Source organism: Scyliorhinus canicula, chromosome 13, assembly GCF_902713615.1.
Source record: "Scyliorhinus canicula chromosome 13, sScyCan1.1, whole genome shotgun sequence".
Lineage (NCBI taxonomy): Eukaryota > Metazoa > Chordata > Chondrichthyes > Carcharhiniformes > Scyliorhinidae > Scyliorhinus > Scyliorhinus canicula.
Genome location: NC_052158.1, coordinates 49,477,070 through 49,621,248, shown reverse-complemented (window position 1 = coordinate 49,621,248; position 144,179 = coordinate 49,477,070). Strand labels below are relative to the sequence as shown.

The window sequence follows — 144,179 nt, the reverse complement described above, 5'->3', positions numbered from 1 at the left end:
ACACCCTTAACCTTACTTTTAAGGACACTACGGGCAATTTAGCATGGCCAATCCACCTAACCCGCACATCTTTGGACTGTGGGAGGAAACCGGAGCACCCGGGGGAAACCCACACACACACACGGGGAGGACGTGCAGACTCCACACAGACAGTGACCCAGCCGGGAACCGAACCTGGGACCCGGGAGCTGTGAAGCATTTATGCTAACCACCATGCTACCGTGCTGCCCATCTTCTCCCAGAACTGACGCCAAAACTACCACAGGCCCGGCCCCTCCCATTACTACATCATCTGTATCCCAATCAAATCCCATGGCCTGGTCACGTAAGCTTTAAACACAATGTCTCTAATTAGCTACTCCACGGAAATCATAATAAAAGCCTATTAACCTCTCCCATCAAACATAAGCATGGTTCTCAATAATGATAATCTCACGTTTACGGCACCTTAATGGCACCTTCTGTAGCCACAGTGTCTGACTGTCATTTAAACCAGGATTTACAAAAACATTGCCAGAGACCTGAGCCCCATTGCTTACCCCTGGTAAGTCGTCCCCCGCAACAGTATCCAAAACGGTATTCTTGTCATAGAGGGGAACGACCAATGGGGATCCCTGCACTGCCTGCCGGTTCCCTCTCCCTCCCCTGACGGTTTATAATCATCTTGAAAAGAACAAGTTGATTAGCGATAGTCAACACGGTTTTGTGAAGGGTAGGTCATGCCTCACAAACCTTGTTGAGTTTTTTTGAGAAGGTGACCAAACAGGTGGATGAGGGTAAAGCTGTTGATGTGGTGTCTATGGATTTCAGTAAGGCATTTGATAAGGTTCCCCACGATAGGCTATTGCAGAAAATGAGGAAGTATGGGATTGAAGGTGATTTAGCGGTTTGGATCAGTAATTGATTAGCTGAAAGAAGACAGAGGGTGGTGGTTGATGGCAAATGTTCATCCTGGAGCTCAGTTACTAGTGGTGTACCGCAAGGATCTGTTTTGGGGCCACTGCTGTTTGTCATTTTTATAAATGACCTGGAAGAGGGCGTAGAAGGATGGGTTAGTAAATTTGCAGATGACACGAAGGTCGGTGGAGTTGTGGATAGTGCTGAAAGATGTTATAGGATACAGAGGGACATAGATAAGCTGCAGAGCTGGGCTGAGAGGTGGCAGATGGAGTTTAATGCGGAAAAGTGTGAGGTGGTTCACTTTGGAAGGAGTAACAGGAATGCAGAGTACTGGATAATGGCAAGATTCTTGGTAGTGTAGATGAACAGAGAGAACTCGGCATCCAGGTACATAAATCCCTGAAAGTTGCTACCCAGGTTAATAAGGCTGTTAAGAAGGCATATGGTGTGCTAGCCTTTATCAGTAGGAGGAATGAGTTTCGGAGCCACAAGGTCATGCTGCAGCTGTACATAACTCTGGTGCGGCCGCTCCTGGAGTACTGCGTGCAGTTCTGGTCACCACATTATAGGAAGGATGTGGAAGCTTTGGAAAGGGTTCAGAGGAGATTTACTAGGATGTTGCCTGGTATGGAGGGACGGTCTTACGAGGAAAGGCTCAGGGACTTGAGGTTGTTTTCGTTAGAGAGGAGAAGGCTGAGAGGTGACTTAGTAGAGACATATAAGATAGTCAGAGGGTTAGATAGGGTGGACAGTGAGAGTCTCTTTCCTTGGATGGTGATGACCAACACGAGGGGACATAGCTTTAAATTGCGGGGTGGTAGATATAGGACAGATGTCAGAGGCAGTTTCTTTACTCAGAGAGTAGTAGGTGTGTGGAACACCCTACCTGCAACAGTAGTAGACTCGCCAACTTTAAGGGCATTTAAGTGGTCACTGGATAGACATATGGATGAAAATGGAATACTGTAGGTCAGATAGGCTTCAGATGGTTTCACACGTCGGCGCAACATCGAGGGCCGAAGGGCCAGTACTGCGTTGTAATGTTCTATTTGTTCAATGCCTCCGCCATTTCATCATATCCCATAACTAAATGACCACTCTCATCCTCTAACGGACCAATGTTTACTTTAGCCACTCTTTTTAGTTTTATATAATTATAAAAACTTTTGCTATCTGTCCTTATATTCTGTGCCAGTATTTTCGTGTTCTATCTTACTTTTCTTTATGGCTCTTTTCGTGGCTTTCTGCTGATCTTTAATGTTTTCCCAATCTTCTAGTTTCTCGCTGATCTTGGCCACTTTGTAAGCCTTCTCTTTCAATTTGACAGCATCGTGTATCTCCTTAGACACCCAAGGTAGATTACCTCTTTTCTTACAATTCTTCCTTCTCACTGGAATATACTTTTGTTGAGCACTATGAAAGATTTCTTTGAAAGTACTCCACTGCTCCTCAACTGTCCAACCATAAAATATTTGTTTACAGTACTTTAGCGAGGTCCTTCCTCATTCTATCGTCGTCCCCTTTATTCAAGCATAGGACCCTGGTATTGGATTCTATCATCACAGTCTCCATCTGTATACTAAATTCAACCATGCTGTGACCACTCCTCCCAAGAGGATCCCTAACGATGTGGTCATTAATTATTCCTGCTTCATTACACAGGACCAGATCTAGGATAGCTTGCTCTCTCGTCAGTTCCATTACATATTGTACCAGAAAACTATCCCTGATACATTCAACGAACTCCTCTTCAAGGCTACCCTGACCGAGCTGATTTGACCAATCTATGTGCAGATTAAAATCTCCCATGATAAATGCTGTACCATTTTCACAGGCATTAGTTATCTCTTCATTTACTGCCCATCCCAGTGTGATGCTATTATTTGGTGGCCTATAGACTACACCTATTAGTGTCTTTTTCTTCTTAGAATTTCTAATTTCTATCCAAATGGATTCAACCTCATTCTCCGTAGAACCTATATCATCCATCAATACAACCCTGATGTCGTCCTTGATTATTAGTGCTACTCCACCTCCCTTACATACCTGTCTATCCCTCCGAAATGTCTGGTACCCCTGGATATTTAACTCCCAGTCGTGACCATTCTGCAACCATGTCTCCGTAATGGCTATCAAGTCATATTCATTTGCGATCATTTGTGCCGTTAATTCATCAACTTTGTTACGAATGCTACGAGCATTCTGGTAGAAAAATTGGACATCATGAGATGTCCTAAGTTATCCTTCCTTTTTGCTTCATTCCTAGTCTGACTTGAACTTAAACCCACCTGCACACATGCTAACCTGCTGCTTATCCTTCCATTTAACTCCCTACTCCCTGTCGCTTTCCCTTCCCCCTGACTCAGAAGTTTCAAGTCCTACTGACCACACTACACCCTACACCGGTGCTGATCTATACCTACCCTTTGCTTCCTATCTCTAAGCCAACTTCTAATACATGCTGCCAAGGACCCATCAATCCCAAATATTTTTAATTTGTTAACTAACCTGCCATGTGGCACCATATCAAATATATCAAACAGGTGTCTCAGCTGGATCTTCTCACAAAGCATAAGGGGCATTTCCACACCTGATTGCCCACAGGATAGTCAGAGTGCCTGAACATTAGTGTGGATATTGTGCAATGTAATGATTCTAAATTCTGCTCCTCACTCACCATCGTCTAACTTTGTTTTCGGTCCCTGGAAGTGAAGCAGCTGTGGTCGAGGAAGAGGAGAGAATGGGCAGAGTGGGTGTGCTCTCTGATTGACGTCTCTCACAGACAATCAAAATATTTCTGCAGTAACAGGAGTTTCCTGAAGCTTGGGAAACTGTCCGGGGAAACGGAGGCGACTTTGAGCAGCAGATTAGTTGGGGATTTAAACTTGCAATTGTCCCATCTGAATAAAACCTCACTTATTGCAGCTGCTGTCTCCGTTCCCCTGGTAAACGTTTGACAGGTGTCTCGTGCGTAAATAGCATTCTTCAGCTATGAAGGCTTTCAAACTGACCTCAACTAGCCTCGATGTGTTTGACAGCAGATAAAAAGGAGACCCATATCATCCAAGGCAGCGATGATGTGTAATGGTGAGATCAGCACATAAACAGTAGAGAGAAGTTTTGTATTCCCTATTCTGCTTCACCTGGATGGCTCGGGTGCGTAGTGTTGAATAAAGAACACAAAGCTTTGTTAACAAGCAAAACTATACATTTATTTACTCTACTAAGATTTCTTCACATTCCTAAAGTAGAAGGTTACTGTATTACACCATTTCAGAACTCTCAAGTGTACAACTGCTCTCTATGCCTGACACTCTTCCAGCTCTCTCCTAACTCTTAACTCCCAGAATACCCGAAGTCAGATGATTATATATGACTGTTCTGTGGTTCCCTCTAGTGGTAAGAAACATTATCATTAACTTGTTGACTCTTGACATCCAGGTCAATATACATATCATTACAAGAAAGAGAGAGGAACACAGGAGAAGGAGAGGTCCAGAGAAGGGACATTGACCAAATGATCTGGGAGTTTTTCTGTTCCTAGGAGAGTGACTTGGTGACTGAGGAATTGTGCGGGGGCTCATTGTGTAAGTGGATGCCCACAGTTCGATAGCTTACAGTCCTGCCCCGTTCAGGGGTCACCTGCTGTGGATGTTCAGCTTCCATCAGCTCCAGTGACTGAGACTCATTCAACCTTTCTGGTTATTGACCTGCGATGCCCTGATCCATTCACCTCTCCCGGGATGACCCGGTTCAGGCACCTTTCATGGGATCTCCTGATCCATTCACTTCTCCCGGACTTACCGGTCCACTCACCTCTTCTGCGATGTCCTGATTCATTTCTCGCAGGATCTCCTGATCCATTCTCCTGTCCCGGTGTCTCCTGGTCTGCTCACCTCTCCCAGGATGTCCTGACCCCAGGCAGTTGGTGCCTGAACATCCAAAGAGTCTGAGTATAATTTGAAGAGCCGCCTCAAACAGGCACAAACAGCAAAACTCACCACTCTCATTATTCCCATCTGGGGACGTGGACATTTCTATGGTTGGGACTGTCATAATATCCACTCATGTACATAATGTGATGCAGACAGGCAGTGATTGACACACATGATTACCAAGGAACACACAACACAGAACAACCAATCACCAGACAGGACACCACCACTATAAAGCCCACAGGGCATTAAGACTCTCCCTCTCTCAGGACCCAGATACCGAGACAGTCAGAGTGCACAAGTTAGTGAGCACTATTACCATGCTGTAGCTAGTAAGTCTGGTCACGCCAGTAAGAGATCATCGGTTGGATTAGTAGAGTGTCAACCCACAGCTGAACATGGACAGCAGTCCATTAGTTAAATAAAACAGTGTTGGATCATCTTCTGTGTCAGACGTTTGTTTCTAGCTTCCCTGCATCCAGTTGCAGTCAACGTCGAACCAAACTGCCTAACACGTCATGGTACCAGAGTGCTATTTATCCTGCCAAATCTACCTTGAGTGAATCTGCAACGACCAGCAAGCGGCCATCCAGCGAAATGGAAAACACCAGCCTCCTCCGCAGCTCCGCATCTCCGGCAACCTCGCCGCCAATTGGAAAATCTTCAAGCAAAAGTTCCTCCTGTATATCGAGGCCTCCAACCTCGAGGCAGCATCGGATGCCAGGAAGATCGCAATATTTCTCTCGACTGTGGAGGATCATGCCATCCATATCTAAAACTCGCTTACATTTGCTGGTGGCAAAGACAGGACGAAGTTCAAGACAGTTCTGCTAAAATTCGACAGCCACTGCGACATTTAGGTGAATGAGAGCTTTGAATGGTACATCTTCCAACAGAGGCTTCAGGGTAAGGATGAATCTTTTCAGTCCTTCCTGACCCATCTCCACATCATGGCGCAGTCATGTAATTATGGCTCGACGGCTGATTCCATGATCCAGGATCAGATCGTTTTTGGGGTCCACTCTGATTCCCTGCGGCAGCAGCTCCTCAAAATCAAAACGCTGACCCACTCCGTCGCTATCGAGACGTGCGTAGTCCATGAGCATGCCAAGAATCGTTACTCCCACATCAGGGCGGCAGAAACTGCAAAGCTGGCCAACCACGAGGCGGAACGGATGCAGGTCATTGCAAAAATGCAAGGCCCAAGTATCGAGGAGAGTGGCCGTTTCGCGTGCTTTTCCCGGGTCCCTATGCATGCGCACCACGACCGGGTGGATGACGAGGCCAAAAACCCGAATGCGCAGGTGCATACGTTGGCCGACCGCACTGCGCATGCGCGTTGGCACACGGAACGTGCTGACATCAGCGTAATGACGTGTGCGAATTGTGGCTCCGCCCATTTAAAGATGCAATGTCCAGCCAAAGGACGGCGATGTCTACAGTGTGGGAAGCCTGGCCATTATGCGGCCTTCTGCAGGTCCGCTCCACCGATTATCAGCCAGCAATCCCAGATATGGCGCATAAGTGTCCGCTCGGTACAACAAGACATGTAGGATTCTGATCCCGACAGCCCAACGGACCCCGATGCTGGCTGCCTCGAGTCTCCATATCGGGTGGGCATCATAACCACTCACGAGCTGGTCTCCACTGCAACCTGCCTTTCAATCCTCAGTGTGGATCCTGACGACGTGTGGCATGCTATCCTCACAGTCAACCAGGCTTGCATCCGATTTAGCAGGACACCGGCGTGTCTGCGGACCTCATATCACAGTCAGATCTCAACAGCATCCGTGACCAACCAAGCATTCTTCCACAAGCCTGCCAACTCCTTGACTACAATGGCAATGCCATAACTGCCAGTGGATCGTGTTGGCTAGGGGTATCTCGCAAGGCAATCAAGGCAACATTACAATACGTGATTGTCCGGCCTGACAGAGCATCCCTGCTCGGTGCTCGCACCTGCAAGACGACATTCTCACACAATACCACATATCGCTCCCATATCGCTACAAAATTTTGCTCAAGCCAAACGCCACCCCAGTGATCCATGCACCACGCCGGGTGCCGGCTCCTCTCAAGGTTCGTCTAAAAATCAGCTACAAGACCTCCATGACCAGGGCATCATCTCAAAGATCACGGAACCAACAGACTGGGTCAGGTCCATGGTCTGCGTAAAAAAACCCTCTGGTGAACTCCGCATTTGCATTGTTCCCAAAGACCTAAACTGCAACATCATGCGGGGGCACTACCCGATCCCGAAGCGTGAAGAGTTAACCAGTGAGATGGCTAATACCAAATTCTGCACCAAGCTGGACGCCTCCTGTGGCTTCTGGCAAATACAGTTGGACGCGTCCAGTCGGAAACTGTGCACGTTAACATTCCGTTCGGCCACTATTGCTGCAACCGCATGCCTTTCGGGATCATAGCAGCTATCAAAGTATTTCATCGCATTATGGAGCAAATGTTGGAGGGCATCGAGGGGGTGTGAGACTATGTGGACGACGTGATCATCTGGTCCACAACGCCCGAGGATCACATTTCTCGCCTCAAACAGGTCTTCCAGTGGATTCATGAAAATGGCCTCCAGCTCAACAGGGCCAAATGCTCATTTGGTCAATTTGCTATCAAGTTTCTGGGGGTGACCACATTTCACAGCAGGGTGTGCAACCTGACACCGACAAGGTGCTGGCGACCAACGCCATGAAGACCCCGGAGGACAGGAAGGCAGTCCTCCGCTTCCTCGGGATGGTGAATTTTCTTGGGAAATTCATTCCCAATTTGGCAGCCCACACCACGGCCCTCCAGCATCTCGTAAAGAAGTCAACAGTTTTCCAGTGGCTGCCCGGACATGAAAAGGAGTGGCTTGAGCTAAAGGTGAAGCTCACCACAGCCCCAGAACTGCCGTTCTTTGACCCAACCAGTGACACCAAGATATCTACTGACGCTAGCCAGGAAGGCATTGGGGCGGTGCTCCTCCAGCGAGATGACTCCTCGTCCTGGGCTCCAGTGGCATATGCCTCCAGGGCCATGACACCGACTGAGCAACGGTATGCCCATATCAAAGGAGTGCTTGGGTCTCCTGACAGGAATAGTCAAATTTCATGATTACGTATACGGCCTGCCGAAGTTCACGGTGGAAACAGGCCATAGGCCTTTAGACAACATAATACAAAAGGATTTAAATGCCAAGACACCTTGCTACAGCAAATTCTTCTTCGTCTCCGCCGATATGACTTCAAACTAGTCTACACACCGGGTAAGGAGCTGATCATCGCGGATGCCCTGTCCCGATCCATCACCATACCGTGTGAACAGGGCGACTTCATCTGCCACATAGAAGCACAGGTGCAGTTTTATGCCAGCAATCTACTAGCCACTGATGAACAAGTGGTCCAAATACGTGAAGAAACTGCCAAGGATCCTCTACTGCAGCGCATGATACAAAACCTCACCCATGGCTGGCAAAAGGGGCAATGTCCCCAGTTCTTTAACGTTAAGGATGAGTTAATGGTCATTTAGGGAATCCTTCTTAAACTGGATAGGATCGTTATTCCTCAAAGCATGTGAGCTATGGTGCTCGGAAAGATCCATGAGGGTCACCTTGGGGTCAAACAGTGTCGACGCAGAGCTCGGCAGGCAGTTTATTGGCCGGGCATCAACCAGGATATTGCCGACACAGTCTTCAACTGCCAGACCTGCCAGAAGTTTCAACCGGCTCAGCCCAAGAAAACACTGCAACTGCACGTGATTGTGACCTCTCCATGGTCTAAAGTGGGGGTAGACATCTTTCACACCAATGGGCGTGACTATGTGCTCTTGGTCGATTACTTCTCCAGTTACCCGGACGTGGTGAAATTGTCGGACCTCACGTCCAGGTCCGTCATCAAAGCCTGCAAAGAGATGTTTGTCAAGCATGGAATACCACTCACAGTAATGAGTGACAACGGTCCATGTTTCTACAGCCAGGAGTGGTCCGATTTTGCACGATCCTACAGCTTCAGACACATCACCTCCAGTCCCCATTACCCGCAAACAAACGGGAAGGCTGAGAAAGTGGTCCATATTGTCAAGCGGTTGTTGTGCAAGGCTGCAGACTCAGCCTCCGATATCAACTTGGCGCTGCTGGCTTACAGGGCACCCCCTCTGTCAACTGGTTTGTCTCCGGCGCAGGTGCTCATGAACCGCAACCTGAGGACGACTGTTCCAGCCATCTATATTTCAGACCTTGACCACCTCACGGTACTGAAAAAAGTGCAGCGGTCCAGGGACCAGCAAAAGATCACGTATGATGCTCATGCCATGGATCTGCCTGCGCTGGTTTCAGCAGATGTTGTTCGCGTGTTGCCTGAGGGAGGTTGGCAGCCCCAGCTGTTGTTGTCAGGAAGGCTGCCCCAAGGTCTCTCATTGTTCAAATGGCTGATGGCTCCATTCTCCGGCGCAACAGGAGGGCGCTGCGAAGTTCCCCACCCACCGCCTAGCTTCGCCGGTTATCATGCCTCCTCCGGACGTCTCCTGCCACAAGGCCATTGATCCCGCCTGTCCAGGACAACACCGCAATGCCAACAATACCACCTGTCCAAGTGCTGGCATCTCCTGCTCCACCTCTGCGGCGATCGACAAGAATTTGTCGCCCGCCTCAAAGACTGAACCTATAGACTTTACTCTTGTAAATTCTGTTCAGTTTGCTCTGTATCTGAACAATAGACACCTTCCCATGTACATACGTTCGTTAACTCACTACTTGTACATCATCCGGCATGTATATACCTCCATGTTCCAAAACTTATTTTTTTTAAAAGGGGAGATGTCATAATATCCACTCATGTATATAATGTGATGCAGACAGGCAGTGATTGACACACAGGATTACCAACGAACACACAACACAGAACAACCAATCACCAGACAGGACATCACCACTATAAAGCCCACAGGGCATTAAGACTCTCCCTCTCTCATGACCCAGCTACCGAGACAGTCAGAGTGCACAGGTTAGTGAGCACTATTACCATGCTGTAGCTAGTAAGTCTGGTCACGCCAGTAAGAGATCATCAGTTGGATTAGTAGAGTGTCAATCCACAGCTGAACATGCACAGCAGTCCACTAGTTAAATAAAACAGTGTTGGATCATCTTCTGTGTCAGACGTTTGTTTCTAGCTTCCCTGCATCCAGTTGCAGTCAACGTCGAACCAACCTGCCTAACACATCAGGGACCAGCTTCCTGGGTAATGTTTACTAAACCAGCGTTAAAGATCACAAATGTTCAATTAAAATTTTACATCTAATTTAAATTCAAAATTCCTGAAATGGTCAATTTCAGCCGCATTACACTGACAAAATCAACATAAACTGGTGAAAACTCTTGACCACAACCTGTGCATTTGTGGTTGTTGCATATTTGTCAAGGAGTTTCATAAAAGTAAACTTTTCAAAAGAAATGTGCACCAATTAGAGCAGCTGTATTTAAGCTGTTACGTTGTGATCTGATTGGCTTCCAGATTAGTACAGTGTGAAAACACCTCCAGGATAATTTCTTCACTCATTTTGTAACGTGTTTGTGTTTCAATAAATGGTGGGTGGGATTTGTACAGGGCGCCCAGAGCCTGGGGAACTATTTGTGTGGCCCTGACAACAACCCTAATTTATGTTCCTGGAATAATCCATCTGGAGTTGGACTTGAACCCACAACATTGTTCTCTGAATCAGAGGGTTGTGGTTTCAAGTCCCGCTCGAGGACTTGAGCACAAAAAATCCTGGTTGACACTCCAGTGCAGTACTGAGGGGTGGAAGAGATTCCAGAGATAGGGAGGTTAGAGGACATGGAGGGATTTGAAAACAAACTCAAAAACCTCACTAAAACTAACACTGAGCTTTCCTGGGAAGAGTGGGCTATTCTTCAAGTTTGATTCCTGACAGACTGTTAGGTTAGCACTGTGCCTGGACAATAGAACGTAATGAGAATGAAAGCAGATTGGTTATTCAGCAGCACTGATTGAAGATGATCACTTAAGATGTCCATTCCAGCGGACAACGGGGACTTTACCACCTTTCACAGCTTCAGGAGCCCAAACACAAAGGCAACACCGACACATGCAGCTCCAACTAGTTTAGATTTTGATTTTGATTTATCGTCATGTGTACTGGGGTACAGTGAAAAGCATTCTTCTGCGAGCCAGACCGTTCCATACATGAAGAACATAGACATATGGGAAATGCACAATGTAAATATATAGACCGAGACATCGGGTGAAGCATACAGAGTGTAGTACTACACAATAAATGACCACCTTAAATCAAATCAAACATTCACACTGCCAGTTTATAGGGGGAAAGCATTCTGTACACAGCCTTGGGACTTAACCCCTCAGAAACTGAATCTCGTACAACAGAAATATTACAAGTTATTATTGACCATGGCTTAGTTAGAACTCGTGCTTCAATTTCAGAACTGTGCGAGTTCAAGTCTCACAAACAGATGAATGATTCAAGAATTCAGGAACAAAGAACCTAAACCACCAGGTCAATTTTTAAGGAATTCTTAACCCTTCCTTTGAGTTCATTGGCATCTAATTGTTAGCTGGGACCTCCCAATTTCTTCAAATGAATGTATGTTACTTAGAGGAAAACTTGTTAATCACATTGGACATTACTTGAGATTGATTAATGCCTATCGAAACTACCTTAGTATTTGCATGTGCAGCCTTAGGAAAAATACTGAATGTGTTTCTCATGCTTTGCCATATTTCATAGCTTGGTGGAGATCTAACTAAAAATTGATTAGTTGATTACACAAGGAACACTATTCTCAGTATTGAATACATGGAATACAATGGGCAATTCATTACATAAGAAAATAACTGGGTTCCCACAGTCAAGACATTTTTAATACTTTGCTCATTGGTTACATGCATTAAACTAGCCCCTCTATGAATAAAATTAGACTTTATAAGTCCCCCCTTTGACTCTTTTAAACCTAATAGAATGAATCATAATTAAAGTAAAAAGGAAAATTAAAGCAAATAAAATAAATAAAGGCTAAGAGGAACACATCCACAGTTCTTTTAATGGGCCCCTTGTTTGAGGACAGCCTTCAACACTGGAATGGGAAAGCCTTGAAAGAATTACAAGCATTTTTGGCTAAAAGTAAGAACTGCTTAAACCCTGTGGGAGTGTTTGTTTAAGCAAGCACAGAGGCACCAATTTAGGGCTTCTTGCCGTTCTTTTGAAGATACATTGATCATCAAAAAGGAAACATACATAACAAAAATGACTACAAAGAACATAACCAAGCCTTGCACCACTGAGACTCCCAAGGACCCCAGCCACCCAGCAGCCCAACCCCAAAGGGTGCTGGAATCGGGTTGCTTGGAGTTTTTCAACCTCCTTCTCGATGTGTTTTGCCAAATCTGTGATCTCTTTGGAGCTGTCTGGAATGTAAGTACAACACTCTGACCCAATCATGGCACATGTCCCATCTCCCTTGGCGAGAATGTAATCAAGAGTCATTTGATTTTGCAAGTATGGATAGTTTGCATTTTGGTGGAAATCTTGAGCAGGGCTGTGAAGGTTACATTAGCTATCTTTAATATGAGAATTGCAATTTTATTATACTCTTGGATACCTTGGCATCACCATCAAAAGGAATAAAAAGAGTAGAAAAACCTGTCACGTGCAGTATGGCATTTACTTCTTTGGACTGATGGTTTGTATCAGTAATTGTTCAACCGTGACATCTCACATCACTGTCTGAAGGCCATATGTTCTTTTCCTTTGTCAAAGTTATGTGATGCTAAGGCGAAGTCATGGTCTTTTACCATAGAATCATAGAACTTACAGTGCAGAAGGAGGCCATTCTGCCCATCAAGTCTGCACTAGCCCTTGGAAAGAGCATCCTACCTAGGGCCATATCCCCAAAACTCAGTAACCCCACCTAACCTTTTGAATACTAAGGGACAATTTAGCATGGCCAATCCACCTAACTTGCACATCTTTGGACTGCGGAAGGAAACCGGAGCATTCGAAGTAAACCCACGCAGGAACTGGGAGATAGCACAAACCCCACACAGATACTCACCTGAGGCTGGAATTGAACCCGGGACCCTGGAGCTGTTAGGCAGCAGTGATAACCACTTTGCCACTGTGACGCCCCAACCCAGGACTTTTGACCTTGAATTTACTATAAAATAATTTTGAGTTGTCATATTTAGATTATGTGTGAACTAAAGTTAAATAAATAATTTATCATTGGTTTATCTACCTTCAGGCTGAGATTGCCTGGGCATTTGATGTCCCACATAATAACTCCACTGCTGTGTGTCTTATTGTGTTTCCTCCTGGAAGCGTGGGTACTGGACTGACTTCACACGTGCCACTCTAACTCAAAAATAAACAAAGTTAGAGTACTTGCTATGTTATTAATTCCATTCTTTGCTTCCCATGTGGATTAAATATAATTTCAGTGTGTGAGTCACGTATAATACAGTTACAGTTTTCACAAGGTGAGATCTTACTCTTCCACCCCTATCTTATTTTTATTTTTGGTCACTTTTCTTTGTAGCCCTTGACTGTGGTGATCTATGCAGGGAGAAAATCCACTTCTTTGTTTTTGTTTTTTATTCCAGTTTTTTCCATAATCTATTGTAATTTAATAATAATCGCTTATTGTCACAAGTGGCTTCAATGAAGTTACTGTGAAAAGCCCCTAGTCGCCACATTCGGGCGCCTGTTCGGGGAAGCCAGTACGGGCCCTCAATGCTGACCATCCGACTGTGCACCCCTCCATCAGTTCTCACCCTCTGAAAGTGCCACAAACGCTCAGTACTGACGCTCTGACTGCAGCACCAACTCAGGGCACTGTTCCGCACTCCCTTAGGGTTCACGCTCTGACAGTGCAGCACTCCATCAATGCTGACCATGCGGCTTGCAGCACTCCATCAGTACTGACCCTCAGACAATGCAGCACTCCCTCATACTAACCCTCTGACTGTACACCACTCCCACAGGACTGACCCTCTTACTGTGCAACACTACCTTACTGCTGACACTCAGACTGCGCAGCAGTCCCTCAGGGCTGGCTCTCTGTGCAAAACTACCTCAGTGCTAATGCTCCAACAGTGCAGCACTCCCTCAGTACTGATCCTCTGACTGTGCAGCACTCCCTCAGTGCTGGACCTCTGACTGTGCAGCACTCCCTCAGTACTGACCCTCTGAAGGTGCAGCACTCCCTCAGTACTAACACTTTGACAGTGCAACACACCCTCAGTCCTGATGCTCTGATGGTGCAGCACTCCCTCAGTACTGACCCTCTGATGGTGCAGCACTCCATCAGTGCTGACCTTCTGATGTTGCAGCATTCATCAGCACTGATACTGATCGTGCAGCACTCCCTTCGTGCTGACCCTCCGGCTGTGCAGAACTTCCTCAGTGCTGACCCTCCGACTATGCAGCATTCCCTCAGTGCTGACCAACTAACTGTGCAACATTCTCTCAGTACTGACCCTCTAAATCAGGACACCCTCAGTACTGACTCTGACAGTGCAAAACTTTCTCAGTACTGACCCTCTGTGAGTGCAACATGCCCTCAGTACTGGCTCTCTGACAGTGCAGCACTCCCTCAGTGCTGACTCTGTGACTGCAGCACTTCCTCAAGACTGACCTTCTGACTGTGCAATACTATTTCAATCCTGACCCTCTGACTGTGCAGTACTCCCTCAGTCGTGACCTCCTGACATTGCAGCACTCCTCAGTGTTGACTCTCTAACATTGTAGCCCTCCCTCAGTGCTAGCCCTCTGACATTACAGGACTCCCTCAGTGCTGATCCTCGAACATTGTAGCACTGCCTCAGTGTTGACCCTCTGACATTGCAGCACTCCCTCAGTGCTGACCCTCAGACAGTACAGCACTCCCTCAGGACTAAAGCCTCTGACGGCAGCACTTTCTCAGTGCTGGCCATCTGACTATGCAATATTCCCTCAGTACTGACACTCTGAATGTGCAAAACTTCCTCAGTACTGACCCTCTGATGGTGCAGCACTCCCGCAGAACTGAAACTCTGACTGCAGCACTCCCTCAGTAGTCACCCTATGACATTGCAACACTCCTCAGTGCTTTTTTAAAAAAATAATTTTTATTGGAATTTTTTGAAAAATATATCTCAACAAAACAATAATAACAATAACAATAATAGTAATAAACACCCCCCGGCATCCGTCACAACGCATATAACAAACCCCCCCAACCCCAATAAACAACAAAATAAATTAACAATAAGCAAATCAACTTAAATATTATCCCCCTAAACCCCCCCCATCCCCATCCCCCTCCCCATCCCCATCCCCCTTCCACCCCCTGTCCCCATCCCCCTTCCCCCCCATCCCCATTCCCAATCCCCCTTCCCCCCCTACCCCCCGGGTTGCTGCTGCTGCTGACCAAGTACCTTATCGTTGAGTCAGAAAGTCGAGGAAAGGCTGCCACCTCCTAAAGAACCCTTGTACCGACCCCCTCAGGGCGAATTTGACCCTCTCCAGCTGAATGAATCCTGCCATGTCATTAATCCAGGTCTCCACGCTCGGAGGTCTCGCATCTTTCCACTGCAGCAAGATCCTCCGCCGGGCTACTAGGGATGCAAAGGCCAAAACATCGGCCTCTTTCGCCTCCTGCACTCCCGGCTCCACCCCAACCCCAAATATCACAAGTCCCCAGCCTGGCTTGACTCTGGATCCCACCACCCTCGACACCGTCCTCGCCTCCACCTTCCAGAACTCCTCCAGTGCCGGGCATGCCCAGAACATATGGGCATGGTTTGCTGGACTCCCCGAACACCTGACGCACCTGTCTTCGCCCCCAAAGAACCTACTCATCCTAGATCTGGACATGTGGGCCCGGTGCAGCACCTTGAATTGGATGAGACTAAGCCTCGCACATGAGGAGGAGGAGTTCACCCTCTCCAGGGCGTCCGCCCATGTCCCCTCCTCAATCTGCTCCCCCCAGCTCCACCTCCGACTTAGCCTTCAGCTCCTCTACCGACGCCTCCCCCACCTGCATTACCTGGTAGATCTCAGACACCTTTCTATCCCCGACCCACACCCCCGAAAGCACCCTATCCCTTACCCCCCACGGGGGCAGCAAAGGGAACCCCTCCACCTGTCGCCTAGCAAAAGCCTTGACTTGAAGGTACCTGAACATATTCCCCAGGGAGAGCTCAAACTTCTCCTCCAGTTCACCAAGGCTCGCGAACCTCCCGTCGATAAACAGGTCTCCCAACTTCCTAATGCCCGCCCTGTGCCACCCCAGGAACCCACCATCCATGTTCCCTGGGACAAACCGGTGGTTCCCCCGCAGCGGGGCCTCCACCGAGCCCCCCACTTCCCCCCTGTGTCGCCTCCACTGCCCCCAAATTTTGAGGGTAGCCGCCACCACCGGGCTCGTAGTGTACTTCGTTGGAGGGAGCGGCAGCGGCACCGTTACCAGTGCCTTCAGGCTCGTGCCTCCACAGGACACCATCTCCATCCGTTTCCATGCTGCCCCCTCCCCATCCATTACCCACTTACGTACCATCGAGACGTTAGCTGACCAATAGTACCCAGAGAGGTTGGGCAGCGCCAGCCCCCCTCTATCCCTGCCCCGCTCCAAAAAGATCCTCCTTACCCTCGGAGTCCTGTGCGCCCAAAAAAAATCCCAGAATGCTGCTGTTCACCCTCCTAAAAAAGGCCCTTGGAACGAAAATGGAGAGGCACTGAAACAAAAACAAAAACCTCGGGAGCACCATCATTTTAACGGACTGTACTCTACCCGCCAACGACAACGGCAGCATGTCCCACCTTTTAAATTCCTCCATCATCTGCTCCACCAACCTAGTAAAATTGAGCTTGTGCAGAGTCCCCCAGCTCCTAGCCACCTGAACCCCCAGGTACCTAAATCTTCTCACTGCCCTCTTTAGCGGGAGCCTACCAATCCCCTCCTCCTGATCTCACGGGTGTACGACAAACAGCTCACTCTTGCCCAGGTTCAATTTATATTCCGAGAAACCCCCGAACTCAGCAAGAATCTCCATCACCTCTGGCATTCCCACCACCGGGTCTGCTGCATACAACAGCAAGTCGTTCGCATACAGTGACACTCGGTGCTCCTCCCCACCTCGCACCAAACCCCTCCACCTCCTCGACTCCCTGAGAGCCATGGCAAGAGGCTCAATTGCCAGCGCAAAAAGCAAGGGGGACAGGGGGTACCCCTGCCTCGTCCCACGGTGGAGCCTGAAGTACTCGGACCTCCTCCAATTTGTCGCTACACTCACCATCGGGGCCTCATACAGCAACCTCACCCATTTAATAAACCCCATCCCAAACCCGAACCTCTCCAACACCTCCCACAAGTACACCCCTCAACCCTGTCAAAGGCCTTCTCCGCATCCAATGCCACCACAATCTCCGCCTCTCCTTTTGCTGCCGGCATCATTATCACATTTAGCAGCCTTCGCACGTTAGTGTTCAGCTGCCTCCCCTTCACAAAACCCGTCTGATCTTCATGTACCACCCCGGCACCCAGTCCTCTATTCTAGTGGCCAAGATCTTCGCCAGCAACTTGGCGTCTACATTCAGCAGTGAAATCGGCCTGTGTGATCCACACTGCAAGGGGTCCTTATCACGATTCAGGATCAGGGAGATTAGTGCCCAAGACATCGTCGGGGGCAGAACCCGACGCCTCGTTCAAGATCCTAACCAACAGGGGGCCCAGCAGGTCCGCATATTTCTTATAAAATTCAACCGGGAACCCATCCGGTCCCGGCGCCTTCCCCGACTGCATGTGGCCAATCCCACTGACCAGCTCCTCCAACTCGATCGGCGCCCCCAGTCCCTCCACCTGCTCCTCCTGCACCCTTGGAAATCGGAGCCTGTCCAAAAAACTCTCCATTCCCCCTCCCACCGCCGGCGGCTCCGACCGGTACAGTTCCCTATAGAAGTCCCTAAAGACCTCATTGACCTCTGCCCCCTGCCGCACCACGTTCCCATCTCTATCCTTCACTCCACCAACCTCCCTAGCCGCGTCCCATTTACGAAACTGGTGCGCCAGCATCCTGCTCGCCTTCTCTCCATACTCATAGACCGCTCCCTGCGCCTTCCTCCACTGTGTCTCCGCATTTCTGGTGGTCAATAAATCAAACTTGGCCTGCAAGCTACGCCCCTCCCCCAGCAATCCCCTCCTCCGGGGCCTCCGAGTACCTCCTATCCACACTCAACAGCTCCTCCACCAGTCTCTCCCTCTCCCTCCTCTCCCCCCTCTCCCTATGGGCTCGGATGGAGATCAGCTCCCCCTTAATCACTGCCTTCAGAGTGTCCCACACCATCCCCATCTGGACCTCCCCAGTATCATTGACCTTGAGGTACCTCTCGATACATCCTCGAACCCTCCTACACACCTCCTCATCAGCCAACAACCCCACGTCCAGACGCCAAAGCGGGCGCTGGTCCCGCACCTCCCCCATCTCCAGATCTACCCAATGCGGAGCATGGTCCGAAATCGCAATAGCCGAATACTCGGCCTCCTCCACCCTCAGGACAAGTCCCCTACTCAAAACAAAGAAATCAATGCGGGAATAAACCCTGTGCACGGGAGAAAAAAGAGTACTCCCGAGCCCTCAGCCTCCCGAACCTCCAGGGATCCACTCCTCCCATCTGGTCCATAAACCCCCTCAACACCTTGGCCGCCGCCGGCCTCCTGCCTGTCCTTGAACTAGAACGATCCAGTAGGGGATCCAGCACCGTATTGAAGTCCCCCCCCCCATGATCAAGCCCCCCACCTCCAGGCCAGGAATGCGGCCCAACATACGCCTCATGAAACCAGCATCATCCCAATTTGGGGCATACACATTAACCAACACCACCCTCTCCCCCTGCAGCTTACCGCTCACCATCACATATCTGCCGCCACTATCAGCCACAACCTCAGATGCCTCAAACGCCAGCCTCTTCCCCACCAGGATCGCCACCCCCCGGTTCTTCGAGTCGAGCCCTGAGTGGAAATCCTGCCTCACCCACCCCTTCTTCAGACGGACCTGGTCCGCCACCTTCAGGTGGGTCTCCTGGAGCATGGCCACGTCCGCCTTCAGCCCCTTCAGATGCGAAAACACCCGGGCCCGCTTAACCGGCCCATTCAACCCGCTCACGTTCCACATAATCAGCCGGATCAGGGGCACCCCTCCCCCGTCGACTAGCCATAGCCCATCGACTGCTCACCCCTGGCCAGCACCCATTCGGCCCGTTTCCCACGGCGATAGAAACTCACCCCGACCCCCCCGACCCGTACCAACTCCTCCCTGGCCAATCCAGCAGCAACCCGGTATCACCCCCCCCCCCCTCTCCCCCCCCCCCCCCAGGCTAGGACCCCTCCTAGCCGCGACTCCCCTGCACTGTACTCCCATAAGCCAGCTGACTTCTGCTGACCCCGGCAGCTCCCGCTTTAACTCCGACCCCTCCCGATATGAGGTCCCCCCTCCTCCCCTGCGTCAGTGCCTTGGCACCGCTTCAGTGTGGAAAGCCCGGTCTAATAACCACGCCCCTCGCCACCAGCTCCACCCCCTCGTCCCACAGCGCAGGAAAACAGAGAAAAGCCCACGCTTTCACACTGCCCCACCCCACCAACGCAGCTCCCAAACCGCAGTCCCAACCCAACCACCAACTCCGTACAAACAAAGACACAGATCAACCACAAACCCCAGTACCCCCCTTAGAACACAAAACCATAACCCACATTGTCCGAAAGCGAGAGGGAAAACAGAAACAAACAGAATAACCCGCTACAGCATAAACAATGATACAGAAATAGAAAAACTCCCACAGCCCCCAATCTCTAGTTCGAGTTCAGCTTTTCAGCCTGCACAAAGGCCCACGCTTCCTCCGGGGACTCAACGTAGTGATGCCGGTCCTTGTAGGTGACCCACAGGCGCGCAGGCGGCAACATGCTGAACTTCACCTGCTTTCCATGGAGCACCGCCTTCGTCCGGTTAAACCCGCCTCTCCGCTTGGCCACCTACGCACTCCAGTCCTGGTAGATACGCACTATCAAATTCTCCCACTTACTACTCCTCACCTTCTTGGCCCATCGGAGAACACACTCCCGGTCACTGAACCGATGGAACCGCACCAGCACCGCCCACGGGGGTTCATTCACCTTAGGCCGCCTGGCCAGTACTCTGTGGGCCCCCTCCAACTCCAGGGGCAGATGGAAGGATCCTGCCCCCACCAGCGAGTTCAACATCACGGCCACATAGGCCGGCAGGTCCGACCCCTCCAGCCCCTCCTCGAGGCCCAGGATCCGCAGGTTCTTCCTCCGTGACCGAAGCTCCATCTCCTCGAACCGATCTTGCCACTTTTTATGAAGTGCCTCGTGTATCTCCACCTTCCCCACGAGGGCCGAAACCTCCTCCTCGTGCTCAGAGGCCTGCTGCTGCAACTCAAGTATCGCTGCACCCTGGGTTGTCTGGGTCTCCAGCAGCATACTCGTCGTCACCTTCAGGGATTCCAACAACTCCCCTTTCAGCTCCGTGAAATAGCGCAGAAGGGCCGCCTGCTGCTCCTCAGCCCACTGCCTCCACTCCTCAGGGGCTCCACCGGCCGCCATTTTGTCCACCTTCCCCCGCTTTTCCAGGGGTGCTGCTGCCGTTTTTCTCCTCGCCCCACTTCGAGTCCGCACCATAAATCCCGGGGGATTTGCTCCAGACCCCTTTATCCACTGGGAATCGTCGAATCAGCGCCGTTTGGGGCCTTAAAAGAGCCCACAAGTTCTATTAAAGCGGGAGCTGCCGAACGTGCGGCTTAGCTCCGCATAGCCGCAACCGGAAGTCCGACAACACTCCTCAGTGCTAACCCTCTAATGTGGCATTCCGTCAGGGAATGAAACTTTCATTTTACGCCAATTATAGGACAGTAATCCTAGTCAATAGTAGACAGGGCAAACTGACCAATAGATGAGCAAGGTCTTTCAATCTTTCTTTAACATAATCATCTCCCCTTTGCCCTTAGAGGTTACGGTAGTTTACGGAAAAGTGCATTCCTGAGGCTACCTCCATCGTCCTGTCTCCATAGACTTACGTCATTCACTGGGGAAAGGATATTATGGATTCCACACTAACTCACGTCCTTTGCTAAGGAACAGGATATCATGGATTCCACACTGCCACTCTGAAAAGGACCCATTTATTCGCACTCTTTGCCTCCTGACTGGCATTTCTCTATCCATGTCAATACATCACCCCAATACCATGAGCTTTAATTTTGTTCACTAATCTCTTTTCTGGGACCTGGTCAAAAGTATTTTGAAAGTCCAGATGCACACCATCCACTGGTGCACCCTTGTCCACTCTACTGGTCACATCCTCAAAAAATTCCAGACGAGTTGTTAAGCATGCTTTTGCTTTAGTGAATCCATGCTGATTTGGACTGATCTTTACCCCACTTTCCAAAAGTTCAGTTATCTCATCCTTAATAATTGACTGCACCATTTTACCCACCACTGATAACAGGCTAACCGGTCTATAATTCCCAGTTTTATCTCTCCATTTTTAAAAAAGTGGTTATATTAGCTACCCACCAATCCATTGGAACTCTTCCAGAGTCTATAGAATGCTGGAAAATGATCACCAGTACGTTCACTATTTCTAGGACCACTTCCTTAAGTACTCTGGGATGCAGAACATCAGACCTTGGAAACTTAACGGATTTTAATCTCATTATTTTCCCCAATACAATTTCCTGACTGATGCACGATCAATTACACAAAGACGAGAGTGGGATGCAATCAAGGCTTTATTACACTAAGATGTGTGGCCTCCTACAGCAGCTGGCAAAATGCCTGCTGTACAGCGAGCACATATATTTAGACTCTGCCCACTGGGCGGAGCCAGCAGGCAGGGAACTAACCCCGTACCTGTAGTACAGGGACTTACTATAAAGCACCTACCCCGACGTCCTCTATCTACAATATATACATCAGTGGTGACTACCACACTGACAAATAAGGATTTCCTTCAGTTCCTCCTTGATGCTAGATCCTTGTCTCCTAGGGCAGTATTCTCTAGAAAGTGGGGCTATATCCCCACGCCGGCGGGAAAACCGGCGTCAACGACTCCGGCGTTAACAGCCCCCGAAAGTGATGAATTCTCACCTTTCTAGGGAGCTAAGTTGCCGCAGGAGTGGTTCCCGCAGCTCCAGCCAGTGGAGAACGGCCCGTGCATGTGCGGAACCGCCGGCGTGATCTCGCGCATGCGTGGAACGGCCGGTGTATTTCTGCACATGCGCGGAGATTCCCTTCTCCACACCGGTCCCAGGCAATATGGTGGGACCCTACAGGGGCCTGGCGCAGAGTAATGAAGCCCCCACAAAACCAGCCCACGCGCCGATCGGTACGCCCCGATCGTGAGCCAGGCCACTGTGGTCCCCCGCCCATCCCCCCCCCCTCCTCAGGACAGCCCCCACACACTTACCTTCCAGGTCCCACCGTGTGTGCGGTGAGTAATGCACCCCGGTAAAATTAAGCCAAATTCGCTGGCCACTCGGTCCATCAGGGCCCAGGGAATCGCTGGCGGTACCAAAAGGAACTGTGCTCCGAAAGCTAGTGATTCAAAACAAACCTTTTGGACTTCAACACAGTGTTGTAAGAACTCTTACTGTGCTCACACCAGTCCAACGCCGGCATCTCCACATTAAATTAGTGGGTAGGTGGGGAATGTTTCATATGTTTGTAACTTAGGCTCCTATCTGCATCATCAATATAATTAGTATCCATACATTTAGTCCCTTCATTCAATTCTTTTATCGAAATTGTAAACATTTGAAGCCCCAGCACTGATCCCTGTGGCACATCATTAGTTACAGCTTGACAACCACAAAATGATTCATTTATGCATCTTCTTTGTGTCTTAGCTAACAAATCCTCTATCCTTGCTAAAGTTACCTCATCATGAGCCCTTAATTTGTATGGTTAAATTTTGATCTGTCACCTTCTCAAATGCCTTTTTAAAGTCAATGTACATCACATCAACAGGTTCCCCTTTTTCCATGTTGGTCGTTAGTTATGCAGGGAATTCAAATAAATTAGTCAAACATGATTTCCCTTTCTCGGAACCATGTTGACTCTGCCTGATTGCATTGAGCTAAATCTCTCAATATAATCTCGGTGAAAGATTCCTGCATTTTACCATGGCAGATGTTAAGGCTAACTAGTCTATAGTTTCCTGCTTTCTGTCTCCCTTCTTTCTTGAATACAGGAGTCAAATTCACTATTTTCCAATCTGATGGGGCATTTCTTAGGAAATTTTGGAAAATTAACCTATGCATCCATAATCTCTACAGCTACTTTTAGGATCCTAGAACAAAGTCCATCAGGTCCTCGGGTTGGTTCTAGCCATTGTATCAGTCCCCTTTCCCTGGGGACTGGTGTTGGTAATTGTTTTAAGTTCCTCCGCTCTTGATTTTCACTGTTTCGCAAGTACAAGTTCCTCAGCTCTTGATTTTCACTGTTTCGCAAGTACAAGTTCTGCACTGGAGTGTGAGCCTCTGAGCTCTTGTCAATCTGCTTTACTTCACTCATGAACATTCTATTGTTCAGGCACAGTTCTAACATTCTGTCAGCACGGTAGATGGGCAACATGGTAGCACAGTGGATAGCACTGTTGCTTCACAGCTCCCGGATCCCAGGTTCGAGTCCCGGCTTGGGTCACTGCCTTTGCGACGTCTACACGTTCTTCCTGTGTCTGCATGGGTTTCCACCGACTGCTCCGGTCTCCTCCCACTAGTCCCGAAAGACGTGCTATTGGGTAATTTGGACATTCTGAATTCTCCCTCTGTGTACCCGAACAGGCGCCGGAATGTGGCGCCTCGGGGCTTTTCACAGTAATTTCATTACAGTGTTAATGTAAGTCTACTTGTGACAATAAAGATTATTATTATAAATAAAACTCGAGGAGTAACCCACTCTTCCTCAAAAAGCTCAGTGTTGGTTTTAGTGAGGTTTTAAGCTTGTTTTTAAATCCCCGCCACATGGTCTCTCCCCTCCCTATCTCTGTAATTTCTTCCACCCCTCAGTCCTGAAGTTGGGTTCAAGTGCAACTCCAGATAAGTGATGTCAGTTTGAAAGCCTCCAAGGATGAAGAATGCTATTCCCAAAAGAGAAATATCTGTCAAACCTTTATCGGGGAACTGAGACAGCAGCGATAGTAAGTGAAGTTTTATTCAGACAGGACAATGACGAGTTTAAATCCCCACGAGCTGCTGCTCAAAGTCACCTCCGTTTCCTCGGTCACTTTCCCAAGCTTCAGGAAACTCCTGTTACTCTAGAAATATTTGGAGCAATATGAATTATAAACATTGTTCTGTATGGTGTGTAAAATGGTTATTGCCTCAAAACTTTATTTACATACGATGACATTGGGGGTCACATTAATATGGGATACCCAGCATACAAATGGGTTGATCCAAACATCCCCCGTCAAAAAAAACATTGCATACACTATCACAAGTTCCACCACACATGCATAATGCATTAAAAGTAATCACATATTAATTGAAACTTTATTCTTTCTCTTCTGTTCTAAATGTGTCTTTCTCTACACTTGTACCTGCCCTGGATGTGTTTGATGGGACAATGTAGAAGGAATTTTATTCTGTATCTAACCCTGTGTTATACCTATCCTGGGATTGGTTTTTGGGGATAGTGCAGAGGGAGTTTTGCTCCTTATCTAAACCTGTGCTGTACTTTTCCTGAGAGGTAATGTAGAGGGAGCTTTGTTCTGTATCTAACCTCGTTCTTTACCTGTTCTTGGAGTGACAATGTGGAGGGAGCTTCACTCTATTTGAGCCTATGTGTTTGATGGGGCCAGTGTAGAGGGAACTTTAGTCTGTATCTAACCAAGTGCTGCATCTGTCCTGGGAATGTTTGACGGGACAGTGTATAGGGAACATTACTCTGTATCTAACCCTGTGTTGTACCTGTCCTGGGAGTGTTTGATGGGGACAGTGTTGAGGGGGTTTTACTCTGTATCTAACCCTCTGCTGTTCCTGCCCTGGGAGTGTTTGATGGGGATAGTGTAGAGCAGTGTTTTTCAAACTTTTTGCCCGGGACCCATTTTTACCAACAGGCCATTCTTCGCGACCTATGCTCAGTGATCTTCGCGACTGACCATTTTCACGTACCTTTAATGTGACAGGTGAGCTTGCTTGGTCCTTATGATATCACTTGCACGTTCTCCCTGTGTCTGCGTGGGTTTCCTCCAGGTGCTCCGGTTTCCTCCCACAGTCCAAAGACGTGCAGGTGAGGTGGATTGGCCATGATAGTGGCCCTTAGTGACCAAAAAAAAGGTTAGAAGAGGTTATTAGGTTACGGGGATAGGGTGGAAGTAAGGGCTTAAGTGGGTCGGTGCAGACTCGATGGGCCAAATGGCCTCCTTCTGCACTGTATGTTCTATGTTATACAGTGTTACATTTCTGACAATGATTTCCACTGATGATTTAAGATCTCATTGAAACAAAATAGAAGTCGCCGATTTTGAAGCGTCCTCGAAGTAACCGAGTTTAAGGTTTTGAGGGTTTTAAACTTTCATTTGCCAATGCTTCCCTGCATATAACACACATGAACTTTGAAACCTGATTTGCAGTGGAACAATTAATAAACCATACCTCAAGTAATCATCTTTATGCTGCTTTGTTTCTGTTCTCAACTTCTTCCTGGATTATTCACCAAAAGTCCTGGCGTTCACACCAGCACTGCTGGCACCTACAAAATGGGGTAATCTTTCGCGTGCCCAGAACACGTGACTTCAGAGTTCCTGCGCATGACCTGCTCTCTGCTGTTGCTTCTGATGGGAGGAGAACGTCGTTTGCTGAAAAAAAGCTAGCCCTGGACAACACGCTGACAAAGGGAGGAGAGGGTGGGTGCATTCGCGGGGTGACCAGCAATCTCAAACGTCCGTCACAGCTGGCATTTTTAAAAGTCAGATGCGGCCATTGGGCGTTTCTCCCGCAATCGGGAACGCCACAACCGAGGCGCCGCAACCCTCCCGAAACCTGCTTGTGACCCACCTTCAGGTCGGAACCCTGAGTTTGAAAACCCCTGGTATATGGGCTGCTTTGCTCGCTATCTAACTCTGTGCTGTACCTTTCCTGGTTGTATTTATTGGGGACAGTATTTACTCTGTATCTGGGGACAAGTTTACTCGGTATCTAACCCCAGGTTCTACTTGTCCTGGGAGTGATTGATCGGGACTGTGTTGAGGGAGCTTTACTCTGTATCTAACCCTGTGCTGTACCTGTTGTGGGAGTGATTGATGGGGACAGTGTTGAGGGAGCTTTACTCTGTATCTAACCCCATGCTGTGCCTGTTTTGAGAGTGATTGATGGGGACATTTTAGAGGGAGCTTTACTCTGTATCTAACCCCTGTGCTGTACTTGTTGTGGGAGTGTTTGATGGGGACAAAGTTGAGTGAGCTTTACTCCATCTCTGTCTTGACAGAGAAAGGGATCTGGGTGTGCAGATCCACAGGTCACTGAAAGTGGCAACGCAGGTGGAGAAGCTGTCAAGAAGGCATACGGCATGCTTGCCTTCATCGACCAGGTCATTGAGTATAAAAATTGGCAAGTTACGCTACAGCCGTGTGGAACCTTAGTTAGGCCACACTTGGAATATTGTGTTTATTTCTGGTCGCCACACTCCCAGAAGGATGTGGAGGCTTTGGAGAGGGTACAGAAGAGATTTACTAGGATATTGCCTGGTATGGAGGGCATTAGCTATGAGGAGAGATTGGATAAACTGTTTGTTCTTACTGGAATGACAGTGGTTGAGGGAAGACCTGTTAGGTCTACAAAATTATGAGGGGCATGGACAGAGTGGATAGTCGGAGGCTTTTTCTCAGGGTGGAAGAGTCAATTAGTCGGGGACATCGGTTTAAGGTGCAAGGGACAAATTTAGAGGAGATGTGCAAGGGAAGTTCTTTTACACAGAGGGTAGTGGGTGCCTGGAACTTGCTGCCAGAGGATATGGTGGAAGCAGGTACGATAGTGACTTTTAAAGGGCTTATGGCAAATATATGAATAGGATGGGAATAGAGGGATATGGATTGGAAATGTAGGTTTTAGGTAGGTGCAGCATGATTGGTGCAGCTTGAAGGGCTGAAGGGCCTGTTTCTGCGATGTACATTTCTTTGTTCATACCTGAGAGTGTTTCGTGGGCTCAGTGTCGTATTGAAGCAACATTGAATAAAAAGTCTGAGTAAGAATGATTGTGAAACTATTGATAGTCCATCTTATTCAGAAATGCCCGGTAGGAAAGTACAAGTGCCGTCCTTGTCTGGTCTGGTTTATATTTCACTTCAGATACAGAATCAGTCTTGGTATTTGAGGAATATACAGGAGTAACACTGCGCAGCCCTGAAACTATGGTGCCAAACCGGTGAAGTTCTATCACAGAATGGCAATCATTGTTAAACAGCAGTAGCAGCATTCCACAGTAAGAGCGCAGTGATCCCAGAACAGATCAGATAACAGCTCTCATCACATCCTGTGCTGAACAGTCCGCTAAACAAGTTAATTCCCTTTAATAACTGGTTCAGGTATTGCCAAAGTTGTAGCAAGTGACATTATATTCAGTCTCCTGGTGTACCGGATCAATTTTATACAAAGCCTGATATTCATTGATGTCGCAAGAGTGGCCTGAATTCCTCAATGAAGCTTCAATAACACAAATCTCAGGTGGTTGGACAAATCGTGAGGAAACTTTTTTAAAGCATAAAGGATTCTTGGCTTCAGAAACTGCGACATGAAGACCAAAAGCAAATATATTCTGCTCGAGTTTATATAAATCCTGTTAGGGTGAAAATATTCACACGCAGGCCTTTGAATGAGCAAAGAAGCAGTTTATTATATCAGCTCTGGGAGAAAGATCTGTGGCTCCTCAGCCTTTAGACAGCACTCTTTCTCACTTGAGCTAAGGTTCACACGGGGTTAATGTACAGATTCAAAAACAAAATTAGTTTGTAATCGCATTTACATACAGCCAATCAACTTTATTTGCGTCACGATTCATTGCATTGAACTGGTCACTTCTCCATGTCTCAGTCCATGCCATAAATGGTTATTAGTTCATAACCAACAGCCTCTTCCTGTTATTGCTAATTTCTCAGCTTGTAATTAGCCAGGCAGTTATAGATAACAAGGCATGCAGACCGTGGGCAAAGTTTGTCATTAGTCCATTGTTTTGAAGTATGCACCTGGTGATGAGTCATTTGTGTAGCACAGAGGGCTGCTATTTTCAGCAGAAGACACAGAAAATACATCGAGCTGCAGGGTGAGATATAGGGCGGGATTCTCCCCTACCCGGCGTGACAGGGGACCCGGCGTAGGGGAGTGGCGCCAACCACTCCGGGGTCGGGCCTCCCCAAAGGTGGGGAATTCTCCCCACCTTTGGGGGCTAGCCCCGCGCCGGAGCGGTTGGCACCAGAAGACTGGCGCAAAAAACCGGCGCCCCCGGCACCGGGGCTGGCCGAAAGGCTTTCGCCAGTCGGCGCATGCGCGATGTGGGTTTCTCTTCCGCTTCCTCCATGGCGGAGGCCGTGGCGGCCGCTAAGGAAAAAGAGTGCACCCAGGGCACTGGCCCGGAGTCTGAGCGGGAAGTCCCGATCGCGGGCCAGGCCACCGTGGGGGCACCTCCTTGGGTCTGATTGCCCCCCGCCCCCCCCCAGGACCCCGGAGCCTGCTCACGCCGCCGATCCCGCCGCCACCAGAGGTGGTTCAAACCTCGGCGGCGGGAGAGGCCTCCAAGCGGCGGAACCTCGGCCCATCCGGGCCGGAGAATCACCACAGGGGCCTCGTCGATCGGAGTGGCGAGATTCCCGCCACCGCCACTTCCCGGGTGGCGGAGAATCTCTGCCACGGCAGGGGCGGGATTTTCGGCGGCCCCAGGCGATTCTCCGACCCTGCTGGGGATTGGAGAATTTCGCCCATAATTTGCAACATAGTTAAGAATTAGTTATTTTTTGTAAAAAGAAGAATTTCCCACAACCATATAATGTAAGATACAGAATTTTCCCACCAACAATCCCAATGGCTAGGTCCCAGTGGGAGCATTCTGTCTAATTTTACCGCAGTTATGTGGAGAGAATCTCAAGAGTGATCCAGTTCAGAGTTAGGCTATCCAGCCCATTTTGCCCATGCTCACTCTTTGGAAATACTTCCTATTCCTCTGCCCTTTCTCATTGAAATGCAAATTCCTTTCTCTCTTCAGGTAGTTATCCAGTTCCCCTATTCCCTTTTATATTTGAATCTGTTTCTGCCATCATTTTGCACACTGCCTTTCAGATCATAAACTCGCTGCATAAATATAAAGAAATTTCCTCACAATGCTTCTGGTTCTTGTGTTAATCGTTTTAAGTCGTATCTTCCTGGTTGCTCACCTGTCTGTTGTGGAAAGGTGTTCTCCTCTATTACTCTACTTTCAGGATTGTGCAGAGCTCTGTTGAATTTTCTTTTACCCTTGTAAGAGCTGCACACTCCCATTTATTCTTCCTGTCTTGATGGATCTCTGTGTCTATTCGGAACCCTGGATATCCGTTATCCCTTCTCAATTCCCAAATAACAAAGGTCAAGTCTGTGCTTTTTGGCAAAGTCCACTTGTACTTTATTTGTCAGCTACGCCACTGGTAACTTTATTTTCAATACAGCATTTAGGAAGTTTTGACTAACCCTGCAGCAAGCTAGTCAGACTGATTGTCTTTAGCGAATACAGTCCTTTTAGCGAAACAGAGGTTTCATTCAATTACAGATTTTGGTAATTCTTCAAATCATAATACACAGGATGACATAACTAAGTGATTTAAACAAAAGAAAGATGGTGATTAGCAAAAGCAAGCAACAAAGAAATAGGTTTCAGAAATTTAGATAGGGAGTTTTTCCATCCCGCTAAGTAATTCTTAAGGAGTTTATTATCATAAGGTCTGGCATTCTTTTTACTTCTGATTGGCTTTAACTAATTTATAATTCATACAATTCGGCCAAACTGTCTGTCCATCAATTTAAGAGATTTTGCATTTAAATATATTGGTGCCAATTTCCCATTCCATTGCTTGCCAACTTAATTAGAAAAACACCGTTTTCGTTAAGAAATTATCGTTAAAAAATTATCAGCCCTAAACTGGCTGTCACTACAGAAACGGAACTACTCGCACTGGACACCGTCAGTTTTTAACCATACGATGGGGTGTTTTAGTTAGTTGACGTCATTGACCTTGCACTTGCAAAATGTGAAACCTAAGAAATTGAATTAAAGAGTATTATCTGGATTAACCCTCAGAGGATTCTCAGCTATTGTTGCACTGAAGTAATGCGTAATGTGATTCTAGTTAATTATTCTTAATGAGTTCTCAATTAAACCTCTATCATCTTCCTTTACTCTCATGGTTAGACAATTTCTATCATGACTCTTGACTTTCCCAATTTATAAAGGATAAACCTACACAGACACAAGGGCTGCGATTCTCTGGTCCGGCGCCAGAGTGCCGGCGCCAAAAAGGGACTACTTTACTCCGGCACCGGTTCCGAGACCCGATTCTCGGGTCCTGGGGGGGGGGGGGGGGGGGGGCAGCACGGCGCTGGAGTGGCCCAAACCACTCCAGCTGCCAGTCCCAGCGTCACCCGGCACCGCGGGATGCTTCTTCCCCGCACTGGCCCCGACGCCAAATGGCGCAGGGATCCATGAGCCGGCACGGATGAAAGGCCAGAGAGGCATGCCCGCTGATTGGTGGGGCCCGATCGCAGACCAGGTCACTGTGGGGGGGAGGCCCTCCCCCCCACAGGCCGCCCTTCAACCCGAGGTTCTGCCGGCCCAGAGCATGTTAGAATGGCGTTGGCGGGACTCTCCTTTTTTTGGACGGCTGCTCGGCCCATCCGGGCGCCCGTTTGCGACGATTCTCCGTGCGGCCCGGCGCCGAGTGCCCACCCGTTTTTTCACGGGCGGGAGAGAGGCGCGATTCGTGTGGCCCCCCGCCGATTCTTCGGCCCGGCGTGGGGTCGGAGATTCGCGCCCATGATGTTCGGCTGAACCACAAACGTTTCGACTGACAGAAAAAATACTCTTGATTTCTAACACGAGTTTTAAATGATTATAATGCCACACAAACCTCGAAACAATAACTTCTCAATCAAAGTCTCCATGAAAAACCACAGACAAAACACCATGATGCTGTCCAAACCTCAAGTCAAACCCCTCTTGTTTAGTTGCCACCTTTAAACTATCCTTAAACTCTACTATCCCTCAGATCTCAATGATACTTACACATCCCCACATGGTTGGTCATCACAAATTGGGGTGACTATTCCTGACTCTCCTTGGTGACTGCGGTGTCACACCCTACAGTCTTTGCTTTTTTATTACAAAATGTTATTGAAAATATCAAAACTGTTTCCTGGAGACAGTCTGTTTGGACGATCATTGCTTGGCACCTCTTTAATCTCATAGCCTGGTTCCTACCTTGGTCCAGACAAATCCATTCATCACAATGTTGTTTCCATGACTGATTCTTTGGAGCAGTGCAGTGGCACAGTGGTTAGCACTGCTACCTCACAGCGGCAGGGACCCAGGTTCAATTCCGTCCTTAGCTGGCTGGGGTTTGCACTCTGGTTTCCTCCAACAGTCTGAAAATGTGCAAGTTGGGTGGATTGGCCATGCTAAATTGCCCCTATGTGTCCAAAGATGCACCGGTTAGGTGGGGCTACAGAGTTAGGGTGGGGGAGTGTGCCTATGTAGGGTGCTCTTTCAGAGGGTGGATGCAGACTTGATGGGCCGAATGGCCTCCTGGACTGTAGGAATTCTATGGTTCTATTAATTGAAACAATGGTCACCAATGCAAGTGTGATGTCTCTGGCGACCATGTTGATGTGTGTGTGATAAAGTCCATTCTTCCTTAGCGGTTGTCGATATTGTTTGTTGAATGTCTGTTATCCGGGACTATCAGCTCTGATGGTCTCTCAGTTTCTTTAATTGCATTGTCTTTGCGAAGGTAATATCCTAGTGTCTTGGTTTCAGTATCAACATGTTTTGAAGATTAATCCCTTACAGTAGAGTTGAGGTTTGGCCTGTTTGCAGTATTTATGTCCATGAATACTGCAGCACGGTAGCATGGTGGTTAGCATAAATGCTTCACAGCTCCAGGGTCCCAGGTTCGGTTCCCGGCTGGGTCACTGTCTGTGCGGAGTCTGCACGTCCTCCCCGTGTGTGCGTGGGTTTCCTCCGGGTGCTCCGGTTTCCTCCCACAGTCCAAAGATGTGCGGGTTAGGTGGATTGGCCATGCTAAATTGCCCATAGTGTCCTAAAAAGTAAGGTTAAGGGGGGGTTGTTGGGTTACGGGTATAGGGGGGATACGTGGGTTTGAGTAGGGTGATCATTGCTCGGCACAACATCGAGGGCCGAAGGGCCTGTTCTGGGCTGTACTGTTCTATGTTCTATGAAGCTTTAGGAGTTGTACATTTAATAGATGTCCATTTGGGGGGTGGGGGGGATTTGGATCCTATAACTTTTTCTGTGTTAAGAAAAACAACATTAACTTTACTAACTTCTCCAGTCTCTCCTCAGAACTGACCCCCACCCCGTCCTTTCGAAAGCCCAAGAATTGTATACAATGCTCTCACTGCATCTACTCATGTTTATGCCAGATGGTCTGACCAATCAGATGCAGCTTCATGGTGTCGTCACTGATGTACTTGTCCCGCTCTGACAGTGGGATCAGATCTTTGATCGTGGCGTTTTCTTTGTGGGGGACCTCGAGGGTCTTCACGTCGCACGCAAACCACTGACCATTGACACAGTGGTAAAGCACTATGCTCATCCTGTGAGAGTGGCTCTGGTCAGCTGGTTCACAAGTTGTCAGCCGAACAGTTAGAGTTGCAAAGTCATCTTCACACGCAACCGAATTATAAGCTCCATACCTGTAGTCATAATGCTGCTGACCTTTTGGGCTATAGGTGACATTCCATTGAGTCTTGAGGTGAAAATGTCTGGTGGATAGAGATCTTCCGAGAGTATCTTTATTCATCATCTGATATCTCAAAATGTCCCAGGGTTGGCTGTAACTTTGGGAAGTGTAAATCCTCATGATGAAAGGGGTGGCACTAATGTCATTGCGTTGGCCAAGAGCTTCCATTGGCAAAACGTGAGCTTGGTAGACCAGCAGGCTCTCCCGCAGTAGGTAGGAACTGATGTCCTTAGGCAGTCTTCCTGGCACCAGCAAGTCAAACAGCTTCTCGGGAGGCATCATTGGGTATCTGACATGGGATAACATTTCTTCAGTGTGGCTGGGATGCAGGGATAACCACCTCACCAGAGCTTGGAAAAGGACCACTTCATCTTCCACCACCATGTCAGACATTTGGAGGAGTGCAGAGAGTTGGTGTGGTTCCAGCAACATCCAATCTGGCGACTCAATTACAGTGCTGATGTTCCAGGTTATATACCTGAGGCATTCCTCTTCTAGTTGGCCAAGGCCAACCAGCTTAGCGTATTTGTGCCAAGTGATGGCTTGGTTACAAGTGCCCGGGGAGGCCACATTAGCCAACATGAAACTCTGGCTGCTTTCTTTCAACTCCTGGATGTTGTACTTTTCGGACAGAATGTGAAGAGGAAGCACATTCTCGGTGCTGAGGCTGACAGTCCCGCTGTAGAGATACCGCAAGAAGTCCTGGAAGTGGGAAAGACAGTTCTCTTCCTCAGTGAGATGAACATTGTGGTCTTTAGAATCAGTCCAACGCTTGGTATCCAACATGGACTTGAAGACATCACTGTGCACCGTCAAGATGAACCTGTGGGCTTTCAGGATGAGCTTCCTGTTCACCACAAGCTTGATGTCACTCAGCTCCTCTTTGTTGAAGAGGGTGGAGAAGGTCCCCATTAACTTATTCCGGTGATCCAGATTCTCTGAGATCCCCATATCATCCATCACCTGGAGGAAGGGAAAAGAATGCAGTAACACATCTCTCTCTCCTTCCCTCTCTGTCATTCTCTAAGTCCTTTGTTTCCCCCCTCACCCTTCACTCTCTGTGTCACTCCTCTGGCTTTATCTCTCATTGTTTCTTTCTCTCTGTCTGCCCATATTTTGATGTTTTTTCCGCATAGCTCTGTTAGTCTGCACGATCACCCAGTGTTTTTCCCTCTTTTTTCTGTCCATCTCTCTTGTCCCCAACTCTTTCTCTGTCACTCTCCCTCACTCTGCATGCTTTCCCTTTTTTCTGTGTGCCTGGCCATGTCCCTCTCTCTCTCTCTCCTATCTCTTGTTTTTCCAATGACGTCCTCTGACTGCTTTTCTCTCACTGTGTTTTTGTGTCTTTGTCTCTATCTCTCCTTTCTGTACCTCTGACTATCTATGTGTGGATCTTCATTTCTGTTTCTCTCTCAATGGGCAGGATTCTCCGTCCCGTGCGGTGGGCCCCCGGGATTCTCCATCTCGCCAGCCGGCCAATGGGGTTTCCTACTGTGGGCAGACCCACACCGTCGGTAAACCCCGGGCTACCGGCGCAAAGGAAAATCCCGACAGCGGAGAATCCAGCCCTTTATCGTTGTTCCAACTCCTCTGTCTCTTTCAATCTGTCTGCATTTGAGCCTCTGTCTCTATCTCTCCTCTTTCTGTACCGCTGACTGTGTGTGTCTGTGAGTGTGTATTTTTTATTTATTAAAGGGATGTGGCTGTTGCTGGCAAGGCCAGCAATCATTACCCATCTCTAATTACCCTTGAGATGGTGGTGGTGAGCTGTCTTGTTGAATTGTTGCAGTCCCTTAGGTGCATGTACTGAGTGCTGTTCAGGCGGGAGTTCCAGGATATTGAACCAACAGTGAAGGGTCATGGATATATTTATAATAACCTTTATTAATGTCGCAAATAGGCTTACATTAACACTGCAATGAAGTCACTGTGAAAATCCCTGGGTCGCCACACTCCAACACCTATTCAGGTACACCGAGGGAGAATTCGGAATGTAAATTTACCTGACAAGCACATTTTTTGGGACTTGTGGGAGGAAACTGGAGCGCCTGGAGGAAACCCACACAGACATGGGGAGAACATGCAGACTCCAGACAGACAGTGACCCAAGCCGGGAATCGAACTTGGGTCCCTGACGCTGTGAAGCAACAGTGCTAACCATTGTGCTGCCGTGCCGCCCCACCAAGTCAGGAGGATAAGTGGCTTGGAGGGGAACATCCAGCATCCAGATGGTGGTGTCCCTATGTCCTTGTCCTAGATGATAGCAGTTGTTGGTTTCAAACTAGTTTGTGAAAGAGCCTTTGTCAGTTTCTGTAGTGCATCTCATGGATGGTCACACTGCAGTCAGTATATTTCTATACTATAACCCACACGGATCTTACGGGGTGGGAATGATTAACTACCCCTTAGGCCTTGCAGAGCTCCCCTTATAAGGGGGCGGAGACCTCTAACAATATCTGGCTATGTATAGCCACTAAGGCACCGACGAGTGAAGACCCAGGAAGGAGCGACTGCAGCTGTACATAATAGCAGTTATAAAATAAAGTAAGTTTTTGTTTCTACGAATTCGGTGTGGACTCACCGTGGCCTTATAAAATTGCGTTTATCTCTCTCTCTCTCTCTCTCTCTCCCTGCATCGCTCTCCTACTCTTTCTTTGTCTTCCCTTCCTGACCTTTCTGTTTTTCTGGTTTCGTCTGACTGACCCTGCCTCACTTTCTCTCTCTATCTCAGTCCACCCTCCTCTTTGTCATCTTTATCAGTATCTCTGACTCTCGCCCACTAGATTTGTCTTGAATTGGAAAAAAAAACAAGAATTCACCAGTGATTCTAACTTTTCACTGAACTGACAAATGGTTGAAATTCTGTGCAGCAGCAGGCAGGAAATGTTTAGTCCGTCACCAGGAGTTTAATTTCCCACCTCTGGTGCAATGATTCCTAAATGAGAACACCGACACAAAAACACTTGACCCTTAATAGCTAACATTTATACCGCAGCCGTAACTGGATAAATATCGCATCTGGAAAAAAGGACATCAAGCCAAAATATTGATCTTATTAGCATCAAGATTGAATGTGATATTAAGAGAGGCAACTAAAGTTTTGGTCAATGAGATAGATTTAACATCCAGTTCAAACGCATCGACACCTTGTTTAATTTTTTTAAATAATTCATAGGACATGGGTATCACTGGCTAGAGATTAGTTGCCATGGAGAAGGTGGTGATGAGCTGCCTTCTTGAACTGCTGCAGTCTGTGAGGTGTCGGTACACTCACAGTGCTGTGAGGGAGGGAGTTCCAAGATTTTGACCCAGCGACAGTGAAGGAACAGCCGATATATTTCCAAGTCAGGATGGTAAGTGGCTGGGAGAGGAACTTGTTTAATCTGCACAGACATATTCAGAGCAGAAGCATTTGATTTTAAGCAAAATGTAGCTAAAGCAAGAATATTTTCTTGTGCAGGTTACACAGGAAGGGACCAGATGATCATCGCTATGGAAGGTGTGGAGAAATTTAAACTTTGGGAAAATAATTGTTGATACCAGCAGTCAACACAAAAGATTGTATATTTAAAGAAACATTCCAAGTTTACAATTCCGTCTACAATCATGGATGCATCAACAGGTCAGACACGTGAAACGCGAGTGAAAGTGTTCAGAGATAAAGTGGATTATTCATTATAACCGAGCTGAAGGAAGTACTTTCAGTGCCCTGGCTACCTCCAAAAGGCCAATAATGTTTATTGATAATAATAATAATAATCTTTATTAGTTTCACAAGTAAGCTTATATTAACACTGCAATGACATTACTGTCAAAATCTCCAGTTCACCTAAAAAGCACGGCTTTTGGGTCTTGTGGAAGGAAATACTTGCCTTCATTGGACAGGGCATCGAGTATAAAAACTGGCAAGTCATGCTACAGTTGTATAGAACCTTGGTACGGCAGCACTTGGAAGATTGCGCATATTTCTGGTCACCACACTACCAGAAGGATGTGGAGGCTTTGGTGCGGGTGCAGAGGAGGTTTACCAGATGTTGTCTAGTCTGCAGGATGTTAGCTATGTGGAGAGGCTGAATAGAGTCAGAATTTTTTCATTAGAATGACGAAGGTTGAGGGGTAACCTGATATAGGTCTACAAGATTATGAGAGGCATGGATAAAGTGGATGGTCAGGCACTTTCCCAGGGTGGAGGGGTTAGTCAACAGGGGGCATAGGTTTAAGGTCCTTGAGGCAAATTTTAGAGGAGATGTGCGAGGCAGAAGGTGGTGAGTACATGGAATGTGTTGCCAGGGGAGGTTGTGAAAACAGATACATTAACGGCGTTCAAAAGGCATCTTGACAAATACATGGAAAAAATGGGTATAGAGGAATACGGCACAAGTATGTTCTGAATGATTTGGCCAAGGTTGGTATCGTGACCGGTAAAGGCTTAGAGGGTCTAAGGGCCTGTTCCTGTGCTGCATTGTTCTTTGTTCTTTGAAACCGGAGCACCCAGAGGAAACCCACTCAAGCACGGGGTGAAAGTTCAGACTCCGCACAAACAGTGACCAAAGTCAAGAATTGAACCCGGGTCTCTGGTGCTGTGAAGCAACAGTGCAAACCACTGTGTTACTGTGCCGCCCTTGGTACATGGTACTATGCCTCCAGTGGTAATAGAGAATATATCGATCAATCTGAATCATTCAAAGACCTTCATTCACAAACCTCTTGCCATGGGTGATATTGAAGGATAAGCTGGATTGCAGACAAGATTGAATGGGCCAAATTAAACATAACGGCGGAGATTTTCCGACCCCGCGCCGGGTCGGAGAATCCCCGGGAGGACGCAAGAATCGCCCCCAAATCCAGCTTCCCGATTCTATCCCCGCAAATTCTCGGGTGCCCGCGGGATTCCCACCGCGCCGGTCGGGGGCCATTGAAAGCGATTCTCTGGGCCCCAACGGGTGTAGTGGCCGCCGGTTTCAGCTGAGTTCCGCCAGTGTGGGTTACTCAGGTCCCACATGGCGGAACCTGGAAGGTGCGTCTGCGGGAGCCGTCCTGGAGGTGGGATGGGGGGGAACCAACTCCGGGGTCCCCCACAGTGGCCTGGCCCGCGATCGGGGCCTACTGATTGTTGGGCGGGCTGGTTCTGAGGGGGCCTATGCTCCTCTACACCGGGCCACTGTAGGGCTCCGCCGTATTCCCCAGGGACCGGTGCGGAGAAGGGAACGGCCTGCACATGCATGGAATCAGCCGGCCGTAGCATGTGCGCAGAATCACACCGGCCGCAGCACACATACGCGGAATCATGCCTGCCAGTCCACGCATTCGCGAACTCGCGGCGTCGTTCGGCGCTGGCTGGAGCTGCGGGGACCACTCCGGCACCGTCCTAGACCCCTAGCAAGGGGAGAATTCCCCTTTATAGGGGACCGTTGACACCAGAGTGGTTGGTGCCGCTTTTCACTCGGCCGTGGGGACATAGCCCCATTATTGGAGAATCCCGCTCAACTATTCACACTCCAAGATCGTATGAACTGCTTCAGAACATGATTGAGATGGGGCCTATCAGTCAGACAATGAGTACGATCCCTGTATGTGGAACTGATTTCAAGGAGAAAGATAATGAGGAAGAAGCAATGGTGAAGCTACTGACCATAATCAACAGTCTGAACGACCAAAAACTGGACAATAAAGATGGGACAATAAAGATACTCTTCTGCCAGGAAGTTCCAAAGAGTAGCTCGAGGAGCTAGTGTTACAGCCAGAGTCATCCAGGTCTTTCCGAAGGGGCTGGTTCAAATGGTGATTGAAATGAAAAGAGGTCTTTCAAAAGGTGGTAGCATTCCCAATAATGTCAGCCCATAACAATATAAGAACTAGGAGCAGGAGTAGGCCATCTGGCCCCTCGAGCCTGCTCCACCATTCAATGAGATCATGGCTGATCTTTTGTGGACTCAGCTCCACTTTCCAGCCCGAACACCATAACCCTTAATCCCTTTATTCTTCAAAAAACTATCCATCTTTACTTTAAAAACATTTAATGAAGGAGCCTCAACTGCTTCACTGGGCAAGGAATACCATAGATTAACAACCCTTTGGGTGAAGAAGTTCCTCCTAAACTCAGTCCTAAATCTACTTCCCCTTATTTTGAGGCTATGTCCCCTAGTTCTGCTTTCACCCGCCAGTGGAAACAACCTGCCCGCATCTATCCTATCTATTCCCTTCATAATTTTGAATGTTTCTATAAGATCCCCCCTCATCCTTCTAAATTCCAACGAGTACAGTCCCAGTCTACTCAACCTCTCCTCATAATCCAACCCCTTCAGCTCTGGGGTTAACCTAGTGAATCTCTTCTGCACACCCTCCAGTGCCAGTACGTCCTTTCTCAAGTAAGGAGACCAAAACTGAACACAATACTCCAGGTGTGGCCTCACTGACACCTTATACAATTGCAACATAACCTCCCTAGTCTTAAACTCCATCCCTCTAGCAATGAAGGACAAAATTCCATTTGCCTTCTTAATCACCTGTTGCACCTGTAAACCAACTTTCTGTGACTCATGCACTAGCACACCCAGGTCCTTTCTGCACAGCAACATGCTATAATATTTTATCGTTTAAATAATCCCGTTTGCTGTTATTCCTACCAAAATGGATAACCTCACATTTGTCAACATTGTATTCCAGCTGCCAGACCCTAGACCATTCACTTAAACTATCCAAATCCCTCTGCAGACTTCCAGTATCCTCTGCACTTTTCGCATTACCACTCATCTTAGTGTCTTCTGCAAACTTGGACACATTGCCCTTGGTCCCCAACTCCAAATCATCTATGTAAATTGTGAACAATTGTGGGCCAAACACGGATCCCTGAGGGATACCACTAGCTACTGATTGCCAACCAGAGAAACACCCATTAATCCCCACTCTTTGCTTTTTATTAATTAACCAATCCTCTATCCATGCTACTACTTTACCCTTAATGCCATGCATCTTTATCTTATGCAGCAACCTTTTGTGTGGCACCTTGTCAAAGGCTTTCTGGAAATCCAGATATACCACATCCATTGGCTCCCCGTTATCTACTGCACTGGTAATGTCCTCAAAAAATTCCACTAAATTAGTTAGGCACGACCTTCCCTTTATGAACCCATGCTGCGTCTGCCCAATGGGGCAATTTCTATCCTGATGCCTCTTTATTTCTTCCTTAATGATAGATTCCTTCCCTACTACCGAAGTTAAGCTCACTGGCCTATAATACCCTGCTCTCTGCCGACCTCCTTTGTTAAACAGGGGTATCACGTTTGCTAATTTCCAATCCACCGGGACCACCCCAGAGTCTAGTGAATTTTGGTAAATCGTCACTAGTGCATCTGCAATTTCCCTAGCCATCTCTTTTAGCACTCAGGGATGCATTCCATCAGGCCCAGGAGACTTGTCTACCTTTAGCACCATTAGCTTGCCCTTCACTACCTCTTTAGTGATAACAATCCTCTCAAGGTCCTCACCTGTCATAGCCTCATTTCTATCAGTAACTGGCATGTTATTTGTGTCTTCCACTGTGAAGACAGGCCCAAAAAACCTGTTCAGTTCCTCAGCCATTTCCTCATCTCCCATTATTAAAACTCCCTTCTCATCCTAAAGGACCAATATTTACCGTAGCCACTCGTTTATGTTTTATATATTTGTAAAAACTTTTACTGTCTGTTTTTATATTCTGAGCAAGTTTACTCTCATACTCTATCTTACCTTTTTGGTAGCTTTCTGTTGCCCCCTAAAGATTTCCCAGTCCTCTAGTCTCCCACCAATCTTTGCCACTTTGTATGCTTTTTCCTTCAATTTGATACTCTCCCTTATTTCCTTAGATATCCACGGTCGATTTTCCCTCTTTCTACCGTCCTTCCTTTTTATTAGTATAAACCTTTGTTGAGCACTGTGAAAAATCGTTTGGAAGGTTCTCCACTGTTCCTCAACTGTTCCACCATAAAGTCTTTTCTCCCAGTCTACCTTAGCTAGTTCTTCTCTCATCCCATTGTAATCTCCTTTGTTTAAACACAAAACACTAGTATTTGATTTTACTTTCTCACCCTCCATCTCTATTTTAAAGTCCACCATATTGTGGTCGCTCCTTCCGAGAGGATCCCTAACTATGAGATCATGAATCAATCCTATCTCATTACACAGGACAAGATCTAGGACCGCTTGTTCCCTCGTAGGTTCCATTACATACTGTTCTAGGAAACTATCGCGGATACATTCTATAAACTCCTCCTCAAGGTTGCCTTGACCGACCTGGTTAAACCAATCGACATGTAGATTAAAATCCCCCATGATAACTGCTGTACCATTTCTATATGCATCAGTTATTTCTTTGTTTAGTGCCTGCCCCACCATAACGTTACTATTTGGTGGCCGATAGTCTACTCCTATCAGTTACTTTTTCGCCTTACTATTCCTGATTTCCACCCAAATGGATTCAACCTTATCCTCCAGAGCACCGATGTCATCCCTTACTATTGCCCGGATGTCATCCTTAAATAACAGAGCTACACCACCTCCCTTATCATCCACTCTGTCCTTCCGAATAGTTTGATACCCTCGGATATTTAACTCCCAGTCGTCACCATCCTTTAACCATGTTTCAGTAATGGCAACTAAATCATAGTCATTCACGATGATTTGCGCCATCAACTCATTTACTTTATTCCGAATACTACGAGCATTCAGGTAAAGTACACTTATGTTGATTTTTTTTACCTCTGTTTTGAATCTTAACATCTCCAGTTTTATTCCTTTTAGTATTACTGGGCCTATTCACTGAGCTCCCCTCAGTCACTGTACCTTGTACTGTCACCCTTTTTGATTTTTGACTATGTCTTCTCTGCCTTGCACTTTCCCCCTTACTTCCTTTTGCTTCTGTCCCTGTTTTACTACCTTCCAACTTCCTGCATCGGTTCCCATCCCCCTGTCACATTAGTTTAAACCCTCCCCAACAGCTCTAGCAAACATCTAGGACATCGGTTCCAGTTCTGCCCGGGTGCAGACCGTCCGGTTTGTACTGGTCCCACCTCCCCCAGAACCGGTCCCAATGCCCCAGGAATTTGAATCCCTCCCTCTTGCACCATCTCTCGAGCCACGTATTCATCCTATCTATCTACTCTGACTAGCTTGTGGCACTGGTAGCAATCCTGAGATTTCTACCTTTTAGGTCCTACTTTTTAGATTAACTCCTAACTCCCTGAATTCAGCTTGTCGGACCTCATCCCATTTTTTACCTATATCGTTGGTGCCTATGTGCACCACGACAGCTGGCTGTTCACCCTCCCCCCCCCCCAGAATGTCCTGCAGCCGCTCCGAGAAATCCTTGACCCTTGCACCAGGGAAGCAACATACCAACCTGGAGTCTCGATTGCATCCACAGAACCGCCTGTCTATTCCCCTTACGATCGAGTCCCCGATCACTATAGCCCTGCCATTTTTCTTCCTGCCCTGCTGCACAGCAGAGCCAGCCACGGTGCCATGAACCTGGCTGCTACTGCCTTCCCCTGGTGAGCCATCTCCCCCAACAGTATCCAAAGCGGTATATCAGTTTTTCAGGGAGATGACCGCAGAGGACACCTGCACTGCCTTCCTACTCTTGCTCTGTCTTGTGGTCACCCATTTGCTATCTCCCTCAGTAACTTTTACCTGCGGTGTGACCAACTTGCTAAACGTGCTATCCACGACCTCCTCAGCATCGCGGATGCTCCAAAGTGAGTCCATCCGCAGCTCCAGAGCCGTCAAGTGGTCTAACAGGAGCTGCAACTGAACACACGTCCTGCACGCGAAAGAGCCAGGGACAGTGGACCTGTCCCTGAGCTCCCACATCGCACATGAGGAGCATGACACAGGTCTGGGATCTCCTGCCATGTCTTAAACCTTAGGTAAACTTATACAGCTACAATTTTGTAGTAATCCACGGGAGGCAGGAGTTCCGTTACCACACCAACATGTATTTACAATAATGATATTACAGGAGCAGCTACGAACAGTGCTGCTAGCAGTCCAGTCAACTTAAGACTGGGTCACAAAGCCTACACAGGTGCTTATATAGCCCCCCTCAATGAGCTATCATTGAGGGAGCTCATACTCCAATTGGCCAACCAATAAAGCCAATTGGAGTTAGATAGAACAGTACAGCACAGAACAGGCCCTCCGGCCCTCGATGTTGTGCCGAGCAATGATCACCCTACTCAAACCCACGTATCCAGCCTATACCCGTAACCCAACAACCCCCCCCTTAACCTTACTTTTTAGGACACTACGGGCAATTTAGCATGGCCAATCCACCTAACCCGCACATCTTTGGACTGTGGGAGGAAACCGGAGCACCCGGAGGAAACCCACGCACACACGGGGAGAACATGCAGACTCCGCACAGACAGTGACCCAGCCGGGAATCGAACCTGGGACCCTGGAGCTGTGAAGCATTTATGCTAACCACCATGCTACCGTGCTGACCGTGCTGAAATTTGTTCATTACAAATTTCAAAATAAAAATAAATAAATTAGACAATGAAAAGAAAAACTACTTCCCAGTCACTTACCAGGGTTAAAAAGCACCTTCTCTCACTCTGCACCGAATTACCTCACTGCACCAAATTACCAAGTTGCAATTCCCACAGCCTTACTCCGGCTGTGTCTCCTTGACTTGCGCAAGATGATTAATCTCTACCAGCAGATGGTTAAAACGGTGAATTACCTGTGTGACCACCAGCTCTCGTCCTCATTCCATGATCCCACCCTCTTCATAGTTTAGATGTTGTCCTATTCCTAATGTTGACAACATTCCTGATATGTCTGTGTGGAGTTTGCACATCAGCGTGGGTTTCCTCCCGCAGTCCAAAGATGTGCAGGTTAGGTGGATTGGCCATGCTAAATTACCCTTGTCCAAGAATTGTTGGGTGGGGTTATGGGGATAGGGTGGAGATGTTGACCTTGGGTAGGGTGCTCTTTCCAAGAGCCGGTGCAGACTCGATAGGCCGAATGGCCTCCTTCTGCACTGTAAATTCTATGAATTGGGTGGGGTTGTGGGGATGGGGCGAGGGAGCAGGCATGGGTAGGATGCTATTTCAAAGAGTCGGTGCAGTCTCGATTGGCCAAATGACCTTCTTCTGCACTGTAGGGATTCTATGATATGATTTCCCATTCCATAAACAAAGCCAACAAGGTGGGATTTGAAACATCTTTTCCTGTTCAGGTTTCAGGCTTCATCTCCAGATTGTGAACTGGAGAAATATTTCCCTGTAAAGTACTGTTTGGTGGGACTATTCATAAATTGGATTGTCCTCTTTATTGTTCAATGTTTTAATTTCCAAACCTCACCTCATCTACTTGGAAACAAAGAGTCTGGAGTCAGTGACTGAGTGATTGGACTGCTCTGTGCAATAACACCTGATCAACAGCAATGTCTCAGGGATGCTTTCCCAATTATCTGAGGGAGATTTGTTTATCAAGTGTCATCAATGGACCTGATGGGAGCATATTCCCAGTATGCTCAGGGTGTCTGTCACTGCGGAACCCGCCGTGCCAGTTCTTTGCCACTCTCTGCTTCTGTAAAGAGATAATGCAGAAAATTATGAGCACCCATTTTCCCACCCACCCCCTATTCCTCTCCCCCCCCCCCCCCCCCCCCCCCCCCACCCAGGGGGAGCTGTCACTGGGTTTGAGGGACGCCACTTCAGCTGTTCACTCCCTCCCCACTTCCATCCACAACTGCTTGGATTGAAGGGCTGACCCATTCCTCTTATCCACAGTAGGATCGCCGGCTAAGTTTCCGAGATCTGGCTGGACACCTTTCCCGGTTTCTCCTCTCTATTCCTGTGATTGCTGAATCCTCAGGAATCAGATTCCAGTTCAGACATTCTGACCTCTGCCAGGGTCAGATGTTGTCCAGATGCTGCAGATGTCAGGAACCAGCTGACATGTAATTCTGAGCATCCTCTGGCAGATTCCAAATCTGACCCTGCCCGCCCTCTCTGATGGGCTGGCAACACAGGATGTTGAACTAGTGCCTGGGTGAAAAGCCAACAGTAAAATCCCTGACTGAATCAAACAGGTTCCTTACCTGCTTCCGTCCACCCCACTGTTTCCAACTGGATAAGATCCCACCTATTACTTCTCACTGATAATAATAATCATCTTTATTGTCACAAGTAGGCTGACATTAATCAGAGAATTTACAATGCAGAAGGAGGCCACTCGGCCCATCGAGTCTGCACCGGCTCTTCGAAAGAGCACCCTACCCAAGGTCAACACCTCCACCCTATCCCCATAACCCAGTAACCCCACCCAACACTAAGGGCAATTTTGGACACTAAGGGCAATTTATCATAGCCAATCCACCCAACACATCTTTGGACTGTGGGAGGAAACCGGAGCACCCGGTCACATCTGGAAGAAAATAGACTTATCAGTGATAGGCAGCATGGTTTTGTGCAAGGAAGGTCATGTCTTACAAACCTAATAGAATTCTTTGAGGAAGTGACAAAGTTAATTGATGAGGAAGTGGCTGTAGATGTCATATACATGGACTTTAGTAAGGCGTTTGATAAGTTTTCCCATTGCAGGTTGATGGCAAAAGTGAAGTCGTATGGGGTTCAGGGTGTACTAGCTGGATGGATAAAGAACTGGCTGGGCAACAGGAGACAGAGAGTAGTGGTGGAAGGGAGTGTCTCAAAATGGAGAAGGGTGACTAGTGGTGTTCCACAGGGATCCGTGCTCGGACCACTGTTGTTTGTAATATACATAAATGACCTGGAGGAAGGTATAGGTGGTCTGATTAGCAAGTTTGCAGATGATACTAAGATTGGTGGAGTTGCAGATGGCGAGGAGGACTGTCAGAGAATACAACAAAATATAGATAGATTGGAGAGTTGGGCAGAGAAATGGCAGATGGAGTTCAATCCAGGCAAATGCGAGGTGATGCATTTTGGAAGATCAAATTCAAGAGCGGACTATATGGTCAATGGAAGGGTCCTGGGGAAAATTGATGTACAGAGAGATCTGGGAGTTCAGGTCTATTGTACCCTGAAGGTGGCAACGCAGGTTGATAGAGTGGTCAAGAAGGCATACAGCATGCTTGCCTTCATCGGACGGGGTATTGAGTACAAGAGTTGGCAGGTCATGTTACAGTTATATAGGACTTTGGTTAGGCTACATTTGGAATACTGCGTGCAGTTCTGGTCGCCACATTACCAGAAGGATGTGGATGCTTTGGAGAGGGTGCAGAGGAGGTTCACCAGGATATTGCCTGGTCTGGATGGTGCTAGCTTTGAAGAGAGGTTGAGTAAATTAGGATTGTTTTCGTTGGAAAGACGGAGGTTGAGGGAGGACCTGATTGAGGTATGCAAAATTATGAGAGGTATGGACAGGGTGGATAGCAACAAGCTTTTTCCAAGAGTGGGGGTGTCAGTTACAAGGGGTCACGATTTCAAGGTGAGAGGAGGAAAGTTTAAGGGAGATGTGCGTGGAAAGTTTTTTTACGCAGAGGGTGGTGGGTGCCTGGAACGCGGAGGTGGTAGAGGCGGGCACGATAGCATCATTTAAGAGGCATCTAGACAGGTATATGAACGGGCGGCAACAGAGGGAAGTAGACCTTGGAAAATAGGAGACAGGTTTAGATAAAGGATCCGGATCGGCGCAGGCTGGGAGGGCCGAAGGGCCTGTTCCTGTGCTGTAATTTTCTTTGTTCTCTTTGTTCACCCGGAGGAAACCCACGGACACACGGGGAGGATGTGCAGACTCCGCACAGACAGTGACCCAAGCCAGAATCGAACCTGGGACCCTGGAGCTGTGAAGGAATTGTGCTATCCACAATGCTACCGTGCTGCCCAAATAACACTGCAATGAAGTTACTGTGAAAAGCCGCCAGTAGCCACATTCCGTCGCCTGTTCGGGTACACAGAGGTAGAATTCAGAATGTCCAAGTCACCAAACAGCACGTCTCTCGGGACTTGTGAGAGGAAACCGGAGACTCGAAGGAAACCCACAGACACGGGAGAATGTGCAGACCCCGCACAGTGACCCAAGCCAGGAATCGAACCTGGGATCCTGCCGCTGTGAAGCCATAGTGCTAACCACTGTGCTGACGTGCTGCCCAGTTACGTGAACAAGGGAAAGATTCCTGGTGTCACGCTTAGTGAGTGTGGGACACAACACTCAGGACAATCAGCTGCTCTGTAACCTGCCCCTGACCATGGCGTGATCCACATTGAGTTTGTCCAGGTGTTACAAAATATTGCAGCAGGAGGTGGTTCTAAATAATACTTCACTGTCCCCACAAACCGTGTTTCTCAGGCACTACCTGGTGTTGAATACTGTCTGTCTGACCTCAGGGTCACACTGGAGAATGTCAAGTCATTGGAAGAGCAAAGACAACCATCCTTTAATTTAGGGAATGTTTATTTTCCCACATACAGTCTAACTGTTACTCAGGGTGATGAGGGCCATCCCTGCTTCATTACCTGCTTCAGTTTCAGTTCCTTGGATAATTGAAGCACATTCCGGGGAAGGTGGGACCTGCACAGACAGGTCGGTTTGCACCTGAACCAGAGGGGCACTAATATCCTGGGAGGGAAATTTGCTACGGCTCGGGGGGGGCTGTAGTCCAAAAGCCAGTGTTGAAAGTAGAGGTACGTAGGAGGGTATCAAGATCTCAGGGGTGTACCGGCAGACAGAAAGGTGGGTTGAAGAGTGTCTACTTCAATGCAAGGAGCATCCAGAATAAGGTAGGTGAACTTGGAGCGTTGATTGGTACTTGGGACTACGATGTTATGGCCATTACGGAGACATGGTTAGAACAGGGACAGGAATGGTTGTTGGAACTTCCGTGGTATAGATGTTTCAGTTAGAGTAGGGAAGGTGGTAAAACAGGTGGAGGAGTAGCATTGTTAATCAAGGATAGTTTAACGGCTGCAGAAAGGAAGTTGAAAGGGGATCTGCCTACTGAGGTAATATGGGCCGAAGTTAGAAATAGGAAAGGAGCGGTCACATTGTTAGGAGTTTTCTATAGGCCTCCAAATAGTAATAGAGATGCGGAGGAAGAAATTGCAAAACAGATTATGGATAGGTGTAGAGGTCTCAGGGTAGTTGTCATGGGTCAATTTAACTTTCCAAATACTGATTGGAACCTCTATAGGTCGAACAGTCCGGATGGGGCAGTTTTTGTACAGTGTGTGCAGGAGAGTTTCCTGACACAATATGTGGATAGGCCGACAAGAGGGATTGGATTTGGTACTGTGTAATGAACCGGGCCAAGTGTTAAGATTTGTTTGTGGGAGGGCACTTTGGAGATAGTGACCACAATTCGGTGTCTTTCGCTATTGCAATGGAGAGGGCCTATCCCTCTCATATGGCAGGGCATGGTTTATAATTGGGGGAGAGTTAATTATGATGTGATGAGGCAAGATTTAGGGAGCATAAGATGGGAACAGAAACAGTCAGGGAAAGGCACAAATGAAAAGTGGAGCTTGTTCAAGGAACAAATACTGTGTGTCCTTGATAGGTATGTCCCTGTCAGGCAGGGAGGAAATGGTCATGTGAGGGAACCAGGCTTCACAAAAGAGGTTGAATGCCTTGTCAAGAGGAAAATGGAAGAGCATGTAAGGATGAGAAAACAAGTTTCAGTTGGGTCGCTTGAGGGTTACAAGGTAGCAAGGAATGAGCTAAAAAAAAAAAGGGCTTCAGGAGAGCTAGGAGGGGCCATTAGAAGTCCTTGGCGGGTCGGATCAAGGAAAACCCCAAGGCTTTTTACTCTTATGTGAGAAATAAAAGAATGACCAGGGTGAGGCCTGGAATTCAGAGAATCAGAGAGTTTTACAGCTCAGAAATAGGCCCTTCAGCCCCTGGTGCCTATGCTGGCCATCAGTCTATCTACTCTTCTCCCATGTTCCAGCACTTGGTCAGTAGCCTTGTCTGCTATGGTGTTTCAAGTGCTGATCTAAATACTTCTTAAATGTTGTGAAGGTTCTCACCTCTAACACCTTTTCAGGCAGTGAGTGCACTCTCTGAGAGGAAATGTTTTTCCTCAAGTCCCCTCTAAATCACCTGCCCATTACCTTAAATCAATGCCCCTGGTTATTGACCCCTCTACTAAAGAGAAAGGTTTCTTCCTATCTACCCTAACTATATCCCAATTAGATTGTTCTATTCCCACATTGTGATACTGGCCATGGTGGACACACGACATCTGTCCACCCTACTATCTCCAGGAGCAATCACTATTCACAGTGGCATTCTTTTAAAATACTTTTATCAGCTGATTAAAATCCTCATTCCTCTACTAATTCCTCCATCATCCTTATCCTCAGTGTTACCTGGTGATTTGCCAGTATTTTGTATGGAATTCTTGGGTATGTTTTTGCCATCCTGTTGCGCCAGGAGCATCATGGGAGAGGCCTAAATTGGGCTTTGCACCGGGCGCAAATCTACGCATGAGTCACCTGACCAGTGGGCGCCCGGGGGATCTGGATCACAGCCTGCATTCTCCAGCCTTCAGGATTTTCTTTTCTCGCGGCAATGCACCCCACCTATGGGTTTTCCGTCGGTGTGGGCCGGCTTCAATGGGAAAACCCATTAACAAGTGACGGGAAAATAGAATCCCGCCACCAGAAAACCACGGCTGGGGACCGGAGAATCCAGCCCATATTTTTTTCAATATGCACAGACCATTTGAGGCCATGGTCTCACAGTACCTAAGAGTCACCCACTGGCTGCACTGGCAAGGTCACAACGGGTGGCGATTAGCACTGGTCTCCAAAAGCAAAACCAAGCATGATGGCCACTCCACGTTCTCGGAGGCCATTGAAGCTCCCCAGGTGGTCAGGAACAATGCAGGGCAATACCACTGGCACCTGCAAGCCTCACATTGCCAGGGTTGCTGGGGCAATGCCTGGGTGCCAGGCTGTCAATGCCAGGATGCTGGATTGGCACTGCCAATGGTCGGGCTTGATGGGGCCATACCCATGAATAAGGGGGTGTGAAGAGGGGGTGTTATGAAGAGGTGCCATAAAAGTTGGGAGAGTGAAGGGTAGGGTCCTGAAATGGTAGGGTCTGAAATGGGGGGGCTGGGGAAAGGTCTAAAATGGGGGTACCCTCAGCCACTCCATAGCAGAGTGTGCACACTGAGAAGGGGAGGGGACCATCCAGCTCACTGAGTTTGCGGCACCCTTTAAAAATGGCACCTCGATCTTTTACATTTACAATTACATTTGGCGGGCTGATTTGCACCAACTTGTTTGGTGAGATCAAGACCTGTATTCACCCATGCTTAGTGCAAAAAACCGCACCCCTACCGAATCTTCGCCATCGCGTTAGAACGGAGAAGGTGAGGGGCGACTTGATAGAGGTTTAAAAGATGATCAGGGGAATAGATAGTCAGAGACTTTTTCCCTGGGTGGAACAAACCATTACAAGGGGACATAGATTTAAGGTGAATGGTGGAAGATATAGGGGGGATGTCGGAGATAGATTCTTTACTCAGAGAGTAGTGGGGGCATGGAATGCATTGCCTGTGGAAGTAGTTGAGACGGATATATTAGGGACCTTCAAGCGGCTATTGGATAGGTACATGGATTACGGTAGAATGATGGGGTGTAGATTAATTTGTTCTTAATCTAGGACAAAAGTTCGGCACAACATCGTGGGCCAAAGGGCCTGTTCTGTGCTGTATTTTTCTATGTTCTATGTTTTTCTATGTCTGACTCCCTTGGCATTTGATTCGCACCTCAGCTGCTAACAAGCAGGAGCTGCTTTTAAACGCTCCCTCAGCAATCCCAGTCAAGACACAAGGATGGTAGCAAGGAGACCTACACCTTGCTTCTCGATGCCTTGGATGAGACGTGGGGCAGGCACCTTGTTCCTCGAAGAAGCAGCAGCAGGGTCAGCAATGCCACCTGGGAGGCAGTGGCAGCTGCAGTGAATGCAGGCATCCCCCCCCCCCCCCCCACCCACCCACCTAAGCCACTTGCTGACATCTCGCACACTCCCAACATCTGATCTCCAAGCTTGTTCCTCAGGAACACCATCCCCCCCACTCCCGGTACTCGCCATCACAAACCCTTCATCTCTTGGTGCATTGCCCAGACCTGCCACCAGCTATAGAACCCCTGATCCATCAGGCGCATGGCTCACAATGCCCTCTTTGGCCCCGCAGGAGAAGATAGCCCATAAAAGAGAAAAAGAATGAAGATGAAGGGCAGATGCCAGAGATACGAGTCCTCACCCCCTGAGGAAAGGTCACTGGAGATTGAGGGGTTGCCCAAGGAGAGAACAGTGACCAACAGCGAGGTTGACCTGTGCCACACAGGTGAGAATCCATTATCCCTTCATCCAGATAACTGTCTCAAGTGAGTTATTGATGTCCCATAAAATGGTCCTTCCTTCTCACTCACCACGTCTATTATCTCACAGGATCACCTTCTGATGAGGCCGGGCCATTTGAGGTTGTAACCTCCATGCCAACTAAGAGACCACTTCAGAGGAAAGCTCTGAGAACACCAGCAATGTGTCACAGCTATCACCCACAGCTTCCAACAGCGCAGAGACACACATCTTGGTGGTCGACACTAGCTGATAGGCTTCGGGGGCACTATCTGGTGAGCACCACACAGCTGCTGAGGCACATCAGGTGGAGGCAGGAATATCCAAGGGAGCCAGCAGTCGAAGGTCTGCTGGATCCCAGGACTTAGCTGGGTCCCAGCCAGATGTCGAGCCTCTGGACAAGGTTCTCCCAGAGCTGATGCAGATGATAGGACACAGCAGTGACATTCAGGAGGGGGAGTCAGCAATATCTCAACAACTGCAAGGCTAGTTGGAGGAATCCCAAAGCCTTCAGGCACATGTTGCGAATTGCATGGCATTCAGGCCAATACTGCTACAGTGGCAACCACAGTGGAAAATCTGGAGCACATCATCTGTGTCTTGTGTGGTGTTGTCCAAGTTATGGCTCAGTCCATGACGACCGTGACTGAGGGCCTCATCAGTCACTGAGGAAAATGTCCCAGACACAGCTGGACATTGTCAAGGAACTCCAGAGCGTGGCCCAGTCATTGAGGACCATAGCTGAGGGCGTCGACACCACAGTGCAGACAATGGGGAGCCTGCAGGACTGGCAGCGCCAGATGACTCAGAGGCTTCTGGAGCTCACTCCAGCTTTGGAGCTCACTCCAGCGCAGTAAGCGCAGGAGCCTATCCCAGGGCCTTCCACCAGGGAGACTAAGGTTTTACTAAGACTAAGGCAAGTTTTTTTCACAGAGGCAGTAAATATATGGAACGTACTGCCTGGGGAGGTGGTGGGAGCAGGTACGATAGAGGCATTTAGAGGGCATCTAGACAAATATATGAATAGGCTGGGAATAGAAGGATGCGGACTCCGTAAATGCATAGGGTTTTAGTTTAGATAGGTCCCATGGTCGGGGCAGGCTTGGAGGGCTGATGGGCTGTTCCTGTGCTGCATTGTTCTTTGTTCTTCTTTCTTCAGAATCCCGCCCCTCCTGACACTGAAGCATCTAAAAGGCAGTAAGCAGAACAGGGTGGCACGATGCCGCCTGTGACATCAGTAAGTCAGCTTTGGCTCTAGGTCTTCCAGAGGATGACCGCCAAAAGCATCAAAGGCCACAGGGAGGTAAGGCAGCAAGCTGTCTCCATCTCAGTTATGCATCCTGGGGACACACCTAATCAGAGAAATAGACCATGGAGGATCAAGAAGAGTGAGGGTGGGCATTGGTTAGGTCACTATCTGTTGCTGGAGGGAATGGCAATCTGTTTCATTAAAATGTTCACCATTAAGATATTTCTCATCTGATACAGGTGAATCCTGTCATGTTAATCTTTACCCTCCCCCCAACCCCTCATGGTCCAAGATCAAAAGCCCCCGATGCAAACACCATAATAAGGATGGGTTTGAGTGTGCTGACACGGGAGATAGTGAAAAACTCCACATTGGCAGTCACCCAAGGCGTAAATTGAACCCAGGTCCCTGACACTGAGGCAGCAGTGCTAACCACTGTGCCACCGTGCTGTCCAGGTGATGGAACAAGATTTTGACCAACCCGATGCACCACTCAATGATAGCATGTGTGGCAGGGTGCGCCTCATTGTATCGGTCTCAGGCCTCTGCACAGGCATCATCAGCCATGACCTCTGCGGGTATCCTTGTGCCCCATGAGCTGACCTGCCATCTGGAGTGGTCCTTGAAGACACCAGGTATCTTGGAGTGCCCAGGATGTAGCTGTCATACACACTCCAGGATAGAGGGCACACACGTGCATGATCCTAAGGTGGTGGTCGCACATGATCTGAAGGTTCAGGAGTGAAACCCCGTCCTGTTAATACAGGGCACTCCCTGATGCCCTGGTGCTCACCCTGGACCAAGGGCATTTCTGCAATGGTGGTGAATCCTGCAGCCCGAGCATCTTGGCCTGGTCCATGTCGAAGGTGATGTAGTCACATTACCAAACATACAAACCAGACATCAACTTGCGGATGTGTTTGCGGGTTGATGACTGCGAAATGCCACACAGGTCTCCACTCAAGTCCTGGAATGATTCAGTGAAATTTAAGGCTGCAGTGACCTTCACAGCCACCGGGAGCAGGTGTCCTCCTCCTCCACAGGGTGCTATGTCCACGAGGGCATGGCACAGGTATTGCACTGTCTCTCTGTTGAGACGCAGTCTTCTGTTGGATAATCTGCCCGTGAGCTCATTGAAGGACCAACGATTCCTGTATACCTTGGCACGTTGCTGGATTCCACTTCTGGTCCCCTCCTCGGCCTGATGGGCAGCAGGGTATTGAGGGTACGTGGCAGCACCCTGCACATGTGATGCAGTCTCCATGGGTTCAACATCAGCAATCACTTTTGTTTCTGGGAGGAATTGGAGGAGAGAGACTGACGATCAGTTAGGTCTTCCATCCCAGGACCATCATATCTCCTAAGCCTCCCCTACTCTTACTATGACTGTCCTGCCTTCTGTCAGATGGCCATCCAGTGAGCCAGTTGTGCTGGCAAACTTCCCTGTGCACACTCACTTCTGGCCAGATGAGGATCCCCTAGACCCCACATCACTGCCAGCAACATTACGGAGGTTGTGCTCAGCTATTCTCCAATCATCCAGACACTCTCCTTCCATGACAGGGTCCTCAGTGGTGAAGTCCTGCTCTTTACTGTTTGATTATTGACAGCTACCTCTATGGTGCCAACGATCTGAGAGTAGAGGCACACTGTTTAGGCATCAAACGTTGCAGGACATCCAGTCCCGACATCATTTTTACCCTCACCCTTTCCTGTGTTTCCATCTTGTATGTGTTTGGGTAGAGAGTGGGATGGTAAAAGGGAGGATAGTAGATTGGATGTCCATTATTCCAGTATAATTATTGCATGCCTTCACTCTATTGTTATAAATAAACAGTTGTTGTGTTTCACTTACATTGCATTTCACTTACACAAACCTGGTGCCTGTAAGTCACTGGAACAGTCAAGGGTCAAAGATCTCAAAAACTATATACCAATTGTTAGTTAATTCACTTGTGTTGGGACTCAGGGGCTTGAGGGACTGGAATTGACTGTACCCTAACCCAGGGTGTTGTAACATAAATTGGGGGCTCGTCCGGGATTTGAAAAGTTAGATGAATACGGCAAATTTGGGTTACAGCATGAATTAAAAAGAGACATTAAATTTGCTCTGGTTTATTTGGAAGAGCTTCGTAAAGACCCGCCAGTCGAATTAGCAGGGAAATTAAAACTGGGTATACCAGCTAGAGCTAAGAAGGTTAAACAGTTAAATTTGATGGAGGTGGGAGGAGTACAGAGGAGCCGACAAGCTAGTGTAGACTCAGTGATGTCTTCGGGGGGGGGGAATTGAGGTGGAGAGAGTTTGGTTCCAGTTAGAGCAACGGTCATTAAAAAGAATAGAAATAGAACTGCAGCAAAGACAGAGAGAAATGGCAGTGATGAGGTTGGAAAATGAGATAAAAGAGAGAGAGAAAGGGACAAGAAAAGGAGTGAGACTTCCATCTTAAGGTACAGAAAATAGGTGGGAACAACATAGAACACAGAACATGCAGTGCAGAGGGCCATTCGGCCCATCGAGTCTGCACCGACCCACTTAAGCCCTCACCCACCTTATCCCCGAAACCCAATAACCCCTCCGAACCTTTTGTGGACACTAAGGGCAATTTATCATGGCCAATCCACCTAACCAGCACGTCTTTGGACTGTGGGAAACCGGAGGAAACCCACGCAGACATGGGGAGAATGTGCAGACTCCGCAGACAGTGACACAGCAGGGAATCGAACCTGGGACCCTGGCGCTGTGAAGCCACAGTGCTAATCACTTGTGGTACCGTGCTGTTAATCTCCGAGTCAAGGAAAGTCCCCAAGCACAGTTTACAGCGAGTGACAGCGTAACTCTACAAGTCACTGTGGCCACTCCCTCGGTAACAGTCTCTCCCCAAACACTGACTCAAACTCCTCATGCACTCTTTTCCGTTCAACCGTTTCAGGCCTCCCTCTCTCTCTCTCCAGTGTCCCTCTCTCCTGAGCACGTGCTCATCCTACCACTGCCTTCCTTTTCTGATCTCGTGTGAAACACACCTAAGGCTACACATCCCACCCACACTGATGCAAGTTTGAAAGCCACGAGGATGAGGAATGCTATTGCCACACTAGAAATCTCTGTCAAAGTGAGGTTTTATTCAGATGGGACAATGACAAGTTTAAATCCCCACCTGATCTGCTGCTCAAAGTCGCCTCCGTTTCCCCGGTCAGTTTCCCAAACTTCAGGAAACTCCTGTTACTGCAGAAATATTTGGATTGTCTGTGAGAGACGTCAATCAGAGAGCCCACCCACTCTGCCCATTCTCTCCTCTTCCTCTACCACAGCTGCTTCACTTCCTGTAGGGACTCAAAACCAAGTCAGGAGATGGTGAGTGAAGGAGCAGAATTTACAATCATTACATTGCACAATATCCACACTAATGTTCAGGCAGTCTGACTATCCTGTGGGCAATCAGCTGTGGAAATGCCCCTTATGCTGTGTGAGAAGATCCAGCTCACAGACCTGTTTACTCGGTGCTTTGTGCTGAGCTGTTTGATTGGCTGTGTGTTGGATATTGAGGGTGTTTATTGGAAGCATTTCCCTTCTGATTTACAGGCTGAGTTTTGGTGATGGGTCATTGCTGAATATGAGGTGAAGGGGAATTATCGGGGTATTTCAATGTCTTCTTTAATGATTTTACGTTAAGGCCTCGGCCTTTTCAAGAAGCCTGGGGTTGGATTTGATTGTTTTGTGTGTGAGAGTTGAATTTGGGATGTGCAGTCTAAGTGCACTGTATCTAATTTCCCAGGAAGAATCCTTCAATCAAGGAAGCAATATTTTCCTTAGCGTCTTGCACTTCCTGCCCAGTGTGTTTTCTTCAAATTTGGGAAAATAAGTGAAGAAATGTCAAAATCTCCATTAAATTTTATATTAAACACTAACTTGAAGGATAAAATTGGTCTTCACTAGTAGAACACAAGCTCATAGTGTATTGGTAGACCGTTTTATGGTCTGTCCACCTGGTTTTTCCACTATCCTCACAGTGGGAAGATGGGGTATGGGTGGAGGAAAGAAAGTTGCTACATTGTCTGCTCTGGGTCACTATCCAGTGTCCCTGCTGGAAATAGAGGGTGTGTGATAGTCAAGTGAGGAAAAAGAAAGGACTTGTAGCTGATCACCACACAGGGAAATTGCAGGCTGGTGCTTGTTGTGGAACAGACTCTAATTCAGAGGTGGCAGTCGTGTAGCCACTAGATTAATAATGCCAGGTACCTGTGTTAATGCTCTGAGGACTTGGATTCAGAACACCCCACAGCAGTTGGTGAAATTTAAATTCAATTTCTAATGTGGATTTAAAAGCTAGTCCAGTCATGGTGACCATTACACCTTTGTCGATTGCCATAAAAACCCATCAGATTCATTAATGTCCTTTCGGGAAGGAAATCTGACGTCCTTACCTGTGTTTTTAATTTAATCTTTATTGTCACAAGTAGGTGTCTGTTCGGGTACACAGAGGGAGAAAGGTAAAGGTAGCAGTTAAGGGTTATTCTGTCACTATTGATTAGCATTATTTAAGACTAATTGTAAATTATTTTCTTTTTTTTAAAATGTTTATTGAAAAATTTTGTATTTATATAACAACGGACTGCAATAAAATACCAACAATAACAATAATGATAGCAGTCATAAACATTCGCCCATCCTCAATGAACGACCAAACATATTAACAACAACTTAAATTAACACAATGTTAAGTTAATTAACCATAGAAAAAATAGAAACAATAATAAAGAACCCCCCCCCCCCCCCCCCCCCCGGGTTGCTGCTGCTATTGACCAAGATACTTATCTTTGAGCCAGAAAGTCCAGAAAAGGCTGCCACCGTTTATAGAGCCCTTGTATTGATCCTCTCAGGGCAAATTTGACCCCCTCCAATTTTATAAATCCCGCCATGTCACTGATCCAGGTCTCCACACTTGGGGGCCTCGCATCCTTCCACTGCATCAAGATCCTCCGCCGGGCTACTAGGGACGCAAAGGCCAGGACACCGGCCTCTTTCGCCTCCTGCACTCCCGGCTCCACCGCAACTCCAAAAATCGCGAGTCCCCACCCTGGTTTGACCCTGGATCCAGCCACCCTCGACACCGTCCCCGCCACCCCCTTCCAGAATTCTTCCAGTGCCAGGCATGCCCAGAACATATGGGCATGATTCGCTGGACTCCCCGAACACCTGGTGCACCTGTCCTCACCCCCAAAGAACCTACTCATCCTAGTCCCGGACATGTGGGTCTGGTGCAGCACCTTGCATTGGATGAGACTAAGGCTCGCACATGAAGAGGAGGAGTTGACTCTCTCCAAGGCATCTGCCCATGTCCCGTCCTCTATCTGCTCCCCTAGCTCCCCCTCCCATTTAGCCTTCAGCTCCTCCACTGACGACTCCTCCGCCTCCTGCATTACCTTATAAATTTCAGACACCTTCCCCTCTCCGACCCACACCCCAGAAAGCACTCTGTCCATCGCCCCCCGCGAGGGCAGCAAAGGGAATTCCTCTACCTGTCGCCTAGCAAACGCCTTTACCTGCAAGTATCTGAACATGTTTCCTTGGGGGAGCCCAAATTTATCTTCCAGTTCCCCCAGGCCCGCAAACCTCCCGCCATAAACAGGTCCCTCAGTTTACAGATGCCCACCCTATGCCACCCCCTAAATCCCCCATCAGTGTTCCCCGGGATGAACCGATGATTTCCACCTAATGGAGCCTCCATCGAGCCCCCAGTTTCCCCCCTGTGCCGTCTCCACTGTCCCCAGATTCTTAGGGTCGCCGCCACCACCGGGCTCGTGGAATACCTCTTTGGAGAGAGCGGCAACGGCGCCGTTATCAAGGCACCCAGGCTCGTACCTCTGCAAGACGCCATCTCCATTCTTTTCCACGCCCCCTCCCACCCCCCATCACCCATTTACGCACCATTGACATATTGGCCGCCCAATAGTACCCCAAAAGGTTGGGCAGCGCTAGCCCGCCTCTATCCCTCCCTCGCTCCAGGAAAACCCTCTTCACTCTCGGAGTCCCATGTGCCCACATAAAGCTCAAAATACTGCTAGTCACCCTCCTAAACAAGGCCCTGGGAATGAAGATGGGCAGGCACTGAAAGAGGAACAAGAACCTCGGAACCACTGTCATTTTGACGGACTGCATCCTCCCCGCCAACGTCAATGGCAGCATGTCCCACCTCTTGAACTCCTCCTCCATCTGATCCACAAGCCTGGTGAAATTATGCTTGTGATGAGTCCCCCAGTCCCTGGCCACCTGCACCCCCAGGTACCTAAAGCTCTCCCCTGCCCTCCGAAGTGGGGGCCTACCAATTCCCTCCTCCTGGTCCCCAGGGTGCACCACAAACACCTCACTCTTGCCTAGATTTAGTTTAGAGCCTGAAAAGGTCCCAAACTCAGCTAGCAGCTCCATCACCCCCGGCATCCCTCCCACCGGGTCCGCCACATACAGTAGCAGGTCATCGGCATACAACGACACCCTATGTTCCTCCCCATCCCGCACCAAACCCCTCCACCTCCCTGAATCCCTCAACGTCATCCCCAACGGTTCAATTGCCAATGCAAACAACAAGGGGGACAGGGGGCATCCCTGCCTGGTCCCACGGTAAAGCCGGAAGTACTCCGACCTCCTCCCATTCGTGGCCACGCACGCCATCGGGGCCTCATATAGCAGCCTCACCCATCTGATAAACCCTTCACCAAATCCAAACCTCCCCAACACCTCCCATAAGTAGCTCCACTCCACTCTATCGAAGGCCTTCTCTGCATCCAGCGCCACCACTATCTCAACCTCCCCCTCAATCGCCGGCATCATGATGACATTCAACAACCTCCGCACATTCGTGTTCAGCTGCCTTCCCTTAACAAAACCTGTCTGGTCCTCGTGTACAACCCCTGGCACACAGTCCTCTATTCTGGTGGCCAGGATCTTTGCCAGCATCTTGGCGCCACATTAAGGAGAGATATGGGTCTGTACGAACCACACTGCTAGGGGTCCTTGTCGCTCTTTAAGATTAAAGAAATCAGCGCCCGCGACATCGTCGGGGGCGAAGTCCCCCCTTCCCAAGCTTCATTAAGTGTTCGCATCAGCAAGGGGCCCACTAGGTCCACAAACTTTTTATAAAACTCCACCGGGAACCCATCAGGCCCCGGTGCCTTCCCTGACTGCATCTGCACGATCCCCTTAACCAGCTCCTCCAGGTCAATCGGCGCCCCCAACCCCTCCACCTGCTCTTCCTGCACCTTCGGGAAAGATAGCCCGTCGAGAAAACTCTCCATTCCCCTCCTCTCCACCGTTGGCTCCGACCGGTACAGTTCCCCGTAAAAGTCCTTCAAGACCTCGTTCACCTCTACCCCCTTCCGCACCACATTCCCACTCTTATCTCTCACTCCAGCAATTTCCCTAGCCGCATCCCGCTTGCGGAGCTGATGAGCCAGCATCCTACTCGCCTATTCACCATGTTCATACACTGCCCCTTGTGCCTTCCTCCACTGCGCCTCCGCCTTTCTAATGGTCAACAAATCGAATTTAGCCTGTAGGCTGCGCCTCTCCCCCAACAATCCCTCCTCTGGTGCCTCCGTGTACCTCCTATCTACCTCCAGCATCTTCCCCACGAGTATATCCCTCTCACTCCTCTCGCTCCTCTCCCTGTGTGCCCGGATGGATATCAGCTCCCCACGAATCACTGCCTTCAGGGCTTCCCAGACCATCCCCACCTGGACCTCCCCCGTATCATTCACCTCGAGGTACCCCTCAATACTTGCCCCACCCTCCTGCACACCTCCTCTTCCGCCAACAACCCCACATCCAACCGCCACAATGGGCGCTGGTCCCGCACTTCCCCAATCTCCAACTCTATCCAATGCGGAGCGTGGTCGGAGATTGCAATGGCCGAATATTCAGCCTCCTCCACTCTCGGAATCAGTCCCCTACTCACCACAAAGAAATCTATCCGAGAATAAACCCTATGTACATGGGAGAAGAAAGAGTACTCCCGTGCCCTCGGCCTCACAATCTCCATGGGTCCACCCCTCCCATCTGGTCCATAAACCCCCTCAGCACCTTGGCCGCCGCTGGGCTCCTACCCATCCTTGAACTGGACCGGTCCAGTGAAGGATCCAACACTGTATTGAAGTCCCCCCCCCCCATAATCAGACCTCCCGCCTCTAGATCCGGGACCCGTCCCAGCATACGCCTCATAAAGCCCGCATCATCCCAATTTGGGGCATACACACTAGCAAGTACCACCTTCTCTCCCTGTAGCCTGCTCCTAACCATAACAAAGCTACCCCCCTTATCCGCCACCACCTCAGCTGCCTCAAACAACACATTTTTCCCCACCAGAATCGCCACTCCCCGGTTCTTCACATCCAACCCAGAGTGGAAAACCTGCCCCACCCACCCCTTAGATGGACCTGGTCCGCCACCTTCAGGTGGGTCTCCTGAAGCATTGCCACATCTGCCTTTAGCCCCCTCAGATGAGCAAGTACCCTAGACCGCTTCACCGGCCCATTCAATCCTCTCGCATTCCAGGTGACCACAGAGGGCGTCCCGCCCCCCCCTCCCCCGTCGACTAGCCATAGCCCGTCGACTGCCCGCCCCAGGCCTGCACCCCCCGCCCGACCCAGTCCCCACAGCGACAACACCTCACCTCTGTCCCCCCCGGCCCACACCAGCCCCTTCCTGACCCTGCCAGCAGCAACCCGGTATTCCCCTTCCCCCCCCCCCACTCCCCCCCCCCCCCCTTCCCCCCCCCCCCCCCCCCCCCCCCCCGGCTAGGAACCCTCCTAGCCGCGAACCGTCCTCCATTGTACTTCCGTGGGTCAGCTAACTTCTGCTGACCCCGGAAACTGCCGCCAAAAACTCGACCCCTCCAAAAGTGGGATCATCCCCCATCCTGTCCCTCCTCAAGTCATCGCTCCAGCGTGGGGAGGAACCAGTAAAGGCCCCCCCCCGTCATCATCTCCACCCCCCAGCCCCGCAATGCGGGAAACCAGAGGAAAGCCTGCGCTTTCGCACTGCCCCACACACTTCTGACACAGCTCCCAAATACCAGCCTCACTCCATACCCACAGCCCTATACAGAATAAAACAAACTCCCCCAACCCCCCCGCAAAATACAAAACCCAAACAATGCCCCCCCAACAAAAAAAAACAGAACAACATTCCAATAAATAACCATATCAAAATGACAAAAGTACAGAAAAACAAAACACAGCAACATCAGAAACCAGCAATAAAGCATTACAACCGACCCCGCAACCCCCAACCCCTAGTTCAAGTCCAGCTTCTCCGTCCGCATGAAGGCCCACGCCTCCTCCGGGGAATCAAAATAATAATGCCGATCCGAATAAGTTACCCACAAGCGCGCAGGCTGCAACAGTCCAAACTTTATCTTCTTCTTATAGAGCACCTCCTTTGTCCGATTAAACCCGGACCGCCGCTTAGCCACCTCCGCACTCCAATCCTGGTAGATCCGTACAACCCCATTCTCCCAATTGCTACTCTTCACCTTCTCGGCCCAGCGCCGCACACACTCTCGATCACTGAACCGGTGGAACCTCACCAGCACCGCACACGGGGGTTCGTTCTCCTTAGGCCTCCTGGCCAGTACCCTGTGAGCTCCCTCCAGCTCCAGGGGCAGATGGAAAGATCCTGCCCCCACTAGCGAGTTCAGCATCGTGGCCACGTAGGTTGTCAGATCCGACCCCTCCAGCCCCTCCGCGAGGCCCAAGATCCTCAGATTCTTCCACCTCATGCGGTGATCAAGTTCCTCGAAGCGGTCTTGCCATTTCTTGTGGAGTGCCTCATGCCCCTCCACCTTACTCATGAGGACCACGGCCTCCTCCTCTCGTTCAGTGGCCTGCGCTGCAACGCCTGGATGGCAGCACGCTGGGTCGTCTGAATCTCCAAGAGCTTTTTATTTGTTTCCTGCAGAGAGCTCAGCACCTCAGCCTTAAAATCTGCAAAACAGCGCAGGAGAGCAGCTTGCTGCTCCTGCGCCCACAGCCTCCACTCCTCTGGTGCTCTGCCATCCGCCATCTTGGATTCCTTCCCCCGTTTTTTCTGGAGAGCTGCTGCCGTTTTTTCCCCCTTTCCACTCCAAGTTCGAGTCATGAAATGCGGAGCAAGTTGGTCAGCACACCTTCTCCCACCGGGAGACGTCGAAAAGTCTGTTTTGGGCTCTAAAAAGAGCCGAAAAGTCTGTTTGAGTCGGGAGCTCCCAAATGTGCGGCTTCCTACGTCATCGCCGCCATCGGATGTCATAAATTAATTTCTTGTGAGATGTGAAAGATATTTTAATACTGTGTTCGTAATAAAGTTTGTTTTAATATACCCTATTCCTAATTTGTGTGAAATCATTTCTGGCGCGAGCTATCCTTTCCTCACAGTCTTACAAAATTTAAATAAAATATTGGTGTTTCTGTTCAGTAGCCTAGTCACTGTTGGGGTCTGGTCGGGGATCGTAATAATGAGGTTACAAATTGTGGTTGAGTGCAATTCTGCTGCTGATCATGGCCCACAGTGCCTCATAGATGACGAATTTTCAATTGCGAGATCTATTCAAAATTTATCTCACTCAGCTCAACAGTGCCCCACAACATGATGGAGTGTATCTCAATGTGAAGGTGGGACTTTGTGTCCACAAGGACTATGTGGTGATCAATCCTACCGACACTGTCATGGACAGATGCATCTGAGATAGGCAGGTTGGATCAGTTAGCGTTTTCCCTCGTGTTGGTTCCCTCACCACTTGCCCAAGCCCCAGTCCAGTAGCTATGTCCTTTAGGACTCAGCCAGCTTGATCAGTCGTGGTGCTGAACCAAGCTTTAAAGTCCCCCATACAGAGTACATTCTGTGCCCTTTACACCCTCAGAGGTTCCTCCAAGTGGTGCTCAACATGGATTAGTATTAATTCATCAGCTGAGGAGGGAGGGGGGCCAGGTATATTTAACGTGACACAATGAAACTTCATTGGATCTGGAGTTGATGCTGAGTACACCTAAGGTAGTCCTTCCCGACTGAATACCACTGTGTTACCACCTCTGGCGGATCTGTCCTGCCAGTGGGACAGGACATACCCAGGGATAGTGATGGCCCACAGCGCTGTCAAGAACATTGCTTGTAAGCTATGATCAGTGATTGTGACTATGTGGGACAACTCGCCCAATTCTGACACATGTCCCCAGGGTCGACGAGGCTGGGTTTCCACTTGTCATTTCCAGGGACAAAGTAGATGCTGGTTAATGTGGTCTGTCCATTTTCATTCCCTTTTGCAGACTTTCCAGTAGTGTTTTTTGAAACAATTGTGTGGCTGGCTCGGCCATTTCAAACAGCTTTACAGAGTCAACCAGATTTCTGGGGGCCTGGTGTCATCTGTAAGCCAGACTAGGTAGAAACGGCAGTTTTGTGGGTCCCTCTCTCTCCCGTGCCCCTCTTCCCAGGCCCCTCCCTCTGTCCTGTGTATGTGCTGATCCCACCACTTCCTGTCATCACTGCCTTGGGTACTGTGGGTCTGTACTCATTGGAGTTTAGAAGGATGAGGAGGGCACATTGAATCTTACAGGATATGGCAAGGCCTGGATAGAGTGGAATTGGAGAGGATGTTCCATGTGTAGGAAAAGCTAGAACCAGAGGACACAACTTCAGACTAAAGGGATGATCCTTTAAAACAGTGATGCGGAGGAATTTCTTCATCCAGAGGGTGGTGAATCTGTGGAACGTTTTCCCGCAGAATGCTGTAGACCAAATCACTAAGTGTCTTTAAGAAAGAGATATACAGGTTCTTGATTAATCAGGAGTTATGGGGAGAAGACAGGAGAATGGGAATGAGAAAAATATCAGCCATGATTGATTGTGGGGCAGACTCGATGGAGCGAATGGCCTAATTCTGCTCCTATGTCTTATGGAATCAGGGAGAGCCGGCCCGCAGTTGGATGGGCAGTTGGAATGTAAGGAAACGCGATCCAGAGTGGCTGAATCAAATTGAAAACCAAGTGGTAGGAACCAGAGCGATGGCGGTGGGAAGATTCATCATTGCAGCAGATTCTCTGCATACAACTGAAGAGGAAAATGTGGCACAAGTCACAGCAGACCCACTGACTGCACAATAGGTGTTGTCCAATCTGAGCACAGCACAGATGGGTATCAGTGACCATCTTGGATTGACAAGACATTGGAGATAGAATAGACAGGAGCATAAGCACACATAGAAATCAGATAGGGCAAATTATCTCTTTGTGTGCTTTAAAAAGTGGAATCTAGTGAAAAATGCCAAAAGTAGTGAGCAGGTCAGGCACTGATTTGCCTCCTCATCCCTGCTGCACGGCCCCGAGAAACGACAGTTAAACTGAACTTTATTTATTCGAGTTGGTCATGCTGGAGTTAACCTCCGAGTCAGACAGTCCCCAAGCACAGTTTACACCGAGTGACAGCGTAACTCTACAAGTCACTGTGGCCACTCGTTCGGTAACAGAGTCTCTCCCCAAACACTGGCTCAAACTCCTCATGCACTCTCTTTTTCGTTCCACCCTTTCAGGCCCCCCTCTCTCTCTCCAGTGTCCCTCTCTCCTGAGCACGTGTTCATCCCACCACTGCCTTTTACTGACCTGCTGTGAAACACACCTGAGGCTACACATCCCACACTGATGCAAGTTTGAAAGCCACGAGGATGAGGAATGCTATTTCCACACTAGAAATCTCTGTCAAAGTGAGGTTTTATTCAGATGGGACAATGACAAGTTAAAATCCCCACCTGATCTGCTGCTCAAAGTCGCCTCCGTTTCCCCGGTCAGTTTCCCAAACTTCAGGAAACTCCTGTTACTGCAGAAATATTTGGATTGTCTGTGAGAGACGTCAATCAGAGAGCCCACCCACTCTGCCCATTCTCTCCTCTTCCTCTACCACAGCTGCTTCACTTCCTGTAGGGACTCAAAACCAAGTCAGGAGATGGTGAGTGAAGGAGCAGAATTTACAATCATTACATTGCACAATATCCACACTAATGTTCAGGCAGTCTGACTATCCTGTGGGCAATCAGCTGTGGAAATGCCCCTTATGCTGTGTGAGAAGATCCAGCTCACAGACCTGTTTACTCGGTGCTTTGTGCTGAGCTGTTTGATTGGCTGTGTGTTGGATATTGAGGGTGTTTATTGGAAGCATTTCCCTTCTGAGTTTTGGTGATGGGTCATTTCTGAATATGAGGTGAAGAGGAATTATCGGGCGGGCGGGGGGCAGACACACATTTTTGAAATGTATTTCAATGTCTTCGTTAATGATTTTACCTGAAGACCTCGGCCATTTCATGAAGCCTGGGGTTGGATTTGATGGTTTTGCCCAATGCTGTGTCTGAGAGCTGAATTTGGGTATGCAGGCTGAGTGAGTGCAGTGGATCTAATTTCCCAGGAAGAATCCTTCAATCAAGGAAACATATTTTCCTTAGCTTCTACTACTTCCTACCCAGTGTTTTCTTCAAATAATTTGGGAAAATAAGGGGAGAAATTTCAAAATCTCCATTGAATTTTATGTTAAACACAGACTTGAAGGATAATATTGGTCTTCACCAGTAGAACACAAGCTCATAGTGTATTGGTAGACCGTTTTATGGTCTGTCCACCTGGTTTTTCCACTATCCTCACGGTGGAAAGATGGGGTCTGCGTGGAGGAAAGAAAGTTGCTACATTGTCTGCTCTGGGTCACTATCCAGTGTCCCTGCTGGAAATAGAGGGTGTGTGATAGTCAAGTGAGGAAAAATAAAGGACTTGTAGCGGATAACCACACAGGGGAATTGCAGGCTGGTGCTTGTTGTGGAACAGACTCTAATTCAGAGGTGGCAGTGGTGTAGCCACTAGATTAATAATGCCAGGTACCTGGGTTAATGCTCTGAGGACTTGGATTCAGAACACCCCACCGCAGTTGGTGAAATTTAAATTCAATTTCTAATGTGGATTTAAAAGCTAGTCCAGTAATGATGACTATGACACCTTTGTTGATTGTCATAAAAACCCATCAGATTCATTAATGTCCTTTAGGGAAGGAAATCTGACATCCTTACCTGTGGTTTTTTTTAATTTAATCTTTACTGTCACAAATATGTGCCTGTTCGGGTACACAGAGGGAGAAAGGTTTGGCCTAAATGTAACTCCAGACCCTCAGCAATTCACTCAGTTGTATCAATCGACTGTTCACAGCGGAATGAAATCAAGGGCAGCACGGTAGCATTGTGGATAGCACAATTGCTTCACAGCTCCAGGGTCCAAGGTTCGATTCCGGCTTGGGTCACTGTCTGTGCGGAGTCTGCACATCCTCCCCATGTGTGTGTGGGTTTCCTCCGGATGCTCCGGTTTCCTCCCACGTCCCAAAGATGTGCGGGTTAGGTGGATTGGCCATGATAAATTGCCCTTAGTGTCCAAAATTGCCCTTAGTTTTGGGTGGGGTTACTGGGTTAGAACATAGAACAGTACAGCACAGAACGGCCTCTTCGGCCCTCGATGTTGTGCCGAGCAATGATCACCCTACTCAAACCCACATATCCACCCTATACCCGTAACCCAACAACCCCCCTTTAACCTTACTTTTAGTACACTACGGGCAATTTAGCATGGCCAATCCACCTAACCCGCACATCTTTGGACTGTGGGAGGAAACCGGAGCACCCGGAGGTAACCCACGCACACACGGGGAGGACGTGCAGACTCCGCACAGACAGTGACCCAGCCGGGAACCGAACCTGGGACCCTGGAGCTGTGAAGCATTTATGCTAACCACCAAGCTACCGTGCTGCCCACATTTATGGTTATGAGGATAGGGTGGATGTGTTGACTGTGGGTAGGGTGCTCTTTCTAAGAGCCGGTGCAGACTCGATGGGCCGAATGGCCTCCTGCACTGTAAGTTCTATGAAAGACTAGACACCAACCTCGGCAGTGGAAACGGCAATGGCAAACCCAGCCCTTTCGACCCTGCAAGTGGTTACAAATGTATGGAGGCTTGTGCCAAAATTGAGACTGCTGTTCCATAGCCTAGTCAAAGCTACTGCCACACCACTGAATAATACCCATCTTACAATATCTCAGCACCACCATCACCCTTACTGGGAATGTCATCCCACTAGCAGGACCAACTCACCCTACCGACAGTGGAATACAGTCAGAAGGTGTTACGCTAGGAGTCCTCAATATTGATCCTGAACGTATGAAGTTTAATGGCATCAGGTTATACATGGGAAAGGAAACCTGCTGCTTACAATCTTCTACTCCCCTCCCCAAACCCCCTATCGCTCAACTGATCAATCAGTACTTCCTCCATGTAGAATAGCAGTTGAATAATTGGATGATATCAAGGACACAGAAGGTACTCTGGTTGGGGACTGTAATGTCCATAACTGAGTGGGGCTCAGTAGTACCAAACTAACCAACTGGGAGTCCTAAAATGCATAGCTGCTAGATTTGGTCTGGGTAGGTGGTGAGTGAAGCAACAAGAGAGAAAAAGCTACATGACTTCATCCTCACCGATCTACCTCTCACAAATATATTGTTCATGTCCGTATTGGCAATAACCACCTTGTGGAGGCAAAGTCCTGTTTTCACCTTGAGGATATTCTCCATTGGGCAGCATGGTGGCGCAATGGTCACAGCGCTGAGGTCCCAGGATTGATCCTGGCCCCGGGTCACTGGTTGTGTGGAGTTTTCACATTCTCCCCATGTCTGCGTGGGTCTCACCCCCACAACCCAAACAGACTAGGCACCAGCCCGGCTAGCTCAGTCGGTAGAGTATGGGGCTCTTAATCCCAGGGTCGTGGTTTCGAGCCCCACGTTGGGTGCTTCCATAGGGCAGCACGGTAGCATGGTGGTTAGCATAAATGCTTCACAGCTCCAGGGTCCCAGGTTCGATTCCCGGCTGGGTCACTGTCTGTGTGGAGTCTGCACGTCCTCCCCCTGTGTGCGTGGGTTTCCTCCGGGTGCTCCGGTTTCCTCCCACAGTCCAAAGATGTGCGGGTTAGGTGGATTGGCCATGCTAAATTGCCCGTAGTGTCCTAATAGTAAGGTTAAGGGGGGAAGTTGTTGGGTTACGGGTATAGGGTGGATACGTGGGTTTGAGTAGGGTGATCGTGGCTCGGCACAACATCGAGGGCCGAAGGGCCTGTTCTGTGCTGTACTGTTCTATGTTCTATGTGCAAGGTAGGTGAATTGGCCATGCCAAATTGCCCCTTAATTGGAAAAAAAGAATTGGGTACTCTTTTGAAAAATAAATGTAAAAAGAGGATATTCTCCATCATATTGTGTGGCAATAACACCGTGCTAAACATAGAAACATAGAAAAAAATAGGAGCAGGAGGAAGCCATTCAGCCTTTCAAACTCGCTCCGCCATTCATTATGATGATGGCTGATCATCCAACTCAATAGCCTAATCACGCTTTTCCCCATATCCTTTGATGCTCTTCGTCCTAAGTGCTATATCTAACTGCACCTTGAAAACATTAAATGTTTTGGACTCAACTCCTTCCTGTAGTAATAAATTCCACAGGCTCACCACTCTCTGGGTGAAGAAATTTCTCCTCATCTCTGTCCTAAATGGTCTGCTCCGTACCCACAGACCGTGACCTCTGGTTCTGGACACACCCACCATCTCGAACATCCTGCATCTCCCTGTCGAGTCATGTTAGAATTTTATAGGTTTCTATGAGATCCGCCCTCATTCTTCTGAACTCCAGCAAATACAGTCCTAACCGATTCAATCTCTCCTCGTATGTCAGTACTGCCATCCCAGGAATCAGTCTTTGCTGCACTCCCTCTGCAGCCAGAACATCCTTCCACAAATAAGGAGATCAAAACTGCATACAATATTCCAGGTGTGGCCTCACCAAGGACTTGTACAATTTCAGCAAGACATCCCTTCACCTGTACTTGAATCCTCTCGCAATGAAGTTCAGCATACCATTTGCCTTCTTTACCATCTGCTGCATCTGCATGCTTACCTTCAGTGACTGGTGTACGATGACACCCAGTTCCCATTGCATATTCCCCTCTTTTAATTTATGGCCATTCAGATAATAGTCTGCCTTCTTGTTTTTGTTGCCAAAGTGGATAACGTTGTATCAGAAACTACATCTGCCATTCATTTGCGAACTCACTCAACTTGTCCAATTCACATTGAAGGATGTCTGCGCCCTCCTTACAGTTCGCTCCCCCATGCAACTTGGTGTAATCTGCAAATTTGGAGATATTACATTTTGTTCCCTCATTTAAATCATCAATATATATTGTGAATAGCTGGGTTCCTAGCACCGTTCACTGCGGTACTCCAGTAGTCACTGCCTGCCAATTTGAAAAAGACCCATTAATTTCTACTCTTTGTTTCCTGTCTGCCAACTAGTTTTCTATCCATCTCAATACACTACCCCAATCCCAGGCGCTTTAACTTTAAACACTGATCTTTTATGCGGGACTTTTTCAAAAGCCTTCTGAAAGTCCAAATACACCACATCCACTGGCTCCTCTTCATCAATTCTATTAATTACATCGTCAAAGAATTTCGGTAGATTTTCCAAGCATGATTTCCCTTTCATAAATCCCTGCGGACTCTGTCTGATCCTGCCACTGTTTTCTAAGTACACTGCTATAAATTCTTTGATAATGGATTCTAGAATTTTCCCCACTACTGACGTCAGGCGTACTGGTCTATAATTCCCTGCTTTCTCACTCAGCTAAATCGCTGGCTTTTAAAGCAGACCAAGCAGGCCAGCAGCACGGTTCGATTCCCATACCAGCCTCCCCGGACAGGCGCCGGAATGTGGCGACTAGGGGCTTTTCACAGTAACTTCATTGAAGCCTACTCGTGACAATAAGCGATTTTCATTTCATTTCATTTTCATACCTCCCTTTTTAAATACATTAAAACCTCAGACTAGTTCGGCACAACATCGTGGGCCGAAGAGCCTGTACTGTGTTGTACAGTTCTATATTCTATGTTCTCCAATCTTCAGGAACTGATCCGCAGTCTATACAGTCCTGGAAGATGACTATCAATGCACCCATTATTTCTAGGGCCACCTCCCAGGGATGTAGATTATCAGACCCTGGGGATTTATCAGCCTTCAATCCCACCAATTCCCTCAACACAATTTCTCTACTGATATTGATCTCATTCAGTTCCTCCTTCTTACTCAACCCCACGTTCCCCAACATTTCTGGTATCTTATTTGTGTCCTTATTTGTGAAGACAACCAAAGTATGTATTTAGTTGCTCAGCCATTTCTTTGTCCCCTATAATACAGTCCCCTGTTTCTGACTGTAAGGGACCTACATTTGATTTCTACTTCTCTTCACGTACCTAAAGAAACTTATACAGTCAGTTTTTATGTTCCCTGCAAGCTTACTTTCGTACTTTAATTTCCCCTTCTTAATCAATCCCTTGGTCCTTTTTTGCAGAATTCTAAACAGCTCCCAATCCTCGGTCCTGTTATTTTTCTTTAGCCACTTTGGATGCTCCTTCCTTGGATCAAATACTATCCCTAATTTTCCTTGTCAGCCATGCATCGGCTACCTTTCCTGTATTACTTTTGTGCCAGACATTCTTCCCAGTTCAGCAATAGTCTGTTTCTTCAGGATTTTGGTACGGCTTGATTCAGAATCTGTCAGCACGGTAGCACAGTGTGTAGCACTGTTGCTTCATAGCTTCAGGGTTCCAGGTTCGATTCCGGCTTGGGTCACTGTCTGTGTGGAGTCTGCATGCGTTTCGACCGGGTGCTCCGGTTTCCTCCCCCAAGTCCCGAAAGGTGTGCTGTTAGGTGAATTTGACATTCTGAATTCTCCCTCTGTGTCCCCGAACAGGCGCCGGAATGTGGTGACTAGGGGCTTTTCACAGTAACTAATGTAAGCCTACTTGTGACAATAAAGATTATTATCATTATCAGGAGGTTTTCTTCGATCCATTTTAACCTAATCTTTTCCAACCAAGTTCTGCCCATTAGTGCTGGATAATTTTCTTTGACTGTGTGCAAAGACAAATCTGTCGTCTGTCCATTCAATTGTACTGTTACATCAATATGGCCCTGTGATATTCTTTTGTTTTTTTAAATTAATATTATTAATGTTCTAATTTGCTACAAAGAACATGCAGACTTTGTACTAAATCAACGTCAATTTATTTACACAACGCTAGAAATTGTGAATTCTTAAGTATGCCAAAAAAGTGAAGTGTTAGATCAAATAACTACAATACACAGAACTACTGAAAAACACGACTGTCTCGAACCTCTCTACTAATTCTCTCCACGAACACAGAACATGTGGCATGTGAGATGAGCTCTTACACCATCTAGTGGCTGGATGCTGTAATTACACGCTATTCTACACACACACAATCATTCATACATACAAAGATGATGTACTAGATATCATTCCAGGCCTCTCAATGGACCACTCATCCAGTGTAAATTTTTAACACTATCTTAAAGAGGGTTTCAAAGAGGTATGTTGGAACTTTTATTTATAAACCGTCTCTGGCACCAGCGAGATGGCTGCTCTTATTTCCCCTTCCATCTTTACCAGCTGTCCCTCGAGTAGCTGGAGTGACCCAGTACCGATATTGCGCCAGCAATAGCTAGTACATTTAATGACAACTCCATCTTCAGACTGAATCGGGTCTCTCCTCACATCCTATTTGTACCACTATATCAACACTTTCCTTTATTCTGTTCGCCATTTGTTTTATTCAGCTCTTGCTTTTTGCAAGTTTTTCCTGAAGCTTATTTCTTTTTACAAAATGCACATTCAATGTGGCCCATTCTTCCACAATTTTTGCACACTTTGTCATTGCACGATCAATCTGCTCCTGCGTGTCCGGTTTCAGCACGCGTATGCCAAGTGCAAGTCTGTTTGCATTCTGGTTTCGGCTGACACCTTGTGAATTCTTGTGTTTAAATTCAACTGTTGAGCTTCTTTGGCTGCTAATTCCATTGATACAACAACTTCTTTAAAATCGGGTTGCCTTCGGTTAATAGCCACTTTTGAATTGTCTCTCGCTCCTTAAACCACAGACTAATCTATCTCTGATATCATTTTTTTAAAAATAAATTTAGATTACCCAATTATTTTTTCCAATTAAGGGGCAATTTAGTGTGGCCAATCTATCTACTCTGCACATTTTTGGGTTGTGGGGGTGAAACCCACGCAGACACGGGGAGAATGTGCAAACTCCACACGAACAGTGACCCAGAGCCGGGATCGAACCTGGGACCTCAGCGCCGTGAGGCAGCTATGCTAACCACTAAGCCACCGTGCTGCCCTATCTCTGGTATCATTGAATACATCCACAAATTCATAGTTTTCAGTCAATCTTTTCAGTGCCACTACAAACAATGTAATTGATTCCACTTCTTCTTGGTTGCGCTCATGAAACCTCAACCTTTCTGCGATGACCAGAAGGTTCGGTGAAAAATTGCACTGGTAGATTGCCACTATTTTGTCACATGCTTTTGTGCCTGGCTTTTCCGGCTATACCAGACTCCAAAGGAGGCTAAAGTCCCCCCATTATGTTCAAGGATGTTGGGACTTTTACATCTATTGCTATCTTGTTAGCTTGAACAACATAGTCGAATTGCTCTGTATATGAGCGCCATCGCTCTGTATTCTCAGCAAATGGTCCCATGGTTTCAAAATCCGCCACCATTTTTCTCAATGAAAAGACCTGCGTGAGCACAATGTGCCATGAATTTCCAGCACTACCTTGCTTCCTTTCACCCAGAAAAAGGCACAACCCGAGCTCAGCCTGTTTTCTTTGTTTTACAACACGCCCAGCTCTAAATTTGTTGTTGCAAGGTAATTGCTACTCACGGCTACAGGGTTCATTTTGGGTGGAGCACATGGCCAGCTCCTCTTCAAAGTTATTTTCTTCAAATTTTTGTTCTTTTTTCCCCTCAGGGTGGGTGTAACCGTTGCTCGACTCCCTGTCACCAGTTTTTGTGCGGCAACTATTTTATTTTATTTTTTGTTTCCCTCGAGTGGCTGTCAGTGTTCTCCAGCTTCCTCATCGCCAAATTGTGTTCACTGGATTAACTTTAGGAGGCCGTGGAGGTTCAATAAAACTAAGAGCTTTATTCAAGGGATGTTGTCACACAAGCACTCTCCAAAATTGTCCCTGTTTGGCTACAAGGCTGTTGGTAAGGAATCACGAGAATATTATAAATGTACACACACCATTCAGGACAAAGCCGCCTCCTTGATTGGCACCGATCCACCTTCAACATTCATTCCCTACAAGATGCACTGCAGCAACTCATCAAGGTTTCTTGAACAACACCTTTCAAACCCACGACCTCTACCATCTAGAAAGAAAAGAGCATTGTATGCATAGCAACAGAGTCACCTGCAAATTCCCTTCCAAACCTCACACTATCCTGACTTGGAACTATATTGATGTTTCTTTTCTTTTAAATTTAGAGTACCCAATTCATTTTTTCAATTAAGGAGCAATTTGGCGTAGCCAATCCACCTACTCTGGCGAAACCCACGCAAACACAGGGGAATGTGCAAACTCCACATGGACAGTGACCCAGAGTCAGGATCGAACATGGGATCTCGGCACTGTGAGGCAGCACTGCGCCACCGTGCTGCCTATATTGATATGTTTTCACTGTCATTGGGTCGAAATCCTGGAACACCTCCCGAACAGCAGGGTAGCATGGTGGTTAGCATCAATGCTTCACAGCTCCAGGGTCCCAGGTTCGATTCCCGGCTGGGTCACTGTCTGTGTGGAGTCTGCACGTCCTCCCCCTGTGTGCGTGGGTTTCCTCCGGGTGCTCCGGTTTCCTCCCACAGTCCAAAGATGTGCGGGTTAGGTGGATTGGCCATGCTAAATTACCCGTAGTGTCCTAAAAAGTAAGGTTAAGGGGGGGTTGTTGGGTTAAGGGTATAGGGTGGATGCGTGGGTTTGAGTAGGGTGATCATGGCTCGGCACAACATTGAGGGCCGAAGGGCCTGTTCTGTGCTGTACTGTTCTATGTTCTATGAACAGCACTGTAGGTGTACCTGTACCCCATGGAGTTCATTAGTTCAAGAAAGTAGCTCACCACCATCTCCGTAAAGTAATAAATGTTGGCCGAACTAGCGAGTCCCACATCCTGTCAAAGTATGACAAACAAACTGGAAATCATGTTTCCTTTTCCTGTTTTACAGGATTACACCAGAGAATACAGTGAGGATAGACACCGCAGAGAGATCCTGACCATCACCAAAGGTCCAGTCCCTTCACAGCATTGCTGAACACAGAGAAGGTTGGACATTGAAATTGGTCGGGTCAGGAGAGCTTTGACATATTATCAGATCTGAAACTGGTCAATGGTGTGAAATCTTTAATCAGAACCGACCTTTCCGAAGGTTCGGCTGTGGACGATCGGTCGGGGTGAGGCTGGAAGATGTGAGTGGATTCCAAGTGTGGTGAGAGCTTCAATCATTCATCGAGCCTCATTGCTACAGATGACGATTGAAGTGTGAGGTGTGTGCGAAGGGCTCCACAAACTCATAGGATCTCCTAATATACAAGGTCATTTGTTGTACAACCATTAACACTAGTTTCATGGAAGAGAAACAATTCAAGTGTGAGGTCTGTGACCGAACCTTCACACACCAAAGGAAACTAATGATTCACAGACGCAGCCACACTGGGGAGAAGATGTTTAAATGTGAGGTGTGCAACAAGGGCTTTGCACAATTATCGGGCCTGGAAAATCATCGGCCCGTTCACACAGGGGAAAAACCATTTGCATGTGAGCTGTGCGACAAATCATTCACCGATCCCTCGAACCTCCGCAAACACCAACGCATTCATACAGGGAAGAAACCATTCACATGTGAGGTGTGTAACAAATCATTCTCACAGTCATCGAACCTCCGCACACACCAACGCACTCACACAGGGGAAAAACCTTTCACGTGTGAAGTGTGCAACAAATCATTCACAAATTCATCAAATCTTCGGACACACCGACGCACTCACACAGGGGAAAAACCATTCATGTGTCAAGTGTGTGGAAAATCTTTCTTGTTGGCATCAACTCTCCGTGCGCACCAAAATATTCACACAGGGGAGAAACCATTCACATGTAAAGTGTGTGACAAATCATTCTCCCATTTATCAAGTCTGCACAAACACCAGCCCGTTCACACAGGGGAAAAAGCGTTTGCGTGCGAGGTATGTGACAAATCATTTACAACTTCATCGAACCTCCGCAAACACCAACGCATTCACACAGGAGTAAAACCATTCACATGCAAAATGTGTGACAAATCCTTTTTATTGTCATCGAGTCTCCATGTACATGAGCGCATTCACACAGGGGAGAAACCATTCACGTGCAAAACGTGTGACAAATCATTCTCTGATTTATCGACTCTCTGTAAACATCAACGTATTCACACAGGGGAGAAACCATTCACGTGTCGAACATGTTACAAATCATTCTCTGAGTCATCAACGCTCCACAAACACGAACGCATTCATACCGGGGAAAAACCATTTGTATGCAAAATGTGTGACAAATCATTCTCACAGTTATCGAACCTCCGCACACACCAACGTATTCACACAGGAGAAAAACCATTCACGTGTGACTTGTGTGGCAAATCATATATGCTGGCATCGGGCCTCCTCGTACATCAACGCATTCACACAGGGGAGAAACCATTCATTTGCGATGTGTGTGACAAATCATTTATGCTGCAATCGAGCCTGGTTGTGCACCAACGCACTCACACAGGAGAGAAACCATTTACATGTGAGATGTGTCACAAATCATTCTCACTATCCGGGAACCTTCGCATACACAAACGCATTCACACAGGGGAGAAACCATTCACATGTGTGATCTGCGACAAATCTTTTATGAGGTCACTGCACCTCCGCACACACCAACGCATTCACACAGGGGAGAAACCATTCACATGCGACGTATGTGACAAATCATTCTCACAGTCATCGAACCTCCGTATACACAAACGCATTCACACAGGGGATAAACCGTTCAAGTGCGAGGTGTGTGACAAATCATTCTCTCAGTCATCGACTCTCTATAGGCACCAGTGCATTCATACAGGGGAAAAGCCATTCAAGTGTGAGGCGTGTGACAAATCATTCTCGTCATCATCGGAACTCCTCTTACACCAACGCATTCACACGGGGGACAAACCATTCAAGTGTGGGGTGTGCGACAAATCATTCACAACTTCATCCACCCTCCACAGACACCAAGACATTCACACGAGGGAGAAACCATTCAAGTGTGAGGTGTGTGATGAATCATTCTCTACATCATCAAGTCTCCATGTACACCAAAGCTTTCACAGGGGGAGAAAACATCCATGTGTGAGGTGGGCAAAAAAGCGTTTTTAAAGTCATTGACCCTCCTGCTCCATAAGAAGATCCACACAGGGTAGTAACCATTTATTTGTGAGGTTTGCGATAATGCTTCAATTATGTTTTCAACTCTCCTGGAACAGCAAAGGTATCACATTGTGCAAATATTCTTCCAATGCGATGTTCATGTGAGAGCTTTCACCATATCCTCTGACTTTCTGAAGCACCAGCAGATTGTCACTGGTGAGAAACCATTCAGATGTGAGGTGTGTGATAAGACATTCACACAGTCAGTGTATCTCCTAGTCCATCAACACTCACACAGGGGAGAAACCGTATCGGTGTGAATTCTGTAATAAAACCGTCACATAGTTGTTGGACCTTTAGAAATATCAGTGAACCCACATGGGAACTAACTAACCCAAGTTTTAGTCATTCTGTCATCAGTGTGAATCTCTACACAAGCTCATTGCAAAGGATGTGTTGGGTCACAGAACCAAAAGCAGCTTTCACTCACATCAGACACCAATGACGAGAACACCAGTGCTGAGGTACTATGGTGTCAATGATGGAGTCAGCTGAGATGCCAGTCAAACAGGTCTTGGAGCAACCCTCATGCAGCAAGGACAACCAGTTGTGTTTGTATCAGAACATTAACACAAACTGAACGATTCTATGTACAGATTAAGAAAGAGTGAGGGTGGCGCAGTGGTTAGCATTGCTGCCTCACGGGCTGAGGTCCCAGGTTCAATCCCAGCCCTGGGTCACTGTCCATGTGGAGTTTGCACATTCTCCCCATGTCTGCATGGGTCTCGTCCCCACAACCCAAAGATGTGCAAGCTAGGTGGATAAGCCATGCTAAATTGCTCCTTAATTGGAAAAAGAATAATTGGATACTCTAAATTTAAATAATTGGATACTTTAAATGTACTTATTGTTTAAAGAGAAAGAGTGACTACATATTGTCTTTGCTTGTGAGCATTTCAACAGTACCTGTTTGGGAGAGAGAAAGTGATGGTCGAGTCTGACCACAATTCACTTCAAAGCATCTTTCTCATGCCACTTCTATCTGCTCAGAGATATCATTTGGAAGTGAAGACCTGAACATTTCAAAGATTATATGTGCAATGTATGTGTAGGGATAGACAAAATTGGAACAGATTAAAAAGTACAAAGTTTTTTGGTACAGGTTTGATCATTTTCTTTCGGACTATTAATGTGGAATAAATTGGAAACGGGGGGGGGGGGGGGATTTGTCGGATTGGAATCCCCTCCAGCTGCACTTTTTTTGAACTAAAAACCCAAAAGCTTCATGGACATAAACACGGCAAACAATCAGGCCGAACCTCAACACACAGAGGCAGGCTGTACTGTCGGGTTCATCTACAAAGCATGTCAACACCGAGATCAAGTCAATTCTGTGTAAAGACATCTCAAACACACAAAACAGTGATCATCAGATAATCCAAATGAAGAAACTGGGAGACCATCAGAGCTGATCAGATAACTGACATTAAACAAACTACACCCAAGGAGAAATGGACTTTATCACATATAGAGTATGGGAGCCAGAGACACCACACCTGGATGGGCTCCATTGTTTCAGTCGAAGCAACATCATGATGAATTGGTTTGTTTGGACCAAGGCAGTAACCACACTAAATGACTACAAAAGTACTGAGCACCGAGTTTTTGATAATGTTTTGTAATAATGCCAAGACAGTAGGGTGTAACACTGCAGTCACCAAGGAGAGTCCAGAAGAGTCAGTCTGATTCACAGTTCTACAGCATGCACAGAAGAACCAACCATGTAGGGACTTATCAGCCAAATTCAAGGGATAGTGGGGCTGAGGTTTAAGGATAGTTTAAAGTAGCAAACAAATCCTGAGGGGGTTTGAGTTGAACTGGTTAAGGTTTGGGCAGAAATATTTTTTTTCAGTGGAGGATTTTATTAACATTCTGTGTTTTTTTTGTTAATAAACATATTTCTGGTTGAGCCTAATACCCTGTCAGTACGTTTGTCTTTTGTAAAATTCTAAAGAAGTCAAGAACTGACAGCAAGGGCAAACGGGAGCTGCACCTCTTTCAGGTGTGACCAGCTCACTACATGTTTTCCATGAAGAGATCATTCTTGCAGATGCTCCACAGTGACTCCAGTTGAAGCTTCAGATTCTAAACATGGATTTTGAGTAACTGCACACAGAGACACTTGCTGCACACTGTCATTCTGGACACTGGAATGTCCCTGACTTCCCACATCATGGGCCAGTGTTTAAAAACTCCAAAGTATATTATGGAGTTCACCCGACTAATAATTGCTTAATTTGCCTAACATGAGCACAAGAGGCTTTCTTTCAGGTGTTATTCAACATTCTTCTTCAGTGCTTTTAATCAAAAAAACAAGCTTTATTCTAAGGATTTGTATAAACACACACAGCAAGAACTTTTATCAATTACAAACATAAAGACCCCACACAGCTGCTGTAATCTATGTCTAACCATTAGTGAATTCCCCTTTAACTGTTCAAATTCAGTAACAAAATCCAAGTATAGAACATAGAACAGTACAGCACAGAACAGGCCCTTCGGCCCTCGATGTTGTGCCGAGCCATAATCACCCTACTCAAACCCACGTATCCACCCTATACCCACAACCCAACAACCCCCCCTTAACCTTACTTTTTAGGACACCGGGCAATTTAGCATGGCCAATCCACCTAACCCGCACATCTTTGGACTGTGGGAGGAAACCGGAGCACCCGGAGGAAACCCACGCACACACGGGGAGGACGTGCAGACTCCGCACAGACAGTGACCCAGCCGAGAATCGAACCTGGGACCCTGGAGCTGTGAAGCATTTATGCTAACCACCATGCTACCATGTAAACCCAGAAACCCATTTTGAAAGGCGTGGCCCAACACGGCATTCTCACTTGTATAAGACTTGTTATCGATACCAAAGAGAAAACGCTGGAAAATCTCAGCAGGTCTGGCATCTGTAGGGAGAGAAAAGAGCTAACATTTCAAGTTCAGATGACCCTTTGTCAAAGCTATAGTTTACATAGAACATAGAGTGCAGAAGGAGGCCATTTGGCCCATCGAGTCTGCACCGACCCACATTAAGCCCTCACTTCCACCCCATCCCAGTAACCCCTCCAAACCTTTCTGGACACTACGGGCAATTTAGCATAGCCAATCCACCTATTGTTATTGATACTCTGTTCCCCTTTTCGAACAGCAGATTTGAATTCCTTCCAGAAAGCAATTATCTCTTTTGAGTTATCAAGCAGTCTGCAACAGCTTTTAAAATGAAGATAGAGGGGCAGGCCAAAAAAAACTTCTGTTCTCTGTCTGAGTCCACAGCAGCCAAATATGAGAGCAAAACAAAAAAAAAACTCCCAGTGCCACAGCCCAGCTCCACTCACATAATGACATCACTGAAGCCACGTGATAAGACAAAAACCTTTCTGAAAGGGACACACACCACACAGCATTCAACATGGCCAAGCTGCCCTACCATGATTTAGCCTTAATTTACTCATTTTACCTTTACTTCCTCTTCTTTAAAGAATATTAAGTGTACACTGAGGACCTTATTTATTATACTTAAAACACTACTGAATCTAAACTAAAGACCAATTATTTCTTTAAAGACTGGACAGTAGAAATACCCAGGTTCCTACTTACTAAGGCTAACGTTCCTCTCATGCTGCCTCCCAGTACTGCTCTGGTCTCGGGTCTGGTTCCTCTCAAGTCGCACTCCGGTGGACAAGCTTTGGGGAGTCAGGAGGCCAGTTACATCTGTGGAACTCTTTGCCGCAGAAGGCTGTAGAGGCCAAATCACTGTGTCTTTAAGAAAGAGATAGATAGGTTCTTGATTAATTCGGGGATCAGGGTTATTGGGGAGAATGTATGGGAATGAGAAAAATGTCAGCCATGAATGAATGGTGGAGACTCGATGGGCTGAGTGGCCTAACTCTGCTCCTATGTCTTCCGGTCTTATGGAATCGGGGAGAGCCGGCCCGCAATGCTTGTGATGCACGATCAATTGCACAAAAGACTCAGATTGGTACAACAGTGGCTTTATTACAGTCAGATGTGTGACCTCATACTGCAGCTGCCAAAATGGCTGATCAGAAGGTGGACACACATACTTATATGGCTCCTTATGGGCGGAGCTAGCTGGCAGGGGCTACCGGTGAACCTGCAGTGCAGTTCCTACCTTACATCCCCTAATACAGGTGCACACAGTGGTTCGCCACAGCCTGCTAGGAGTTATAGTTCTGCCGCAAGCAGTGGTGATTGGTGCCCAGCATCTGTTCGCCAATTGGAATGTGAGGAAGCACAAGTCAGAGTGGCTGAATCAAATTGAAAAGCATAGACTGACCCTTGGTAGGAACCAGAGCGATGGCGGTCGGAAGATTCACCATTGCAGCAGATTCTCTGCATGCAGCTGAAGAGAAAAAAGTGCCACAAGTCATAGCAGCCCCACTGACAACAGAAAAGGTGTTTTCTTATCTGAGTGTAGACCAGGGAGTACAGCACAGACAGGTATCAGTGACCATCTTGGATTGACAAGAGACACATTGGAGACAGAATAGACAGGAGCATGAGCATACAAAGAAAGCAGATGGACCAAATGATCTCTGTGTGTGCTTTAAAAAGTAGAATCATGTAAAAAATGCCAAAAGTAGTGAACAGGTCAGGCACTGAGTTCCCTCCTCATCCCTGCTGCACGACCCCGAGGAACAACAGTCAAACTGAACCTTATTGTATTTTGTGAGAGTTGGTCATGCTGGAGTTAATCTCAGAGTCAAAAACACTCCCCAAGCACAGTTTACACCAAGTTACAGCATAACTCCACAAGTTCCCATGGTCACTCATTCAAGTAACAGAGTCTCCCCAAATACTGCCTCAAACTCCTCGCCCATTATCTTTTCTTCCACCTGTCAGGCCCCTCTCTCTCCTGTGCATTTGCTCATCCCACCACTGCCTTCCTCTTCTGATCTGCTATCCATGATGTGGAGATGCCGGCGTTGGACTGGGGTGAGCACAGTAAGAAGTCTTACAACATCATGTTAAAGTCCAACGGGTTTGTTTAAAATCACTAGCTTTCGGAGCAGGGCTCCTTCCTCATTCACCTGATGAAGGAGCTGCACTCCGAAAACTCGTGATTCGAAACAAATATGTTGGACTTTAAGCTGATCTGCTGTCAAACACATCCGAGGCTACACATCCCACACTGATGTCAATTTGAAAGCCGACAGCGATGAAGAATGCTATTCCCACATGATAAATCTCTATTAAATCCCCACCTGAGCTGCTGCTCAAAGCCGCCTCCGTTTCCCCGGTCAGTTTCCCAAACTTCAGGAAACTCCTGTTACTGCAGAAATATTTGGATTGTCTGTGAGAGACGTCAATCAGAGAGCCCACCCACTCTGCCCATTCTCTCCTCTTCCTCTACCACAGCTGCTTCACTTCCTGTAGGGACTCTAAACCAAGTCAGGAGATGGTGAGTGAAGGAGCACAATTTACAATCATTACATTGCACAATATCCACACTAATGTTCAGGCAGTCTGACTATCCTGTGGGCAATCAGCTGTGGAAATGCCCCTTATGCTGTGTCAGAAGATCCAGCTCACAGACCTGTTTACTCGGTGCTTTGTGCTGAGCTGTTTGATTGGCTGTGTGTTGGATATTGAGTGTTTATTGGAAGCATTTCCCTTCTGATTTACAGGCTGAGTTTTGTTGATGGGTCATTGCTGAATATGAGAAGGTGAGGTGGAATTATCTGAGGCCAGTGACATATGTATTAAAATGTATTTTAATGTCTTTAAAGATTTTACCTGAAGGCCTCAGCCTTTCCCAGAAGCCTGGGCTTGGATTTGATAGTTGCCCAGTGCTGTGCCTGAGAGCTGAATTTGGGATGTGCAGTCTGAGTGAGTGCAGTGTATCTAATTTCCCAGGATAAACCAGACTCTTCAATCAGCTACATTGAAGAAATGTTTTCTTTAGCTTCCAGCACTTCCTGCCCAGTGTGTTTTCTTCAAATAATTTGGGAAAACAAGTCGAGAAATTTCAAAATCTCCATTGAATTAACATTTCTTCTGTGTTTTTATATTAAGCACATATTTGAAGGGTAAAACTGGTCTTTGCAAGGACAATACGAGTTCTTGGTGAATTGATAGCCTGTTTTACACTCTGCCCAACTGTCTTTTTTCCATTGCCATCACGGTGCCTGGGAAGATGAGGTCTGGGAGGAATAAAGAAAATAGCCATGTTGTCTGCTCCTGGTCACTGTCCATTGTCCCTGCTGAAAACAGAGGGTGTGAGACAGGAAAAAGAAAGGATTTGCATCTGACTCCCCACACAGGGAAATAGCAGACTGACACTCACTGTTCAGCAAAAGAGAAGAGGATTTGAAGGAAATAATCTTTCCTTTTCTTGTTTTGAGAATACAGAGAGGATAGATATCGTGGATAGATCCTGACCATCACCCAAGGAATAAATGCACATGCAGTCCCTTCTCAACAATGCTCAGCACAGAGAAGGTTGGGCATTGAAACCATCATCTGGAATTCGGTCGGGTCAAGAGAACTTTAATATAGCATCAGTTCTGAAACTGGTCAGTGTTGTGGAACCTGTTGCCGATCGGTCAGTGTGAGGCTGCAAAGAAGTGTGAGTGGATTCCATGTGTGGTGAGAGTTTCAATCATTCATCTAACCTCATGAACCACTGACTCATTCCTACAGGTGAGAGGATGTTCAACTGTGAGGTGTGTGTCAGGCACAGGATTATAAGAGGTGTGTGACAATTCATTCTCGCAGTCATCGACCTTCCATCAACACCAGTACCTTCACACATGGGAGGAACCCTTCATGTGGAAAATGTGTGACCAATCATTCTTGTTTCCATCGACCCTCCGTAAAGACCAACGCCACCACACAGGTGAGAAACCCTTCACGTGTGACGTGTGTGACAAATCGTTCACATGGTCATCAGGTCTCCGTCAACACCAACGCATTCACACAGGGGAGAAACCCTTCACCTGCAAAATCTGTGACAAATCATTCTCATTCTCGTCGACCCTCCGTAATCACCAACGCATCCACACAGGGGAGAAACCCTTCACGTGCAAAATTTGTGATAAATCATTCTCGTTCTCATCAAACCTCCGTGAACACCAACGCCTTCACACAGGAGAGAAACCCTTCCCGTGTGATGTTTGTGGGATGACTTTCAGTCGAAGTACCATTCTTCGATCACACCAGAGGATTCACACAGGGGAGAAACCCTTCCCATGCAAAATGTGTGACAAATCATTTTCAAAGTTATGGAACCTCCGTGAACACCAACGCCTTCACACGGGGGAGAAACCATTTACGTGCGAGGTGTGTGACAAATCATTTGCACAGTCATCGTCTCTCGGTAAACACCAGCGTCTTCACACAGGGGAGAAACTCTTGCAATGCAAGGTACGTGACAAACTATTCTCGCGTACATCAGCTTCTTGCGTACATTATCATATTCACATGTATGGTCTGTGACAAATCATTCCTTGAGTCACCTTCTCTCTGCACACAGCAACACATTCACACAGGAGGCAAACCATTCAAATCTATGGTATGCAACACATCATTCTCAGACTAATCAGCCCTCTGAATACACTGCTGTGTAAAAAAAATATATTTTCACTCAGACATTAGTGCGTTCACACTGCGGGCCACCTGCTTCCCTCACACTGAGAATTGTATTGTTTACCTTCTAGTGCTCTGAATATTAAATACAGAATATTAAATATACATATGTTAATGTTTGAAACTTAAATCATAGTTTTTGAGCTGAAAATACAGAAAGATCACATGTTTAATTTTAATGTTACTAATTTTATGAGGTATTTTAAAATGCAGTTGTCTTGGAGATGGCTCTGACTTTGACATAAGATTGATCTTTAGTCAGAAGTTCCCCTGGGTGCAGACTGAAAACTCTCCAACACTTGGAAAAACTTTCACAAGACAGCACAGCAAAGTCTGGACCATAATTTATTTTTTGCTTCTCCCTTTCGGTAAAGCAACCCTTCAGGTGCGAGGTGTGTGACAAATAACCTCTCCCACCATCAGTCCAATTAGTTCAATTTAACCCTTGACGATGTTATGGGAAGATAAATGATTAGGACTTATTAACAACAATGTATTTGGGCAATTGGCACTTATTCTGAGGGATTTTGAATCTATGTAGTGTAGTCCAGTATACTAAAGCAATTTTAATAAAGATGTTAAAAGATGACGTGGCACTGTCTTCAGCAGACAGCATGAAGATCAACAAACACGTTTTTCTAATTCAACCTAAGCACCAGACACATCTATCGGGTCTGGCACCAAATAGGGAGGTTAGGTAACGACCCACGGCAAAATGGAGGGCAAATAAGTCACGCTATCTGACTAATCATTCTCATGGTCATCGACCCTCTGTCAGCGCTAATTCGTCAAAGCCTTACCATGCAAGTATGTGAACAGCTATTTTCAGAGTCGATGGCATCCGCGTACCCCAATGTATTCAGAGGAACAGGAATAGGCCATTCAGCCCTCGAACCTGCGTCACCATTCAATGACATCATGGCTGATCTGTGACCTAACTCCATATACCTGCATCCGACCGATCCATATCACTTAACATCTTTTAACAAAAACCTATCTATCTCAGATTTAAAATTAACAATTGATCTCACTTCCACTGCTGTTTGTGGGAGAGAGTTCCAAACCGCAAAGACACTTACCTTGAAGAAGTGCTTCCGAACAACAACTTTCCTGAAAGGTCCAGCCCTATTTTTAAAAAATGCTCCCTTGTTTTAAAATCTACAAATTCACTTGTACGGTATGTGATAAATCTTTCCCCAAGTCACATTCCCTTCGCACAAAGCAACACATTTGCACAGGAGACAAACCGTTCACATGCAACATGTGTGACAAATCATTCTCACGGTCGTCAGACCTCCACAGACACCAACACATTCACACTGCGGCTCACCTACTTCCCTTACACTGAGAGTTGTCTGTGTTGTTTCCCCTCCAGTGTTCAGACAGGGGAGCTGTCCTTCCAAAGCACTCTGTCTCAGCAGTATCTGTCTCCAACCTCTTCCATCATCAGTCTAATAATTTCAAGAGCTCAATTTAACCTTTGACCAGACCGCTAAACACCACCAAAAGAAGATATTAATATGCTTAGATGCTGCAGCTTGTGCTCGGGTTTCCCTGCGATGGCCAAGACAGAAATATCTGAATATTAAATATATATATATATATATATATGCTAATTGTTGAAACTTTAAATCGCAGATTTTGAGTTAAAATTACTGAAAGATCACGTTATATTTTTTCACTATTTTATGAGCTTTTGTAAAATGCAGTTGCCTTGGAGATGGCTCTGACTTTTTCATAAGCTTTATCTCTAATCAGAAGTCCCCATTGGGTGCAGGCAGAAAACTGTCTCCAATACTTGGAAAACGTATCACAAGACAACACAGCAAAGTCTGGACAATGATTCATTTTTAATTTCTTCCTTTAGGTAAATCTGACCCATAACGCCCAGGAGCACTTGTTGACTGGACGGCGGGTTCCGTACAGCAAGGAGCTGACGGAACAGGAGGAGTTCACAAGGAAGCTGTTTGGCTTCTCCACCCCCACGATAACCAATGGTGGATCAGATATGGGGATGAGGGAAGGTGATGTCAGCAGCTGAGTGTTTAAACCATCAGGAGGAGAGTTAATTTGTGTGACAAAAGATAATAACTGTGATTTTCTTCCTTTGACAGATACACAGGTGTCACTGGACACATCAGATGGTGATGGAGGAGAGTTGGCAGCAGTGTCCGAGATTCCTGAAAGGGCTGATGAGGAAGGGATGGAGGTGAATACCTCACAGCAATGTGGCATGGCAGCTGCAGTGGAGGAGGGAGAGGAGTGTCAGGAGGGTAAGACATCTCATTTGGAGGGTAGTGTTGGTGAGTTAAAGTTAAATATTGTTGCCTGTGTGAAGGAGGAGGTCTGTGATGATCTGGCTGCTGTGGTGGAGGGAAGTCACTCCGAACCTTCCGGTGGTGAGGAACCTGCGGCTTTGGGAGTAGAAGCTCCACCGTCTCCACGAGCACACGGACAACATCAGACCCATGTTGCTGGTGAGGAAAAGGAAGATGATCTGAAACTACTTGCGCGCTTACATCAGGAACAGGTTGAAACTATGGTAAATTATCAGACCACTTCTAACTTGCCTCGGCATACTTTGACTGAATTTAAGACAAACATTAGCCAGAATCTGCAAAGAAACAATGAGATTCTTCAGCAGCATCTGCAAAGAAACAATGAGATTCTTCAGCATCATCTGCAAAGAACTAATGAGATTCTTCAGCTGCATCTGCAAAGAAACAATGAGATTCTTCAGCAGCACCTACAGAGGAACAATGAAATTCTTTAACAGCATCTCCAAAGAGACAATGAGATCCTCAACAGCAGAATGAGTTTCATTGTAAGCTTGTGCAATTAAACTTTGAATGAAATGGGGCACAATCTGTCTCAGATTGTATTGCCTACAACTTCTGGCCAGCAGCAGCTCAAAAGGGAAACTGCCCTTTTGAGATCCCTGAAAATAAAAATGAAGGTGCAAGAAAAGTGCATAAACTCACTGGAACTGAGAATTTAAAGAATGGTCAAAAGTAATTGTCAAAAGTGTCAAGATTAACTGTCAAAAGGAGCTGTTAAGCCATCCAGATATTTAAACCTGTTTTTATCCAGATATTTAAACCTCCTGCTTTTAATGGTGGAGAAACAGGAATGTTAAAAAGTATTGCCTTTCACGCTGTTTGATAACATAAGACTCATGGATTGACTGGATTAATGTTGCATGATACATTTCACAACCATCCATTGCTACAGTCGGGTGCCTGCCATATGATTTTGATTGACAGCTCCAAGTGGTTATCGACACTTGATGTGGGACTATGAATTTCAATGCTTTTTTTAAAGACAGGGTGAGGCAATTGAATGAAATGTTTGTTAGAAGGAATGTAAATGTACTAAGTGGGTTATTAAAATCAATCAATGGGTTAAAAAAATAAAGTTTACAACAGACACTTGGAAATTCATTTTATTTAACCCCAGCATGGTTGTTGAGATCTGCCCATTGTTGATAACGGGTGAGCTGGTATGGTTGGTGTAAGAGCAGTGGATATACATCGATACATACATAGAAGATAGGAGCAGGAAGAGGTCTTTTGGCCCTTCCAGCCTTCTCTGCCATTTATCACGATCATGGCTGATCATCCCTCAATAGCCTAATCCTGCTTTCTCCCCATAGCCTTTGATCTAATTTGCCCCAAGTGCTATATCTAGCTGCCTCTTGAATATAGTCAATGTTTTAGCATCAATGACTTCCTGTGGTAATGAATTCCACAGGCTCACTACTCTTTGGGTGAAGAAATGTCTCCTCATCTCTGTCTGAAATGGTTTACCCTGAATCCTCAGACTGTGACCCCTGGGTCTGGGCACACCCACCATCGGGAACATCTTCCCTGCATCTACATTGTTGAGTCCTGTTAGAATTTTATAAGTCACTATGAGATCCCCCCTCATTCTTCAGAACTCGAGTGAGAACAATCCTAAACTAGTCAATCTCTCCTCATATGACAGTCCCGCCATCCCTGGAATCAGTCTGGTAAACCTTCACTGCACTCCCTCGAGAACAAGAACATCCTTCCTCAGAAAAGGAGACCAAAACTGAACACAATGTTCCAGTTGTGGCCTCACCAAGGCCCTGTATAATTGCAACAACACATCCCTGATCCTGTACTCGAAACCTCTCACAATGAAGGCCAACTTACCATTAGCCTTCTTTACCACCTGCTGTACCTGCATACTTACCTTCGGTGACTGGTGCACAAGGACACCCAGGTCTCGCTGCACACTCCCCTCACCAATTTACAACCATTCAGGTAGTAATCTGCCTTCCAGTTTTTGCTTACAAAGTGAATAACCTCACACTTATCCAAATTATACTGCATTTTCCATTGATTTGCCCACTTACCCAACCTGTCCAGATCATACTGTATTGTCTCTGCATCCTCGTCACAGTTCACCCTCCAACCCAACTTGATATCATCTGTAAACTGAGATGTTACATTTTATCCTCCCATCCAAATCATGAATATATATTGTGAATAGCTGGGGTCCCATCACCCATCCCTGTGGCATTCCACTAGTTACTGCCTGACAATTTGTAAAGAACCCATTAATCCCTCTTCTTTGTGTCCTCTCTGCCAACCAGTTTTCTATCCATCTCAATACCCTTCCCCCAATTCCACGCGCTTCAATCTTGCACAATAATCTCTTATGCGGGACTTTGTCAAAGTCTTTTTGAAAGTGCAAATATACCACATCTGCTGGCTCCCCCTTGTCAACTGTACTCGTTACATCTTCAGATAATTCCAACAGATTTGTCAAGCATGATTTCCCCTTCATAAATCCATGCTGACTCTGACTGATCCTGCCACTGCTTTCTAAATATTCCGCTATAAAGTCCATCATAATGGATTCAAGATTTTCCCCCACTCCCGATGCTGGGCTTACTGGTTTATAATTCCCTGTTTTCTCTCGAAAATGAAAATGAAATGAAAATTGCTTATTGTCACGAGTAGGCTTCAATGAAGATACTGTGAAAAGCCCCTAGTCGCCACATTCCGGCGCCTGTTCGAGGAGGCTGGTACGGGAATTGAACCGTGCTGCTGGCCTGCCTTGGTCTGCTTTGAAAGCCAGCGATTTAGCCCAGTGTGCTAAACCAGCCCCTAGTGTGCTAAACCAGCCCCTTTTCACTTTTTGAATATTGCAGTGACATTAGCTACCCTCCAATCTGCAGGGACTGTTCCCGAGTCCATAGAATCCCAGAAGATGACCACCAAGGCATTCACTATTTCCAGAGCTACCTCCTTAAGAACTCTGGAATGCAGATTATCAGTCTCTGGGGATTTATCCGCCTTCAATTTCATCAATTTTCACAGCACCATTTCTCTACTAATATTGATCTCCCTCAGTTCTTCCCTCTCACTAAACCTTTAATTCTCCAACATTTCTGGTATCTGATTTGTGTCCTCTTTTGTGAAGACAGAACCAAAGTATGTATTCAATTGCTCAGCTATTTCTTTGTCCCTTATTATACATTCCCGGGTGAGGGGCATGGGCCGATTTGAATGAGCACAAAGTTGGCATAGAGACTATAAAGGGCCATGTGGACTGGGTGGAGAACAGGTTGGCATGGAGGAACTATGATTGCGGAGTTTGTACATTCTCTCTGTGTTTACGTGGGTTTCGCCCCCACAACCCAAAGATGTGCAGGGTAGGTGGATTGGCCACGTTAAATTGCCCCTTAATTGGAAAAAATGAATTGGGTACTCTGGAGGAACCGTAAATTGGATGCATAATTTGGCATGCAAAATATGTGGGAGTTCCGACCGGGTACATAGGATGACATGGAGGGCATGAGGGGTCATCTGGGAGGGGCGTGTTGGGGCATCAGTTGACATGGATGGAGTGTGTGAGGGTGACAGCTGTTTTATGTTTTAGTTTTTAAACTTCGATACAATGCCAGTTCTCCAAGAATGGCCTTCCACCCAGCTTGTCCTTTCTCAGCATCCTCCTCACTCATTCCCAGGTCACCAGGCCTGACTCCCAGTATACTCCACTACTCTGGAACAAGTAACCCAACTTCCAGGCTCTTTCCCTGGGTTGGGTTTGCTTCAGTCAACCAATTCAGCACAAAACATCGAGTAAACTGGTCTCTGAGCTGGATCTTCACAAACAGCATAAGGGGCATTTCCACACCTGATTGCCCACAGGATAGTCAGACTGCCTGATTATTAGCGTGAATATTATGGGATGAAATTCATAGGAATCTTAATCCATCACTGAATATTCATTCCTGAACAAGTGTGGATATTGTAGAATGCCATCTCTAAAAACCTCCTTCCCTGTGAAAGAGATTTCTAGTGTGGGAATAACATTCTCCATCCTCGGAGGCTTTCAAACTGATAGAATAGGTGAATTGGCTAGGCTAAATTGTCCCAAGATGGGGTTACGGGGAAAGAGTGGGCGATTGGGCCTGGGTTGGAGTGCCCATTCAGAGGGCTGGTGCAGGCACGATGTGCCGAATGGCCTCCTTCTGCACTTTAGGGATTCTATGATAATATCAGTGTGAGATGTGTAGCCTCAGATCTGTTTAACAGCAGACCAGAAAAGGAAGATCCATAGCATCCAGAGCAGCTATTTAGCAGTTGTAGGATCAGCACCTAGACAAGAGAGATGGCGATAGGAGGGAGGAGCAGAGAAGAGATTGGGAGAGAAGAATGAACCAGTACTTGGGAAGTTACTCTTATTCAGGGAGTGACTCAGACCTGTGGGCTTACACTGTAACTCAGGAAGTAACACTGTGACTTGGGGAGTAACTTATTCAGTGGCTCTGAGAATTGTGGAGTACCACTGTGATTTGGCCGTAGCACTGTGACTCGTGGAGTGATTTGTGACTCGGTGAGTACCACCATGACTTGGGGAGTAACACAGTGACTCGGGAAGTAACGTGACTCAGGAAGTAACACCGTGACTCAGGGAGTAACACCGTGGTGCGGGGAGTAACACTGTGACTCGAAAATTATCACCGTGACTCGGAGAGTATCACCATGACGCAGGGAAACACACCATGACTCGGGGAGTAACACCGTGAGTCGGAGAGTCACCCTGTGACTCGGAGAGTATCACCGTGACTCGGAGAGTAACACTGATTTGGGGAATAACACTGTGACTCGGGCGTGATTCTGTGACTCGGCGAGTATCACTGTGATGCAGGGAGTAACACCATGACTCCGGTGTCCATGTCCATAGATCCCTGAAAGTTGCCACCCAGGTTGAGAGGGTTGTTAAGAAGCTGTATGGTGTGTTAGCTTTTATTGGTAGAGGAATTGAGTTTCGGAGCCATGAGGTCATGTTGCAGTTGTACAAAACTCTGGTGCGGCCGCATTTGGAGTATTGTGTACAGTTCTGGTCACCACATTATTGGAAGGATGTGAAAGCATCGGAAAGGGTACAGAGGAGATTTACAAGAATGTTGCCTGGTATGGAGGGAAGATCATATGAGGAAAGGCTGAAGGACTTGAGGCTATTTTCGTTAGAGAGAAGAAGGTTAAGAGGTGACTTAATTGAGGCATACAAGATGATCAGAGGATTAGATAGGGTGGACATCGAGAGCCTTTTTCCTCGGGTGGTGACGTCCAGCACGAGGGGACATAGCTTTAAATTGAGGGGAGATAGATATAGGACAGATGTCAGAGGCAGGTTCTTTACTCAGAGTAGTAGGAGCGTGGAATGCCGTGCCTGCAACAGTAGTAGACTCACCAACACTAAATGCATTCAAATGGTCATTGGATAGGTGTTGTATTTTATATTTTCCCCGCGTCTTGACTGTGATAGAGAAATTCAAACAGCATTCATTAGATAAGCAAAACTGAACTTTATTCACTAATTAGAACTGCTAGCAGAAAATGGCTGATACTTGGATCGGAAGGCAGTCAATTACAAACTGCGGAGTCCGTCCCAAGTCTGCGATAGTACAGAAAAGAAGGCGATTCTTATACATTATAGGATCAAGATAACATGAATACAGCTTGGTCAGGAATTTGATCGAAAGTAAAACATAAGTAATAATCGTTACAATGGCGTCACCTTGCGGACCTTTAGGGGACTTGAGTTTCATATCATTATCTTGTCTTTGTTTTAAGAACTGGACAAACTTGTTTACATACAGGCAGAGACAGTTTTTTAGCTTATCGTATATATTTAGACTCCTCTGGTCTCATGACGAACGCGTCTTATCTGAGTGTTAGAGTCAGCCAGTTCTTGGTTGACCTCGGCTGTTTGTATCTGTGCCTTAGGTTTAAATTCAATTGTACCAAGAAGACTTGACTAGTTTTCCCATCATGCCATTATTTGCTTCACACAATACCACACTCCCCCCTTTTGTCATATCATGACAACCAGCTAAATAGGTATATCCATGATTCGTTTGAAAATGCATTTACACAAGCAGGCAAGCAATCCTATCCCTAGTAGTATTAGTAGCAGTAGAAGAAAGGCCTTAAAGATCCAGTCAAATAATCCATGACCCAACCATCCTAGCCAACCCGGCGGGTTATAGTCGTGAAATTCACTGCCAATTTCTTGAATTTGAGCAGCCTGTCTCTTAATATGGTCGGCCAGGTTAGTGATATTTTCAGAGCCATCTGGAATGTAAGTACAGCACTCTTGGCCTATGATAGCGCACGTTCCTCCCTGCGAGGCTAACAGATAATCCAAAGCCAGTCGATTTTGTAATGCCACGGTCCGGACAGCCACTAGCTCAGCTGAGACCTCGGCCAGTGCCTGTCCAGTGTCCCTGGCTTCTGTTGCCATTACGTTTGCCAGATGTTCCAATGCTGAGGCCATGTAGATCAGTTCGTTCATGCCTTGCCCGTGCCGTTTTAGAAATTGTTCTTTTTGCTCGTGAGGGGGAGTGCTTAAGGGTGGGTCGATGATGCATTTGGGGTATGACATATCCCAAAAAGCAGGATCCTGTCCAATCCATGGGGAGCCACGGATATGCTTTAGTGCCACATATGAAATAGGTTCCATTGTAGGCTGTAAAATCATCAGCTGATGTCATCCAGGGGATTATATTGGTAGGTTGCACCTACTTTGCCCCATTAACTTTCCTTTCTCTGATTTATTAAAACATACGGAACCTTGAACATTATATGAGTGGACAGTGAGGGAGGGTGGAGTTAGGGCATGATTATAGTTAGGTTGATATGAAGCTGAAAATTTAGTCATGTCATAGCCAGCAGACTTCCATATTTTCATATTCCTCCAATCTCCCCTGATGCCTGTTTGATTTTGTCGTAAAATCCATTCAACTGTTTCTGCGGTATGAAGGGGGAGAGATTGGAGAGGTATTCCTTCCCTTGACTGGACGAGGATGTGGGTGCAAACCCAACACTTGCTAATATTCAATTTTTCAGCGTAAAGATATGACATATGTAAATAGGTATTGGATGGCAGGTCTCGTTTAGTTCGTTTTTTTTACTACCGAGTGGCCATCAAGGCTAAGTAGTCCAGAAAGTCCAAAAATTATACTGAAGATCTTCATCCTGTGTTCTCGTCTGGGTTGGAGACTATCTTCTTGCAATCGGATAGATGTATCTAACTTGAACGTCCTTCAAGTTTGACCGAAGTTGGCGTCGTCAGTAATACGAGGAAGGGTCCGCTCCAGCGTTGTCCTAGTTTCTTTCTGTCCCAGTTTTTTCTACCAACACGAGGTCTCCGGGTTTGACCACTGGATATCGAGGGACGGCTGTCCCTGTCATTACTGGTAGATGTATCTGTTTTACCTGTGAGAAGAAACTTCAAAGAAAGTGTTAATTGATTCAAATAGTTCTGCATTTGTTCCCCCATCACATGGAGGTCTACTCCCTCTAGGGGTTTTTCATGGGCATCCCAGGGAGTCCTCATTGGCCGACCATAGACTATCTCTGCAGCTGACAGTCCGGTCCGCGAATGGGGAGTCACTCGCATGTGAAACAGTGCCAAGGGTTATACTTTTAGCCAATTTAATCCAGTTTCTTCAGTTAATTTAGATAATTTTTCTTTTAAAGTCCCGTTGGCTCTTTCCAGAATTCCTGCTGCCTGCGGGTGATACGCACAGTGCAGTTGCTGTTTAATTACAAGTGCTTTGCACAATTCAGTATTGAACCGAGCTACAAAATGTGGTCCATTGTCTGAGCTCACCATGACTTCCGTTAACAACAACTTCACTACTGTATGTGCCATACAATTAGTGGTGGGGAAGGCTTCAATCCATTTACTAAACACATCAATTATTACTAAACAATATTTATAGCACTGTGCTTTTGGCAATTCGATAAAATCAAGCTGTATACAAGCAAAAGGATCATCTGGCAAGGGGGTGGTCCCGGAGGGCATTTAATACCTTTACCCTTATTATGTTTCATGCAAATGACGCATCGATCCAGCCGCGTTTGCGCTGCTGTATTCAAATCTGGGTGCCACCAAGTTTTTAGGAGTATCTGTACCACTCCCTCCTTACCAAGATGGGTACAAGAATGCAAATAATTAACAAGTAACGGCAATAAAGAATTCAGAATACAAACTTGACCAACTGGAGTCAGCCAGAGGTCTCGTGTCAAGGAGTGCGAACACCTCATTGACTTCCATAGTGTTCACTCAGAATCAGAGGCGTCCCTCTGCAAATTTTCGAACTTCAGCTATCTCTGGCATGCCCTTCGTCCGTAATGCAGGTACCTGGTTTAGAGCCTGATTAGCCCACTGGGAACAATTAAAGAGGTTGATGAAGCTGCAGTTTTAGCAGCTGAATCAGCACGGGTATTTCCTAATTGAACAGGAGTGTCACCCTTCGTGTGCGCAATGCATTTAATAACTGCCAATTGACGGGGAAGCTGAATAGCATCGAGGAGATTTTTAACCCAAAGTGCATTTTGAATGGGAGTTCCCACAGAGGTGAGAAAACCTCGCTGTTGCCAGGGGCGGCCGAAATCATGGGTCACGCCAAAGGCATATCTAGAATCAGTGTAAACATTAGTACTTTTGTCTGTGGCCAAAATACATGCTTGAGTAAGGGCGAATAGCTCGGCTTGTTGTGCAGAGACAGGGGTCTGGAAGGCTGCTGCTTGTTGCACGTCAGTGTCTGTTACCACGGCATATCCCGACTGTGGGACACCAAATGGGGAAATGGAAGAACTGCCATCAACACAAAAAATTAGATATGGATTATCAATAGGCCTGTCTGTTAAATCCGGGCGAGGTGCAGTAAGGAAGTGATTCCGAAGTAAACAATCGTGTGGTGGTTAAGGTTATCGGGGGGCTATTCGAGGAACACGGCAGGATTTAAGGTTGAACAATAATGAAAAGAGAGGTAGGGGTTTTGCAATAGTGAAATCTCATAGCGGCTCAATCGCGCTTGAGTCAGATGCTGGGTTTGTTGAGACGTTAGGAGAGCCACGATAGAATGTGAAGTATGCACTTGTACTTGCTGGTGAAGGGTTAGATTAGAGGCTGCCTGGACTAACAAATGGACAGCAGTAAGAATTTGGGTGAAAAGGTCTGTCATACATAGGTTGTGTGCTGGGGCGGTAGCCAGGGCATTTTTCAGGGTAATAAAAGATTGCTTTGCTGAATCAGGTAGTTCAAACTTAAGAGGAGCATTTTGAGAGGAGTACGGAGTTAATTCTTTAGCGATGAAATCAGGGCTGGCAAGGAGTAAGTCATCAACATATTGAATGATGGTGGAGCCACCAGGAGGTGCTAATGTCGCTAACTGGGAGTGCAATGCCTGTGAGAAAAGGGTTGGAGAATGAATGAAGCCCTGTGGGAGTCTAGTCCAAGTGTATTGTGTCCCCTTAAATGTAAAGGCAAACAAATACTGTGATTCAGGGGCGAGGGGTATCGCAAAAAAGGCATGTTGCAAATCAACAAGGGTAAAAATAGTCGCTTCCGGTGGGACATTGCTAAGGATTGTCGCTGGATTTGGGACAATAGGATGTAAGGGTTCAACTATCTGATTAATAAGCCGGAGGTCTTGGACTAAACGCCATTCGGATGGTCTTCCTATCTTAAGAAGTGGAAGAATCGGGGTGTTACAGGGCGATTGGCACGGTATCAGAATTTCCTGTTGAAGGAACGAATGAATCATGACCGAGACTCCTTCTTCAGCCTCGGGCCGCAAAGGGTACTGTGAAATAGAGGGCAAGGGCATATCAGGTTTGACTCTAATAACAACAGGAGGGACATTAGTGAGACCAACTTCGTGTTTGGAGGCTGCCCATAAATCTGTGGGTAGTTCAGGAGTCGTAGATTGGGTTGAATGATGATGGTGCAGTGTGCCAATGTGGACAAATGGGCGTTTAAAATATTCTAAAGTGCCTGCGGGTAGGGTTTGACTATCATTAAGGAAAGGATCAGCTTGTCCTCTTAGTGCAGCTGCCAGAAATCCCAAGGACTTGGCACTGTAGCCTTCGTTGACAGAAAGGGTCACGTGGGGTGATACAAGTCTCGACTGATGCCATAGGCTGTGGGGTAAATCGACAAGAAAGGCAGACCCTTTTTTTGTCTTGGTAAATGCTCTCCAAATCGGGCGAGGTTACTGTATGATCGTAGCAAAGAGTGACATGTGGATTGGGAATATCTAAGGGAGGTGAAAAGTGTGAGGGATCAAAATCAATCGACCACCACTGTGGAGTAGTGAATAGGGGTAAATTTCGAAGATGGGCCTGCGGGATAGGTGATATAGTAATGCCGTTATCAAGGCTTGGGTCACTATATTCTCTCATCTGGACTATATCGGGTGTTTTAAACAGTGGTACTCAGGGTTAACGTTAGCTGCCAGCATAGAACACAGAGCAATCAGGCGCAGGCACAGAAGTTATTAAATTCTGCAGCTGGTGACCTCGTATTTGAGACAGTTCTATAAACATACCATTATCAATGCACTGTATTACCGCTCCGAATTTGCAGTGTCTAATCAGCAACTTTCTAATCAAGGTGGATAGCCTAACTTGGTTCTTTTCCATATGCGCATTCCGTTTTCAAGACCTGTCAATTCCATACCCAATTTTAATTCTTTATCCTGCCAGCTGGCTAACAAGGAGGCATCCTTCAATTTTGGACAATATTCCCTCCATAGAGCAACTAACTTTTTAGCAGTTGACCCCCTATTATTTTCCTAAATCACTTGTTGAGCTTCTATTACTGTTGATAGGTCTTTAGTTGTTCACCCAGCGTTTGCAGTACGCTGCCATTTTAAAAAGTTGTATCTAAAGTTTTACCCATTGCACACTTTGTCTGATGCCAGATGGTCCTTCCGATTACAATTTTAACAATTGATTAAGGAAATTACGTGTGTGATGTTTTATGTCAGGGTCCGCACGCTTTTTGCCCTGTTTATGTGTTATTAAGCAGAGTTATCCGCATCTGCAGGAGATTATAATTTAAATCACGGAGTAATCGCGCTCCGTACAAACCAATTAACAGCTCGAAGGTGACACCGTAAAGATTCTATGCCACCCGCCTTACAAAGTTAACGGGAACCTTTTATCGCGAAGGTTTCAAGTAATAACAAGGACCATGTTGGCATCGATATCTCTTTACCTCTTTCAAATCATCACAGCTTGAAACATAATTTTTAAAGTCAAAGTCTGAAAAATGAAATATGAATTCTTTCCCTCTCTCTCTTATCTATCTCTCTCCCTCTCTACATAACTCTGTCTGTCTTTGGAACTCTTGTTGCTCTTTCTCTTTATCTGCCTACCACTCCATCTCTGCCTCTCCCTGACTCGCTCTCTTTCGCTCTCTCTAACAGTTCCTGTCTCTTGTCGCTGGCTCTCTCTCTCTCCTTCAATCTCTTCCGCTGTCTCTCTTTCTCTTTCTTGGATTCAGCCCTTGTCCTTGCGGACAAATTTTGAACAAAAATTTTTCATTCTCTTTCGAAAACTTTATCTGTGTTATTCAATTTAAGTCAATTTGCACTGATTAATTTTAGAGGCATTAGCTGTTCTCTGAGAAGTATTATTTTTTTGTCAATTCAAAAAAGACCAACTGTCTGTTGAAATGGTTAATGTTTCCTGCAGAATCTAAGGGGCGGAGAACTTGGCGTGATGCCATTTACGTCTTTTCACGCAATCTAAAAACTTATTCATATTTCAATTACTCTTATTCGTAAAGTTACTTTCTTTTAAACTGATATAGTGTGAACTGAACAACTTTGGGAACATTTGCAAGAGGAAATATGAATGTTTTGCCATTAGTTTTAAAACAATTCGAGTACACATTTTGTTCTCCTTCAGAAGAACCACTTGTTATCATAATAAGGCCAGTACAACATTCCAAGCAGTAGTTAGTTAACATCATCTGATCTACTAAATTTCATTCAAAAGCAATGTTAAACTTTAGTCATTATTGCCAGCATGCTTCTAAATTGATAACTTATTAACTTCACTTCTATAATTTCCTTATTGTGGATCTTTTAATCAATACCTTTTAGTCAATTATCATGTTTTCCGTAGAGAAGGGTTGTTCGATATTTACAGCTTGCGTCTGTGACCGAGTGCGTGTCGCTAAGGGGGATACGTTAGCAGGAGTTTCATTGGTAATGGGATCAGAAGTGGGAGTCAGGACTTAGGAAAGTGGAATTGTAAAATCGGGGAGCGCAAAATGAGGGTGGGGTCCAGGGTTCAAATTCTCCTTGTCTTCCGTATCGCTTGAATATGGGAACATCGGCATGCCAGAGCAACTGGGAGGATCCTCCTTTCCTATAATCTTACGAGCTAGCCCTATCTGTCTGGTGAGAGGAGGTTTCTTATTGCCGAATTGCTTTTTATCATTTTGACTGTTTTCCATACCAAAGCTCACATTACAATTTTAAAGTCTCCCAATTTTTCGCTTTACCGTTCACACACTCATTAATATCTCTTTTGCGGGCTTTATCTCTCCAACTCATTGTGATTGTTCGTTGCGTTAAGTGAACTGTTTTTTTTTCCACTGTAAAATTAAACAATTTGAAACCGGCATTTTTTTTTTCCAGATTGCTTTTTTTTCCTGCATCAATGCTATTGTCAAAGTTCCAAAATCCCTGTGTAACCCAGTGGCCAGATATTGTTACCTAATTTATTGTTTAAAGCAGCGCTGCAGCCAATCTTCGAATATTACGTTCTTGAGAAGAGGTTTCTAAACACATGAAAAATAGAGGGGAGTTGCCGCTAGTTTTGTCTAAAGTTTGTCGCATAATGTCAGTAAAATGTGCCACAGGCAAAAAAAACGCTCAAACAAAATTTCTGGTACCAAATCAAATTGGAGGGTCCTTGACCCCAAAAAATTACTGACAGGGTCCCTGACCAGAAAACTTATTGACAGGGTCCCTGACCCCAAAAAATTACTGAGAGGGTCCCTGACCCCAAAAAATTATTGACAGGGTCCCTGACCCCAAAAAATTACTGAGAGGGTCCCTGACCCCAAAACTTAATCAAAGGGTCCCGGACCCAAATTTATTGACAGCCTGTATAAATCTGATGCGGATGAAAAACGAGATCAACAAGGTCCCTGACCTCCGGCTAATTACACAAAAAAAATGTACTCACAGTCAAATTTAGATTCGAGAACCGTCACCTGTTTAGTTACTTCCGTCAGGGATGAGGGGTCGCAGCACAGATCCGAGAGAGAGAGAGACCAAGGTCAATCTTACCTTGTGCCGGCGTCCGTCTCTTTACTCCGGTCATGGCTTTGATCATTTTTTCTCAGTCCCTCATGGAAGCTCACTTCAGGATATTGGATTTTTTCTCGCAGCGCCAAATGTTGTATTTTATATTTTCCCCGCGTCTTGACTGTGATAGAGAAATTCAAACAGCATTCATTAGATAAGCAAAACTGAACTTTATTCACTAATTAGAACTGCTAGCAGAAAATGGCTGATACTTGGATCGGAAGGCAGTCAATTACAAACTGCGGAGTCCGTCCCAAGTCTGCGATAGTACAGAAAAGAAGGCGATTCTTATACATTATAGGATCAAGATAACATGAATACAGCTTGGTCAGGAATTTGATCGAAAGTAAAACATAAGTAATAATCGTTACAATGGCGTCACCTTGCGGACCTTTAGGGGACTTGAGTTTCATATCATTATCTTGTCTTTGTTTTAAGAACTGGACAAACTTGTTTACATACAGGCAGAGACAGTTTTTTAGCTTATCGTATATATTTAGACTCCTCTGGTCTCATGACGAACGCGTCTTATCTGAGTGTTAGAGTCAGCCAGTTCTTGGTTGACCTCGGCTGTTTGTATCTGTGCCTTAGGTTTAAATTCAATTGTACCAAGAAGACTTGACTAGTTTTCCCATCATGCCATTATTTGCTTCACACAATACCACAGGCATATGGACGATAAGGGAATAGTGTAGAGGGACTTTAGAAGGGTTTCACAGGACGGTACAACATCGTGGGTCGAAGGGCCTGTACTGCGCTGTAATGTCCTATGTTCTATTACACACATACACCATCTTCCTAATCCTGTGTTGTAAATACTCTGCAATGTTTTTTTAGTCCCATTAATTTCTGGCAGTGTTTTTTATGCTTCTGTTATCAGCACACTCTGGGTAGTGCAGGCTCAATTCCAGCCTCACTTCATCTGGAGGCGCAACACAGGTAAAATTTGATTTTATTTAAAATACCCGAGGTCCTCCCCGTGTGTGCGTGGGTTTCCTCCGGGTGCTCCGGTTTCCTCCCACAGTCCAAAGATGTGCGGGTTAGGTGGATTGGCCATGCTAAATTGCCCATAGTGTAAGGTTAATAGGGGGATTGTTGGGTTATGGGTATACGGGTTACGTGGGTTTAAGTAGGGTGATCATTGTTCGGCACAACATCGAGGGCCGAAGGGCCTGTTCTGTGCTGTACTGTTCTATGTTCTATGTTCTTGGCTGAACCCAACAAACTAGTCACCAGGTTTGTACCTTTCACACAAGTAACCTTTTATAATTAAAAAGATAGAAAATGTAACTAACTATCGAATATCCCTTTCCAAAACTCCCCCTTCCCAACTACCCCCACTCTCCACACACAAGCACAGACAAACAACAGAGGGGAAATCTGTGGTGGAAACATAAATACAATATTAATAAAATAAAGGGATGAAACATTTTGATTCGCTGGGATGAATTCTAGTCAGTACAGCTTTTGTTTTGGTACTTTTCTGGCAAAGTTGTCTACCTTCTCTGCAGACTCTGCATCATTTCAAGTTCACAGCAAAGATGTGCCAGGCACTCAGTGGCTTGAGAACAATAGAGCAGTTCTTTCATTTCAGCAGTAGGAGAGAGACAGCATTCCTTTCATTTCCAAGGTCTAAATACCTCTCACCAGTTCTCTCAGAAAGCATCACACAGGAACCAATCACTGATCGTTGTCAGACAGAACACTGTCCCTGGCCAACCCACCGGTGCCACTTAAGCATTCGAACCAACTTCCTCCAAAACAGGTTCCTAAGAATCACCCCGTGCCAAGGAGTCTGCCTCTGCTCTCCAAAAACAAAACCTGGGAACACAATATTCTGACAAGCAGACTGGTTGAACTGAGTCATCTGCTTAAAGACTCATCCCGATTATGGGTCCACTGACCTAAAATAAAAGTAAACGGAACAAAAGAAATAAACAGTAAGAACTCTTATGCTGTCCAAAATCTTGTTAATAAATATATTCATTTTAGTTTATTTGTAATGATTTGATGGTGCGTAATTTTTTGAAAAATATTTTATTGAGGCATTTATATTATAAATTTTAAAACAGTGGACAACACACCTCCAAACCAGCCAACATGGCTTTACATAACTAACACCCCAACAAAAATTCCCTGCCAACCCGTCCCCACCTTGTCCGCCTCCCCTTTTTTTTAACCCTCCCTCCCACTCTTGCTGACAACTTAATTTTTCCCAAAGAAGGCGATAAACGGCTGCCATGTCCGAGCAAACTCTTCCATCGAGCCCCTCAGGGCGAACTTCATTTTCCCAAGCCTCAGAAATTCCACCATGCAGTCACCCACACCCTCGGCTTTGGGAGGTCCGAGTCCCTCCATTCTAGCAAGGGCCATCTCCAGGCAACCAGGGAGGCAAAGGCCAAGACTTCGGTTTCTCTCGCCCCCTTGGAATCCTGGGTCTTCCAACATACCAAAAATTGTCACCTCTGGATTTGGGACCACCCTTACTTTCAGAACCTCCGACATAACGTCAACAAACCCTGCCAGAATTCCCCCAAGCTTCGAACAAGCCCAAAACATATGGCCAGCCCTCCCACACACCGCCCACACATATCCTCCACCCCTTCAAAAAACCTGCTCATCCGGGAAAGTCATCTGTGCCCTGTGGATCATCTTAAATTGTATAAGGGGATTAAATTGTATAAGGAGATTGTATAAGCCTGACACACGACGGGGATGCATTAACTCTCCTCAGGGAATCCTCCCACAACTCTGCCTCCAGCTCCCGACTCAACTCTTCCTCCCACATCCGCTTCACCTGCCCCATCGGGCCTCCCCCAGTCTATCAGCTCCTTATCAATTTCCGATACCTTCCCCTCCCCTACTCCCGTGTTTGACACCACCTTATCGTGTAGCCCCTGGGGCAACAGGTGCTGAAAGGTCAATCCGTGCCGTTGCACGAAGTCCCTCGCCTGTAAATAACGGAGCTTGTTTCCACCTGGCAGCTCAACTTTCTCCTCCAGTTCTTCTAAGCACGGAAAGCCACCGTTGATAAACAAATCCCCAAACCGCTCAATCCTCCCCCTCTCCCAGCTGCCATCCCTGAAACCACGCATCCAGCACCCTCGGAACAAACCGGTGTTTGCCACATATTGGTGCCCAAACCGAAGCCTCCTCCTCCCACGTGCTGCCGCCACTAGCCCCACACCCTCAGGGCTGCCGCCACTACCGGGCTTGTGGAGTACCTGGCCGGCGAGAATGGCAGAGGCAGTTAACAGTGCCCCCAAAATCATATCCTTACATGAGGCTGCCTCCATCTGCTCCCATACAGGCCTTTCCCCCACTACCCATTTGTCATTTACTACTTTCAGAATGAAACGGGAAGGCAGCACAATGGCTCAGTGCTTAGCACTGCTGCCTCACGGCTTCGAGGACCCGGGTTTGATCCGAGCCACTGTCCATGTGGAGTTTCCACATTCTCCCTGTGTTTGCGTGGGTCTCCCCCCACAACCCAAAGGATGTGCATGGTAGGTGGATTGGCCATGCTAAAATTGCCCCTGAATTGGAAAAAAAGAACTGGCACTCTAAATTCTTTTAAAAATATTATAAATGAAACAGGGGAAGGGAGAAGCACCTCACGTACGTGGTCTCTGGGGCATTGTAAAGTCATTAAGGACAGGTCCATCCTAGGAAGCACCGATTGAGGTGTTCTTGTGGTGCAGTGGGTAGCGTCCCTGCCTCTGAGACAGAAACCCAGGGTTCAAACTTCACTCCACGATTTGATGGCCAAGGAAGGTGCATTCATAATAGGGCCAAACAGGTTGATTAGCAAACTGAAAAATACTTCCAACACACCAATGGCTGGCGGTAAGAGTGGGAGAGACTCCTGGTCAGATATGCTTAGTGCGGAGTGGTGCCCTTCAAGCTAGGGCAGCACGGTAGCACAAGTGGATAGCACTGTTGCTTCACAGCGCCAGTGTCCCAGGTTCGATTCACCGCTGGGTCACTGTCGGTGGAGTTTGCACGTTCTCCCCGTGTCTGTGGGTTTCCTCCGGGTGCTCCGGTTTCCTCCCACAGTCCCAAGACGTGCAGGTTAGGTGAATTGGCCATGCTAAATTGCGCTCAGTGTCCAAAAAGGTTAAGAGGGGTTATTGGGTTACGGGGATAGGGTGGAAGTGAGAGCTTAAGTGGGTCGATGCAGACTCGATGGGCCGAATGTTCTTCTTTGTTCTTTCCCAGAGGTCAAAGCTATAAGCCTCTGGTGACAGGGTAGTTCCAGGAAAAACATTGCTTTGGGACAGATGAATGTCTTCCTTCGGCACCACTGGGTGTGGGAAGAGAAACAACTAAATACCTATAGAGGTGGTAAGTTCCATAGAACATCGAACAGTACAGCACAGAACAGGCCCTTCGGCCCTCAATGTTGTGCCGAGCCATGATCACCCTACTCAAACCCACGTATCCACCCTATACCCGTAACCCAACAACCCTCCCCCCCCCCCCTAACCTTACTTTTATTAGGACACTACGGGCAATTTAGCATGGCCAATCCACCTAACCATCTCAGAAGAGGCATCCTCTTCTTCCAGAAAATGTCCTTTTGCTGTTAGCAGTGAAAAGAAAATGACAAAAAAAGGCACTGAATTACACCATCTGGGGTTGATTTGATTGTAAATAATCTCAAGGAAGAGGTGAACATTTGACAGAACATGAATACTGTTCTGAGTAATAGATGCTGGAACTGCTGGAGGTAGACAAGCTGAGTGGACTGAGAGCTGCTGTACAACACCAGACTGAAAGGGGCAGCAATGAAAGGTCAAGATGTGAATGATTCTGCCATAATTCTTGTCACCAGGGCAGAGACATTTTCACAGTTCAGTACATGAATCAATTTAAATCTCTTGTGCTGAAAAATCTCTTACATCCACAAAATCCCATCTCTGATAAACAAATACCGAATCCTCTCAGACCAAACTCACTTCCCGAGGCCTGGGTCTGACTGTGGCTCCGACGTGGAAAACTTCCCCCCCCCCCCCCCCCCCGCCCCCCCACCTCCCATTCTACAGGTGCTTATGTTCCACAGGATCTTTCTTCCGACCTATTTTATCTCACCCTATCAGCAGATCCTTTATTCCTTTCTCCAAGATCTACTTACTGGCTTCCCACCAAATACATCACTTTTCCCCAAACATTCCCTGTGGGAGCAAGATGCACATTCTAATCATTCTATTGGGAAAGATGTTTCTCCGGAATTCCTCATTGGATTTATTATTGACCATCTTATATTTCTGGACCCTAGTATTGGATTCTCCTGCACAAGTGGAAACATTGTTTCTCCATTGACTCCCAAACTCTTAATTTTATAATTCATTGTTTTAAAAATTTCTATGCTACCCCCCCCCCCCCCCCCCCCCTCACCCTTCTCTTTTCTAGGGAAAAGTGTGCTATCATGTTCAGTCCTTTCTGATAGTTATAGTTATAATCTCTTGATTCTAAATATCATCCTTATTAATGTTTTTTGCACCTTCTCCAATTCCTTTGTCCTTTTCAATATATTGATCTGAACTGTGCACGGCTTTCAGAAGTGTGGCCCAGAGAAGGTTCTAGACACATTTAACATCATGTCTCTGCTTTTCAGTTCTCATCCTCCAAAAATGGACCCCAGTGTTATTGTTTTATTTTTCTTTTATAAAATGTCTTGTTGAGCTGTCTTGTTACTTTTAATAATGAATAAATCTATAGTTCTGCCTTTGCAAATATGACCTTTGATCCTCCATAATCTCTCCAATTGAAATAATTTGTCCACATTAAGTCATACTGTGTTATTTTCAAAGCTCCATCAAATCAGCCCATAGTCTCCACTTCCCTAAAGTGCACGCCGAGAATCATTGCAATGCAGGAGGCATTGGGCCCATCGAGCCTGCACCGACTCTGTCAAAGAACACCCTGGGCTGGATTCTCCTCCCCGCTGCGCCACATTTCTGCCCCGACCCGCCGGCGGGATTCTCCGTTACAGCGGCCGGTCAATGGGGTTTCCCATTGTGGGGCAGCCCCACACCGTTGGGAAACTCCCGGGCGTCGGCAAAACGGAGAATCCTACTGGTGGAGAATCCCGCCTCAATCTAGACCCACAGCCCATTCCATCCCTGTAACCCAGTCGACCTTCTGGACACTAAGAAGCAATTTAGCATGGCCAATCCACCAAACCCAGGCACTGTCAAAGTCGGGGGCGCGACCCACTGGTGGGCCGAGGGCGGGTGTCGGGAGGGTCGGGAGGTCCATTGCGGCGCTCCTGATCGCGCAAATCCACACGCAACAGCTGCAGCAGCCTGCTTTTAATAATACTGGCTGCAAGCGGCCTTCAAAATGTTCACGAGCATATATTTTTTTAAAGCGGCCACACTACGCACCGATGAGCGGGTACGCATGTGCAGTGCGGCCGCATTTTTAAAAATCTCTTTGCAGCCTTTTTGAACGCCGTTCGAGGCGGCATTGTTAAAAGCCGGCTGCAAACAGTTTGGGCGAATTATGTGATTGGTTGCTTTCTGAACTTTGATGCTGATGAATGTCATAATATGCCCTTATGCACGTCATGATGTAAAAGCAGGCAGTGACAGACACCTAGGTGAGCCAATCAACATACAGAACAGAACACAACCAATCACCAGACAGAACACCAGAGGGGGGCTTCCAACTATAAAACACACGAGGCATCAGCACTCTGCCTCTTTCCACTGGTGACAACTGTAGTGACAGTCAGGGTGTACAAATCATTCAACACCTTCCACACGTGGATCAGAGCTAGCCTGCTCTAGATAGTTAGAGTTAGTTTACTTAGAGTAATAGAGAGTCAACCCACAGGCAGCTGTGTGCTTCATTACTGAAGTTCAATAAATCTTAGTGAACCAACGCCTATGTTTGGTGTACGCTTTATCGTTTATCTGCATCATGTTGCCGTCTGTGTTACCCAATTGTGAATAACACGACAATGAAGTGGAAGTCTCTTACTCCAAGAATGGTGAGTGATCCAACGATGGTTTCACCGTATCTGTAACTTCAACCAAGAGCTGATCCAGCTGAGAGACCTGTTTACTCGGTGCTTTGTGCTGAGCTGTTTGATTGGCTGTGTGTTGGATATTGAGGGTGTTTATTGGAAGCATTTCCCTTCTGATTTACAGACTGAGTTTTGTGGATGGATCATTCCTGAATATGAGAAGGTGAGGTGTAGTTATCTGGGAGGGACAGAACACATTTATTGAAATGTCTTTTAATGTCTTCTTTAAAGATTTTACCTGAAGGCCTTGGCCTTTTCCAGACCCTTTTGGTCTTGGATATGTTAGTTTTGCCTAGTGCTGTGCCTGAGAGCTGAAATTGTGATCTGCAGTCTGAGTGAGTGCCCAAAGAAGTATCGGCATCGAGAGAGAGCCGCTGCGGTGAAATGGTGTTGACTGTTTCCTTGTGTCCGGTGTAGTCAGAGTCCTGGTACTGTAAAACGGTGTTGACTGTTTCCTCGTGTCCAGTGTAGCAAGAGAACCGGTCCGATAAAACAGTATCAACCATTTTCTAGAATCTATGGTAGTGAGAGAACCGGTGCAGTAAATCGGTATTGACCATTTCCTTGTGTCCAGTGTAGTGAGCGAGCTGGTGCAGTAAAACGTTATCGACCATTTCCTAGTGCCCAGCATAGTGAGAGAACCAGTGCGGTAAAAAGGTATTGATCTTTTCCTGGTGTCCAGTGTAGTGAGAGAATCGGTGCAGTTAAACGGTATTAACCTTTTCCTGGTGTCCGGTGTAGTGAGAGAACTGGTGTGGTAAAACAGTATTGAGCGTTTCCTAGTGTCCGATGTAGTCAGGGAACCAGTGTGTTAAGATGTGTAGGCTGTTTCCTAGTCTCCAGTGTAGTGAGAGGACCAGTGTGGTAAAACATAGAACATAGAACGATACAGCGCAGTACAGGCCCTTCGGCCCTCGATGTTGCACCGACATGGAAAAAATCTAAAGGCCATCTAACCTACACTATGCCCTTATCATCCATATGCTTATCCAATAAATTTTTAAATGCCCTCAATGTTGGCATGTTCACTACTGTTGCAGGTAGGGCATTCCACGGCCTCACCACACCAAAACGGTATCAACTGGTTCCCTGTGTCCAGTGTGGTGAGAGAATAGGTGCAGAAAAACAGTATCAACTGGTTCCTTCTGTCCATTGTAGTGAGAGAACTGGTGTGGTAAAACAGTATCAACCTTTTCCTAGTCTCTGGTTTAGTGAGAGAACTAGTGTGATTAAAAAGTATCCACTGTTTCCTATTGTTAGGTGTAGTGAGAAAACCAGTGCAGTAAAATGGTGTTGGCCATATCTTGGTGTCCATTGTAGCGAGAGAACTGGTGCGGTAAAACAATATTGGCCATTTCCTAGTGTCCGGTATAGTGAGAGAAATGAGGCGGTTAAACAGTATCGACAGTTTCCTGGTGTCTGGTACAGAAACCGTCCAGTAAAATAGTATCAACCGTTTCTTAGTGTCTGATGTAGTGAAAGAATAGGTGCAGTAAAACGGTATCAACTGGTTCCTAGTGTCCAGAGTAATGAGACAACTGGTGCGGTAAAGCGGTATCGACCGTTTCCTCGTGTCTAAAGTAATGAGAGAACCAGTGCGGTAAAACAGCATTGACTGTTTCCTAGTGTCCAATGTAGTGAGAGAACCAGTGGGATGAACATTATCGAGTACCCGAGTGTCCGGTGTAATAAGAGAACCGGTGTGGTAAAACGGTATTGACTGTTTCTGAGTGTCCAGTGTAGTGAGAGAACCAGTGCGGTAAAACGGTATTGACTGTTTCCGAGTGTCCGGTGTAGTGAGAGAACCAGTGCGGTAAAACGGTGTTGACTTTTACCAAGTGTTGGGTGCAGTGAGAGAACTGGTGTGGTAAAACGGTGTTGATGTTGTAAGATTAGGTAAACCAGGTAAATTAGGGAAATTAGCTTTTGACAGAGTAATCGGATTTGAAACGTTAGCTCTTTTCTCTCCTTACAGATGCTGCCAGAACTACTGAGATTTTCCAGCATTTTCTCTTTCGTTTCCGATTCCAGCATCCGCAGTAATTTGCTTTTATCCAGTGTTGAAGCTGGAAAACATTGGAGAGCAGATTGGTGGCTCCAGGAAGTCTACAAGATTCTTACAGGTTCAAGCCCCAGCCTTTATCGCGCAAACCATCCTGATGGGGAACGGTTAACGCCTCATGAAGGCCATCCTGAACCATTCCTTACTGGCGGGAGGAGCCAGCCAAAATTGTAATGGTCGCTTCTTTTAAAATATTGGACTCAGAGCAGAAGCATAGAGCAGAAGAACACAGAAGAGAGAGAAGTCAGTTAGTTGGTGGGCAAGCAAGAAGTGAAAACGACCCGGGGACCGATAGAAGACACCAACAATCAACCAACTTCGATTGCTGCAAACAACTGAAAAGACTTTAAAATTAACTCGACCCCAGGATTGGTGAAAATATCTTTTCGGTCCCCAGAAATACCCAATAAGCTAGGTGTTGAGGAATGGTGGTTGGGATTTGTGTAAATCTGTGTAAATTTAAAGTTATTCGTTGTGCCGCAATAGTCCTTTTTTTCTTCCATATTAAAGGAGCGGATTGTGTCTGTGCATTTGGACTGGTCTGGTTGACTTCTTCCCTTCCTGAATAAAATTAATAAAATTTGGCCTTTTGTGTCACCCACTCGTCTCTCTTTTCATTCCGGTGAATCATAGAGTCAGAACATAATTCCGAAGTCTAGAACCGTAAAGGTCGGGGCGCCTCGAAAACGCTCACTCAGGTGGGTTCACTGGTCAGGCATAAACAGTGACCAACTCTCTCTCCTGCGAAGTTGTCCCAGTGTGACACTTCCACAGTTTACCACCGCGTGCAGAAGAGAGAGATACACACGTCCAAGAGTTGTAGCTGAGACCACCGCTTCTGGAGTAAACAAATCCTTGCAGTGTTTCCTAGTGTCCGGTGTAGTGAGAGAACCAGTGCAATGAAACGGTATTGACTTTCTTTGTGTCCACTGTAGTGAGAGAACCTGCACGGTAAAACGGTATCCATAAACTTCCTGCAGCGCAGAAGGAGGCCAATTGGACCATCGAGTCTTCACCGACCCTCTGAACGAACCCCACCCGATCCCCGTAACCTAACCTAACCTTTTGGACACTAATTTAGCATGCCCAATCCAACTAACCTGCACATCTTTGGACTGGGAGGAAACCGGAGCACCCGATGGACACCTGCGCAGACAGGGGGAGAAAGTACAAACTCCACACAGACTGTCACCCAAGGCTGGAATTGAAGCCGGGTCCCTGGTGTTGTGAGGCAGCATACTGTGCCACCATGCCACCCCCGTCGGTATCGACCGTTTCCTAATGTGCTGTGTAGTAAGGCAACCGGTAACGTAAAATGTTACTGAATGTTTTCTAGTGTCCGGTATGTAATGATATGTATAGTACAAGTGCAGTAAAGGGTTAACATCAGAAACTATGTGTAACTCAACACTAGATGGCGTTACTAAGTTATATGTAAGGCAGCATCTCTAGGAATTCTGGAAGATGATAAGAAGCTGATGAGAGCAGAGTGAGAATTCATTGTAGAGATATAGCACAAGGTCAAGTTATAGTGTAGTTTAATAGTTAGAGAGAATATTGATTACTGTCCTCCAGGTTCTGTATCATTAGTTTATTATCTCTTATTTAGTAAAAGTAAACCTAATCAAGTCTAGTTTGTAATTTGAATCGCTTATTGTCACGAGCAGGCTTCAATGAAGTTACTGTGAAAAGCCCCTAGTCACCACATTCCGGCACCTGTCCGGGGAGGCTGGTATGGGAATCGAACCGTGCTGCTGGCCTGCTGGGTCTGCTTTAAAAGCCAGCGATTTAGCTGAGTGAGCTAAACCAGCCCCATTGGTTACTATTATTCTTTTCTTACTAGGAGATGGATGCCTCCCTGTTCCACAGTTCACTTACTACTATTATGGGAGCGGCGTTTTCAGAACCCCAAAATGTATCATGGAGTTCAACCAACCTCTCCCTTTAATGTATTGTTGCTTTTGAAGAACACGGCTTGGTCTCCAGGTATAGAATTACAATTATGGACACGTGGCTTTTTACACACAAAACAATGTTTATTCCATGAATTCAACTTAACCTTAAAATAAACATAGGATCTCTTAACACCGTTTACTTCAAAGATAACCCCGAAAATAATGCAACACTAAATAATCCCTCAAAATGTTCCTTCAAACCTCCAAAAGACTTAACATCTTTAAACAGAAACATATCAGGTTAAAGACATTACTATTATGAGTTTAAATCACCCAGACGATTCAGAGATAGCCTTTCATGGCAGAGATCATGGCAGATCCAGCTCCCTGCAAACACAGACACACCCAAGCTCTTTTCCTCAAAACTGGCTTTTCCTTTCAAACAGCTCACAGCAACCCAGCCAGGCACTTTTCAGCTGCTCTCTCTCAAACTGAAACTAAAAGCAGAAGTGAGCTCAACTCAGCTACCCCCACCTTCTGACATCACTTCAGTAATATGAGCTGCTACATTTCTTAAAGGTACATTGCTTACACATTCATTTCTTAAAGGTACTCTCACATGACACGATCCCAGACATGAAGACATGGTCAAAATTATTTTATTGCACCGGTTCTCTCATGACACAGGACACGAGGAAAGTCAATACTGTTTTACCGCATCGGTTTCTTGACTATATCCGACACGAGGAAATGGTCAATATTGTTTTTACGCATCGGTTCTCTCACTACATCATACACTAGTAAACGGTCAATGCCATTTTACCACCCCGATTCTTTCACTATACCGTGTTATATTCCTTGCCGTTTCCTCCAAGATAGCCAGATATGTAGTGTTGACAAAGAATATAAAAATAAGGGGCGAGATTCTCCCGTAACCGGCGGGGCGGGGGGTCCCGGCGGGACGGAGTGGCGTGAACCACTCCCACGGCGGACCTCCGCACCTTTAGGGGCGAGGCCTGCCCCGGAGTGGTTGGCGTCCAGCGGCCAGCATGGAAGGCCTTTGGCGGCGTGCCAGCTGGGGCTGAAGGGACTCCGCCGGCTGGCGCGGGTCAACGCATGCTTCGCGGAGGACCACAGTGGCCGACGCGTAGGAAAAGAGTGCCCCTACGGCACAGGCCCGCCCGCGGATCGGTGGTGTGTGGCGTTTCAGCACTTTGAGTGACAGGCCTCGCAGTGAGGATTGTGAGTTGGATTAAAGAATCCCATTGGGCCGATCGTATTGACTAAATTTCCCTTCATGCCACAGAGACCTCTCATAACTACAGTTGTCTGTTCTAAAGCTATTAATGTACATTTTAATATCAATATGAATAAAAACCATTTCATTTTTCTCACTTCAATGGTTGTTTATTAAGTTTACTACCAGGGTGTCCTCACCAGTAAATGGCCCATGAAAGTATACCCGCCCCTGTGCCTGAGAACATATTAATATCCCCTTTTCCTGGTGGGGCTGGTATCTTACTCAGTGTCAATAACCCATCCAATGAACACAGGACAAGTATCCAAACTGTCAGGGTGGTTAGCACCTTCCTTGTTTGTCACCCTGCTCGAGGTCAGCTTTTTAGTTTACATCCTGCTGGGGGTGATTTCTACATATACCAATGAATTCACACGGGAAAACTGTTCACGTGTGAGGTGTGTCACAAATCATTCTCACAACCATCATCCCTCCCCATACAGGAACGCACCCACACAGGGGAGAAAGGATTCACATGTGAGGTATGTGACAAATCATTCTCACAATCATCATCCCTCCGCCTACACCAACAGACCCACACAGGGGAGAAATCTTTCACTTGTGAGGTGTGTGGCCAATCATTCTCACAGGCAGGCAGCCTCTGCACACATAAATGCATCCATGCAGGGGATAGACCATTCAGGTGCAAGTTGTGAGGCGAATCAGTTCCTCAGGCAGGGATCCTCCGTGCACATAAATGCTTCCACACAGGGGAGAAACCATTCACATGTGCAGTGTGCAACAAATTATAATTGAGGTTATCAAGCTTTCTGGCACCACACAGGTGTGAGGTGTGTGACAAATCATTCTCGTTGGCAGGTATCTGCATAAACGTATCCACATGAGGTTCATTCGTGAGTTCTGTGAGAAATCACTCTCAATGTCCACAAGTCTCCTGCTCCATCAGAGGAGCCATAACCTGGAGTAACCCTTTGAAAGTGAGATTTATGATTACGTTTTTGTGACACCTTCGATACTCCAAGTGCAACCAGTGGACTCACCTAGGGTTGGAAATCATCAGGTTCAATGTTTGTCATAAGGCTTTCTCACGGTCAACATATCTCCTGGTCTCAGGAGTTATCGACCCAGCAGCAACATTAAATCTGACAGACAAGGAAATACCGGTGATGACATGGAGATGGAGGTCGAACGTTGTGAAGCTGCTGCTCAACGTTTTGGTTTTTTGAACTTTAATGCCCAATCCCAGGGGCAATTTTTGAATAAGTCAGTGTAGAAAGATAATAGATAGGGGTGTGATATCAAAGGCCCAGATGAACATAGAACATAGAACACAGAAAAATACAGCACAGAACAGGCCCTTCGGCCCACGATGTTGTGCCGAACCTTTGTCCTAGATTAATCATAGATTATCATAGAATTTACAGTGCAGAAGGAGGCCATTCGGACCATCGAGTCTGTACCGGCTCTTGGAAAGACCACCATACCCAAGGTCAACACCTCCACCCTATCCCCATAATGCAATAACTCCACCCAACACTAAGGGCAATTTTGGACACAAAGGGGAATTTATCATGATCGCAAGAGGGGGGGAGCGAACATAAATCCAGTCAAGTGATTTAATGTCTCAGGCGGGAAAAAAGATGGCGGGGAAGGAACACAATATGGCGCCACTCTCCTCACGGTGGAATCTCTGATCGAGGTGATGTCCAGAGAGTTGAGAGGCTGTTTGCCAAGCGTATTATGGTAATGCGAAGGGAAATGATGACTCTGATGAAAACGTGGGAGGAGGATGGCCCCAATAAAGGGACTTGAGTCGATGAATGCGGCCGAGATAAGAGAGCAAGGAGAGAAGTTGAAAGGGATGGAGGAGGCTGTGTCGCAGCACAGCGACCAGTTCTGTCTATGGTGAGGAATTGTGTAAGGTGGCAGAGGCATATAAAGGGCTCAAAGCTAAGGTGGAGGACCTGAAGAACAGGTCAAGGAGGCAAAATCTTTGGATCGTGGTCTGCTGGGTAGGTGAGGACCCAAGGCCGACTGAATACTTCACAAAGATGCTGGCAGAGTTGATGGGGGAGGGGGAAGAACCCTCCCGGTATGTGCTGGACAGGGCACATTGGTCGCTGAGGCAGAAACCAAAAGCTGCCAAAGCAGTTATACTTTGATTCCACAAGTATCATACCAAGGAAAAGATCGTAATTTGGGTGAAGCAAAGGTGAGAGGTGAAGTGGGAGGGTGCTGGTATACATATATACCAACATTTGATGGGGGAATTGTTGAGAAGATGGGAAGCCTTTGGACCAGTGAAGGCGGCACTCCACAACAAATGTGTGCGGTTTGGAGTGGTCTATCCCACGAAGTTGAGGGTGATGTACAACTCGAAGGATCTCTACTTTGGAATGGTGGAGGTGGTAGAGGAGGTGTTAAGTATCTGGGGGTGCAGGTGGCTTGGGATTGGGCAGGGCTCCGGAAGTGTAATTTGGTGGAGAGGGTGAAGTCTGATTTGGTGAGGTGGGACAATCTCCCTTTGTCACTGGCAAGGCAGGTGCAGGCTGTCAAAATGAATGTGTTCCCATGTTTCCTGTTTTGTTCCAGTGCTTGCCGGTCTTTCTACCTAAATTGTTCTTCAAGGGGATGGATGAGTTGATTTCCTCATTCATTTTGGGGGAGCGGGGGGAAGGTGTCTAGGATTAGGAAGGTGATATTACAGAGGGGACAGCAGAAGTGGGGTGGGAGACAAAGCCTCTCAAACTTGCTTTATTATTATTCTGCAGCAAATGCTGAGAAGGTGAGAGGATGGTGTAATGACGGGAAGGCTCTGTGGGTAGGGACGGAGGCGGGCTCTTGTAGGGGGCCAGGGTTGTGGACGTTGGCAATTGCACCGCTGTGATGACCCTCAGAAAATATTTGGGGAGTTAGGTGGTGATGGCCACACTGATGATTTGGAGGCAGTTTAGGCTGTACTTTAAATTAAGGGCTGGGTCAGGAGAGATGCCGATTAATGGGAATCATGTGTTTGGGCCAGGAGGGTCGATGCGAGATTTGGAGGTTGGGCAGAGAAGGGTAGCAATGAAATGAAGGATTTGTTCCTTGGGGGTGGATTTGCGAGTCTGGAAAAGTTGGGAGAGAAATCTGGGTTGTCACAGGTTTGGGTACATGCAGGTATGGGGTTTCACTAGGAACGTATTCCTGACGTTCCCAGTAGCGCCGGCCTCCTTGTTCTTAGAGAAGGTGTCATCTTGGAGAAGGAAGTCGTCTTGCCGATTTAGGGGAGGATCCTGGAGGAGGTTGGGGTGTTCCTGGAGGAAATTAAGATGAAATGGGAAGAGGAGTTGGGGATGGTATGAGGTGCTACGGAGAGTGAATGCCTCTACTTCTTCTGCGAGTTTGGGACTAATACAGCTGAAGGTAGTGTACAGGGCGCACCTCATAAAATCAAGGATGAGCAAGCTGTTCGAGGGGATGGAAGATGTCTGTGAGTGATGTGGGAGTGGGCCTGTGAATCATGTCTATATGGTTTGGTCCTGTTCGAAACTAGAAAACTTTGGGGATTGGTATTCAGGACAATTTAGGAGTCTTACGTTTGGATATAAAGCCTGACCACCTAGAAGCCATATTTGGGGTGTTGGACCAGCTAGAGCTGCAGGTGGACAGGGGGGTGGGGGGTGGGGGAAGATATTTTAGCCTTTGTCTCATTGATCACACGGGTCTTGGGGTTGAGGTCAGCCTCTCCACCCTGTGCCTCGGCGTCGCAAAGGGGATTTACTGTACTTTTTGACCCAAGATAAGGTAAAGTTCGAGCTGAGGGGGGGTGAAAGAGGTTTCTACAATTGTTGGCGTTTATTTATTATGCACTTCTGGGAGTTGCTAACCGTTGACTTTTGGGGGGTGGGGGGAGGGGGAGTTGGGGAGGTCTTGATTGGATTGGATTGGATTTGTTTATTGTCACGTGTACCGAGGTACAGTGAAAAGTATTTTTCTGCAAGCAGCTCAACAGATCATTCAGTACATGGGAAGAAAAGGGAATTAAACAAAATTCAAGAAAATACATAATAGGGCAACACAAGATATACAATGTAACTACATAAGCATTGAAATCGGATGAAGCATATAGGGTGTAGTGTTAATGATGTTAGTCAGTAAGAGGGTCATTTTGGAGTCTGGTGACAGTGGGGAAGAAGCTGTTTTTGAGTCTGTTTGTGTGTGTTCTCAGACTTCTGTATCTCCTGCCCGATGGAAGAAGTTGAAAAAGTGAGTAAGCCGGGTGGGAGGGATCCTTGATTATGCTGCCTGCTTTCCCCAGGCAGCGGGAGGTGTAGATGGAGTCCATGGATGGGAGGCAGGTTCATGTGATGGACTGGGCTGTATTCACGACTCTCTGAAGTTCCTTGCGGTCCTGGGCCGAGCAGTTGCCATACCAGGCTGTGATGCAGCCCGAAAGGATGCTTTGTATGGTGCATCAGTAAAAGTTGGTAAAGGTTAATGTGGACATGCCGAATTTCCTTAGTTTCCTGAGGTAGTATAGACGCTGTTGTGCTTTCTTGGTGATAGCGTCGACGTGAGTGGACCAGGACAGATTTTTGGTGACGTGCACCCCTCAGAATTTGAAACTGCTAACCATCTCCACCTCGGCCCTGTTGATGCTGACAGGGGTGTGTACAGTACTTTGCTTCCTGAATTCAATGACCAGCTCTTTAGTTTTGCTGGCATTGAGGGAGAGATTGTTGTCGTTACATCACTCCACTAGGTTCTCCATCTCCCTCCTGTATTCTGACTCATCGTTATTTGAGATCCGGCCGACTATGGTCGTATCGTCAGCAAACTTGTATCAGTTGGAACCAAGTTGAGATGTATCTCCTGTAAGAAAATCACCTCCATTCTCAAACTTTTCAGGTATATAAAAACCTATTAGCTCTTTCATCTCTTTTCTCCCCCTACAGATGCTGCCAGACCTGCTGAGATTTTCCAGCATTTTCTCTTTCGTTTCAGATTCCGGCATCCGCAGTAATTTGCTTTTATCCAGTATGAAAACCTAGTACCTCTTGACCAGTCAGTTGATCCCACGGATAGTGCACGTCACAATTCTTAGCGGAGGCATACGCCTCCATCTACCCCCCCACCACCCCCCGCTATTTCCACCAACATGTCCCTTTTGATCTGCCTTGCCCAATCCATCTGAAACGGGCTATTTCCAAGATGACCCCTACATCTGCGCATGACCACACTTATCCTCCAAACCCACCACATCGCACTCCCTCCTGTCTCCACCAACCCCACCTTAGCCTGCATAGCAGGTCTCTAACCACCCAGAATAATGACACAACCCAAAGGGCCCCATTGAACATACCCCTCGCACAGATATACATCGGAATTCATAAATAACCTCCTCCCAAAAAACAAAAAGTGTTGGGGGAGGGGGGGGGAGGGGGGAGCGATCGCCTCCCTTACAAACTTACAGCTTCTGAAAATAGCCCCATCAGCAACCCAGAACAAGAGTAAATCTCAACTTTTGCAAACTTAACTCTTTCATCCTGTACTTCCCCTCAGTTCTCCCCCAGCTTATGATCCCTTAATAAGTCTGTCCTCCTCTGGCATCTCAAGATAATACCATCATGAGTTACCCAGAACCAGGTCGGGTATAGTACCCCAAAATGAATCTGTCATCTGTACACTGCTTTGGGACTTGTTGAAGCCCGCCTGCCTCTTCATCAGCTCCGCACCAATGGCCTGATAAATCCAGACTCAATTACCCTCCCATTCACAGAGTCACTTTGCCCTGGCCCACCTCAGGTTCTTCTCCTTGTCCAAAAACTTGTGCATCCACACAATCACCGCTTGAGGTGGCTCCCCTGTCCTTGGCTTCTGCCTCAGGGACCTATGGGGCCAGCCCACCTGTGGGGAATTTGTCCAACACCTTCTCCACCAACCTGGCCAACATCTTTGAAACATACTTTATGGTACTCATTCCCTCCACACATTCCGGCAGACCCTCAATTCGCAGATTTGGTCATTTTGACCTGTTCTCCTGCTCCTCCACCTTCGACTGCAGCAATTTGCATAGATCTCCCACAATCGCCGCCTCCAAGGACACAGTACAGTCACTCTGATCAGGCACCACCTTTTCCACCTCCCAGATTGTCACCCTTTGCGCTTTGAGGCACTTTTCCACCCAATCCAGAGATCTTAAGAGGTGCCTCAATTGCCTTTGACCAGTCACTGTGCATTTCCTTCCTCTGCTGTCGAAATTCCTCCTTGATGAAGCTCATCAATTGCTCCCTCTGAGGCTTTCCTGACAACGACGACCCTTCCCACTCCACCATTTTCACAATTGGTACTGCCCCACAGGTCTCCACCAACTCCTTAGTCAGGTCTTTCACTCTCTTCAGCCAGGTCTGATAGCCAGTAGACATGCCAATCCAGGAGAGAACTTCTCTCACACTTTCCATTCCACTTTTCTGCCAAATCTACCCAATGCACAGTGAAAAAAATGTCTTTGAGCAGCCCTGCGTGCGACCACTCACTCCATGGCCGCCACCATAAGTCATAACACTGCACTGATGATTAAACTATTGCTCCTGTTTTTGTGAAAGAAATTAGAATCTGCGGGACTATAGTTTGCTGAAATAATTGCTGGCCACAGCCCGTAGACTGGTGTCATGAATATAACTGTTGTTGGTGCCTGAACGCCCAAAAACCCTGAGTGTAGTTTGAAGAGCCACCTTGAATCGGTGCAATCAGCAGAATCTCACCACTCACGTTATTGCCATCTGGGTGCCGTGGTCATTTCTGTGATTGTGACCAGCTTACTAGGTGATGTTTAATAAACCAATGTTAAAGGTTGCAAAATTTCAGTTCACTTTTGACGTAACTTCCATTCAAAATTCCTGATGCAGTCAAATTCAGCTGTATTATGTTGATTAAAGCAACAAGGAATTTAACCACATAAAATATTTTTTAAAATGCTGTGACAAATAGAAAGCAATCTCAGGATTGCGAACTGATCGGTTTCATGGTCATGCAGTGTGTGAACATGGAGAATTTCTGCATTCCTTTTCCAATATTCCAACTGCTTCAATCAACAGTGACGGTGAGAGTGGGTGGAATGTTTGTACAGGGAGCCCAAAACTTCCAGAACTCTTGAGTGTGGTCTTGAAAACAACTTTAACCCATGTTCCTGGAATTATCCATCTGGAGTTGGACATTAAAGATCCAATGGCATTATGGTGTAGAAGAGTGAGGAAGTTGTTTCCGATGTCCCGGTTAATATGAATTCCACAATCAGTAACACAAAAACAGATTATTCGGTCATTATCACATTGCTGTTTGTGGGATATTGCTATTGTCTCAACAATCTAGTTCATTATTCATGTTTCAGAAAATTGCTTTTAGTTTCCGGAATGGATGTTTTAACTGTCTATAAATGGGAGCATATCTGAGAAACTGGTAATATTTCTGTTGTAAATGCAATTCGAACAAGCTTGGAGTTAAGTAATGTAAAAAGCTAGCCTCTGTTTACCTTTCTGGGTGAAGGGTAGCAGTGCAAAAGTATTATATAATAGAAGGTCAACTTTAAGTTTGAAATGGAACCAAAAGGTCTACCATTCAATAAATTATTTAAATAATGTCTAGTTTCCAGTAATAAAAGAAACTGAAAACAGTTGAGTGAAATGAAAAATGAAATGAAATGAAAATCACTTTTTATCACAAGTAATCTTCAAATGAAATTACTGTAAAAAGCCCCCAGTCGCCACATTCCGGCGCCTGTTCGGGGAGGCTGGTATGGGAATTGAACCACACTGGTGGCCTGCCTTTGTCTGCTTTAAAAGCCAACTATTTAGCCCTGTGCTAAACCAGCCCCTGGAACATTGGAGTGAACATTGGGAGTTTCTTCATGCACCAAGTGAGTTTGGAGAAGGGATAATCACATACATTAGAGTTGTTAATTATTCATATGGGTTACAGAATCAGAGTTTAATAGAAGGTTACTTTGTTTAATTTAGCTAGGTGTTTGCTCACAGAAGGCAGTTGCAGTTTTGCTTTGGTGCAGACAGTAGCTCATTGGATTGAGAGAGCCAATAGGAGATGATTGTTTATCAGGCCTGCACTTCAAAGTCAAGAAAAAACTAACCAACATGTAGAATGTGGGTCTGACTCAAGCACAAATTGGGATTTTGTGAAAGAAAAGCAGATGAAAAATTTGCCTGGAAAAAATTGACACTGGTCCTCACAGAGACTTGTGGCAGAAAGCAATCAGCAGTTAGCTTGGAAGCTCTACATGGGCAGCTTAGTTTCTGCTGGAATGTTGTGAGGTTATCAAGAAAAGATTAGCAGGGTTGCTCAGTCAACAAGCAAGGAGATCAGCTGAAACAAGAAGAATTAAAGTGATTTTTTGATTGATGTGGCATGCCTTTGACTAGGTTTCGAAAAAGTGAATGAACCTTGAAGATTCTTGTCTATATTAGGGAATTGTTGGGGAGGCGGGGAGCAAGAAGTAGAACTGAATTCATAACGTAAGTAAAGTCACCATAGTCCCAGATGACCGTAGGCTGCTTTCCCCTTTCAAGGGGTGAGCTGATTCGTGATGATTTTACATGAGGATCACCACACCTCAGGCAAGGGGCAAAGTTGAGAAGGCGGGCTTTCAGGAATAACCTCAGCCGATACAGGAATTGAACTCACATTGTTGGCCTTGTTTTGCATCATAAACCAGCAGTCCAGCCAACTGAGCTAAACCCATTGATGGAGAAAGTATACCAGCCCACAGTAACATTGACCAATATATTGTGTATAGGACTCTTACTGTAGGCTCCTGAGTGTTTCTGTGAAAGGAATGCACCATGCTAACAAATCAGGTAGTTTGGGTTAAATTGAAAAAAACATGAATTTATTGTGAGTTATGAATTTACACAGATGATGATGAAACAGTGGGGGAAAAAGAACAAAATTCAGCTTGCACCAAACTTTGAATCAACCAAATAACAAAACATTTGAAAATGACTCAAGATCTTTCCCAGGACATGAAATGGATCTTGGAAAAGTATAAGATGACTATATCACACCATTATTCTATTTAGGCGTGCTGGGCTGAGAGAACTCAGGTCTATAGAGACTCACCCCACTTCCTCACTTAACTCAGGATAGTCGTCCCCCCAGACAGAGGAGTACAAACATTACCCACGATGTTAGTCAAACACCCTTCACCTGAAGAGAATCTGTCTATAATTCACATCGCCAATTAAAGCAGGGTCAGATTCTACCCCATTCCCACTTCTGAGATCGCTTTACTATCACATCAGGAGAAACTCTCAGAATACCAAAAGCAGAAGTTTCTTTGAAATCCCTATGCTTTAATTTGGCACCCAATTCCAATGGTCAGAAATGACACCAAACTTTAGTGACACTGGATGGAGCTCGCTCCCATCATTCAAACACACCAATGGTTACAGAGCTCCAGTGGTCATGTGGCCCTTGGACCAATCAGTTTCCATTCTGGGAAGACACTCATCCCCAAGGTGAATTAGACAGCGTTTTCTAATTTCCAACTCTGCTCTTTGACCCTCCATTCACCAGAATGCTCTGGTAACCGTCAATCTGGTTTAACCACTCCAACATATCCACCTTCTACATCCTTGGTTCCAAAATTACCATCACTCTCTTCCTTCCTGGTCAATATCCCTGCTTCTCAACTGCAATCCATCGCCAGATCTGACTGGACCGCATCAAACACTAGTTGTTCTGCTTTCCTCTGACAAAACTGCTCATTACTCCAGGACCATCCTGAAGAGAAAAGATACCCCCAAACCAACTGTGTCCTGATGGGAGTTCTGTTCCGGCTGTACAGAGCTCTCTTTAGACCCTTTCTGGAGAACTGTGTTCAGTTCTGGGCACCATACCTCAAGATGAATATATTGGCCTCGGAGGGAGCGCAGCACAGATTCAAAGGAATGTTCCTGGAGCTAAAAGGTTAAATTATGAGGACAGATTGTAAAGACCGTGTTCCGTTGAATGTAGAAAATGAAGGGAAAATTTATTTGAGGTGTTTAAGATGATTTAACAAGTTTGATAGAGTTGTTAGAGAGAAACTATTCATCTGGTGGGAGTCCAGGACAAGGGGTCATAGCATTAAAATTAGAGCTGGGCTGTTCAGGGGTGATGTCAAAAACACTTCTTGACAAAAAGGGGTCTGGAAATCTGGAACTCTCTCCACACAACAATCTGGTGAGGCTGGGGGGGGGGGGTCAATCGAAAATTTCAAAACTGAGATTGATAGGCTTTTTGTTACTCAAGGATTTTAAGGGTTAAAGCCAAGGCAGGTAGAGTTAAGATATGGATCAGTCATGATCTAATTGAATGGTGTAACAGGTTCTAGAGCTTACTCCAGTTCCTACATTCCTCAAATTCCTCTTGATTGCCTCCCTCATCTCTAATAGCAACTGGTGTTGTTTCTAATATTTTTCCCGCTTCTGGACTGTGATAGAAAGATTCAACAACACTCGTTAAGAAAACAAAACAAGGCTTTATTTACGAATTACAATTGCATGCAGATTTGGCTGAAACTTGGAGTCGGAGAGCAGTCAAATACAAACTGCTGGGTCCGTCCCAAGTCTGTGCTAGTACAGACAAATAGGATGATATTTATACATTATAGAATCAAGATAACATGAATACAGTTTGGTCAGGAATTTGATCAAAAGTAAAACATAAGCAATATCATTAAACTGGCGTCACCTCCTTGCTGACCTTTAGAGGACTCGGGGTCTCATATCATTATCTTGTCTTTTGGCCGCATGTTTAAGAAACGGAGCAGACTTGTTTAAGTATCGAAAAGAAACTATTTCTAGCTTATCTTGTGTATTTAGACTGCTCTGGGGTGTGACGACTGAGTTTTATCCGAGTTTAGAGTCAGCAGGTTTTCGGGTCAAGTTGACCTTGGCTGCTTGTATTTGTGCCTTAGGTTATGCGAAGTCAGTTTAAATTTCATCGTACCAAGAAACTTGACTAGTTTTCCCATCATGCCATTATTTGCTTCGCACAATACCACACTGGTCAGTGTCATCCCCTTCGACCTCCAGCTGAGCTTCTAACTCTATACCCTCTCCATCACAAAGATCACCTACTTCCCCTTCTGTAACACTGCCCATTTGCAACCTGCCCATTATTCCATCTGCTGCTGAAATCCTCATCCATGTTGACTGAGCGAAGTCTTTGTCACACACCTCACACTGGAACATCTTTTCCTCAGTGTGGATGTGTCAGTTTTTTATGACTGACTGGGTGAGGCTCAGTCACACACTTCACTTCTCTTCCCCACTGTGTAAATGCGACGGTGATCCAACATGCTCCATAATTGTTCAAAATCTGTACTACACATCTCACACGTGAATGTTATCTTCTCTCCTGTGAGTGCGACGGTGATTCACCAGGCCTGGAAATTGTGCAAAGCCCTTATTACACACTTCACACTTGAATGGCTTCTCCCCTGTGTGAATGCGCCGGTGATTCACCAGACCAGATATCTGTGCAAAGCCCTTATTACACACATCACACTTGAATGGCTTCTCACCAGTGTGAAGGCGTTGGTGTTCACGGAGGTTCCATGACTGGGAGAATGATTTTGTACAGACTTTACATGTGAATGGTTTCTCCCCAGTGTGAGTGCGTTCATGGACATGGAGGATCGATGACTGGGAGAAAGATTTCTTACACACTTCACAGGTGAATTGTTTCTCCCCAGTGTGAATGCGTCGGTGTTGTGCGAGCACCGATGAACGTGTGAAGGCTCTGTCACAAAACTCACATCTGAAGGGATTCTCCCCTGTGTGAATGCTCTGGTGTATCAGGAAATCCGTAGATGTTGCAAAAGCTTTATCACAAAATGCACACTTGAAGGGTTTCTCCCCTGTGTGGATTCTCTGATGGACCTGGAGGTTCGATAACTGTGTGAAAGCTTTCTCACACACGTCACAGCGGAACGGCTTCTCCCCGGTGTGAATGCGTTTGTGTCTGTGGAGATGGGATGAGTGTGAGAATGATTTGTTGCAAACCTCACATGTAAATGGTTTCTCTCCAGTATGAGTGAGTTGGTGATTACGAAAGTGGGATGAGTACATGAATGATTTGTCACACAATTCACACTTGAACAGTTTATCTTCCATATTGTTTTCCCTGTGGTTACAGCCTGTACAACTGAGCCTGTGGAGCTGTCCTCACACCCCTCACTCTTGAGCAGCCTCTCACTTGGAGGAATGAGTCAGTGCATCATGAGGCTCAATGAATGATTGGAGCTCTCAACACAGGCGAACCATCGAAAAGGTTGGTTCTGATGGAAAGTTCCACACCACTGACCAGTTTCAAATCTGATGATATATCAAAGGGCCCTTCACCAGATCGATTATCAGATGATGGTTTCACTACTCAAACTTCTGTGTTGATCAATGCTGCAAAGGGTCTGGATGTCTTCCCACTGTTGTGCAGTTATTCCTTGGGTGATGGTCAGGATCTATCTGTGGTGTCTATCCTCTCTGTATTCTCTGGTGCAGGACTGTGTGATCCTTCTGTAAAACATGAAAATGAAATATAATTTTGCCTAACTCCCTCTTCTCCTTTGCTGAAGAGCTGACTCCTCAGTTAGAGACTGTTCCATAGTGATGACAGTGGCGCAGGCACGCATTGTTCGGAGTGCTGAATTTGGGATGTGCAGTCTGAGGGAGTGCAGTGTATCCAAATTCCCCCCGTGCAGGGGATCAGATCCAAATCCTTTCTTTTTCCTCACTTTATTTCCACACACTGTTTCCAGCAGGGGCACTGGACAGTGACCAGGAACAGCACGTTGGGGCAGCACGGTAGCATTGTGGATAGCACAATCGCTTCACAGCTCCAGGGTCCCAGGTTCGATTCCGGCTTGGGTCAGTCTGTGCGGAGTCTGCACATCCTCCCCGTGTGTGCGTGGGTTTCCTCCCCGTGTGTGCGTGGGTTTCCTCCGGGTGCTCCGGTTTCCTCCCACAGTCCAAAGGTGTGCAGGTTAGGTGGATTGGCCAGGCTAAATTGCCCTTACTGTTGGGTGGGGTTACTGGGTTATGGGGATAGGGTAGAGGTGTTAACCTTGGGTCGGGTGCTCTTTCCAGGAGCCGGTGCAGACTCGATGGGCCGAATGGCCTCCTTCTGCACTGTAAATTCTATGTAACAGACAATATGGCTATGTTCTTTATTCCACCCAGTCAGTGAGGAAAATGGAAAAGACAGTCGGGCGCAGTATAAAACTAGCTATCAATTCACTAAGAGTACGTGTCGTGTTGCAAACATTAATTTTACTCTTTGAGTATCTGTTTAATATAAAAATACTGAGGAGCAATGTTATTTCAATTGAGATTTTGAAATTTCACCACTTGTTTCCCCAAATTTTTTTAAGAAAACACACTGGGCAGGAAGTGCTGGAAGCTGAGGAAAATATTGCTTCAGTGTAGCTGGTTGAAGGGTTCTGGTTTATGCTGGGAAATTAGACACACTGCACTCACTCAGACTGCACATCCCACATTCAGCTCTCAGACACAGCATTGGGCAAAACTATCAAATCCAAGCCCAGGCTTCTAGGAAAGGCCGAGGCCTTCAGGTAAAATCTTTAAAAGGCATTAAAATGCATATCAATAAATGTGTCTCTGCCCCGCTCAGATAATTACACCTCACCTTCTTATATTCAATAATGACCCATCAACAAAACTCAGCCTGTAAATCAGAAGGGCAATGCTTCAAATAAACACACTCAATATCCAATACAACCAAACAACTCAGCTCTCTGACGGCTCTCAGCCTCACAAAGAAAATAGTCGGCTTGTCCTCAACATTTATGTCACTCATTCCGAATAGCCAATCAGTCACCTCGGTGGGGCGGGGTTCCACTGACTCCTGTGTTCCGGACATGTTCTGCGCAGCCGCTTTCCAGACAGATTCTCACTGGGTCAGACTACATTACCCATAGTGCATGTGCCTCTGAGCCTGCGCAGTGAGGAGCCGCAGAATGGAATCAGGGAGAGCCCTAGCCCGCGGTGTCTGATGGGAGTTGTAGTTCTTCCGCGCGCAGCGGCGATTGGCGCCCAGCGTTCGGGAGTTGGAATGTGAGGAAGGGCGAGCCCGAGAGGCTAAATCGAATTGAAAAGCAGAGATTGACCCTTAGGAGGAACCAGAGCGATGGTGGTGGGAAGATTCACCATTGCAGCAGATTATCTGCATACAACTGAAGAGGAAGAAGTGGTGATATGCATCACTGTAAATACACAACATCGGCCCTCGATGTTGCGCCGACCCGTGAAACCATCTGAAGCCTATCTGACCTACGCTATTCCATTTTCATCCATGTGTCTATCCAGTGACCACTTAAATGCCCTTAAATTTGGCGAGTCTACTACTGTTGCAGGCAGGGCGTTCCACACCCCTACTACTCTCTGAGTAAAGAAACTGCCTCAGACATCTGTCCTATATCTACCACCCCTCAATTTAAAGCTATGTCCCTTCGTGTTGGTCATCACCATCCGAGGAAAAAGACTCTCACTGTCCACCCTATCTAACCCTCTGACTATCTTATATCTCTCTATTAAGTCACCTCTCAGCCTTCTCCTCTCTATCGAAAACAACCTCAAGTCCCGTACAGCTGCAGCATGACCTTGTGGCTCCGAAACTCAATCCCCCTACTGATAAAGGCTAGCACACCATATGCCTTCTTAACAGCCCTATTAACCTGGGTGGCAACTTTCAGGGATTTATGTACCTGGATGCCGAGATCTCTCTGTTCATCTACACTACCAAGAATCTTGCCATTAGCCCAGTACTCTGCATTCCTGTTACTCCTTCCAAAGTGAACCACCTCACACTTTTCCGCATTAAACTGCATCTGGCACCTCTCAGCCCAGCTCTGCAGCTTATCTATGTCCCTCTGTAACCTATAACATCTTTCAGCACTATCCACAACTCCACCGACCTTCGTGTCAGCTGCAAATTTACTAACCCATCCTTCTACACCCTCTTCCAGGTCAGATGCAAATACACCAGGACTAAATAAACACTAGAGGGAGCACCAGAGACATCATGATACACAGACATTCAACCAATAGGTCAGTAAGATAGGACACGACCAATGGGCAGTCAAGATACACCCACAGGTGACACTACCACAAGGGGGCAACCCATATAAAAGGACAGGGCACTCATGCTCTTTCTCTTTTCCACAGACGACACTCTGAGAGACGGGCAGATCAGAAGCATCACACCCACCACATGGCTTAGAGCAGACTGGTTAGTTAGATTGACTTACTATAGCAAGATCAGCAGAAGAATCGAACTCGAGTAGGAGAATTGTTAACTGTTCAATAAATGTGTTAAATCTATCTCCAAGTCTGAATCTTCCTTTGTCAGAGAATACATCAAGGAAGCAGCTTATGCTACATGAAGAAGCATAATACAACATGGTACCAGGTGTTTGTGCCAGAAGTCAGAGCAGTCCCACTGACTGGACAACATAGAAGAGTTGCAGGAGGAGGATAATGTGGTTGGGTATGTCAAAGGCTGCAGAGAGGTTGCTTCTCTCTCGACAGATGTTCCCTAAACTGAGTATTTTCAGCATTTCCAGAATATCACATTTCCAGCATTCACAGTATTTTGCCTCATTGGATTCCAAGAGCTGGCTGTGTGCACTTTAGGGAAGTGGAGACTATGGGCTGATTTGATGGAGCTTTGAAAATAACACCTGTTTGTCTTCATCTGGACAAATTATTTTAGTCGGAGAGGTGAGGAAGAATCAAAAGTCATATTTACACGTTGTGCAAGGGCAGAACCACAGATTCATCAATCATTAAAAGTAACAAGGCAGCCCATAAGGACACTTTATAAAAACAAAATCAAACACTGGGGACCATTTTTGAAGGAATATGGAGGAATAGAATTGAAAAGCAGAGAAGTGATGTTGAACTGGTGTAGAATTTTGTTTCGACCACACCTAGAGTGCTGTGCACAGTTCAGATCAACATCCTGAAAAAGGACAAAGGAATTGGAGAAGGTGGGAAAAAAATGTTGATAAGGATGATATTGAGAATTGAGAGATTGTAACTATCAGGAAAGACTGGACAGGCTGGCACACTTTTCCCCAGAAAAGAGAAGGCTGAGGGAGGATTTGTGGAAAATGATGAATTATAAATTTTATAATTTAGGGATAAATGGAGAGACAATGTTTCTCACTTTGTGGGAAATCCAAAACTACAGTCCAGAAACATAATATGGTCAATAATAAATGCAATGAGGAATTCTGGAGAAACTTCTTTCTTGAGCACCATTCAGTAATGGTCTCCACAAATGGGGCCAGATGGAATGGCACTTGTGGGGGTCTCCCACGGTTCGGAGGCCCCCAGATGCATGCCCTTGGGCTGGGTGGTACCCTGGCACAGCTGGTGTCACCCAGGCAAGCTGGCTGTGTCAGCATGGCACCCTGACAGTGCCACCTGGGTGCCAGCCTGGCACTACCTAGGTGGCACTGCCAGGATATCACATTGGCACTGCCAAGGTGCCAAACTGGCATTTTTGTAGCACGACTCGATAGCACTATGGCTTCACAGCACCAGCGTCCCAGGTTTGATTCCCCACTGGGTCACTGTGCGGAGTCTGCACGTTCTCCCCATATCTGTGTTTCCTGCCACAGTCCAAAGACATGGAGGTTAGGTAGATTGGCCATGATAAATTGCACTTAGTGACCAAAAAGATTAGGAGCGGTTATGGGGGTAGGGTGGAAGTGAGGGCTTAAGTGGGCCGGTGCAGACTCGATGGGCCGAATGGCCTCCTCCTGCACTGTATGTTCTATGTTCTGTGATGTTTGGTGATCTGGTTAAAAGTGAAATTGACCTTGTTGAAACAATTGAACTGATGGTGGTAGAGGTTGGAGACAGACACTGCTGAGACAGACAGTGCTTTGAAAGGGCCGCACCCCTGTGTGAAAACTGGAGGTTAAACAACATAGACAACTCTCAGTGTAATGGAAGTAGGTGACACACAGTGTGAATGTGCTGGAGTCTGTGAAGATTTGATGACCGTCAGAATGATTAGTTGTACACTTTGCTTATGAATGGTTTCTCACCAGTGTGTGCAGAGGGCTGATTAGTCCGAGAATGATTTGTCACATACTATACATGTCAATGGTTTGACTTTTGTGTGAATGTGTTGCTGTGCGCAGAAGGAAGGTGATGAGGGATTGATTTTTCACATACTGGACATGTGAATTTGGCAGGATACGGAAGAAGTCTATGAGTCCAAGAATAATTTCTCACATACCTTGCATGGGAAGGGTTTCTCTCCTCTGTGATCGCATTGGTGTTTGCGGAGGGTCGATGTCTGGAGAAATTATTTGCCACACACCTCACATTTGAAGAGTTTCTCGCTTGTGTGAATACATTTGTGATTACAGAGGCGTGATGACCACCTGAATGATTTGTCACACATTTTGCACATGAAGGGTTTCTCCCATGTGATGGTGCTAGTGTTGACAGAGGGTCGATGACACCGAGAATGGTTTGTCACACACCTCGCAAATGAATAGTTTCACGTGTGTGAATGCGCCAATGTTGACAGAGGTTTTATGATTGTGAGAAAGACTTGTCACACTCCTTATGCATGAATGGATTCTTGCACGTGAATCAGCCGGTGCTTCAGGAGTTTCATAGAAGTCACAACACCTTTATCACAAACAACACACCTGAATCATTTCCCTTCTATGTGGTTCCCCTTGTGGTAACAGTAGTCGCAGCAAATGCACCTGAGAAAATCTTTTGAACCTGTGGAGTCCCTGACATACACCTCACTTGAATAGCCACCCACATGTAGGAATGCGTCAATGGTTCATGAAGCTCAATGAATGATTGAAGCTCTCACCGCACTTGGAGCCCACTCACACTTCTTCCTAGCCTCACTTTGACCAATTGGCCACTGCTAAACCTTCAGGTGGAAGGTCCCATACCACTGACCAGATCTGATAATATGTCAAAGCTTCCTGAACCCAGATAATAGTTTCACTGCCAAACCTTCTCTGTGGTGAGCAATGTTGTGAAGGGACTGGATGTCTTCCTACAGTTGTAAAGTTGTTCCTTGGGTGATGACCAGGAACTATCTGTGGTGTCTATCCTCTTTGTATTCTCTGCAAGTATGAAGCAATCCTTCTGTAAAACGGGAAAAGTGATTATCTCCAAATCCCTCCCCTCCTTTGCTGAAGGGGCTGACTCCTCAATTAGAAACTTCCAGTGAGTATCGGTCTGCTATTCCCCTGTGTGGGGCATCAGATGAAAGTCCTTTCTTTGTCTTGGCTTGTCTGTCGCACACCCTCTGTTTCCAACAAGGACACTGGATAGTGACCAGGACCAGGCAATGTGGCTACCTTCTTTCCTCCACACAGCCCTGTCTTCGCAGGCACTGTGATGGTAATAGACAGTCAGGCAGAGGATAAAACAAGCTATCAATTCACTATGCACTCGTATTATGCTTGCAAAGACCAGTTTTACCCATTCAGTATGTGTTTAACATAAAAATACAGGGATAATGCTAATTTGATAGAGATTTTGAAATTTCTCCCCTTGTTTTCTGAAATTATTAAAAGAAAACACACTGGGCGGAAGTGCTGGAAGCTAAGGAAAATTTTGATTCAGTGTAGTTGATTGAAGGGTTCTAGCTTATCCTGGGAGATTAGATACACTGCACTCACTCAGACTGTACATCCCCAATTCAGCTCTCAGGCGCAGCACTGGGCTAAACTATCAAATCTAAGCCCAGGCTTCTGGGAAAGGTCAAGGCCTTCAGGTAAAATCTTTAGAGATGGCATTAAAAGACATATTAATAAATGTGTCTCTGCCCCTCCCAAATAATTACACCTCACCTTCTCATATTAAGCAATGACCCATCAACAAAACTCAGTCTGTAAATAAAAGGCAAATGCTTCCAATAACCACCCTCAATATCCAACACACAGACAATCAAACAGCTCAGCACAAAGCACCGAGTGAACAGGTCTCTGAGGTGGATCTTCTCACACAGCATAAGGGGCATTTCCACACCTGATTGCCCACAGGATAGTCAGACTGCCTGAACATTAGTGTGGATATTGTGCAATGTAATGATTCTAAATTCTGCCCCTTCACCCACCATCTCCTCACTTGGATTTCATCTCTACAGCAAGTGAAGCAGCTGTGGTAGAGGAAGAGAATAAGTGGACTCTGATTGATGTCTCCACAGACAATCCAAATATTTATGGAGTAACATCAGTTTCCTGAAGCTTGGACACTGACCGGTGAAACAGGTGACCGAGCAGCAGATCAGGTGGGGATTTAAACTTGTCATAGTCCTTTCTGAATGTAAATGTAAAGTCACCATCACCCCAGGTTACCATAGGCTGCTCTCTCCTTTGAGGGGGGAAGCTGATTGGTGGTGATTTAACATGACAATCATCGCACCTCAGCCAAGGGGAAGGTTGAGCAGGTGGGGCCTTCATGAATACCCCCAGCCAGTCCAGGAATTGAACCCATGCTGCTGGCCTCGCTCTGCGTAACAAACCAGCTAACTAGCCAACTAAGCTAAATCGGCCCCCATCTGAATAAGATCTCAGTTATTGCAGCTGCTGTCTCAATTATGTTAGACTCAAAAAAGTAGACAAGTGTCAGACATTGAATTCTGTTCATATAATTTATTAAAAAATTGTAAAACGGCCGGAATACCGAGTCTGCCTTATCTTTCAAGCAAGGAGTTAAATAAATAATAATCTTTATTGTCACAAGTCGGCTCACATTAACACTGCAATGAAGTTCCTGAGTTAGACCAAACCCTTCTCGGTTTACAGACATGAGGGCTCAAGTTATTTAAATTTTTAGAGACAATCTTATCACTCCTCTTTGCTACTCCCAATATTCTGTAGTTTAGCCCTTCCCAAACAGGTAATGTTTATTCAAGACCCTCAGGATTTCCATGGTGACGCTATTGTCCTTAACATCCGAGGAGTCTCCTGTGATCATTAGAATTGGTAATAGTTCACGCTACTAAATATTTCCTCGCCGGAGATGCCTTCATCCTATAGGGGAGGAATTTCTGGCTGCCAATTCCTTCCCTCTGATAATGGCTAATGCCAACAGCTAGGATTCTGACAGAAACAGTCAGTCTCTTTCTTATCACCTGAGACCCCCAACTACCTTCTTACCATGAGGCTAAAAGCTGCCCTGAACCATTTTACTATTAATACAAAGGATAATATGTAAACCACTCTTAATTCACAGAATATTTTATAATGCGTGGTGTATTAGAGTATAACACAAATTATACATAAGGTTATGCAAGGTATGATCTTAATAAAAGTGTGTATCCATGATCAGCATTTATAAATGTTGTAAAGAGTGAATTCATAACATAAATGTAGGGCATTAATTACAGTTTATAATGCAACATTCTACACCACTTCCCACATATGTTTTAGTTAATACATAGTGTTGGATGATAACAATCGCAAAAACTTGTGTTATTAACCATATGCTGTTACAAAATCTAATACAGAGTCAAAAGTAATTACAACTTTGCAACACATAAGATCAATCATTATGTTACATCTGTGATTCTACTTCATACCTCTGATATCATAGTCCTCACAGCTGTTTCTGCTGATAGCGAAAGCAGAACAGTGCAGTCGCCTTGACAGATTAACATTCCTGTGATAATTGTCTGTCCTTCGTTAGTCTGGTCTCAGGCCTTAAATCATGGTTTCATGAAGGCCTAATTCAGCTAGACCATTCGGATAACACGTATCCTGCAAATTCTGTTACCTCAAGCCGAGACCCCTGTCGGTTATCTCCACTGACCAACCGGACAGATGTTGCTGAGACAAAAATTAATGAAGTTTCTGTCAGAAATCCATAAGTTATTTCTGAAGGTAAATCGAACTACAACTGCTCAGGATCAAGAATGTCAGATGGCCATGAGCTACCCCTGGGAGTGAGCATATCAGATAAGAGGTTATGTCTGGTTTGCATGTTTTGTCCAAAATGAAGTTCAGCTGAATTCCAGATAATCTGTTCTGATCAACACAAAGTGGAGGAACAATACATAATGAAGGAAAACCCAAAATTGCGCCAGGTCTGTGAGGATACTTGGTTATGCTATAGGAACTGTGACACTGAGACACGGAGGGAGAGACAGTCTGAGGGTCAATTGGGTTATGTTATAGGTTATGTTATAGGACTGAGAGACATGGAGGAAGTATCTTGTATATATTGGGTTAAATTAAACTGTACTGAGTCACAATTCAATAACAGATCAAAGTATTTCCTCAGTCAAAATGATGAAGAAATTGATTTCAATTTGGAGAGTGGACGATGGTACACAGAGAGACAATGAAACCAAGAGAGGCAGAGAGTGAGAGAGGAACAGCAAAAACCTGATGGAGAGAGAATGAAAGATGCAGAACGATTGAATAGGACACAGAGAACATGAAATAGATAGAGACAGATTGTGAATGAGACAAACAGAGTGAAATAGTGACTATGTAGAGAGAGAGAGTCAGAGTGGAATTCTGAGAGAATGATCATTGACAGAGTAACTGAGACACAGACACCGAGAAAGAGAAAGACAAACAGAAAGCAGGAGATGGAGAGTGAGACAACTGGCCGATAATATTGGAGGGAGATTATTGTGATGGATTGGATTGGAGAATGGGAAATACGACCTTCCTTTGATGTAACCCTTTACTCCTGTATACAGAGAGTGAGAATTACCATGTAAAATTCATCCAAATCTCAGTGAGGACACCCAAAACAGACTTTTCTGGACGTTAATGTGCTTTGTGTTTACAATATGGAATAGATCAGATGTCATTGGATTGAAGGACAGAACAACAGCAAAAAGCTGAATGAGCGACTGCTCCTATTCTGGATGTTGTGATGTTCAGATGTCTACAATGTGCTGAACACTTCTGGGCCTCCCCTGGTTTTCCACTATCTGCCTCTTTACCTGAAGCTGTTCTGTCAACTTCCACATTGACGGGAAACATTTGAATAACTGGCAAATAAATTATGCTGACCTGCTGAACATAATTACATCAAGGGGACAGAATCTTCAGGGGAGGAGTCCTGGGCAGAGCCAAGGGAGAAGCCCCATACAACTCGAGCATTCCCAGAGCTACTCCCCCTGGAGGACAGGTAGTGCAATTGCACTTACAATACAGACACATGTATATACAGATTACAATCCGGTGTGAATCACATTCACCACATTCACCCCCTGTGAAAAAATCGAGTCCAGCGGGGGTGGTGACTCACAGAGTTAGTCTGTCCGGTGGATGAATTGTTCTTTTCGATCTGCGGAGCACCGGGGTTGAAGCCTCTTGCGGTGGCTGTGTGGGTGTTGAGAGCTGGGGTACGATGGCAGACTCCGGGGCGGGTCTCATCCGAACTTCATACACCTCTGGCTCGACCTGAGACTGGGGGCGCTGGGGGCGGGCTGGTTCTGGCGCGTGGAACCGGTGGGGTGAGCTTGCAGATCGGGGACGCGAGGGGGCGGCAGCAGAGGGAATGGGGTAAAGGGTTCCTCAGCGGGGGTAGGGGGGGGCTCGATCCAGCGGGTGCCAGGTCCTGAAGGGATACTGTGTCCTGGCGACTGTCCGGGAACTCCACGAATGCGTACTGGGGGTTGGAATGGAGGAGGTGCACCTTTTCAACAAGGGGGTCAGTTTTGTGCCCCCTGACGTACTTCCTCAGGAGGACTGGGCCTGGTGTCCTCAGCCACGCCGGAAGTGAGACTCCCGTGGTAGTGTCCCTCGAAAAAATGAAGAGTCACTCGTGAGGGGTTTGATTTGTAGCTGTACAGAGGAGGGATCTGTTTGCGTGGAGCACGTCTGGGAAGACTTCTTGCCATTGGGAGACTTGGAGTTTTCTAGACCGGAGGGTCAGTAGGACGGTCTTCCAGACCGACGCATTCTCCCGCTTCACCTGCCCATTCCCCTGGGGTTGTAACTGGTAGTCCTGCTCGAGTCGATGCCCTTGTCGAGCAGGTACTGACGCACTCGTCGCTCATAAAGGACGAACCCCGGTCGCTGTGCACGTAGCTGTGGAAACCAAACAGGGTGAATACACTATGCAGGGCCCTAATGACTGTGCGGGAGGTCATATCAGGGCATGGAATGGCAAAAGAGAATCGGGAGAACTCGTCGATGATGTTGAGGAAATAAATGTTCTTGTTAGTGGAGGGGAGTGGCCCTTTGAATTCGATCGCAAGGCGTTCAAAGGGCCTAGAAGCCTTGACCAGGTGGGCCTGTCTGGTCTATAGAAGTGCGGTTTGCACTCTGCACAGATCGGGCAGTCCCTGGTGACCGCTTTTACCTCGTTGGAGAAAGGCAGGTTTCGGGTAGTGGGCGAGCCGGGTGACCCCTGGATGACAGAGGTCAACGTGGATGGCTTTCAGACGGCTGATCTGCGCGCTCGTTGAGCTTCCCCGGTCGATATTTAATATCGTAACTATAGGTGGAGAGTTCGATCCTCCACCGAAGGATTTTATCATTTTTTATTTTGCCCCTTTGCGAGTTGTCAAACATAAAGGCAACCGATCGTTGGTCGGTGATGAGGGTGAACCTCCTACCTGCGAGGTAGTGCCTCCAGTGACAAACAGCCTCCACGATGGCTTGTGCTTCCTTCTCGACTGAGGAGTGTCGGAGTTCTGAAGCGGATAGAGTACGGGAGAAAAATGCAACGGGCCTCCCTGCCTAATTTAAAGTGGCTGCTCGAGCTACCTCTGAGGCGTCGCTCTCAACCTTGAAAGGGAGTGGATTCATCCACCTCCCGCATGGCTGCTTTGGCGATGTCCTCCTTGATGCAGCTGAAGGCCTGGCGCACCTCAGCTGACAGGGGAAATCGTGTGGCCTTAAAGTGGACGGGCTTTGTCCGCATATTGAGGGACCCACTGGGCGTAGTATGAGAAGAACCCCAAGCACCATTTGAGGGCCTTGGGGCAATGAGGGAGAGGGAGTTCTAAGAGCATGCGGTCCGGGTCTGGGCCCAGGACTCCGTTCTCCACGTCGTAGCCGAGGATGGCCAGTCTGTGCGGAAAACGCATTTCTCCTTGTTATAAGTGAGATTTAATTTCTGTGCCGTTTGGAGAAAACGGTGGAGGTTGGTGTCGTGGTCCTGCTGGTCATAGCCGCAGATGGTAACATTGTCCAGATATGAAAACGTGGCCCGCAGCCCGTACTGGTCTACCAGTACGGGCCTCACGGTAGCATGGTGGTTAGCATCAATGCTTCACAGCTCCAGGGTCCCAGGTTCGATTCCCGGATGGGTCACTGTCTGTGTGGAGTCTGCACGTCCTCCCCGTGTGTGCGTGGGTTTCCTCCGGGTGCTCCGGTTTCCTCCCACAGTCCAAAGATGTGCGGGTTAGGTGGATTGGCCATGCTAAATTGCCCGTAGTGTAAGGTTAATGGGGGAATTGTTGGGTTATGGGTATACGGGTTACGTGGGTTTAAGTAGGGTGATCATTGTTCGGCACAACATCGAGGGCCGAAGGGCCTGTTCTGTGCTGTACTGTTCTATGATTCTATCTATGATACATTCGGTCCATTGCTCGTTGGAACACCGAAACCCCGTTAGTGACGCCGAAAGGGAACCGGAGGAAATGGAAGAGGCGGCCCATCAGCCTCGAATGCCGTTGTAGTGGGCGGTCCCTCACAGCGGATTGGGAGGCTGGTGGTATGCAGACTTCAGATCCACACATGGAAAATAGCCGATATTGGGCGATCTGGTTAACCATGTCTGCAATTCTGGGAAGGGGATACGCGCTAGGAGCATAAGCGATTTATGGTCTGGGCTATAGTCGACGACCATGCAAAATCTTTCCACGGTCTTGACGACCACCACCTGAGCTCTCCAGGGACTATTACTGGCCTCTGTGATCCCCTCATTGAGCAGCCGTCGGACCTCCGATCGGATAAAGACCCTATCCTGGAGGCTGTTTTGCCTGCTGCGAGTAGCTACTGGCTTGCAATCTGGAGTGAGATTGGCGAAGAGCGGAGGGGGGGAGATGCGCAGCATGGCTAGGCTGCAGATAGTGAGTGGGGGCAGGGGCCCGCCGAAGCTGAGGGTGAGGTTCTTTTTTTTTTTTTTTAATTTTAGATTACCCAATTATTTTTTCCAATTAAGGGGCAATTTAGCATGGCCAATTCACCTACTCTGCACATTTTTGGGTTGTGGGGGCGAAACCCACACAGACACGGGGAGAATGTGCAAACTCCACACGGACAGTGATCCAGAGCCGGGATCGAACCTGGGACCTCAGCGCCGTGAGGCGGTTGTGCTAACCACTAGGCCACCGTGCTGCCCGAGGGTGAGGTTCTTGAGGTTGCACTGGAAATCCAGGCCTAATTAATAGTTGGCGCGCAGAGGTCGGCAGGACATAAAGTTTAAATTTCGAATAACTAGCGCCTTGAATTGTGAGTGTAGCAACGGTGCGTCCTTGGATTTGGACTGAGTGGGAGCCCGAAGCGACGGCGATAGTTTGGCTCACCGTAAAAATAGAAAGCGAACAGCATCTTACCAGGTCAGGATGTATAAAGCTCATCGTGCTTCCCGGAGTCAAAGAGGCATGGCGTGCTGTACCCATTGATCTGGACCTCCGCCATCGAACTTCGTAGGTGCTTGGGGCGGGATTGATCCAGGGTGACTGCGCTGAGTTGCGGGTAGTCGGCGGCTCGATCAGCTGTGCTGGAGTGGCCCGTGATCACTGCCCTCTGAGTTCGTAGTCGTCGAGGTGAGTTTCAGCGTTTGAAGGGGATGGATCCCAAGATGGCCACCCCCATGAGTCGCACATGGCCGGCCGCATGGAGGAGGATTGCCAAGAGGGCCGCCCCCATGAGTCGCACATGTCGGGTGGGGGCGGAGTTGGCATACAGGCTGCAGCATTTCGGGGCCTGCAGGCCTGTGAATTCAGGGAACGAGTGCTTTGAGCCGTGGGAGGGTTAGAGGCTGGGGATTTCTTCGCCAGACACACTCTGGCATAGTGTCCTTTTCGCCCGCAGCTGCTGCAGGTCGCGTTACGGGCCGGGCAGTGCTGCCACGGGTGCTGGCTTTGGCCACAGAAATGGCAGGCTGGAGCAGCCGAGTAGCTGGCTGGGGCAGCAGAGTAACTGGCTGGGGCAGCAGAGTAACTGGCTTTGGCAGTGCGGTAGCTGGGGGGGGCCGTGCGGCACAGGCTTGGGGGGACTGTTGGTCGGGGGTCCATGATGAGGTTGCGGGGTCCGCGGGAAACGAGTTGAAGCTGCGGAAGGAAACTTCCATAGTGGTAGCAGCCTCCACAGTAGTGTCTAACTCCTGGGCCCCCTTTTCTAGCAGTCTTTGGCGCACATAGTTAGACCTAAGGCCCGCCACGAAAACGTCCCGCACAGCAAGCTCCCTATGTTCAGCTGCGGTAATGGCTTGATAATTACAGTCATTGGAAAGAACCGGCCGGATTTAGCTGTGTAGAGATTCTGTGGCTAACCCTCACGTGCAGTAGGCTCAGTTTTTGTTCCTCCGTTGATCCGGCGGTGCTGGCTTCTGCCATGTAGGCTTTAAAACATCTCAGCCAGTGGGAAAAAAATTCCTTATCCTCTGCATCCTCTGGGTCAAGTTCTAGGCATCCGGGCTTGAGGGCTGTACTGCACTGTAATGTTCTATGTTCGATGTTCTATGTTCTATAGCTAGTGGTTCTATAGCTAGGACAAATAGTAAAGGGGAGAGGGGACACCCCTGCCTCGTTCCCCGGTGAAGTTCGAAGTACCCTGACCTCAGCCAGTTTGTACACACTTGTTACATGCGCCTGGTACAGCAATTGTACCCAGCCAATAAAGCCCTCACCAAACCCAACCTCCCCAGCTTTCACACAGGTACTCCCACTCCACCCGGTCAAAGGCTTTCTCTGCGTCCATCGCTGTTACCACCTCAGCCTACCCTCCCTCTGAGGGCATCATAATAATATTCAAAAGTCTCCGGACATTGGTATTGAGTTGTCTGCCTTTAACAAACCCAGTCTGGTCTTCCTCTATCACCCCTGGGATGCAATCCTCAATTCTTGTGGCCAGAATTTTAGCTAGCAATTTGGCATCCACGTTTAAAAGCGAAATCGGCCTGTTTGACCCGCAATGTTCCGGGTCCTTCCCTCATTTAAGAATGAGTGAGATCTAAGCCTGTGACATTGTTGGGGGAGAGTTCCTTTCTCTCTAGCCTCATTGAAGGTCCTCATCAGGAGTGGGCTCAATATTTCCGAAAATTCTACCTGTTAACCGTCCGGCCCCCTGGCTTTACTCAATTGCATGCCCTCTCTACCCTTGACAATCTCCTCCAATTCAATCGGGGCCCCCAGCCCCTCCACCAGATCCTCTTCCACCTTTGGAAGTCTCAACTGGTCCAAAAACTGCCTCATCCCTTCAGCTCCCATCGGGGGCTTCGACTCGCATAGTTTACTGTAGAATTCCTTGAAGACTCCGTTCACCCCACCCCGGATCCAAGACCGTGTTACCCTCCTTATTCTTTACTCCCCCGATTTCCCTGGCCGCCTCCATCTTTCGCAGTTGGTGTGCCAGCATTCTACTTGCTTCTCCCGTACTCATAGACTGCCCCCCTTGCCTATCCTCAGCTGGGCTACCGCTTTCCCTGTGGTCAACAGTTCAAACCCACCTGCAGACTCTTGCCGCTCCCTCAGTAGCCACCGCCTCGGGGCCCCCCTTTATCTCCTGTCCACCTCAGAGTATCTCCCCCACCAGTTTCCGCTCTTTCTCTCTTTTCCTCTGGGATTGAATTGAGTTGAGTTCCCCTCTGACAAATGCCTTCAAGCCTCTCAGACCGTTGCCGCTGCTAGCCTCACCCATATCGTTGTTTCCAGGTAATCCTGGATGTTCATCCTAATCTGCCCGCCAGCAGCCCCACATCCAATCTCCAGAGTGGGCACTGCCCTCTCTCCTCACTAAGCCGCAGGTCCACCCAGTGCGGAGCATGGTCCGAGACTGTGATTGCTGAGTATTCTGTCCCTGCCACCTTTGCGATTAACGACCTGCTCAAGACAAAGAAGTCCACGCAGAATAAACCTGATGAATGTGGGAGAAAAAAGAGAACTCCTTCGCTCTTGGCTGCGTGAACCTCCAGGGATCCCCCCCCCCCCCCCCACCCCCCCCCCCCCCATCTGCTCCATAAAACCCTTCAGTTTCTTTGCCACTGCCGGTCGCTTCCTTGTCCTGGACTTCGACCGGTCCAGCGCAGGGACAATGACTGTGTTAAAGTCTACTCCCATGATCAGGTTGTGTGACTCTAAGTCCTGGATTTTGCCTAGCATGCATCTCATAAATTCCACATCATCCCAATTAGGAGCATAGACGTTCACTAACACCACCCGGACCTCTCCCACTTTCCACTCACCATTATGTACCTGCCTCCCTTATCTGCCATAATTCTACCAGCCTTGAATGCCACACCCTTATGGATCAGAATTGCTACCCCTCTAGCCTTCGAATCCAGCCCTGAATGGAACACCTGGCCTGCACATCCCTTTCTCAATCTCATGTGATCTGCGAGCTTCAAATGTGTCTCCTAAAGCATTGCTACATCTGCCTTTAACCCCTTTAGATGCGCGAACACGGGCACTTATTAGAGGCTGTTTAGCTCAAGGCTAAATCGCTGGCTTTGAAAGCAGACCAAACAGGCGATCAGCACGGTTAGTTTCACGTAACAGTCTCCCCAAACAGGCGCCAGAATGTGGCGACTAGGGGCTTTCCACAGTAACTTCATTGAAGCCTACTCGTGACAATAAGTGATTTTTATTTCATTTCTTTTGACCGAACCATTCAAACCCCTCACATTCCACGTGATCAGACTCGACAGGGGGCTAACCCCCCCCCCCCCCCAATTGATACCTCTGTCAGCAAAGCAGCATCCCCCTCCCCTCTCCCCCAACCCCAACAGCCCCACGACCCAAAACCCCCCACCAAGCACCAGCTGGACACTTGCTCACCCCCCACTATGGTCCTGAGAGTCAGCTGACCCATGCTGACCCTGGCAGCTCCCGCCCCTGGCGCCGATCAGACTGTCGCCTCATTGTCCGGACCCATCTCCCCACATGAATAAACCAAATAAACAAACTCTCCAGCCCCAGTGAGTAAATAGTAATACGAAACAAAAAATAAACATAAGACACTAACATTGCCCATGAGGAGACACTTGTTGAACCAAGGCTCCAACTTCCCAAAAGTTTGCACCAAGTTCCCCCCTCCATTGCTCAAATTTGCTGAAAACACTGCACCCTCCAGCCACCACTACAGCCCTTAAATGCACCCAACATTGTATATAATCTTTTTTAGAAACGGTACCACGTTACCCAGCCCCACCACCGCATTCCACCAAAGCTTAACTGTCATTTAATTGGAGTCCAGCATTTCATGTTTTATAAATGACCACGCCTCGTCCGGCATCTCAAAATAGTGATGCCGTTCCCTGTACTTGACCCGTAGCCTTGCTGGGTATAGCAGCCCAAATTTCACGCCCTTGCTGAAGAGGGTCGCCTTCACCCGGTTGAATCCAGCACGCCTCTTGCCCAGCTCCACACCCACGTCTTGGTAGATGCATATAACGCTGTTCTCCCACCTGGTGCTCCGTTCTTTTTTTGCCCACAGCAAGACAAGTTCCTTGTCCGAGAAGCGATGAAATCTCACCACAATAGCCCACGGCGGTTCATTCGCCTTGGGCTTCCTTGTGAGGGCTCTGTGCGCCCCGTCCAGCTCCAGGGGTCGAAGGTCCCTGTCAGCATCTCCAGCATCTTGGACACAAATTCTCCCACATCCGACCACTCCGCATTTTTGGGGAGGCCAACAATTCTCAAGTTCTGTCTCCTGGACCGATTTTCTAGTTCCTCCAGCCTCTCCTGCCACTTCTTGTGGCAGTCATCCTGCGCCTCCACCTTAAGGACCAATACAACCAACTCATCCTCATGGTCGGATAGCATTTTCTTATCTCCCTAATCGCTTTCGCTTGTGTCATCTGAGTTGCGATCATTTGGTCTATTGATGCCTTCATGTCCTTTTTAAGATCAGCAAAGCAGTCCCTAAGGAACTCCTGTTGCTCCTGTGTCCACTGCGCCCATGCACCCTGGTCTAAACCGGCCGCCATGCCGTGCCTCGGTGCCCGCTCGGCACGTTTCTGTCTGCTGGGACTTAAACGCTTCACCCGGCCACTCCTGGTCCAGCTATCCATACAACAGAGAGGGAATCCTTTTGACAGTGTTTGCTTCACCAATCTGCCCCAAAAGGCCCATGAAAGCTCCTGAAAAAGGTCCGAGAGTCCGTTCCAGATGGGAGCTGCCGAATGCGTAACCTACTCCTCCATGGCCGCCACTGGAAGTCATGTCACCGCTTCTTCAATGGCCTTGGCGAGACCTCCCCTTGAAGTTGTGGGAAGCTTTTCTCTACCTTTTAAAGGTTCTGAATCTTTCAGGATTTCTGTCTGCCATAAACTCAGCCTTACACCCGATTTTTTGGTCGTCAACTATGTTATGTGCAATCTTTGATTACACCGCCGCGACTATTTACTATTCAGTCCCGTTTTTATTTTAGTTTCTACGACCGGCAACTTATTGAGTAACACCTTCTGAAAAAGGTCCTTTCTAAGGGGACGAAGCACCATTTGATGCGGCTTTAAGACTTTTAATGGATGATAGAGATATTTTCTCACCCAAGTCAGCCATTTTTCGGATAGATGTCTTTGGGTCTTCCGTCCTGGTCTTTCTTCGGTTTTCCAATTTCGTCCTACTCTGCACTCCTCCCCTTTTGCCAATTGCGTCAATTGTAGAGATCTACCGTGCGGATTTAGTGACGTCTCGCAACACTAAAACTCAGTAGAAATTTGAGTTAAACTTCTTGGATGCAAATAAGAATCTTTTATTGCCTCTACTTGATTACAATTGAGAGAAACTTAAATCTATTCTCAATAAAGTCCAGCTACCAAAGGACTTAAAGAGAAGTAATTTATAACACTATTTAACTTTCAAAATAATACAGAAATGGTTTCTTGCATACTGCAAAACAGCTTGTATGAATTTCAAGAGTTAGAGTGGAAAAGTGAGAATGTGAAAATAGAGATAGCGAGCAATTAGATCAAAGTATAGAACGTAGAACATTACAGAGCAGTACAGGCCCTTCAGCCCTCGATGTTGTGCCGACCTCTGAAACCACTCTAAAGCCCATCTACACTATTCCCGAATCATCCATATGTTTATCCAATGACCATTTAAATTCCCTTAATGTTGGCGAGTCCACTACTGTTGCAGGCAGGGCATTCCACACCCTTACTACTCTCTGAGTAAAGAACCTACCTCTGACATCTGCCCTATATCTATCTCCCCTCAATTTAAAGCTATGTCTCCTCAAGCTAGACATCATCATCCAAGGAAAAAGGCTCTCACTGTCCACCCTATCTAATCCTCTGATCATCTTGTATGCCTCAATTAAGTCACCTCTTAATCTTCTTCTCTCTAACAAAAACAGCCTCAGGTCCTTCATCCTTCCCTCATAAGATCTTCCCTCCATAGAAGGCAACATCCTGGTAAATCTCCTCTGCACCCTTTTCAATGCTTCCACATCCTTCCTATAATGCGGCGACAAGAACTGCACGCAATACTCCAAATGCGGCCACACAAGAGGTTTGTACAACTGCAACATGACCTCATGGCTCCGAAACTCAATTCCTCTACCAATAAAAGCTAACACACCGTACGCCTTCTTAAC

The 144,179-nt window shown here is 46.9% G+C and overlaps 4 protein-coding genes, 1 long non-coding RNA gene and 1 other non-coding gene across 10 annotated transcripts; 4 read left to right on the top strand and 2 right to left on the bottom strand.

The window, feature by feature from the left end:
• Positions 1-32,204: 32,204 nt before the first annotated feature.
• LOC119976581 (BTB/POZ domain-containing protein 17-like) lies at positions 32,205-55,776 on the bottom strand. 2 transcript variants are annotated; one of them, XM_038817181.1, is made up of 2 exons: positions 55,586-55,776; positions 32,205-33,805 (listed from the first exon to the last, which is right to left on the bottom strand). In XM_038817181.1, the coding sequence occupies exon 2, from the start codon at positions 33,800-33,802 to the stop codon at positions 32,504-32,506; it is 1,299 nt and encodes a 432-aa protein (XP_038673109.1). In that variant the 5' UTR covers positions 33,803-33,805; positions 55,586-55,776; the 3' UTR covers positions 32,205-32,503. The 2 variants fall into 2 exon arrangements, with proteins under 2 accessions (XP_038673109.1, XP_038673110.1); XM_038817182.1 differs by lacking the exon at positions 55,586-55,776 and adding an exon at positions 43,563-43,629.
• Positions 55,777-64,980: 9,204 nt separating this feature from the next.
• Positions 64,981-78,794, top strand: LOC119976578 (zinc finger protein 271-like). The gene is made up of 2 exons (XM_038817176.1): positions 64,981-65,394; positions 74,617-78,794. The coding sequence occupies exon 2, from the start codon at positions 75,017-75,019 to the stop codon at positions 76,826-76,828; it is 1,812 nt and encodes a 603-aa protein (XP_038673104.1). The 5' UTR covers positions 64,981-65,394; positions 74,617-75,016; the 3' UTR covers positions 76,829-78,794.
• Positions 68,188-68,260, top strand: trnak-cuu. The gene has a single exon. It is a non-coding gene; the product is annotated as a tRNA-Lys (tRNA).
• Positions 78,795-82,132: 3,338 nt separating the features above from the next.
• Positions 82,133-87,918, top strand: LOC119976579 (zinc finger protein 420-like). 4 transcript variants are annotated; one of them, XM_038817180.1, is made up of 4 exons: positions 82,133-82,304; positions 83,546-84,268; positions 86,358-86,514; positions 86,605-87,918. In XM_038817180.1, exons 2-4 carry the CDS (start codon positions 83,672-83,674, stop codon positions 87,261-87,263), a joined length of 1,413 nt encoding a protein of 470 aa, XP_038673108.1. In that variant the 5' UTR covers positions 82,133-82,304; positions 83,546-83,671; the 3' UTR covers positions 87,264-87,918. The 4 variants fall into 4 exon arrangements, with proteins under 4 accessions (XP_038673108.1, XP_038673106.1, XP_038673105.1 ...); XM_038817178.1 differs by having other exon boundaries at positions 83,255-84,268; XM_038817177.1 differs by having other exon boundaries at positions 82,278-82,304; positions 83,248-84,268.
• A 19,141-nt stretch (positions 87,919-107,059) lies between these two features.
• LOC119976583 lies at positions 107,060-109,840 on the top strand. The gene is made up of 2 exons (XR_005462945.1): positions 107,060-107,344; positions 109,157-109,840. It is a non-coding gene; the product is annotated as an uncharacterized LOC119976583 (long non-coding RNA).
• Positions 109,841-122,889: 13,049 nt separating this feature from the next.
• On the bottom strand, positions 122,890-126,214 carry LOC119976446 (zinc finger protein 239-like). Its single transcript, XM_038816982.1, has 2 exons — positions 126,077-126,214; positions 122,890-124,947 (listed from the first exon to the last, which is right to left on the bottom strand). Exon 2 carries the CDS (start codon positions 124,546-124,548, stop codon positions 123,766-123,768), a length of 783 nt encoding a protein of 260 aa, XP_038672910.1. The 5' UTR covers positions 124,549-124,947; positions 126,077-126,214; the 3' UTR covers positions 122,890-123,765.
• Between the last annotated feature and the right edge of the window lie 17,965 nt (positions 126,215-144,179).

Bases quoted from the DNA above. Each gene is read 5' to 3' on its own strand.
- LOC119976581 (XM_038817181.1), bottom strand. From the start codon at position 33,802: ATGGATGATATGGGGATCTCAGAGAATCTGGATCACCGGAATAAGTTA.
- LOC119976578 (XM_038817176.1), top strand. From the start codon at position 75,017: ATGGAAGAGAAACAATTCAAGTGTGAGGTCTGTGACCGAACCTTCACA.
- LOC119976579 (XM_038817180.1), top strand. From the start codon at position 83,672: ATGTGGAAAATGTGTGACCAATCATTCTTGTTTCCATCGACCCTCCGT. The intron at 84,269-86,357 runs GTACGTGACAAA...TTCTTCCTTTAG, and splicing joins AGAAACTCTTGCAATGCAAG to GTAAATCTGACCCATAACGC. The intron at 86,515-86,604 runs GTGATGTCAGCA...TTCCTTTGACAG, and splicing joins AGATATGGGGATGAGGGAAG to ATACACAGGTGTCACTGGAC.
- LOC119976446 (XM_038816982.1), bottom strand. From the start codon at position 124,548: ATGGAAGATAAACTGTTCAAGTGTGAATTGTGTGACAAATCATTCATG.